This window comes from Perognathus longimembris, chromosome 3 (assembly GCF_023159225.1).
Source record: "Perognathus longimembris pacificus isolate PPM17 chromosome 3, ASM2315922v1, whole genome shotgun sequence".
NCBI classification, from domain to species: domain Eukaryota; kingdom Metazoa; phylum Chordata; class Mammalia; order Rodentia; family Heteromyidae; genus Perognathus; species Perognathus longimembris.
In genome coordinates, this window is record NC_063163.1 from 110734680 (window position 1) to 110878858 (window position 144179).

Below are 144179 nucleotides of genomic sequence, written 5' to 3' on the forward strand. Positions count from 1 at the left end.
CTAGCCTTGAGCTGATAAGCTCAGGGACACGAGCCTAGGCCTTGAGGTTCAAACCCCACAACAGACAATTAATAAATATTTCTCCTTCACTGTACATGAAGACAAACTTATGTCTTCTGATGTTTCCGAGTCTAATCTACCTCCCCATGTTTGCTTATCCGGGCTTATTTCCTCTCCAGCGAGAAACCAGGGGGTCCCACCATTCACCACCCAGTTGTTTAAAATTTGTCCAGGTAAAGTTCCCTTTGCCTTTGCTTTGTTTTTGCCTGTTCTGGGGCTTTTTTTTTTTTTTTTTTTTTTTAGCAGAAATGTGAATACTAATGAAGTTCAACTTTTAAACCTTTTCTCATGAATTGGTCTTTGGTATTATACCTTTTAAAAAAAATTCTCTGTGGTTTATATCAGTGGCCTCATTGGACACGTGAGTTCTTTTTATAGTATTATGATGTGTTGATTACTGTAACCTTCTAGTATGAACGTCTTCTCCAGATGTAACAACCCTGTTAGAATCCTGCTTCTTTGAAGAGCACTCTGACATCCAGTTCTATTCCTAGGCCCTTCCTGAAAATCATCTATAGAGGTGGAGTCTGGGGTTGCACAAGCCTGAGTACAAGAGGGGATTTCATCACTCTGAGGAGGGATACCTAGTCGTGAGATTATCCCCCCACCAAGAGACAGACCATTATCTCTACTTCATTCAGATAGTGGGGGGAGGAGTGTAGGATAAACCATTTCCCTCATTTTGCTTCAAGCTAATTTAGGGCTATCTTGAATCACAGGTAAATAGCTAGGTAAAAATTTGCAAGAAATACTTTGTATGATTTACTTTGAAATACTTTGTATTTCTCCATCATCTAAATCCTTTTAAAGTTACAGCCAAAAAGAAGTGATGCAGGCTCTTGGCTATTGTCTGGTTTGATTCATTTTATTAGGGAGACTACACACTGAACAGCTGGTGCCTCTCCAGCCCCACCCCACCCCTCAAAAAGAAAAAAAAAAAAAGCAGTTGATTGGAAAGGCTGTTGTTGCACCCAATACCAAAGGCATCTCAGAAAGCATGCCATAAATACCTCCCACCCATTCTGACAGTTTATGCTGCTTTTGTTGTTTTGGGGTTTTGCCAGTCCTGCTGGGTCTTGAACTCGGGGCCTGAGCACTGTCCCTGGCAACTCTACATCTTGAGCCACAGTGCCACTTCCAGCTTTTTCTGTGTATGTGGTGCTGAGGAGTCAAACCCAGGGCTTCATGCATGCTAGGCCAGCACTCTACTGCTAAGCCACATTCCCAGCCATTTTGTTTTGTTTTTGTCAGTCATGGGGCTTGAACTCAGGATCTAGGCACTGTCCCTGGGTTTTTGTGCTCAAGCTAGCATTCTACATTGAAAGCCACAGCACCACTCCCAGTTCTCTAGAGGTTAATTGGAGAAAGGGACTTTCCTGCCCCTGCCTTCAATCCTCAGATCTCAGCCTCATGAATAACTAGGATTACATGCTTGACCCTCTGGCACCAGCTTACACTGAATTTTAAGTATAATATATTTTATTTTTTGCAATAGTGGGCTTTGAATTCAGAGCCTCCCACTTGCTAGGTAACTTACCACATAAACCATGTTCCTTCCGACCCTTTTCTTGAGTTTTAATTTTTATTTTTAGGGTTTCTTGCTTCTGCTTGGGCTAGCCTTGGATAAGATCCTCCTTACTCCACCTCCTGAGTAGCTAACATCATACATGTGGATTACATGCCCAGTATAATTTGTTTTTAAGGTCAGAAGTGTGGCCATGATGAACATTTTCACTGTTGTCTATTGTCTTAGTAGAATTACTTGGAGAATATTCCTCTTCCCTCTGACATTAACACTGAAACGGCTAGCTCCCAACAAATTCAACTTAACATTAAAACCAACGTCTAAGTGCTGGGAATATGGCCTAGTGGCAGGAGTGCTTGCCTCATATACATGAAGCCCTGGGTTTGATTCCCAAGCACCACATATATAGAAAATGGCCAGAAGTGGCACTGTCAGGCTCAAGTGGCAGAGTGCTAGCCTTAAGCAAAAAGAAGCCAGGGACAGTGCTCAGGCCCTGAGTCCAAGCCCCAGTACTGGCAAAAAAAAAAAAAAAGTGTAAGCTACCAGTACAGTGGGAGTGTTTCATCTTCTACAAAACTAGGTGCCAACTCTTAAGACTCAGCACCTGGTGTTCCTAGCAGAAAATACACATTGCAAGATGGCTTTCCTTCTCATCCTCACTCCACAGAGCCAATCTGCTTAGTGAGTCCTCAGTTGCAGGTTATTCCTCTTCTGGAGTTGGAAACTGTTCCTGTCTCAGCTTAGTGGGAGGAGAGTTATGGGATCTCCATTTCCTCTTTTTGGGGTCCTGGAACTCAATTTTGTTATCACTCACTATTTTGAATGGTTCTTCCAGCCTATAGGCTTGGTTATCTGTAGTAATGGGAGAAGATATTGGTCTATGTACCTACACAGCACTGCCCAGAATCATAGGGTTGGAAACATAATCATTTCCCCATATTTATTTTGCTAGTTATGCTGTGCTTGTTATTTTATTAAAACAAGGCTCATTTTCCCCCAAGCACTGTGCTTTGTAAGAGTCATTAAGGGCACATTAGGTTGCAGAAGCCAGTCTCGGATTAGAAATTTTGATTTGATTCTTGCCGTACAGAAACTGCATGCAGGGCTGGGAATATGGCCTAGTGGAAGAATGCTCGTCTCCTATATATGAAGGCCTGGGTTCGATTCCTCAGCACCACATATATAGAAAAAAGCCAGAAGTGGCACTGTGGCTCAATTGGCAGAGTGCTAGCCTTGAGCAAAAGGAAGCCAGGGACAGTGCTCAGGCCCTGAGTTCAAGCACCAGGACTGGCAAAAAAAAAACAAAAAAACAAAAACAAAACAGAAACTGCATGCCTCTGCACGCGCCTACCCGATCCCACCGTCACTGGTTGTGGGAGTGGGGTGTAAGCTGGAATGAGGAACTAAGCATGTGAACAGTGAGACTCAAAACACTTAACAGGACAACAATAGGCAGAATTTGAAAAGGGGAAAAAGACATTTATTCAATGACAAGTTGTTATAGGGTTCACATGTGTATCAACCATGGTTGTGTACTTCATGCTGAAAATTTTTATCTATAATGTTCTAAGAAGGAAGGAAAGAGAAGTCAGTATGAGAAGGGATGAGAGGAATAAAATTCAAATTTACTGAGCAACAGTCCATTGAACAACCTGTAAGATACAAACATGTATATATGTTTATGTATGGCAAATAGTGAGAAAACATCTATCTATAGGTGCCATCACACACAGACATATCCAAAACATGGGCACCTCAAGCAGATAGTTTAATTTACAATATGACAATACATGCTTAATGTTCTAGTGTAAAAAAAAATCATTTTGCAGCTAGTCCAATTAAATAACCTCTTGCATACTTAGTGCTTTAACTTTGTATGGTGTTTCATTACTCATATCTGGCATTTTATAATACTCTTCCACATGAATGACTCTCAAGGTTGAGTTTTCTGCTATTATTTGCTTGAATAAGTTGCCTATTCTCATAGTTTATATCTCTTCTGTCTACATGCATGCTTCAGAGGTTTTGCTTTTGATACTGTCCGAATGGTCTTCTAAATTCCATTCATATTTTCTTAATGTCTTTTCAATGCCTTTGATGTAATTCTTCTGCTTTATCTTCAGTCCTTCCATCTGGTTTTTTATTAATTACTGTTTAATGGAGGCTTTATCTCAAGTGACAGATGAGGAGACTCTGGTTTGGGGAGTGAATACAATTCCAAAGATGCATTCTGAGCCTAGGTCTCCTGATAACTAGACTCATGTTCTTGGCAATATTTAAAATAGAAACAAGACCAAGTCCTTTTTCATCTTTGAGTACACTACACACATACACACACATACACACACACACACACACACACACAACTAAGGGAGCCATCAAAATACATACACTACACTCCTACCCTCAGAGATTCTAGCTGAACAAACCTAAAAGCATAGACTTGAGCACGGCCAGGTAATCATGCAGGTAGTAAGGGGCCACATTTTGAGAAACACTGTTCTGAGTGATTACACACCATATGGACATTGTAGAAAAACTCCAACGGGCCATATTATCCAAGTAAAATAGTAATTTAACAACAATTACAAAGGGAAAACATGATTTGGGCCAGTGGAGATAGCAGCTCTGCGCCCATACACACTTTCTCTGTGATTGTGGCAGTTTCTTTTTTCTTTTATTAGTATACAGTAATTGCACAGAATGGTATCATTGGTTTCACATGCATATAATGAGCGTTGATCAGATCCACCCCTCCTATTACTCTGAAGGCTGCTTCTTTAGAGCCCACCTGTGGGCTTCCATGCCAGCTGGCAGGGGGCTGACCAGATGTCTGTTCGAGGGGACAGGTGTGCACTCTTGGTAGTTCTCCTCTGGGAAGCATCAAGGACATGCATCACCTTTCTCATTTCATATGAGCTTTAAAAGAACTCATTTGGCTTAGAGTTTTCAAATCCATTTACCTCACCAGAGATTCGTAGTTGACCTTTTGTTCCAGGCAATGTCCTCAGGCCACCTGGACAAAATTCTCTGCCCAGGGCCAACAAGGGCCACCTGCTTTCACAGGAAGGTTTAAGGGTTTTTAATAAAATATCATTAGCTTGAAAAACTGAAGATCATCGTTTCAGTGTCATCTATAATGGAAACTGCCATCTGTCACATGGGCGTTGTATGTGCTAGGCAAGCATTCTACCATTAAACCACACCTCCATCTCCAATCCCATATTCTTCCTCTTCTCATTGAAGCCAACAGTTTATCTACAGCTATACCACCCTGAAAGTGCCCGATCTCAGCTGAAGCCAACAGCTGTTGTTGCAATAGCAACGATAAAGGGATAAGAAATAGTTACACGATTTTTAATTTCAAAGCTAAGAACTAGAGTCATTGACAGACTTCAGTTAAGGAGAGAAATCTTTAGGCTTTATATAAAACTCACTTTGGGGCTGGGAATGTGGCTTAGCGGTAGAGTGCTTGCCTTGCATGTATGAAGCCCTGGGTTCGATTCCTCAGCACCACATAAACAGAAAAAGCCAGAAGTGGTGCTGTGGCTCAAGTGGCAGTGTTAGGCTTGAGCAAAAAGAAGCCAGAGACAGTGCTTAGGCACTGAGTCCAAGCCCCAGGACTGGCAAAAAAAAAAAAGGAAAAAAAAAACCTCACTTTGCCAGCAATCCAGAAAAAGAGAGGTAAGATGTGAGGAAGGAGAAACTCTGAGAAAGTATTCAGTAGCTGTCAGGATTATAAAAATCCACCAGTGTGGAGTTCAGGATGGTAGAAATCATTAGAACTGGACAGGCCTTGGGAAGATGTTTGAATATGTGGCAATAGGCTTCTGTGAGGCCTGCAGTAGCTGCTAAATAAACTGCAGTTTTAATGTTGTTAAAAATCTGGGGCTGGGGATATGGCCTAGTGGCAAGAGCGCTTGCCTTGTGTACATGAAGCCCTGGGTTCGATTCCCCAGCACCACATATATAGAAAATGGCCAGAAGTGGCGCTGTGGCTCAAGTGGCAGAGCGCTAGCCTTGAGCAAAAAGAAGCTAGGGACAGTACTCAGGCCCTGAGTCCAAGCCCCAGGACTGGCAAAAAAAAAAAAAAAAAAAATCTGGGGCTGGGAATGTAGCCTAGTGGTAGAGTGCTTGCCTCGTATACATGAAGCCCTGGGTTCAATTCCTCAGCACCACATATATAGAAAAAGCCAGAAGTGGCGCTGTGGCTCAAGAGGTAGAGTGCTAGCCTTGAGCAAAAAGCCAGGGACAGTGCTCAGGCCCTGAGATCAAGCTCCACTACTGGCAAACAAAAATCTAAGCACTGGCCAGGAACCACTGGCTCACACCTATAATCCTAGCTACTCGGGAGGCTGAGATCTGAGGATCACAATTCAAAGCCAGCCCAAGCAGGATGAGACTCATCTCCAATTAACCACCAAAAAGCTGGACATGGAGCTGAAGCGCAAAGTAAGAAGCTCAAATTAGCCTTCAGCAAAAAAGCTCAAGGACAGCACTCAAGACTCTGAGTTTGAGCCCCACCACTAGCACAAAAAACTAAGAGCTTTGTATTCAAGTGCAGATCAAGAATCTAAAACCTGGGACTGGAGGTAGGGCTCAGTTGGTAGAGTACCAACCAATGAGCAAAAGTATCAGGTACCAAGTTCAAGTCCTGGCCTTAGACAAAAATAAAAAGAATCCCAAACCTGACTTATTCACTGTTACTAAAAATCTAAGCAACTAAATACTTTCAACTACTCAAGTAATACTTACTTAGAGCACTCTAGCCAAAATGAGTTTTAAGTATATTCTAGTAGTTAATTTACCCACATACTAGTTAATAAGGAAGGTGCTCATTTGCTCAAAATTTAAATTTAAATTTAAGAAAATTTTTACTGTGCATCCATGACTATGTGGCTAAGCTCTATCCTACTGACGAAAACATTTTCTTTATTAATTCACTAAATCATGCCATTCAGGCCTCTGAACCACATTTTCCAGCAAGAGGTTACCTTGGGAATGCTGTATTCCCGCCTCCATTGCAAGCATCCTCGCCTTTCCTGCATAATTTCAAGCATAATGAAGCACCACTCTTAGCAGCTGTGCAGGAAGAGGCGACAATTATAAAGTCTTGGTGTCAAACTGAAGGTTTCTTCAATAATGTCTACTTCCAAATTTCTCTGAGAAACTCTCCTTCGGTACATCGCCACAAGTATTTTCTTTAATTAAAAGGACAATCAGTTCAGTCCCTTTTTAAAAAAAGAAATTCTAGGTATATTTATTTCTTCCCCATTCGACATCTTTGTTGCAGAGTCAGCCCCTTTGAAGAATGACACACCAGTTGCCCTGATCGTAGTAGCTCTTCAGAATGCTGACATTTCCCAGCGTCTGGCAGGCAGCTTCCAACTCCCCGCCACAGAACACGTGGTAGTACCGGTGACAGATGGGACCTGGTTTCTGGGCTTCTGTGGAACCAAATGGCACAGTGGCCTTGTCTTTACCAGGGTTCCCTTTGAGGTGCCAGGGAACCAGGACATCTTGAGAATGAAAAGAAGTCCTATTCGTATGAATAGGCAGCTCCGACCTGGTTCCTCCACTTGACTTACCCCCTCCCTCCTGAACATCATTCAGGGAGGGGCTTGCAGAGGTAGCACTGGTGATCTCCTCTCTCGTTCCTTGGCTAATTCCGTTTCCTCTAAGATACTTGGACTTCTGATTGTTATATTCTTGTTCCATTGCCCAGACATAAATGAGTGCGGTACCACCAGGCCTCAACAGTCGAACAAGTTCTTGGATAGCTGCCACTCTGCGCTCCTAATTAAAAAAAAAAGAAAAGAGCAAACTGCCATTTATCAACCTGCAGGATATACAGAGAGAAAATGTTAAGACATAATAAAATGCAGCACTGACAAAATGTTTTATAGAAAGCAGTAAAGAATTTTTCCAAGGGAGGAATATTTTATTCTTTAAGGGGAAAATAGTGCTGAAGAAGGGGAAATAGGAGAGTTTCATTTCTATCCATCTTCCCTGTGATTTTTCCTACCTGGCTGGCTGGGATACATGAACAACTGTTAGGTCCCTGAAGAGTTGTGAGCAGTAGGATGTCATGCGTTTAATGGAAGAGCTGCATTTTGGGGATGCCTGTTTATAAAAGCAGTGAAAACTCCATGCAGCCCTGAGGTAACATGCATGGGTTCTTCTGTTGAAAGAGCCACAAAGGCTGGTAAAACACAGTCTAAGTGTCCCTCATCCCAACTGCTGGACATTAGAGGGCTTCAGATTTTTCAATTATGGAATATTTTCATATTTATGACAAATATGGGGATGAGGACCAAATCTAAACACAAATTCCATTTATGTTTCACATACACCTTACACACTCAGGTGTGCATGATATGTTTGGTGTGCCTATGTTTTGATGGCTACTCATCACAAGAGGTCAGGTATTGAGTAGTACCATAATGGTGTTACAGAGGTTCCACATTTTGGAGCATTTCTGATTTTTCAAGTTGAGGATACCCATTGCAGAAAACATGACATAAAACTGTTATTTAAAGGCAGAGGTGACATCCAGCAGACTCGACCAAAAAGCTATAATCCCAATGAGTATCTATGAATCCGGTGTGGGGAAAACAGAATGTGAGCAGAAAACAGAAGTCTCACAGGCCTGAGGAGACAAGACTCAGAGTACAGCAAGGTCAAAGCAGCTGAGAAGTGGGAGGAGGAATCACAGACAAGGAGGAACTGCAGGGAGGAGATTCTCAGAAACTCAGTGGCATCGCTGGGACATATTTAAGTAGCCAAACAATGCAGAGAAAGAAATGGAAGCAGGACATGTTAGTGTACACCTATAATCCCAGCACTTAGGAGGTAGAACAGGAGGACCATAAGTTCAAGGCCATCCTGAGCTATGTAGACATTCTAGAAAACCCTGTAGGGAGAAAACAAATGGGAACACATGGAAGTTAAGGCAGGTTACAAGTTGGTAAAATCCATGAACTCCTTTTGACAGTTGAGTTTAACACTCACGGCAGTCGCGAAGTGATGGATGACAGCAATAGAGATGCAGGCATCACAGGAGCCACTGCGCACCGGAACCGCCAGCGCATCGCCCACGAAGGCCTGAAACTGCCTCTCTCTACAGATGGCCACAAGGTTTTCACTGCGATCACAGCCGATCTACAACACAGACAGGAAAGCATTTCATTATACTACACCTGAGTGTCCCAAGAAATCCAGTGCTCTGGGTTTATTCTATACCCTACAGTCATGAGAAAGCGTTCACATCCGGGTTTATTCTCCTTAAGTGTCACAATATATTCAAAGCAGCATTTATTACCTTCACAGATCAAACAAGAACCCAAGTTAGTGAATAGAAATAAAACACGTAGAAAACAGAAATGACTGCAGTCAAAAAGGGAAGACCAGATTTGTTCCAACTGATCACCCAATCACATGTCTGCCATATGACACATCTAAAAACCAAATTTATCCCACATACACAAACATGTAGTCGATCTGAGGAAGCTACAAGTATGGTGGGGAGAAGGGAGGTTACAAGAATATCCCACACACTATATACACCATGTTCTGAGGCCTCAGACCAGGTGGGTGAGTTCACTTCCTACTTCCTTATACTTTGAACACGTACTACATTTACAGTCATTATAATCACTATAATTTCCTTTTTTTTTTTTTTTTTTTTTTTTGGCCAGTCCTGGGCCTTGGACTCAGGGCCTGAGCACTGTCCCTGGCTTCTTTTGGCTCAAGGATAGCACTCTGCCACTCGAGCCACAGCACCACTTCTGGCCTTTTCTATTTGGTGCTGGGGAATCGAACCCAGGGTTTCATGTATACGATGCGAGCACTCTTGCCACTAGGCCATATTCCCAGCCCCTATAATTTCTTTGTTTAAAAAAAAATATTTTTCTTTCCAACAAATTCTCTTCTTGTTCCAAACAACAAAGAAAGTAAAATAGCTTATTTCTATTTTTAATGCAATTCTTTTCTTGCTCAACTGCTAACCTTATCAAAAAGAAATGTTGAATTCAAATTGTGTAAGCAATTTGGAACCTTTAACTATAACAAACCTGGGCTGGGAATGTGACCCAGTGGTAGAGTACTTGCCTACCATGCATGAAGCCCTGGGTTGGATTCCTCAGCACCACATAGACAGAAAAAGCCAGAAGTGATGCTGTAGATCAAGGGGCAGAGTGCTAGCCTTGAGCAAAAGAAGCTCAGGGACAGTGCCCAGGCTCTTGAGTTCTGTGCTAGTCAGCACAGAAGAGGAAAAAAAACCAAAAACTACAACAAACTAGCCATGGGAACAAGGTTATCAAGATTGTCAGGGAAGTAAGACAACCTCAGGAGCCTCAGTTTCATACTTGTAAGTGTGCTTATCTGTTTTGTGTTAGAAAACAAAGTCTAAACCAATGAGGGGGAGGGGCAACCTACAAATAATAGAATGCCCATAAATGTCTAGAAGAATAAGAGGCAACTAGAGTGTCCCTAATTTTCAACTTGTTCATTATACATTTTCTGTGACAGCCTAGGAAGGAACATACATCACCAAAACAAAGAACATGATAACCACTCGGAAAAAGGAAGCCAGACGCAGCACTACTTGCCATATATAACTCCTTATTGATACCAAGGTACTTTCCATTTCCACATCCGATATCAGCCACTACCGAGCCACTTGGCAAAGCCTTCAAAAACTCCACGATGCGTGGCCAAGGAGTGTGCCTGGTGCTGCTAAAGTGCCCGGCAATCTCTTCATACACGCGGTGGACATACTCCTGCTCCAGCCGGGACGCCTCTCTATCACTCTCTGGAAATGACGGAGGCCTCTCTTTGCTCTGGCCATCACAGACCAGAGAATAATCTAAAGGAAAAACAAAATAAACTGTGCATTTTTATACAAAATGATTTAAAAGGTATAAGTTTTCTTTTTAAAAATGAATGCAACTTTGATAACTGGAAATTAAATAGGCTTAAGGAAAAAACACGAAATTCTTGATGAGCACAGTGGCACATATGTGTAATCCCAACACCTGAGAGGCTGAGACAGGAGAATCTCAATTTCAAGGCCAGCCTGGGCAACACAGAAAGTTCCAGACAGCATAGGCTATAGTGAGAGAGGCTACCCTGCCTCAACTACAAACAAACCAGAAAAGCTCTTTCCTAAGAAGTTCTAACATTCTTCTATGAATCTAACATAAAAAGAAGGGGGAAAAAACCTCATGTGTAACCAAACAAAACTACAATTCTGCATCAGTCTTAGAACAAAGATAACCTATTTCATCTTGGAATAAGAGTTCTATTTTCCAGGAAAGTATCTTATGGTTCTAACATAACTAGAGAAATCTAGCTAAATTAACAAGATTTAGGGATTTTCCCCCTTAGCATGTAAAAGAGTTACAGGTACAGTAGACAAAACAACAACAAAAAACACCAAAATTTGGAAATAGCATCTTATTCCTTAATAATCACAAGTGTTTACTGAATGCTAAAATGAACCAGTTTAAAAGTATTGTCTCAATTCTTACATTAATATTATAAAGTGGATACTAATACATTTATTTCCCAGACAAGGAAACTGCAGCACAAAGAAGTTGAATACCATTTCTAAAGTAACAGAGATTGTTGATCATACAGCCACAACTTGAATTTGACCATACTGACTCTGGAGCTCCATTTTCAATAACAGCACAGGGTTGTTCCCTTCCACAAGAGGCCAACAAGGAACACCAAGCAGAAGAAACAACTCAGCAAATGGCTAAGAGAATGCATTTTAAGTGCTCTCACCACAAAAATTATATTTAAGTATGTGACATAATGCATATGCTAGCTAATCTAACTCACTTATTCCATAACACATTCATATTCCTAAGTATAAACAAACACAACAAATATGTGTATATATATATATATAACTTTGTCAAAAGTTAGTGAAAATTTGCAAACTGAAGACCAAGTTAGAGCTTTCTTAGAGCTTCCCTTACTTTTAATAAATGCCTATAACAAAGAAATATTTGTATAGGAAAATTAGCTCATCTTTTTTTTACTATACCTCAAGTATCCTGAGGATGGAAGTTATTTTTATTTTTCCATACCTTATAAAGCTACTGGTGGCAATGTTAGATATCATCAAATACTAAGTCAACTTTTTCAATTTAAAAAAAATGACATTTTTAAAAAGGATCAAGTAGAAGAGAGCATCATGTCTGCCTAGCAAGGAAATGAGTTCAAACTCCACTAACACACACACACACGCATACAGACATAGTAAGTATCCTTAAAGATACTTTTAACAAAATAAGCAAAACATTGTTTTAAGCTTCACTATCAAGGTACCAAATACAGAGATTTCATTATTTTTTATTTGTTTTTGTCAGTTGTGGGGCTTAAACTCAGGGCCTAGGGGTTATCCCTGAGTCATTTGTGCTCAAGGCTAGCACTCTACCACTTCAAACCACAGCTCCATTTCTGGTTTTTGAGTGGTTAACTGAAGATAAGATCTCCTGAGGGGCTGGGGATATGGCCTAGTGGCAAGAGTGCCTGCCTCATATACATGAGGCCCCGGGTTCAATTCCCCAGCACCACATATACAGAAAATGGCCAGAAGTGGCGCTGTGGCTCAAGTGGCAGAGTGCTAGCCTTGAGCAAAAAGAAGCCAGGGACAGTGCTCAGGCCCTGAGTCCAAGCCCCAGGACTGGCCAAAAAAAAAAATAATGGCTAAAGATCTCCTGAGATCCTCAGATCTCAACCTCTTAAGTAGCTAGGATTACAGGCATCAGCCTCCAGCACCCAGCTGATTTCATGTTTTCCTAAAAGGATGAGATCTTACACATAACATAGAATTTTAATTCAAAATGTTATTAAGATTATTACTAAGTCCAAAAGCTGCTGATAGATGGTACTGATGATTGAAACTCTCAAGACCTGGCATGTATGAAGCCCTGGGTTCAATTTCTCAGTACCACATAAACAGAAAAGGTCAAAAATGGCACTATAGGGCTGGGAATATGGCCTAGTGGTAGAGTGCTTGCCTTGCATACATGAAGCCCTGGATTTAGTCCTCAGCACCACATATATAGAAAAATCCAGAAGTGGCGCTGTGGCTCAAGTGATAAGAGTGCTAGCCTTTAGTAAAAAAAAGCCAGGGACAGTGCTCAGGCCCTGAGTTCAAGCCCCAGGACTGGCAAAAAAAAAGAAAAAAGTGGCGCTGTGGCTCAAGTGGTAGAGAGGCTAGAACCCAGAAAGGGCAGAGCCCAGGCCCTGACTTCAAGCCCTAGGACCGGCAAAAAGAAAAGGGGGGAGTGGGGAAGGGGATTTTACAATTACTGCCATTGTACGATTACTGAAATATTTCCAGGCCCTAGTGGCTCACGCTATAATCCTAGCTACTCAAGAGGCTCAGATCTAAGGATTGCAGCTTAAAGCAAACCTGGGCAGGAAAGATCATAAAATTTAACTCCAATTAGCTACACACACACAAAAAAAGCCAGAAATAGTGGCTCAGGTGGTAAAATACTAGCCTTGAGCATAAAAACTCAACAGACAGTGCCCAGACCCTGAGTACATCACTAAGACTAGCACAGAGCAAGGCAGAAAGACAGAAAGGCAAAAAAGCAGAAAGGCAGGAGAAAGGAAAAGAGGGAGAGGGGAAGGGAGGAGGGACGGAGGAATGGAAGAAGGGAGGAATGGAAGGGAGGGAGGGAGATAAAAAAATGAAACATTTTCTCCACTCCAAGAAATGCAGGCATACTTACATAAACAGCTCAGAATAACATTTTCTTGACACATAGTTTTGTGGTTCCTTTTAGTCCCTTACAAACTGACAAGCCCACAAACCACTGTTCATCCCTTATGGTCACATGCTGCATTACTACAAGGTGATTTAGAAACCTGCAAGGCCTGTTTTTACAAGTCATATTTTATTGACACATAATTCTAGCACTCTCAACTCCTATTCCAGTAAAGAAAATATTTTCCTAGCACTCAACTATGCAGAACTGAGCTTGGGAAAGAAGCCCCTGCTTTCAAAAACTCTAAACTATAATGGCAGTGGTTCAAAAAGTATAGACTACAGGATATGCTAGGAGACAAGTTAGGAAAGTTTTTCTTAGGTATTGACAGTACCTTAAAAGATTGTTCATACTAGATTTATTCCATTTTACCCTAGAAGTGGAATTACATACTTACTACAGTTACAAGGTGTGCGCCTCACTTTCCTAAATGTAAATGAAGTCCGTACTCCTCTCTTGCTTAGAGTTAAGTCTCCAATATCACTGGTGATAATTCCACTTCTGTAATGCTCGGATGCTTGAACAGTGTCAAATTTCCTGGGTGTGATTCTAAAAACAAGAGGCAAAATAACTCACTTAACATCGTAACATCATAAGACTAAAGATCTTTAAAGGTCTTAAGACTAAAGGTCTTTAAAAATATTGAGGGAACAGGGCAAATTTACAAGGACTTGTTGCAAGTATCTACTGGATTTCCTGAATTATCAGATGTTTTTCTTTGGTGTTTTAGAATTTAAATTTTACATAATCTACCTCAAATTAATTTTTGTGACTGGGATCAATCAAGGTTTATTTCCAATGGATATCCTTACCATCAAAAAATTTTCATCCCACATCTAATTACATTGGTGTCTTTGTCAAAACTCAACTGAGGGGCTGGGGATATAGCCTAGTGGCAAGAGTGCCTGCCTCGGATACACGAGGCCCTAGGTTCGATTCCCCAGCACCACATATACAGAAAACGGCCAGAAGCGGCGCTGTGGCTCAAGTGGCAGAGTGCTAGCCTTGAGCGGGAAGAAGCCAGGGACAGTGCTCAGGCCCTGAGTCCAAGGCCCAGGACTGGCCAAAAGAAAAAAAAAAACTCAACTGACTTACATGTGTGGATGGATGTGCATCTGGACTCTATTCCTCCCCACTGCTAATACTTGTTCATCTAAATTACATATCTATATAGTAATTCTTAAAAACAGGTAGAGAAAAGTCCCTCAACAATGTCCTTCTGTTTCAATACTGTTTTGACTATTCCTTATAAAATTTTAGAGTCAATTTGTTAATTATTACTAAGAAAGGAACCAAAACAATCAAAATCCCCTTGTGATTTCTGTTGGATTTACACTGAGTCCATACACTGGTTGAGGATCATGCGTTTCCTATCAGTGATCACGGCATCTGTATCTGTTACTTTGATCTTCTCTTACTTTCCACCACTGTGACAAAATGCCTGATAGCAACAACATGAGGGAGGAGGGATTTATTTTGATTTACTGTTTCACAGGGTTCCGTCCATGTGGTGGGGAGAGTATGTTAGAGGGCTTTTCTCCTTTTCCCCCTTTCATTCTATCAGGATGTCACTGCCCATTCTGGGGTTGGTCTTCCCCCACTTAAGTGAATCCTCTGAGGAAACATACTCACAGTCTCATCCAGGAGTGTACTTTACCAATCTTTTAGGTGTGTTTCAATCCAATCAAGGTGACCAGATTAACCATCACAATATTCTTTGTCAAACTGAATAAGTCCCCTTCTTTCAGGGTTTGCTGAGTTCTTGTCAAATACAGATTATCTTTTGTTATTCTTTTCATATGATGAACTATACTGACTGATTTTAAATTGTCAAACTAACCTTGCTATACTGAGATAACTCAACTCAGACATAATGCATTTACTTTTTTCTATGTTGCAGGACTGGATTTTTTGTTTTTCTTTTTCTGACTCAGGGGGTTGTGGAAACTCAGGGCCTTGTGTTCACTTGGCTGACTGGCTTGCTTACTTGCATGGCACTCCACTACCTGAGCCATGCCTCCAGCCCATTTTTTCTGATTTTTTTTTATATGAAAGCTCATGAAGCAGACAGTGAAAAAGAAGTGTCACAAAACAGAAAGAATTCCATCACTGAGAGCATGTCAGTACCTACCCATGGGTCCAAAGATATCTACATTCTCCTGTCATCACCAGCAAACTCCGACGAGGTAACATAACTTGCACACTGACACCATCTGGATGCTTAAAATCCATAACAATCTTGAAGCAAAGACAAAGGCATAAAGATAAATACAAAGTTGCACTAACTCCAAGAATTAAGGATGATGGATTTATTCAGGCCATCTTTCTGGCCAACACATGGCAAAGCATAATCATGTTTATAGACTAGCACAGCATACTAGTTCTTAAAAACTTGCATGTATATGAAAGCCAACTGAAGAATAAAAAAGGATAAAAAGTTCATCCACTGAGACTTAGACTGAGAAAAATCTGAAGTGAGGTTCAGGAATCTGCATTTCTAACAAGGAATGACCCCACAAATTACAAAGCAGGTGCGTTGTCTGCTTTGTAAGGCAATGGGAACACACAGGACTATGGAGATGACAGTCACTATGAGGCTATTTGTGCAGCCATGTGACTCCAACAAACCATTTCCTTCTCTCTGCTCAATTTTCTCAACCATTACAGGATTGTTACAATAGTTATATAAATTATATATATACATATACATAACATAGTGTCTAGCACATAGCAAATACACAAAAAATAGCTTTTACTTAACATTAGTGTTTTCATGAACAACTTAATATTTCTATCAGAGTAACTTCACAGGCACAGGTGTGAATATTAAAGTCTTTAACACAAACGATCTTCTAAAGACTGGACTACACACACACAACCAATACTTTTGCCAAGACAGGAATATGATTTTCTTTTAAAATCTTGAATTATAAAAAAGTGAATAAGTAAATCTTAATTTGTAAATCACTGCAAATTTAAATTGTAAAATATTCCATTGTTGTTAATCTTTTGCTTTTGGAAAGAGTCCACATTTTCATTTTGAACTGGGCTCCATAAATTATATACCTGCCCTGGAAGTTCTGCAATTTTTTATGTCACCAATCTGTTGTTTTGTGCTTATAAAACACAAAAATAATACCTACTTCTTTGCTTACGGAGCCTTTATCCTGATTAAATATCCATTGTTATTTTTCTTTATTTTCTACCATTTTACATTTAAGCCTTTAGACCTCTGAAATTTATTTTAGCACTAATTTGACAGTCTCATTCTTAATTTAATCCATATAATTAAATTAATATTTCCTATGAAAATTTAAATCACAATAATGCTTGTTAGGCAACAACAAAGAATTTTTAAAACCTCAGGATTTACAATCAATAGTTTCCTTGCGTCTATTGAATCATTCTGCCACATGACAACTTTGCTCCACAGGAGATTCTTTCCAATTATTCTTTTTAAGTTTACCTATTTCTTCTATTCTCTGAGATGTCAGAGTCAATAAAGATCAAGTCCCCAGTAGGCTTATGGTTCATAACTGAGGTTAATGTTCAGCTCTCAGTAAACAAAAACCTTTAGAACATTCTGATCTTGAACAACCTTTACACATGCAAAATGAGAAAAGCACATGGATAAATGGATCTCCAGGTTTGCTAAACAGAAATACTGAGAACACCTCTGAAAAGACAAACAATCTTAGTCTTTAGTGGTTAGATTGGGATCACTAAGCTCTTGGGAGAAACCCTAAGAGTATCTGGACAATATTCAATACCATAAGAAGAATGACGTGTGATTCACAATGAATGGTGACAGCTAAGACCAGAAGTTACTTTTACCTAGAGAAAATAGTTCATAGTTCAAAGTTCACCCTTTTCCCACAACTTATCAAATATTCTTCTATAGTTTTACTAACTTCTTTTGACTCAAATGAAAGAGTTCACTTTTTCTTTCTTTCTTTTTACTTTAAATAGCAACCTGAGTATGCCACATACTTCAGGAAGGACATACATATCTACTATGTCTGGGCAAGTAGGAAAGAGAAAAGGGAAAGACTCTAAGTTGCAAGGCTCTAAAACAACTACAAATGACCTACAAAGAAATATAGTTCATGTTTTTCAGCTGGATTTACAAATTTAGATTTCCATGAGCTCATGAGATAAATTGTAGCCGTAGTAATAAGAGAAAGTAGTAGATAAGACGGGTTAAAAAAAAGGTGGGGGGGAGGGGGCTGGGGCTGGGGATATAGCCTAGTGGCAAGAGTGCCTGCCTCGGATACACGAGGCCCTAGGTTCAATTCCCCAGCACCACATATACAGAAAACAGCCAGAAGCGGCACTGTGGCTCAAGTGGCAGAGTGCTAGCCTTGAGCGGGAAGAAGCCAGGGACAGTGCTCAGGCCCTGAGTCCAAGGCCCAGGACTGGCAAAAAAAAAAAAAGGGGGGGTGGGCTGGGAATATGGCCTAGTGGCAAGAGTGCTTGCCTACTATACATGAAGCCCTGTGTTCGATTCCCCAGCACCACATATAAAGAAAAATGGCCAGAAGTGGCACTGTGGCTCAAGTGGCAGAGTGCTAGCCTTGAGCAAAAAAAAGCCAGGGACAGTGCTCAGGCCCTGAGTCCAAGGCCCAGGACTGGCCAAAAAAAAAAAAGGTGTGTTTATCCCCCAAAAGCCAGAAGTGGAGCTATGGCTCGAGGGGTAGAATGCTAAGCCTTGAGTACAAAAGCTCAAAAACAGTGCCCAGGCTGAGTTCAAGTCCCAAGCCCACCACACACACAAAAAAGTTACTGATAAGGATGAGCTAAAACGCAAGTCTTTTGACTTGTCAATGTTGAATATAGTACCAGTTGAATATAGTACCAGTACAAAACCTAAGAATCTGAAAATGTATATAGCTTGTAACTTTGTGTTTCTAGCCCTGCATTGGAATATATATTTAGGTGATTATTAGAACTGCCATTGGGTGTCTGTACAATTCTTTGAGTAAAAGACTACATAGGAAATCCTATTGTCTTTTTGGAGTTGGTAGTATACAACAATAATATTTCAGCATTTTCTGTCTTAATGGTCCAAAATACCAGTTAAATCACAAAATCACCTATCAGTCAGTTTTCTACACTACAGAAAGACAGCCTCGGTCTCAGATATTCTGAATTAGAATATGTCAGAACACTAGCTCTGAAAAAAGACAGGAAGGCAACAGCCAGGAATCACAAGGACCTCAAATATTTATATACCAAACCCAAGCTACAAAACAAAGATACCTACCATGTTGAAAGATGTAACAACTAGGCATGAACACTTCAGCAGAGGATGGACATGAATAGAGATACCAAACAGATACTCTAAAACAGAAAAATATCATGACTAAAATTAGGTCAACCAAGAATGGCGTTCATTACAAATTAGACATAACAAAAGAAACTATTTGAAGTGAAGCATGGAAATATAGAAGACAGAAAATAAAAGACAGGAATAAACAATACGGAGAAATGGGAGATGAAAGCAGAGAATGGGACAGAGGTAAAAATTTGGAGATAATGTATTAAAAATTGATGGGCAACACAAACTCAATTAGCCCTCTAGGAGAACAAACAAACCCACCAAGATTAGCGGAAGGAGCTAACCCATCAAAATAAAACTACAGGAAACAAAAGATTTTTTTTTTAATCCTTAAAATCAAGCCAGAGCTGGACTGGGAATATGGCCTAGTGGTAGAGTGCTTGCCACATATACATAAAGCCCTGGGTTCAATTCCTCAGCACAACATATATATAAAAAAGGCCAGAAGTAGAGGTATGGCTCAAGTGGTAGAGTGCTAGCCTTGGGCAAAAAGAAGCCAAGGACAGTGCTCAGGCCCTGGGTTCAAGCCCCAGGACTGGCAAAAAAGAAAAAAGAAAAAGAAAAAAACAGCCAGAGTTGCCTTCACAAGTGAAAAATATAATAACATGAGCCAGAAGTACATGAAGTCTTTACTGTTTAAGGAAAACAAGCTAGAATGCCTTTATAATGTTGATTATTTCGGTCTGACATATGAGGAGGGCAAAAATAAGGCTGAGAAAGAAATTTCTGAGTCCCTCACATTACTGAGGAAATCAGTACACAAAGAAACTTTGGGAAAACCAGATGCCAGTGTCTCACACCTGTCATCCTAGCTACTCACGAGGCTGAGATCTGAGGATTACACTTTGAAGCCAGCCCAGGAGGAAAAGTCCATAAGACTCTTATCTCCAATTAATCACAGAAAACATTGGAAGTTGAGTTGAGGCTTCAGTGGCAGAGTGCTAGACTTGAGCAAAAAGAGCTCATAGACACTGTCCAGGCTGAGTTCCAGCCCCAGAACCAGCAAAAAAAAAAAAAAAAGAAGAAAGAAAGAAAGAAGGAAACTTTGGGGAAAGGTAAATGTGTTCATTTTATTGAGAATGGTGAAGATTTCATGGGCTTATATTAAATATTTGTATTTTACTGTATATTAAGTTCACCTATTTAAACTGTTCTTAAAGCCAGGCGCTGGTGGCTCACACCTATAATTCTAGCTAATCAGGAGGCTGAGATCTGAGGATTGTGGTTCAAAGCCAGTCTAGAGAGGAAGTCTGTGAGACACTTATCTCCAATTAACCACCTAAAAACCGGGAGCAGAGCTGTGGCTCAAGTGGTAGAATGCTAACCTGAGCAAAAAAGCTCTGAGTTCAAGACCCACAATAGACCAAAAAGAAAAAAACAAAACAACAAAAAGAACTGTTCTTATACAAAGCATGGTCTGTACTAAAGCAGTAACTTAGGAGGAAATTTTATAGAGCAGGAGATGCAGCTCAGTGGTACAGCTTAGCATGCATGAGATTGCTTCATACACCAATGATATACAAATGCACCTGTGCACTGACATACCCATGAGTGCTCTGTGTGCACACCCATGCAGGCGGGTGCTCTCACACACACACATACACACACTTATAATCCTAAAGATACATATTGAGACTATTTCCCAGGTTCTAGATTGATTACTTCCCAGAATAGGAAATCCAGAAAGAGTAAAGATTTGTTTCATTTTTGTTTGAGAGAATGGTGGTAGGTGATAAATGCCTGAAGACTGAAAATAAACTTGACTTAGACAAGTTAAAAGTTAAGAGTCAGAATTAAAATGAGAAGTTGGTTTGGCTTCTGGGGCTATAAAAATTGCTCCTAACTGCAAATGCTCAGGGGTGAATTTGAGGCTGGAGAAGTCAGTGGGCCTAGAGCCCAGATTATGTTTGTTGCTGCAAGTTGTACAAAGAAAATGCCCAGGTTGGGGGCTGGGAAAGTGGCTTAGTGGTAGAGTGCTTGCCTAGCATGCATGAAGTCCTGAGTTTGATGCCTCAGCACCACATAAAATGAAAACGTTGGAAGTGGAGCTGTGGCTCAAGAGGTAGAGTGCTAGCCTTGAGCAAAAGGAAGCCACGGACAGTGCTCAAGCCCTGAGTTCAAGCTCCAGGACTGGCAATCAATCAATCAGTAAATAAACAAATAAGAAAATGCCCAGGTGTCTTTCCAGTTTGTCCTGAAGATCAGATAATAATGAAACATTTGCCCACTAAAATCCTAAGCGTCTAAAAGAAAAAGAACCCGTGAGCAATAATGGGATGTCATTACCCCATGTATCCAATTATCCTGATTATTGTGACAAAAGTAAGAAATATTCACTGATTAACCAACCTTATTAAATTAATAACAGCCCAAATAGCTCCCCATTCAACGTCAGCTGCTCTCTCTGCCCACTGTGGGAAACCCTTTGTCAGTCTCAGTGAATGTTGTCATCAGTATTACTCAACGCAATACAAGCATGAACACACTAAACTCCCAAGTGTTGTAAAGACAGAAGACTTTGTGAGGCTGACTGCCAGGAGGTCAGTGAACAACCTCCCACTGCTGCAAGAAAATAACAAACGATGTGCAAGCAAAGCTTCTAAGGCTTAGGACAGACTCTTCAAAACAACGATGACATCACTACTTTTTATGGGTGAAGCTCTGTTTATAAAAATCAAGCTCGAAAAGCCAAATAAAGGAATTTTTATCACACTCATATTTTGTCAGAAAAACACCAAAATAAAGTTCCTGTGACTCATTCTTTGTTCCAAAAACAGTACAAAGTTGTAATTGCTGAAGAAAAATATACTATCTTCATCGTTTTGGGTTTCATTTTTTCCCAGGTAAGTCTTGGTCAAAGTTTTCCTTGTCCAACCTCAGGACTTAGAACTTCTCCTCCATCCTGCTGTGGATGTCAGAAGTTCAAGCTTCCATGCAGAGGCGAAGGCTCCAAGTGAAGAGCCTAGAGGAAGCTCAATTAATGCCTTCACAGGAACCGTTATTCTGAGTCTGAAGAACGTTTTCTCAAGCATTCATCATTTTATTATTCCCACTAAATCCTTCATCCAGGAAAGGAATATGATTACTTCCATTTCATAGATGAAATTAAAGAACAGATTCAACACTCTATTTTAAATATCCTTAACAGCCCAAACAATATGCAGCTATAGATGGGGCTGGGAAGGTAGAGTGCTTGCCTAGCATGCATGAAACCCTGGGTTTAATTCCCCAATACCACATACACAGAAAAAGCCAGAAGTGGTGCTGTGGCTCAATTGGTAGCATGCTGACCTTGAACAAAAGAAGCTCAGGGACAGGGCCCAGGCCCTGATAAGTTCAAGCCCTAGGACTGGCAAAAAGATTAAAAAAAAAGCAACTACAAAATAAACCGGATGAATAAACATAAGCCTCTTATTCTTCACTTGCAAAATGCAGGTATGATTCTACTGCTCAGAATTTTTTTTCCCAAGGAACAAAGGATTTATTTTGATTCTTTACTTCAAAGGATTCTGCTCTCCATTCCTGAGACCCATGCACTGGACACAACATGACCAAAGTGGGAAAATGGAGCAGAGAATTACCACCTCCTGGCAGCCAGGAAGGAGGCTGAGGGAGACACTGAAAATGACAGAGAGAAGGGAGGGAGGAGAGCGGAGGAAGAGGGAGGAGGAGGGGAGGGAAGAGGAGGGGAGGGAGGAGGAGGGGAGGGAGGAGGGGGAGTAGAAGACATTTCTGGTAGAGCCTTCAAGGACATACCCAAAATGACCTGTTTCCTCCACCCAGATCTACAAGTGTTCCACAACAGCCCAGTCCACTGGGGACAAAGTTTTATAAGCAGGAGTCTACTAGAATATTACATTATCAAAACACAAAAACATCAATATATTCTATTAAGCAAATTAAAAACACACTAGATACGCAGGCACATGTGAAACGTTTTTGAAAATGCTCGGTATCTTGACAATTGGTCATTTATTTCTAATTTAACAAATATACATGCATCTTACAGCAAACTATAATGCTATTTAATATACTTTCTAAGCACCTTCTGTTACTTGTAAAGATATGCTCATCAGTAACCTGAATATAGGTAATTTGAGAAGGTATATTGAAAAGCACACTTTTTCCACATTATTGAAAATATGACACCAGTGACTATTTACATAAAATCAGTAAACTGTTTCATTAAGGAGCTTCTCATTTTGTTCCTTTTCTTCTGTGGATTCCTTGGGCTTGAGCTCAGGGTCTGTGTGTTGGGCCTGAGCTTCTTTGCTCAAGGCTAACACTCTACCCCTTGAGCCATCGTTTCCACAGCTGACTTTGGGGCAGTCAGTAAGAGTCTCATAGACTTCCTGCCTGGGCTGGCTTCAAAAAATAATCTTCTGTTCTCAGCCTCCTGACAAGCTGGGATTACCTATCTGAGACACTTGGGCCAGGCACTTTTGATGTGAAAGATATATGTTTCCATATATTTTATGTAAGTTATCTCAGGGCTATCATGATGATTTGACTTACAGGAGCTCCCACCATTACTCTGCCCAAAGGAGATGTTTAAGGACAAACATCAGGAGTATTCTGAGGGCCTGACCAACAGACATGGTAACACCCATGTATTGTGGACGACCTAGGAGCCCCAAATGCCTTAGGCTGCATACCCAGGCACTCACTTTGATATAGTCATGGCATTCCTAGACACTTGGGAAGGAGAGAAAACCCTGTGCTGTGTTTCTCAGCACATTTGGGGATTTCTGCTAACGTGAAGAAGTTGGAAATTATCTCAATGGAAAGGATATTGAAGGAAGGGATGGCCCAAAGTATGGGCTGAATATCTTCCCACCTATCTAGGAGTTCAGATCCAATGTTCTGGTTCAAACTTCATGATAAAAAGTAGAACAAAATGCATGTCAGATCTTCTCAAACTAGTCTCTCAATTATTTGAAATCTGTATTCCTAATTCTATCTGCAAATTAAGTTCTGTCTGGTTGACCTTTAGTTTGGATTGCATGTCATCCAAATCTACATGCGATGATTCCTCTTATTAATTTTATGCAATCTCACTATTGCATATATATATTCATAAATACCTATATATTGTGTAAAGATACTTTGATATCCAATAAATCACAAATGACTCCACTCTTTTTAAGATCAAGCTTCCTCAGTGAATCTTACTTTTGAAAACTACATCGTTATTCACTCAGAGATTTTCATCACTCGTGACACTAAACATCAAATACAATATGGAACATTACATATACCACAAACTTGGATGTTAAATAAAAAAGCTATCAATTATACAAGTTCATCATTCATTTAGATGGAATACTTAGTGTTTTTAGAACTTGTTACTTCAGGGTTTTTTGCATGCCATACCTGGTGCTTAGATGAATATTTGTTCACAAAATTAAAGACAAATGAGGTATGTCAAGTGACCTGCTCTCCTATTACTTACAAATACATTGTATCCCAGTGCTGGTTGCTCATGCCTGTAATCCTAGCAACTCAGGAGGCTGATTATCTAAGGATCAAAACTGAAAGCCAGCTGGGCCAGGTAAGTTCTCCAGTTAACCTAGAAAGCTGGAATTGGCTGTGGCTCAAAGTGGTAAAGTGCTAGCCTAGAGAAAAAAGTGCTAAAGGATAGTTGACAGCCCTCACACCAAGTTCAAGCCCGAAGACCAACAAAGAACCAAAACACACACACAAAAACATCATAGATGGAAGGATTTCTCCATTAAGTATGGATTAGGAGTTTCCTTCCCGCTAAGGCCCTTAGGGTATTTGAAACTAACATTGAAACTACAGACTCCTACATTCACTAGAATCCAAACAGATTACACACATACATCTTTAAGTGTGTTTGTGCATAGGGACTGACTAGCCAAACTGAGTTTGGGTCTCTAGGTGGCTTTTCTGGTTCTAGTTCATCATAGTTAAGTTTACACTAAAGGTTGAGTCATAGTCATAGTTCTTATGTGCATAATATACAAGCAGGATATAATACCCCACACAGCTATATTCTTTCCTTTTTGTGTTCCCACATGACATTGAAGGGCTGACTATAGGATTTCTCACATGAAAAATGTTCTTGTGGATTCTCATCAGTGTGCATCGTTTGATTCTGTATAAGAGGAGTAGATCAGTTCACAGCTTTCCCAGGAGCGACACTCACGGTTTCTCTCCGCTGTTTGTTCTTTGAGGGAGCCAACCCTCCATGATGACTGAAGGCTTTCCCAGAGCTGCAATGTTCATAGGCCTTCTCGCCCGTGGATAATCAGGCCTAAAGCCTCTCACAAATATGGTTTCTATCGGTGGTTTCTGTCTAGTGTATGTCCTCTTGTGTTGTCTTAGATGAGTTGATTGACTGAAGACTTTCCACACAGATGGGACTACTGAGTTCTCCCTCCAGGAGGATTGCTCTTCCTTTCTAAGGTTACAGAGTGTACCAAAACCTTCCACACACAGGTTGCATTTGTGATTGCTCTCATTTCTCATCCTGGCAAGGTTTAAATGAGATACTGAATGATTTCACTCACTGATGACACGCATCATTTTTTTCTCTAGTGTGTACTTTCATATGGTGAAAAAGGCTGGAGGCAAAACAGAAAACTTTCTGACAGAAGTGACACTCATAAGGCTTCTCTCCAGTGTGTATTCTCTCATGTGTGGCACGGTTAGATGGCTGAGTGAAGGCTTTCCCACAGGTGCGACATTCATAGGGTTTCTCTCCAGTGTGTATACTCTCATGTGCATCACGGTTAGATGGCTGAGTGAAGGCTTTCCCACAGAAGTGACATTCATAGGGCTTCTCTCCAGTGTGTGTTCTCTCATGTGTGGCACGGTGAGATGGCTGAGTGAAGGCTTTCCCACAGGTGCGACATTCATAGGGTTTCTCTCCAGTGTGTGTTCTCTCGTGTATGGAACGGTGAGATGGCTTAGTGAAGGCTTTCCCACAGAAGTGACATTCATAGGGCTTCACTCCAGTGTGTGTTCTCTCATGTGTGGCACGGTGAGATGGCTGAGTGAAGGCTTTCCCACAGGTGCGACATTCATAGGGTTTCTCTCCAGTGTGTGTTCTCTCGTGTGTGGTACGGTGATATGGCTGAGTGAAGGCTTTCCCACAGGTGCGACATTCATAGGGTTTCGCTCCAGTGTGTGTTCTCTCGTGTGTGGTACGGTGATATGGCTTAGTGAAGGTTTTCCCACAGGTGCGACATTCATAGGGTTTCTCTCCAGTGTGTGTTCTCTCGTGTATGGAACAGTGAGATGGCTTAGTGAAGGTTTTCCCACAGAAGTGACATTCATAGAGCTTCTCTCCAGTGTGTGTTCTCTCATGTGTGACAAGAGAAGATGGCAGAGTGAAGGCTTTCCCACAGGTGCGACATTCATAAGGTTTCTCTCCAGTGTGCAGTATGCTATGTCTCTTAAGGTGACTTGGCCATTTGAAGGCTTTCCCACAAATGAGACATTCATGCCGTTTCTCTTCAGTGTGTGTTCTGTTATGTGTCTTAAGGTCTCTTGACCTTTGGGAGGCTTCCCCACCGGAAGGACACGCCTGTGCTTTCTCTCCAGCATTTGCTCCTTCCTGATTTCCAGGATGAGATGGCTGAGTGACCGCTTCCCACACACAGAGGGGACCTTCATCTGCCCTTCCTCCAGTGAGCATGTCCTCCTGCTGCCGGAAGTGACTTGGCTGAATGGAGGGGGCAGTACACAGATGGCTGTCATCAACTTCCTGTCTAGTATCTCCTCCATCCTGCCAACTGAGCTCCCTGGGTTGACCAAGTACATGCCCCAGGTCACTATCCTCACACGCTTCGTCTCCATCGTGTGCAGTCGTATGGTGACTGAACTTTGAAGGAATAAAGGCTGTCCTACACAAACCACAACCATGTGATTTCCCTCCAGTGAGAGTTACATTGTGTTTACAGCATTCATTGCTCTCACCAAAGACTTTACCACATAGACCACAGTCACACTGTCTGTTTTCCTTGAGAGACTTACTGCATTGTCTAATGTCTAAAGAATTCTTCACAATGCCATTGCCATTTAGATGATCAATTTCTTTGTGTTCCAGGTGATCAGGAGTACGTGAATATTCATGGTGGTTCTCTCCCTGGTGTAGGCTAACACAGGAGATGTCTTCTGCATCCTCCAGCAAACTCTGTGTCAATGAAGAGCTGTGAGTCTTTGTTTCTGTCGAGTCATTCCTGTCAAGTGAGTTGTGCAGATAAAGAGATTTCTGCACTGACGGGGTCACATGGACTTTACCGCTGACATGTTGTATGTAAAGATGGCCATCTTTGCCATGTGGAATAAAAATGCCAATGGACTCCACCATACAGGCAACCTCTGACATCACATCTCTCCACAGCTTCCTCTGTGCTGCGTTCATCAGGTCCCACTCTTTGGGGGTGAAGTTCACAGTTACATCTTCAATATTCAGAGGTTCCTGCATCTGGTGCAAGGAGACAGAGATCTGAGGATCGTTGGTCCAAACCAGGCCAGGGAAGGAGAGTCTCAGAGACTCACATCTCCAGTAAGCTGCACAGAAGATGCCAGAGTGGCACTATGGCTCAAGCAGTAGAGCCTTAGCCTTGACCCCTAAAACCTCAGGGACAGTGGATTGGCCCAAAGTTCAAGCCCCAGCACGGGGACACCATCATCCCAAGACAGTGCTCCTCTAGGCTTTCACTCCCAGGCAGTCCCAGCGCTATGCTGAAAGAAGCATGGAGGGAGAAAGAAGCCATCGGTCGCCTCCAGCCCAGGATTTCCAGCTCCAACTGCTCAGAATTTTTTAAAGGACTGCATATGGTAAAGTGTGAAAAGGTTCATCCAAATTCCAGACACTATTTTTCTTTTTCTACAGATGCAACTACTATCTTTTGCCACTAGATGGCAATGCTCCATCAGTAGGTCAAAAGTTGGCCAAGCTGCATCAAAGGAAACTAGATTTCATGGAAATGCCAAAATAAAATGTGTAAAAAATTAAATCTGAAGCCAGGTGCCAGTGATTTAGCAATCTTAGTTACTCAGGAGGCTGAGATATGAGGATCAAGGTTCAAAGCCATCCAGGCAAGAAAGCCTGTGAAACTCTTTATCTCCAATTAACCACCAAAAAATCAGAAGTGGAGTTATAGCACCCATGGTAGGGAGCTAGCCTTGAATAAGAAAGCACAGGGACAGCGCCCAGAACCTGTATGAGGTGAAATATATGTTGAAAGCTATTTTAAAAGTCTGAATATTTACCTCTGACCCCAAACTGAGAGAAACAATCTCATCTTCAAAAGCAGAGTGTGTGTCGATATGAGCAGGAATTCCTGAGGTGGAAAAAGAGGATAACAGCTTATTTCATTTTTCCTTTTAGTAGATCTAGATTTAAAATTGAGTACATGTGTGTAGCTTGGCACAATTGTGTTGAGAATGTTTGGCTATCAAGTAAGTACTAGTTTTATCTAAAATGAAATATGTGAATGTGACTAAACAAAATGAAATCTAAGCCAAAAATACCTTCATTTCTAATTAGCCACCGAGAATTCTAAAATCAAGGCTCGAGAGTCACTGGTTAATTAGAACACTACCCAGTCCCAGCCTAAGAGGAAAATGTGGAAGATAAATAAGTTATTATATACTGGATTCCAAGTACTTGGAGAATAAATGTTACATTATATGTGAAGGTTAAATATGTCAATAATGAATATATGGCCTCTTCTATTAATGTATTTATCTGTACTTGAGCATCTTTCGTAAAGAAAGCTTGCTAGAGCAATGGAGACAGAAAAATAAAATGAAAAATAAATAAAAGAAAGCTTGCTACATGTAAAGGATTCAAAGCAAGTAAGACATATTAAGATAAAGTCCTTCCTCAAAGACCAGTGGAAAGACACATGGGGAAATAAAACAAGCAACTGAAATACATTATGATGACTGGCATTGTAACACTCACCGGTAATTCTAGCACTCAGCAGGCTGCGCCTGGAAGATTTATGAATTCAAGACTTGCCTATACTACATAGTACAATTTTGTGTGAAAATAAAGGCAAAAACAAAAAAGAAAAACCTCTACAACTACTGCCATTAATAAATCCTTTAAAAACATCATGGGGGTGGGGGGGCCTGGGAATATAGCCTCGTGGCAAGAGTGCTTGCCTCGTATACATGAAGACCTGGGTTGGATTCCTCAGCACCACATACATAGAAAAAGCCAGAAGTGGCGCTGTGGCTCAAGTGGTAGAGCACTAGCCTTGAGCAAAAAGAAGCCAGGAGGGGCTGGGGATATGGCCTAGGGCAAGAGTGCTTGCCTTGTATACATGAGGCCTTGGGTTCAATTCCCCAGCACCACATATACAGAAAACGGCCAGAAGTGGCGCTGTGGCTCAAGTGGCAGATTGCTAGCCTTGAGCAAAAAGAAGCCAGGGATAGTGCTCAGGCCCTGAGTCCAAGCCCCAGGACTGGCCAAAAAAAACATCATTTTTTTTTTTTCACTCAAGATATCAGAAGAAACGGGCTGGGGATATGGCCTAGTGGCAAGAGCGCTTGCCTCGTATACTTGAAGCCCTGGGTTCGATTCCCCAGCACCACATATATAGAAAATGGCCAGAAGTGGCGCTGTGGCTCAAGTGGCAGAGTGCTAGCCTTGAGCAAAAAAGAAGCCAGGGACAGTGCTCAGGCCCTGAGTCCAAGCCCCAGGACTGGCAAAAAAAAAAAAAAAAAAAAAAAGGTATCAGAAGGAACTGCTGCTCCATTTTGAGAAAACTTATAACCTAAATTTAAGAAACTTATAATCTGAAGATTTTCCACAGGGGGCTGGGAATATGGCCTAGTAGTAGAATGCTTGCCTTGTATACATGAAGCCCTGGGTTCGATTCCTCAGCACCACATATATAGAAAAAAGCTGGAAGTGGCGCTGTGGCTCAAGAGGTAGAGTGCTAGCCTTGAGCAAAAAGAAGCCAGGGACAGTGCTCAGGCCCTGAGTCCACGCCCCAGGACTGGCAACAAAAACAAAACAAATAAACAAAAGATATTCTACACACATGTCATCCTAGAATTGTTTTTCACATTCTGAAGTAGAAAGGTCACCCAAATGATCAGCCTTCTTCCCTTCAATTATACGTATTTTGTTTTTTAAGCATTCCTCTCCCTAAATAAAACACTGAAAGAGGGACAAAATAACAACAACAAAACCACAAACAGCAATTTGTCTTGGTTTCTTTCTGCTCTGTGATCAAAGTTCCTACAGGGGGAAAGATTTTCCAGGAATTCAGACCAATACAGGTAACAAACATGAGTAAAGAAACCCAAGAATTCATTTCAGCTGAAAAAAAAATTATATAACCTTCTTAATTCTGAAATATACGACTGGAATTTTCAAAGAAGAAATACTTACCATGCCCAGGTTCATACTGATTTATAGTCAACTGATCAGGTTTATGTTTAATGTAACCTTCCTTCAACCATTTCTCCAACATGTGCTCACAAATGTCAGGAAGGCCTAAAGTCAGTGATCATAAAGGCAAACACTTAAAAAATATTTACATGATACACCCAAGAATTGCAAAAAATCGTTGTGAGAAAAATAACACTGCTCTTCCTATCATATATATAGATGTACAAATATATATTTAGACAAAAACACATTTTGCATAGTGTTATACAAATCTATGCTAAATTGTTAATAAACATGTTTCTAACCAAGAGTCGCTATGGGGGAATGATAGTAGACATAAGATGAGCTTTAGCATTATTGAAGCTTTTGTAACAAAATTATACCATTTGGCTAGTTTAAATGGCTTTTTAAAAAAACTGAAAACACTGTCTCAAAAGTATGCCGACAAGAGATAATGGAAACATCTACCCTCAAATTATCACATATCACATCTTTAAAAAAAAAACGGCATTTACTGTGCATTAACAATGACTCACCCCCAGGTAACGGCTTGTCTATATCTACATGGTTGTTCTCATAGTGGAACTCATAACCAAAATGCTTTACTCGTCTATGCTTCAAAGATTTCTGACCTGGGTGAAGGGAATATAGTAAGTTGTTAGGAGAAAAAGACTGCAACCCTTTGTATGATTCAGTCAACACTATCAATAAGGATTAGCTTAGTACCAGTTAACTTTTGTTAACTGCCAGTTTATTCTTTAGTGCGTGCATGTGCATGCCAGTACTGCAGCTTGAACTCAATACCCGGGTGCTGTCATTTAGATTCTTCACTAAAGGCTGACACTCTACCACTTGAAACACACCTCCCCTTCAGGCTTTTTATTGGGAAATGGGAAATGAGTCTCATAGACTTTGCTTCTTGGGCTGGCTTTGAACAATCCTCAGATCTCAGACTCCTGATTAACTAGGCTAACCATTCTGCTTACGTCTGCTGTTCTTTCCTGTCTACAAGTGTAACAACGCACTCAGAACACGTCACCTGAACAACGTGAATGCTAAGTATGGACAAGGCCACTCACAGGACCAACAGAACGTTAACCTGCAGATGACTCTGGAAAGTTCTGGATGCATCAGTGCAGTACTGCACTCCTCTTGTGCAGAAGAGATCTGCCCCGTGGGAAGGGGAGCAAATGCAATAATAAATGTGGAAAGGCTTCCACCAGTGAGTGCCAATGTGACCAACTCATATCCATGAATTTCAAGTTTAAAGCTCATAGCTGTATTAGTGCTATCAGTTACTGACATTCCTAAGTGAGGATTTGGTGACAGTGGATCTGAAATGCTTTCAGTAATCTAGAAGAAACTGGTTTTTCATTTGGTCGGGGTTTTTTTCTGGTCCTGGGATTGAACTCTTGGCCTGGGCACTGTCCCTGAGCTTTTGTGCTCTGGGCTAACACTCTACCACTTGAGCCACAGCTCCACTTCTGATTTTTTTTTTTGGTAGGTTAGTGGAAAGTCTCATGGACTTCCCTGCCTGGGCTGGCTTTGAACTGCAAACCCCAGATATCAGCCTCCTGAGTAGCAAAGATTACAGGCAGGAGTCACTGGCACCCAGCTAAAACCAGCTTTCATAAACCTAAGGTGTTGGAGTAACAGGGCACTTTGCAGAGACTTCTAAATATACATTTTACTTACAATTTTTATTGTCTGTGTTTTCTTCCCAATTAATACTTTCCAGTAGCATCTTCTCTTCCTCAGAAGAAATGATTTCTTCTACAACCAAGAGGCCTGGGGGCAAGCCAGGAAGCCCCAATGCCTTCCATTGTGCTAGGGGAAACCAGAGCAAATAGTCACCTATAACACCATAGATAAATAAATCTGCACAGGATTCATTTATCAGCTTTTAACCTCCCAATCCTTATTTTCAGAAACACAAAGGCTGAAAGGCACACCACATATGGAAAGTGCAAATTCCAAGAGCAAGGTCAGAATTGCATGCACCTTGCCCCTTAAGTTCCTCTCACAAGAACAGTCTGTCAGGATTCCATGCACGCATGAGTGAGTCACCTTTAAACATCAGGGACAGATAAGGGTTCTGATAATAGTCACAGCATGCACTTCTACTCAGAAGGCAAGATTGTCTCTGGATAAGGAATCTCAGAATAGAAGTGCCCAGTTTTGATCTTTTTTTTTTTTTTTTTTTTTTTTTTTTGCCAGTCGTGCGCCTTGGACTCAGGGCCTGAGCACTGTCCCTGGCTTCTTCCCACTCAAGGCTAGCACTCTGCCACTTGAGCCACAGCGCCGCTTCTGGCCGTTTTCTGTATATGTGGTGCTGGGGAATCGAACCTAGGGCCTCGTGTATCCGAGGCAGGCACTCTTGCCGCTAGGCTATATCCCCAGCCCCAGTTTTGATCTTTTAATAGTATCATAAATAATAGATACTGAAAATACAATTTTTAATATTAAAAAAAGAAGCCAGGCACTAGTGGCTCACACCTGTAATCCTACCGACTCAGGAGACTGAGATCTGAGGATAACAGTTAAAAGCCATCAGGGACAGGAAAGTCCATGAGACCCTTTATCTCCAATAAACCACCAAAAAGCTGAAAGAAGAGCTATGGCTCAAGTGGTTCAGCATTAGCCTTGGGCACAAAAGCTCAGGGACAGCACCCAGACCCTGAGTTCAAGCCCCAGGACCAGTACAGAATAGAGTATTTGTCAAAGGGGATCTGCTTAATTGAAATCCTTTCATTTAATAATAACTGATACGCACTTATGTTCATAGTATGAAAATGCACATAAAACCAAGAACCAGGGACTGGGAATATGGCCTAGTGGCAAGAGCGCTTGCCTCGTATACATGAAGCCCTGGGTTCGATTCCCCAACACCACATATATAGAAAATGGCCAGAAGTGGCGCTGTGGCTCAAGTGGCAGAGCACTAGCCTTGAGCAAAAAAGAAGCCAGGGACAGTGCTCAGGCCCTGAGTCCAAGCCCAGAGACTGGCACACACACACACAAAAAAAAAAAAAAAAAAAAAAAAAACCCAAGAACCATTTCATAGAGATAACTATATAATACCTTTTTCCACAAAATTCAAGTATAGAATGATCTTCTGTCCTAAATCACCCACTATTTCTTTTCCATGGAGGGCCACATAAGCGTTCCTGGCTTCTTCTGTAGTCTCATATGTTACAAAGGAGTAGGGTTTGTTGGGTGGCATTAAGAGAGCATCCACAGTTCCACACCCCTGGAAAAGCGGGAGCAGCTGCTTCCTACTCACTCCATTACCTAGACCGCCGTTGGCAATCACCAGGCTCTTAAAAGCAAAAAGAACAGGCAACTGATAGCAATGTCCCTCTCTTAAAAGGTTATTTTAAAATGCTATTTCTACACAGGTAATTGAAAAGAAAAAAATCGCTTCTTGTGAAGCTTATTTGGTTTGCTAATTTCAAAGAATGAAAATCAATTTACTAAATATTTGGGAGGAAAAAGCATTCCTGTGCTATAAACATTTACTTTTAAACAGCTGGTAAGATAGTCATTTTGCAATAACTACAAATACAAATGCATAACTCAAGACATCTCACAGTTTTTTGTGTATTATCTCACTTAATTTCTGCCATTGGATGTAAGTAAGTTTTAATATATAAAAAGGCTTTCCAGCTTATAGTCAAAATACTTCATATCACAGGTAAGGAACAGAAGAAACTTACAGGGGCACAAACGATCCAATTTCATAATTGTTCTCAAATCTTTAGTTTTTCCCCCCTCCTCATAAACATTTTTAGATAATTAAATACAACAATGAATATACATATGCTTTATTAACCTGTATTCAACTAATACAACCAATAGAAATTTAAAGGCTAGACTATGTCCCAAAACAGAAAATTAGCAGGTCCTATTACATATACATTTAATATGGATTTAATATATAAATAAACAACTGCAGCTGTGAACAATTATTAACGGATATTCATATAATTCAGTAGCATGTTGAGACGTCTACAAGCAAGTGGTAATTGTAGTTTTAAGTTACCTGAGTGGCATAGGACACAGTCTCAATGCCTTCATGTCTCAGCAGGGTATTCCTGGCTTTATTCTGTTTCCTTAAGAACTTCTTTTCAGTTTTGCTGAGTTTCAAGTTACTTTGATGACGGATGTCCATAGCAATACTATATAAAAAAAAATAAATAAGGTCAACCTTAGTGTTATTCATATATTCTATAGTTAATGACATTTTAAATTCTTGGTGTACCTTTCATCATCAACCCAGAGAAGTAAAAAAGGCAGACAAGGGAAATAATGGACTATCTAAGACTAAAAGCCATGTAACAATACCACTGAGGGCTCTAAGAAACGCTGCACTGATGGGTGATATGTATCATTGTTTACAAAGACCTTCATCAAACATGCCATGGACATATGTCACAATCAAAATGTCTGGCAAAGCAAGGAGAAGAGAAAGATGAAAAGTAACACAAAAAATCAGGGAAGAACTGATGTGATTCTACTTGTAATGAAGTTCAAAATCTAAACACAGTCATATATTATTTAGAAATAAATACACAGTAAAGTGAAAAGAGATGGAAGGAAATATAAGCACAAAATGCAGGAGAGATTATTTTTGTAGCAGATAAGATCAAAGGCATTTCTTAACCAAGACAGTAGGTATAGCTATTATTTTTTATTTCCTTTTTTTTTTTTTTTTTTTTTTGGCCAGTCCTGGGCCTTGGACTCAGGGCCTGAGCACTGTCCCTGGCTTCCTTTTTGCTCAAGGCCACTCTGCCACTTGAGCCACAGCGCCACTTCTGGCCATTTTCTATATATGTGGTGCTGGAGAATCAAACCCAGGGCTTCATGTATATGAGGCAAGCTCTCTCGCCGCTAGGCCATATCCCCAGCCCCAGCTATTATTTTTTAAATGGAACGGAAAGGATGTAAGAAAAGTTCAAATAAATCAATAAGCCTTGGTAGCTACTCAGATGTGCAACAAGGAATCAAAGATCACTGACTATCAGGATAAAGCCTGAGTGACTTGATTTTTATTAATTTTTTTTTTATTTTTTATTTTTTTGCCAGCCCTGGGCTTTGACTCAGGTCCTGAGCACTGTCCCTGGCTTGTTTGCTCAAGGATAGCACTCTGCCACTTGAGTGGCAGCGCCACTTCTGATCATCTTCTATATATGTGGTGCTGGGGAATCGAACCCAGGGCTTCATGTATGTGAGGCAAGAACTCTTGCCACTATTCCCAGCCCCCCTGAGTGACTTGAAATAACAGTGATACAGCCAAGCCCCAGTGACTCAGGCCTGCAATCCTAGTTACTCTGGAGGCTGAGATCTGAGGATGACAGTTCAAAACTAGCCCAGGCAGGAAAGTCTGTGAGACTCTTCTTGCCAATAAATTACTCAGAAAAAGCCAGAAGTGGAGCTCTGGCTTAAGTGGTAGAGCACTGGCCTTGAGCAAAAGAAGCTCAGGGACAGCCCAAGCCCAGAGTTCAATCCCCAGGACAGGCAAAACAAACGACAACAGCAGCAGCAACAACAACAACAACTGCTGTAATTTCAAAACTGGAAAGTCAGAAGATTGGGGGGGGAGGGAAAGGGGGAGGAGGAAGGGGGGGTATAAGGGACAAGGTAACAAACAGTATAAGAAATGTATCCATTGCTTAATGTATGAAACTGTAACCTCTCTGTACATCAGTTTGATAATAAAAATTTGAAAAAAAAAAAAGTCAAAAGAAAGGTTAGGAAGAACTGCTGAGTAAGGGAATAATGAGTCAGATTTAAGATATGACAGGTTTAATGTCAGACTCCATGAAGTGGCTCCTAGAAAAAGGATGGGGGGAGGAGGGGGCTGGGAATATGGCTTAGTGGTAGAGTGCTCACCTTGCATGCATGAAGCCCTGGGTTCGATTCCTTAGCCCCACATAAACAGAAAAAGCCGGAAATGGTGCTGTGGCTCAAGTGGTAGAGTGCTAGCCTTGAGCAAAAGGAAGCCAGGGACAGTGCTCAGGCCCTGAGTCCAGGCCCCAGGACTGGCAAAAAAATAAAACAAAAAGAAAAAGGACTGAGGCTAGAAAGCTTTAGGAATCATCATTAGAGAAGGAATACCTGCCTGGATATTTCTAGCACTATCCCAAATAATGATTTCTTCTAATATCTGTCTCCTTCCGGTGGGCTGTGCATTTTGGGGAGTTATGGCTTTTCTTAGTTCCCCCCAGAGCCTTATTCAGTGCTATGAAGCAATGTAACACAGTATATGAGTCCGGTTTCTCAGCCCCATCACTCACTAGCTGTATGACCTCCCCTAGGGGAGCTAGTTATACTTGTCTGTGCTTCCCTTCAAGTAAAAAGGAATAGTAATAAAAATAAACTTTTTAATTTATCTTTTTGCCAGTGCTGGGGCTTGAACTCAGGGCCAGGGCACTGTCCCTGAGCTTCTTTACCTCAAGGCTAGCATTCTAGCACTTGAGTCACAGCGCCACTTTTGGCTTTTTATGTTTATGTGGTACTGAGGAATTGAACCCAAGGCTTCATGCATGCTAGGCAAATACTCTACCACTGAGCCACATTCCCAGCCCCTAAAAATTTTCAAAAGCAAAAATAATTTTAAAAAAATTAAGTCCCTCACGGCTTTGTTAAGCAGATTACAGTTTGTTATATCATTATTAACATCGAATGGGCCTAATACAAAATTCTTTTTCTGAGTATTTCTCATAAGAAAAGATTGCAAGGTAGCAGAACAGAAGAAGAATAAATGTTGGGCCAGGCATTGGTGGCTCACACCTGTAATCCTAGCTACTCAGGAGGCTGAGACCTGAGGATAATGGTTGGAAGCCAGCCTAGACAGGAAAGGCTCTCATGAGACTCTTATCTCCAAGTAACCACCTAAAAACTGCATGCAGAGTTAGTTGTGGCTCAAAGTGGTAGAACACTAACCTTGAGCCAAAAAAGCTCAAGGACAGCACCCAGGTCCTGAATTCAAGCCCTATGACCAACGTGCCCACCCACCCCACCCCACCAAAAGAATAAATGTTGGATATATTGTAACACTCTACCACTAAAAGTTTAGCACCAGCAGATGGAGCTGTGTAACCACGTTTTTGCCATCCCATTCCTTGCCCCCTCAGTCAGTGAAGCAAGTAAATCCAGCTATTCCTTGAGGCTTGTCTTTCCCCATTCCAGTGGCCTGACAACTCAATGATCGGGCAAATCTGAATGGCCTCAACAAGGAATTAGCAGACATAGTTGCTAAGGTCTTGTGAGCCCTCTTTTTATCAAGGCTACTTCAGGAAGTTTCCACTAGTGCACTAATGCTTGGATATAGCTTGCCACATAATGGGCATGAGGTTACTTTTTACTAGGATTACTTCCAAGCTGAACTTATTCTCTGTAAGGAAAAGTCTGGAGACTATACATTTTCTATGACTTGTTTACTGGCAAGTTATACCTATTGGAGACTGTACCTAGTAGCAATGATAGTATGTGTGGCCATGCCTCCTTGAACAATGAAGCTTACTAAGCAGTGTAGACAAATGGGTGTGTGTGTGTGCCTATGCTCGTAAGTTATATTTAATTAATGGTAAAGATTCGGGAAAAAACCAAGTTTCTACCAAAGTCTGATTTTTAAAGTCCAATATAGGTATACAAAGCGTACATAAAATCCTTTAAAACCAAGAAGAAATCAGTGATGTGATTATGCTTCCAGGGAGGGGAAAAAGTTATATGAGTACAGGAATAAGAGAGTGCTCCTCTTTCCTGACTTTTGCATTAGTAGCTATTCAGATTTCAGTAGCTGTTAGGGAAAAAAAGTTCACTTCACCGCTTAGCATCCCTTTTTCATTCTTTGAAGTACACTTTGTACATTTTCTTACACTCGTTAATGTATGTTCTCCTATAACAACACAAAGTTCCCTCTCTGAAACAGGTAAATTTTTTTGTCTTTATTATTCACTCAGCCCCTAAACAGGATACCCAGTTAACATTAACATTTGCTTAAAAAGCCTCAACAGAATTTGCCACCTTAGCTCCTAAACCTGGCCTGCTCCCGAGTTCTGCAGCCTTCTGGAACGTGCCCATTTACACACGGCGTGTACCCCGTGGCTGGCTGGCTCCCACAGATTGCAACCGCTACCTGTACACCTCTTCTAAGTGTGGCTCCACTCATCACTGTCATCTACTCGAGAGCACAGCTAGCAATAAACGTCCAGTGAAATGGACCAAAACCACCCCCCAAGAGACACGGGGATTATTCAAACAGGAGACAAAAGACGCCACAGCACGGGCGATCCGGCCTCCAGCAACGGCCCAGCTCCCCGGGGTCTCACCCGGCCAGAAAGACCCGCAAGTCCCGGATGAACGAGCCCCCAAGCTGCAACGGAGGGTCTCCCAAACCCGCAGAAAACAGGCCGGAGCGGTGGGGGGGGGGGGGGGGGGCCGGCGGCCCAGGCCGGCCAGAGCCTCGAATCCGCAATCCATCACCAAAGGCCGGAAGAGGGGCTGTGGCTCAAGTGGAGGAGCGCTGGCCTCGAGGGCGCCCAGACCCCGAGTTCAAGCCTCAGCACCGCCACCAAAGGAAGCAAAAAACCGTCGCAGAGACCAAGCGGCCACCGCACCAAACACAAACCGTGCAGCCTACAACTCCAAGAGAGCCTCACAGTGAACACGCGGGCCCCAGGCCGCGGGCGCGGCCCGCCCCGCCCTCCCGGCGGTTCGGAGGCCCCGCGATGCCAGGAGAAGAGATGGGTAAACTGGCGGGAGAAAGCAAAAAGGACTGGAACTTTCGCCTCTGCTCACCGCCCGGCAGCACTCTCCTCCGCCATCCTCGCCCCTCGGGTCCCAGAAAACCGAGGCGAGCGCTCTCACGGAGCCTTACCTGGGCGCCGCCATCTTCGAGAAGATTGAACTACATTTCCCGTGAGGCCGCGCGGCAACGAAAGGCACTCCCACAATCCCATTCGCCTCCCAAAGTCCGAGGTTAACCCTTTTTCTGCCAAGTGTCATTTTAACAGTGAAATTGCGTTGTCTTATAGTTGGGAAAGCAGGGGGGGTTTTGTTTTGTTTGTTTGCTTGCTTGTCACTCTTCAAATGGATAAGTTCAAGCTTTTGTGTTTCGTTCCCATCAGTAACAGTGTCCTTCTTGGTGTCTCATTCTGAATGAGTCTTGTTGGATATATGGGAGAAGATCCTGGAGTCTAAAAGATGACATGGGAGGAAGATGGTGACTATACATGAACTTGCCAGGGGACCAGTGACTTGCATTGAGTAAGCTGTGTGGAGAAAGCAAGACAGGAAAGGTAGGGTACCAACAAATTAGAAGACCTAATGCAATTGTATTGGGTAGGCCTCCTCTTTCTCATGTGACCAGCACTTTCAGTGGAAGGTGGGAAGAAAAATTAGAAGTGAGACTTGAGGTGATAAAATGAAAAAAATGAGGAAATAGAGCCAGAAAGAGCAGTGAGTAGGGTCAATGAAAAAAAAAATGCAGTAATGATTGAGACACAGAAGATGCAAGAGAGGGTGATGATTAGAAGTTGTTCCTACTCAACGGTTATTTGTGATATACATGTTTTACGATCACTCCCCTTGAATTGGATGATGGACTATGTTAATTCAGAGAAGGAAACTTGGAGCCAGGGCAGGGAATTTTCATCCTATAGTGTTAGTACAGGCACCCACCAGCACCACGCTACAATAGACTACCAGGGTAAGTTAAGACTGATGAGGGGAAGTAGCTGGGATGATGTATATGGACAAAAGCAGGAAGAAGGAAAGAACAGAAGTTGGAAGTCAGTTGGGCAGCCATTGCAATCGTCCGGGAAAGAAAGAGAAATGAAACCAAAACTAAGCAGCAAAAAATGAAGAGGCAAGTACAAGCTGGAGAAGTGACATCAACCAGACATTACAACTACTACATGAAGGGAGGGGTGGGGGGCAGGAAATGTAGAGAATCCCCCTCCCCCATCCTATTGCAAAAAATCTTGCTTCTGTATTAGAAGAGGTTTAATATTTCTGCAACAAGCACCTACTTTTTACCACCTGAGCTCTCTGATAGGGTAGACCATAAAAGCATGTGGCTTTCAAACATTTCAAATGTGACTGGTTCAACCAAGGCATGATTTTTTTATTCATTTTTTATTTCTAAATTTATTTATTTTTGTAAATTTTTATTTTTCACCCATTAAATTTCAATAGCCACATGTGATTCATAACTACCAAGTTGGACAGTATAAAATGTCCCCTTATTTGGGCCAAATCTAATTACTGCAAAACAGCATTACCTTTTTGCAATCGATGCCATAATTAAATAAAATATGATTATGGCTGTGTGTGTTTGATCATTCCATTTCTCCTCTTCTGCTCTCTCAGTCACAAACCCAGATTTCCAACCACCCACAGTCTATCCCTGCCCTGAAAAACATAGACACATCTAAACAATTTTAAAGGCTGGAGATAGGTCCCAATGACAGAACAGTTGTCTGTCATGCAAAAGACCCTGAGTTAGATCTCTAGCACTCCACCACTCCAAGAAGAAAAATATACATGTAATCCTTTTTTTCTAGCCCTTTATCTTCTCTTGGAGTATGGCAAAGACCTTTTCTTCCAGTCCCAATGACTCCCTGCACCATTTTCAGTACACTGGGACCCTGTTTTGTTCATTATCTAGCCCCAGCATCTTTGTAGAATTTTAAAAAACAACAAAAATGGAAAATAATTGATGTAAAGATGGAATTTATCTTCAACTGTACCAAAAGCTTTACATAGTAATGGATAATAACTTTACAAAGGTACTAAATGCTGACCTCGTGACTCATTAGTAAAAATACCGATCTCAACTTCATAAGCTGAGTCCTCTATGAGGCTGAATGTGCAAGAGTTGGCAAGACTTTTCTGGACAGAGTAAGATAATAAACAATTCCAAACATAACCAAATGTTCTTTTTTTTTAACCAACCCTTTAAAGGGGGATAACAGTGCTGTACAGCAATAGCATGCTAGAACAAAGCCCAGGGTTCAATCCCCAGGACAACAAAAATAAATAAATAAGTAAGCTGGATGCCAGTAGCTCGTGCCTATAATCCTAACTACTCAGATCTAAGGATCACAGTTCAAAGCCAGCCCAGACAGGAAAGCCAGTGAGACTCTTAATCTCCACTTAACCATCAACAAACTGGAAGTGGTGCTGTAGCTCAAAATAGTAGAGCACTAGCCTTGAAGCGAAAGAGCTCAGAGACAGCACCCTAGGTCTTGAGTTCAAGCCCCACACAACCAACAAAAAAATAAAAATAAAGAAATGTATTCATTACCTGATGTATGTGACTATAACCCCTTTGTGCATCATCTTTATAATAATAATTTTTAATCATTTAAAGAAACTAACATAAAGGGTTATTAGAAGACCAAGTACTGGCAATAGCTCACATGGTGTCCACAGTTACAATTCCAACAAGTAGTTCTACTTTCACACTTTAAGCTGGAATGACCCCTATAGTCCTTCAAAATTAGTTCCAGGGAGTGTTATTGTTGTACTGGTGAGTTGAAGTCTTGTATTTTTTTCAAAGTTACTGAATGCTGGCCTACTTTCTGTATTTATGACGTTTCTAACCTCATTTGCTTTCTACCGTTTGCATCTGCCTACCTTCTACTTGTCCCCACTGGCTAGTTAGTATACTTGTTTTGTCTAGACTTTGTAGTTAAAAAAATTTGTGTTCCTCAGTCTTTCCTCTCCACTTATTCCTCTGCTTCTTATTTTGTCTCTCCTTGGTAAATGACAAAGTCATATCAGGTGTCCTTCTACACTGTGTCTTCTTTGTAGGATACTTCAGCAAGAACATATCACACCACACATTAGATGTTGACAGTGCCATTTCAGGATTGAATGCATTATTCATGCTCTGGTAATAAAAAATTCAATGAAAAGTTTGCACTCTTAGAAGTCATATGGTGAAAGAATTCCCTGCACAGTAATTAGAGGAAAAAGAAACCTCCCTACTTCCCAAAGAAAGAGCGAGCAGGAAAAGAAAAAGGAGCAAGACTTTAATTTGTAATGCAAAACAAAGCTCAGCATGGAGAACTGTATTTTGGTTATCTGAAAAACAAAATTTCAGCCATCAAACATTCACCTCCCCAAATGGTTTGTTCTTAAGGCTTAAATTTCTTTTTTTTTTTTTTTGGCCAGTCCTGGGCCTTGGACTCAGGGCCTGAGCACTGTCCCTGGCTTCTTCCCGCTCAAGGCTAGCACTCTGCCACCTGAGCCACAACGCCCCTTCTGGCCGTTTTCCATATATGTGGTGCTGGGGAATCAAGTGGAGAGCTTCATGTGTACGAGGCAAGCACTCTGGCCACTAGGCCATATTCCCAGCCCCAAGGCTTAAATTTCTTTACCTTGTGCAATATTTTTTTTTGTTTGGCCTGCAACACATTTTTGAAATGGAAGAGAGTACAGAAACAGTAGAAAATTTGGAGTGCAGGAAAAAACATTGTGGCATCCAGAAAAACAGAATTCATAGAATTTAAAAGGTTATGATAGGGGCTGGGAATGTAGCTTAGTGATAGAATGCTTGCCTAGCATGCATGAAGCCCTGGATTCAATTCCTCAGTACCACATACACAGGAAAAGTGGGAAGTGGCACTGTGGCTCAAGTGATAGAGCACTAGCCTTGAGCTAAGGGCTAAGGGCTTGAGCTAAGAGCTAAGGGACAGTGCCCAGGCCCAGAGTTCAAGCCCCACAACTGACAAAAAAAAAAAAAGATGATAAATTGAAACAATATTTGTAAATGTTTGCCTTAGCTCTCTAAGAGTTGTAACTCTTGAAAATATAAGCATTTTAATTAAAATAACTTTGCTACTGTGATGACTTTATAAACCTATAATCTCTAAACAAAAATACTCCCCCAAACAGGACAAGCTCTATCTTTAATTATATTGAATATAAATTCATACTTTACATGCCTTCATAATTGTTTCTAATTTGATAATCGGGCCTCTTAGCTTTTATTTACACAGTGCCTAAGGTCTCATCCTAGGAATGTCAGCTTTGCCATTTTGTGTTGGCTAATGGGCTTGAATTATTATCTTTATTCATCTTTGCTACAGTGAATTTAGAGTTTCTGACCTCTTATCCTTTCTGCAAAAGTAGTGTTTTAGGATTATATAATCCAAAATTCTATTTGCCAGACACAGAAATCATGCCTTACTTTTGTTTTTGTAAAAGCAAAAGAGAGAGGGGCCAGAGGCCATTTGCTGCCCATCCCAGAGCCCTTTCCCCCCCTTCTCCCACCACAGCTCAGAGTTCAAGACAAACAGATGTGCTGACATAATGCAGCTCCCAACTATCCCAGCAGGAATGGCAATTTATTTTAGATTAAACACAAGGTACGGGGCTGGGGATATGGCCTAGTGGCAAGAGTGCTTGCCTCGTATACATGAGGCCCTGGGTTCGATTCCCCAGCACCACATATACAGAAAATGGCCAGAAGTGGCGCTGTGGCTCAAGTGGCAGAGTGCTAGCCTTGAGCAAAAAGAAGACAGGGACAGTGCTCAGGCCCTGAGTCCAAGCCCCAGGACTGGCAAAAAAAAAAAAAAAAAAAAGAAAGAAAACACAAGGTACAGTGTCAGAACAGCTGAAATGTACTAATGCACATGTCAAATCAAACAAGATTGCTTTCAAGAACTATTTGATTTGTTTATTTGTTTTGTTTTTGTTGCCAATCCTGGGGTGTGGACTCAGGGCCTGAGCACTGTCCCTGGCTTTGTTTTGCTCAAAGCTAGCACTCTACCACTTGAGCCACAGCGCCACTTCTGGATTTTTCTATATATGTGGTGCTGAGGAATTGAACCCAGGGCTTCATGTATATGAGGCGAGCACTCTACCACTAGGCCATATTCCCAGGCCTCAAGAACTATTTGAAAGTTTAGTGGATTACCGACCTTATAATACATGCATATTGGGATCTTATGTTAATATGTCCCTACCCCTGTGGTTGTCATTATTACTTGGTGAGTCTCTGATTTCTGATGTCATTTCTCATTACAAATCCTCCATGGTTTTCAATGCTCTTTCAAGTCTAATGAACATAAATGTCATGGCAGCCATAACTACACATTAATTGGTTCTAATCTAACCCAAGGATGGTGGGGTGAGGTGAGATGGTTTAGACAAGCATTGGCTGGGAATTCAAATTGGTAGAAGGAGGGAAAACACAGATTTAAGACTTAAAAAGTAAAAATCAGCCAGGCTCAGGTGGCTCATGCCTATAACCCTAGCTACTGAAGAGGTTGCTCTCGAAGGATAGGGGTTGAAAGCCAGCTGGAGCAGGAAAGTCTGTAAGATTCTTATCTCTAATAAACTAAAAAAAGCTGGAAGTGGTTCTGTGGCTCAAGTGGTAGAGAATTAGCCTTGAGCACAGAGAGTTCAAGCCCCAGGACTGGCAAAAATAAAATAAAATGCAGTGGGCTCCTAGCCAGCTTTCTTTCAATGTAGCTGGCAACTGTAACCAGCAGGTGGCAGCCATGAAAGAAGAACCTCTAAGGGGAAAAAAAGAAAGAAAGAAATGGGAGGTGGGATAAATCTCTCAAGAATTCTGGGATAACATAGGCTTCCAGCTGCTAAGGAAACCCTCGGAAAGCACTTCCTGAAGTGATCTGATCTATACTTCAGAATCCACTAGTCTGCAGTCCAAAACAAGGGTTTAGGAATTGTAAGCAGATGTTACTAAGCCACAGTAACAAAGGGTCTCCCCAATTTCAGTTCTGTTTATAACAGGGAAAATCCACCAGTAGCAGCAGCAGCTGCCATAGGGAACTACTGTAAAACAAGCAAGAAGATGAACCAGGACTTAAGCCTCAGGTCGCAGAACACAGCAAGAGACAACTATGACTGGGAACCACTGTGCCATGTAACACAGCACCCAGAGCCAATGGTCGCTGGGCCACTGCTTCATGCCAGTGACTAAAGGAGTAGTAAGAAGCTGAGGACAGGTCTCCTGCAAGGATGAGATCCAAATTAGGAGACACTCTGGCAATAGAGAATCACAAAGATCATGCTGTCTTCCTCGTCTATTATCTGTCACATGATGGGGAAGGAAAGGAGAGACCAACCCGGCAGAGAGAAGGCAATGGGTGATTTCCCCCATATATTGAAGAGAGGGGGGTTGACTAAGTTCCAATTGTGTGGGCTCAGAAACAGCAAGAATGAAGCAGGACTTTCTGAAAACTTTTCAAAGCACTCAGCCTAGGCCCACAGAGGTAATGAAAAAGAGTTTTAAAAGCCTCCTAACTTGGATCAGAGCTGGGGATAGCAAGTAAGGCAGGAGGCTCCCCCTGAAGGAGCCAGTCAAGCCCTCAGGACAGAGGATTCAAGAAGGGTCTCTTTTTGTTTGTTTGTTTGTTGTTATGGATCTTGAGCTCAGGACCTGGGCACTGTCCCTGAGCTTTTGTGCTCAAGGCTAGAGCTCTACCACTTTGAGCCATAGCACCACTTCCAGTTTTCTGGTGCCTAACTGGAGATAAGAGTCTCATAGACTTTACTGCCCAGGCTGGCTTTGAACCATTATCCTCAGAGTTCAGCCTCCTGACTAGCTAGGATTCTAGGTGTGAGCCGCCAGCGCCTGGCCTCAGTTACTTAACTTTTAACTTACTGTTTGTTTTTTCTAAGGAAGCTATAATCGCTTTGAACATGTACACTTTCATAGCCAATCCTACAGGAATGAGGGTTGCATGTACTTGTTGACTTACTCGGCCTGCCAATGTAAAGGAAAGAATGAAATCGCAGGCAGTGTGCTATAGGAGGGTACAAGTGAGGTGAGTCTTATTTGGGGGGTTGAATTAAGCAGGTGCTTTCCAGCCCTCTGCTAAGTCCTGTTACCATTTTGCACTTCAGTCATTTCTCTGTAGAACAGAGAAGCTAGACCACGTCACTTATTCTCAAAGGGCATTCCGTGTGTGTGTGTGTGTGTGTGTGTGTGTGTGTGTGTGTGTGTGTGTGTTCGAGCTGGTCCTGGGGCTTGATCTCAGGGCCTAGGCACTGTCCCTGACTTTCATTGGCTCAAGGCTAGTACTTTACCACCTGAGCCACAGTGCTCTTTCTGGCCTATTCTGAGTAGTTTGTTGGAGATAAGTCTCTCATGAACTTTTCTGCCCAGGCTGGCTTTGAACCATGATCCTCATATCTCAGCCTCCTGAGTAGCTGGGATTACAGAGCCACCAGTACCCGGCTCCTTTGATTCTTATTTAGGTCTCCCAAGCACTACTCAATCAGGCAGCACTGCAGGGGGAAGAAGAAAAGGTTCTCTGACTACTGAGAGCAGATCTGCTTTTCATGGATGGGAGTTCACAGTAGGTCATTTTTTTTTTAAGGACCTGATTTGATGATTTCAAAAGCCCTTTTGTGCTCACATGATGAGACTTTGTAGCTTCATTAGTAATGAAGTGGTCCAATGCCTTCCCTCCAGCTTCCAGGGGCCTCGCGTAGCCTCCAGTCGATGTTGTTTGGGTCTAACTGCATTCTTTTCATGTTCTGGAGCTGTCATATCAAGTGGGAGACCTCCTCCCTTGCTATCCGCCTAATTGCATTTTAATTGTTGGGAGAGTCACCTGTCATATCTCCTTCCTCTCTACTCACACTCCTTCCTGATCCTTTCTACATCTCCTCTCCAGAGTATTCTTACCTTGATTTTTACCACTCCTTGTTTGCCTAGTGTAGTATTTCTCTCACTCTACTCCACAACAGCAGTTTACACTCAAAGAGCCCCTACAACACTAAGACAGTTTCTAGTTTCTATTATTAAGCAAATATGTTGAAGAATACTCTGTTACTACCCATTTTCCAGGACACAATACTTAAGAGTAGAGCTGGACTAAAACCAAATAAATAGGCCATGACTTCCACTCCACCCACAAGATGATGTAGGCAATAAATTCCTACTTGGCCATTGCTCAATTTAATCTTGCTAAAGAAACTTCTGGGTGGGGAAATATTTTAGTCAAATACATTCCTAAGGATGATGTTCAATAAGAGATCTCTTGAACAAGGAAGTACATCCACAAGTCTGGAAAACACCCAAGCTTGTGTCACTTATAATAAGCCAATGAGACGTTTAAATAGATGGCAGAGCCCAGCAACTCCTAGCTCTTCTGCTTCCTCTCTAGCTCTCAGGCTCCTGTGACTTTGGGAATAGCCTCCTTCTCTGGGGATTTTCTTTCCTTTTTATTTTTCTTTTGCCAATTGTGGGGCTTGAACTCTGGGCCTGGATGCTGTCCCTGAGCTCTTCAGCACAAGGCTAGTGCTCTACCACTTTGAGCCACAGCATCACTTCCTGTTTTCTGGTGGTTAATTGGAGATCAGAGTCTCACTCCAGGGAGGAGGGGAGGTGGGAAAAAAACGGAAGAGGTAAAAAAATTGATAAGAAATCTATTCACTGCCTTATGTATGTAACTGTACATTACTTTGACAATAAGAAATAATTTAAAAAGTCTCATGGACTTTCCTGCCCCAGCTGGCTTTGAACTGCCATCCTCAGATCTCAGCCTCCTGAGTAGTTAGGATTACAGGCGAGAGCTACTGGGGCCTGGCTTCTGTTTTAATCATCACTTACAAATTCTGGATCAGATGATCTCAGTTTCAAATACTTCTCTGTGAATTGCAAGCTAATCTGCTAAATCAAATTTTTTTTGTCCAAAAAATAAGTCATGGTGCAGAAGTAGAGAAACATGCAGATTTGTGACTGGAAGGAAATTCATAATTAAAGAAGGGCAAAATGAAGTTAAATCCTAGTGAATCAAGTCTAGGACTTGCAGGGAAAAGAACTATAGTCTGAGATAGTCAAAGACAGATGAGAACCCTCATGCATTTGTTTATTTAGTTCACAAACATTTTATTGAGGATCTATTACATATTGCTCATCAGCTGAGTCCTCTAATGGAAGAATGAATGATATGTTGCCCTGGAGTTGCTCATATTGGCCAGGGACAAGGTCAGCATTGGTCATGGTGGGATATATATGCACAGATATGCTCTGAGAAAGTTGGTTCTCAGTGCGTTTTACACTAGACAATAAGAGTACTAGAGAGAAACACAGAAGTCCTTCAGATAGGTAGATCCACAGAACTGGACAAAGAATAACTATGGAAGGTAAGAGTGTGGAAACAACACAAGATCCTGAACAAGATATGTGGGACACAGGAGACTTTGGAAATCTGGACTCTGGCCATAGGAGAAATGCGGTTCTTCCAAGACAGAGAGAAAGGATACAATTTAACATGGAGACTGAATTCTCGGTCCCTCCCTCCACCCCTTCAGTTCATCACAGCATATACCTATTTCACAGCAAGTACCTATTTCAAAAGATTTGGCATCAGGACCATTTTAGCTGAAGGAATCAAATGAAAAAAGTCACAATGATTGATCCAACAGCAAGCTGGAAGGGCTCCATCCCATCACCACACAGCTTGGTCAGTCCATGGCCAGCAGTGGTGGTATTTTGGTAAGTCAAGAACATAGATGAAGGGCTGGGGATATGGCCTAGTGGCAAGAGCGCTTGCCTCGTATACTTGAAGCCCTGGGTTCAATTCCCCAGCACCACATATACAGAAAATGGCCAGAAGTGGCGCTGTGGCTCAAGTGGCAGAGTGCTAGCCTTGAGCAAAAAGAAGCCAGGGACAGTGCTCAGGCCCTGAGTCCAAGGCCCAGGACTGGCAAAAAAAAAAGAACATAGATGAAGTTGTTTAGTACCACAAAGACAAGGGAATCGTTGGCCTGTTGATCATTTCTAGTTTGTGTTCTCTTTTTCAATTAGAGAATAGGTGTCCCAAGTGCAGGAATCTTTTCTGTCTTGTTATTTTCTCAGCACATAGCACAGTGCCTGCACAACCTAGTTATGCACTAAATAGCCTTACAATGCTTAGACACCTGTGATATACCATGGGGCATACTGTAATAGCAGTCCACGATGGCATTATGGCAGCAGAGAATTAACTCTGTCTTGGTGTTTGGGGCAAGTTTTGTTTTGTTTTGGGAACCAGGGATTAAACTCAGCGCTGTTTCAGTAACTTGGCTATTGTGAATAGTGCAGCAATGAACATGGATGTGCAACATGGATGGGGGCTTTTAGGTCTTAATGTGAAGAGAGCACATAATCAGTGAGCAACAGAACAGCGGGAGAGGAAACAAGGAGACTTCACCTGTCACCTGTCCCCTTTCTGCAGCTGGCTAGCAGGGCAACCCTCCTTATGGCCCAGAGAGGTAGATACCTACTTCATTGCACAAATGGGAAAACAGAAGTGCAGAGTCTAAGTGACCTGCTCAAGGAGGGAGCTACAATTGAAGTCAACATCTGCCTCGAAGCCCATCCTGTTTTCTCAGGTCCCTTGTGCCCCTAAGAATAAGAGACTGTTTTGATTAGCTATGGAGATGACTTGGTAAAGACAATTCCAATGAAAGGCCCAGAGGTCCCCGCCCCCCCCCCCCGTGTGTGTGTGTGTGTGTGTGTGTGTGTGTGTGTGTGTGTGTGTGTTGGGTTAGAGGTCAGTCCTATGATGGTCCCCAGGTAGCCCGGAGCTGGACGTCTAGAATTCACCCCACTATAATTAACCTCGGGGTGAAGGCATTGTTTATGAGGCCCGGGTTGAAACACAGATATGGGCCCTGGAGGACTGACGCCGGGTCTCAGTTACACCTAATTAAAGAGCTGGCTCTTAGTCAACTTGACCCCGAGTCAGGGATGGCGGGGGCTCCCTGGGAGGCCCCGAAGGCAAGCGAAGGTTGGGCATGTGGACCCCCAGTATTACTCGGGGTAATACCCAACTTTGCTGAACCGTTGACTGGGGCGGGGTGGGGGAGGGGGACGTGGCGAGCTTTCCCTGAATTCTTCAGAAATCCCAAGGACAAGTCTCCCCGTTCCACCATCTTCCAGTCTCGGGTGTCCCCCCTCACCCTCTCTAAGTGTCAGTTGCCCCCCTCTCAATTAAGCCCAGCCATCGCAGCCCAACTGCTTGCCCCCGGTGCCGGACAGCCAGGTCTGCAGATTTAACCCTTTCCTCATCCTACCCCGACACCCGTGCGGGGGACCCGTGGAGAGGAAGGGGGTGGGGGGCGCTCACTCCCTCACCCGCTACCCGGGCACCGGGACTGGGCATGCTCAGTCGCCGCCCGCGTCGGGTTCCCAGGGAAACCTCGGCCCGCCCTCGCCGGCTGCTCTCGGTCGCCTCCTGGCCGCGGGCCGCGCAGGGTGCATCCCGGCTCGCTGCGCTCCCCGCGCCCCAGATTCCCGCCCCGCCCCTGCCCGCGCCGCTCCCGCGTCCACCCGCCCGCAGCCAGTGCGGCAGCCGCGGCCGCCTCCGTCCTGCCTGGGCGCGGGGAAGCCACCGTCCGCGCCGATCCCCCGATCGCGCAGCCGAGCGCCGCGCGCGCAGCCCCGAGCGCCTGGCGAGGGACGCGGCATGGAGACGGCTCTGCTGCGCGCTGGCAGCCGCTGAGCCGGCCGCGGCCGGCCGGGTCCAGGTGAGTGGTGACCCCGGCGGCCTCCGAGGGGCGTGGGGCGAACGAGTGCCCTTGGAGGGAGAGGAGAGAGGCGGCGGCGAAGGGGACGCGGGGCACCGAGGCACCGCGTTCGCCGCGCTGTCTGGGCGCCGCGGAAATGCCCAGGATGGGGAGTCAGACAGGAAGGTGAATCCGATCGCACGCGGCGCGGCCCGGGTGCGGACTCCCCGGGGTCACCGACACCGCACTCCTCTGCCCCAAGCCTGCCCGCTCCCTCCAGCCCCCAAAGGAACGCCCACGGCGCCGCAGGTCGGAGCCTGTGTGTCTCCGGGCCTTGGGTGCCGTCGCCTAGCGACTGAACGCCGAGGGCTCGGGGAGGTAAAGGGGTGGGGGTGGGGGGAGGATCCCCGAGCAGAGGCCAAAAAAATGGGGAGCGGGGACAAAAGGGGGGCCTGGCTGGAGCGAGAGGATGGATGGACCGCGTCCCGGAGGGACCGTGTGCCCTCCGGCGCCGTGAGCCCCCCTAGGATCGTGCAGAGGGGGGAAAGCGGAGTGGGGTTGCGCCGGGGCTGGAGGAGGAGGAGGAGGAGGAGGAGGAGGAGGAGGAGGAGGAGGAGGAGCAGGAGCCGTCGGGGGGACCCGCGCGCTGCGCCCGGCAACTGCTTGGGACTGGTGCACGGGAAGCATCCCGGGTCCTTGGACAGGTGGAATTGCGCCGGAACGCGGAGCGATCGCGTGTGGAGCGCGGGGGTGACGGGGGGTTACTGTCTCTCTTTCCAAGTGTGGGCACCGGCTTTTCCTATCACTCACGGGGTCTCTGCCCAGCCTCTCGAAGTGGCGAGTCCGGTAACACACCTTATGAATATTTCACAAACGACCTCACAGGCTCGCTTGCTTGGGGATCAAGTTCAATGAATGAATCGTGTGTCAGCCTTTTGGCTCTCCTCCCCTCCCTCCCCTCCCTCCCCTCCCGGGGAGAATTGGGACTCCCCACCAGAGCCTTGAGAATTCCATCTCGCTTTAGCCCACCCCACCCCCCGCCCCCGGCCCCAGCTTGCTTGCTTTATGTATTTATTATTTATTTTAGATCGGTGCCGTAAATCGAGGCCGTCATTCATTCCACTTTTGGGCAGGCATCCAGGCATTGTTCTGCATCTCTGCAGTGAATGCCTGTGGTGTCAGTCCTAAACTGGTGCTGGCAATATGGTGGAAAGCAGGTAGCGTGTAACGTCTTCATTCGGGATCATCTTAAGACAACACGTTCTTAGTCATCCCCCCCCCCACCCACCCACCCAGGGCTCAGAGGCCACTGTCATGGACACTTCAGCAAAGGCACATTCTTGTCTTCTTCTCGATTGGAAGATCTATTTTTTTTCCCCTCTTCCTTCATCTCTTCTTTCACAGGGAATTAAAATAAAGACGAATGCGTTCTCTGCACCATATCCCTGTCAAGAATACAGGCAAGAGAACCCATGGTTGCAGGTTGGAACCTTTAGGATTAGGATTATCTGCCCCCGTGGAGCACATTTCCCTCCACTTTGGGTTATCACTTCCTTTGCACCAGCAAAGGTAATCAGGCACACACAGCAGTCAGCAAGCTCTGAAATGCTCATTCTTTCAGATAAAGGCATTCCTTTAGTGAGACAGGTAGGCGGGTTTTCTAAAGGCCCTATAAGCAATTCTTTTGTTGACCAAAATTTCAAGCCTCCCAGTACAGGATGGTAAAAGAAGCAACTCTTCAGTTTACATGTTTCCCATCTGGGGAAGGCTTTCCCCACAAAGACCACCTCTGCCTGCCAGCCTGTGTCTCCTACTCTGTTAGGAAAGGGGATGTGTTGTTGTTCCCGATTTTAGTGAAAGAAACGAAATCTCCAAAGGGAGGTTTCATTTATTTTTCCTTGTTGTAGCTTGCTTACCTAAATGGAGATAGAAAAATTTCAAAACATGGCTTATTATTATTTTTTAAAATGTAATTTATTTATTAATTGAACACAAATTTTTGACAAGGTGTTGTGCAAAAAGGGTACAGTTACATAGTAGGGCAGTGTGTACATTTCTTGTGATATCTTACGCCCTGTTTTTCTATCCCTTCTCTAGGTCAGGTGGACATATATACAATATACAATGTATCAAGAACATATACAAGGGGCTGAGGATATGGCCTAGTGGCAAGAGTGCTTGCCTCATATACATGAGGCCCTAGGTTCGATTCCCCAGCACCACATATACAGAAAATGGCCAGAAGTGGCGCTGTGGCTCAAGTGGCAGAGTGCTAGCCTTGAGCAAGAAGAAGCCAGGGACAGTGCTCAGGCCCTGAGTCCAAGCCCCAGGACTGGCCAAAAAAAAAAAAAAAAAAAAAAAAGAACATATACAGTAGCCACGTGGCCACGCCCAAGAAAGTTTGCCTAGGGCTTTAAATGTAATGTCGATATTAGACAATATGTCGACAGTAGTCTTATATGAACGTACATACCTAGCTTTTGAGCTATTGTATTCCCCTGAGAGGTCAATTTTTGACCTTTATATGTTGAGTAATTGTTTGGTTTTAGTTACATACTGTTGGGTCGCTGCCCCAATCCTGTGGGGTATACTATTTGACAAGCAGTTTTTGGTTTCACAGACTTGGTCTCTACTGTCTCTCCGTCTCCCTTTGTTAACAGTCATATATCAGAAAACATGGCCTATTATTAACACATAGGTTATTCTTGGCACATAGAGCCAAGACAACTTCACATATAGGAAGAACTCTATAAATATGACTTTGGCAAGATATTTTTTTTTTAGGAGGGACCAATATTACAGTATTATTTGTGTTCAGATTGTGGCTAGATCGTATGAAAAAGGAACTAACACAAAATCAGCAAAATAAATGAAAATGTTATAGAAGAAGCAGCATTGCTTAAAGCCCATTGCTGAACTTCTCAGAAATAACCCCAGCTGCATTAGCAAAGGTAAAAAAAAAAAATCTGGTTGATTGGGAAGTTTTCAGAGCCCAGATAGATGACTCAGGGAAGCATTTTCCAAATCCTCTGAGAATTTTCAAAAAGCCACTTGTAGGGTCATTCAGATAAAGATTCAGACTGCCCAATTAAACACATGTCAGGTAAATCATGAATATTTGGGACATACTTATTTGAAAAAAAAATAGTAGTTTAGCTGAAATTCAGTGCACAACCCTAGTTGATGGAAATGTCTCTTTGTTCCTTTTTGGGTCACTTGTGGGTTGAAAAAAAAATAAAGTAGAGCAGAAATCATATGGTGAACTGCAGTCAATCTGGGGCAGGTTTCGTTCTATTTTCAATGATTGAAAGTGACCCATGCTTACAATGAGTAGTTTCAATCTAACATGTATTTGCTGAAGAATTCTGTTTGCAAGACTGGGATTCTGTTTGCTCGGTGGGATTGGGAAAGGATTTGCATCATAAGATGGGAGAACTTGTGATGCTGGAAGTGTGAGGCATGAGCATGGCAGAATGACATCTCTTGTAGGACAGAAGTAAGCATAGGATTCTGCTGGACAGCTCCAACCCCACCTGCTCCAGCCCCAGCTCCAGCAGTTTTGTGATTGGACTGGCCTTGGACAAAAGGGTGAGAACTTATCCCAGGAAAGAAGAACTAGAGAAAGCACTGGCTTGTAGATAAATGGAAATGGAAGGATGGTGTTTATTAGAAGGAATTGTGACTTGCTGAGAATAAGTGATAAAGGGATTCTAAAGAAAAGCTTTTAAATAGTTGCTGGGGGAAATAGAAGATGGAGCTGAATGGGTAATCCCAGGGACTGGAAAGTAGTAGTTGGGGGAATACATCACATTTCGTGTGTGTGTGTGTGTGTGTGTGTGTGTGTGTGTGCCAGTTCTGGGGGTAAGAATTCGGGGCCTGTGCACTGTCCCTTAGCTTTTTCACCCAAAGCTGGCACTCTACCATTTGAGCCACAGCTCTATGTCTGGCTTTTTGGTAGTTAATTGGAGATAAGAGTCTCATGGACTTTCCTGCCTGGGCTGGCTTCGAATCTCAATCCTCAGATCTCAGCCCTCTGAATAACTAGAATTATAAGTGTGAGCCACTGGCCCCCAGCCACACATTTCATTTGATAAAGCAGTTGATCTGCCTTTGATTAAACCTGTGTGTTCTCTTACGATTTCACTATTAATCATCCTCACAAAATATTGGAATGTATTATTTTAAAGCTGCACTGCTTTTATACAAAAAGTAGATGTTTAAATGTAGTAGGTGAGATGAAGATCAATATTCAGTTGCTTCTGGCACCAAATTCCTGAAATAAGATAAGCATATGTTTTGGTTTTAGCAAATCTGCTGCTTCAAGTAAGGGAAGACAGGAAATTGCTCTCATTTTCTGATTCAGTTAGGCTATCTTTAAGAAAGCAGATTCTGGTGATAGAAAGAATATACATTTTATAGAAATAGCATTAGTGAAATTCTCCATGTGTTTACATTGTACCAGAGGATATCTACTTACAGTTCCAAATGCAAATTAATTCTCAAACAATAGCACACCAAATACATCTGTATCTTTGAAGACCTGGAAGGTAATTTCTTTCCCTGATGATCATAATGAGAAGTTACTAGGGAAGTTGAAGATCCAACCAATGTAGAAAACAGTTACTCATGTCTTTGAGGCTGCTAATTGGCAGAACTCCAAATGATGGCAGAACTCCAAATGATAACAGGTTAAACTTCGGTCAACAAATCTAATGATTGTAGGATCCATCCTTCAGCAAAACCTCATATGTTTGGCAAAAACTTCACTGTCTATTTTTTCATAAAGTTTTTTTTAAAAAATCATAAAAATTACCTTACACTAAAATGTATAATGGAGTTCATTGGAGTCTTTCTTAGCAAATGTTTATCCTTTAGAATATAAAGTAGTCTTATTTCAAATGTTTATTCTGTCCTTCCTTGCAATATCAAATATGCCCTACCTTATAATTCTGATAATATATTAGGGAAAAAAGTGACTAAGGACACATTGAAGTTGCTAAAATTTCAAGCCAGTTAAGCCACAGGCTTCATTTCATCAAGGCCTTATAGATTAGACTTACTAAAGAAAAGCTTACTTCAATGATTTCTAATAAGAGCTATGTGGACTCCCACCAGAGGGAGAAGGCCTCAACTGAAATACCCTAAGTCCTTAGTAAATACTCTGAGTAGAGACATTCCAAGGATAGTATGTTTTTGCATTCTAGAAGTATTTAACTTTCCAGCTTACTTTTACATCTGTTTCTGTGCTATAAAATGGAAGGCCCACATGTTAAAAAAAAAACTACTACTAATAACAGGCCAACTTCAACCTTTATATCTATAAAAACAAACCTGAAGCATTGCTGCTTTGGGTCTAAGGGATGAAAAATTGTTTTATTCTCAATGAAATTAGACTATAGACATAAATTTTATATATTCTATGTGATGCGTCAGATGCTGCTGAAATAATCCACAGGTTAAGTATTTTTGTTTTTATTTTGCAGTTTTGGTACCAGCTACATGAGTCAATGAATACCTAAGGAGAGCTTATAAAGCTCCTTTAAAATATTACTCTCAAGCAAGCTAATGACTGTAGACTCAAAGCCCTTAACATAGCTTTTAAATGTAGTCTCCATTTTAATTATTGGGATTAAGACTTGGTTAATTAAAATGCCGTGGTATAAGAGCTTATTTCAGCTATTATAACTTTAGGCTCCTTTGTATTTTCCCTCATGTAAGTAGTTGGTGAAAAGCTGCCATGTGTTTGGAAGGTTTTGTTCAAGATGAAACTAATAATTTATTTATCCCACAGCTGGCTCTTTTGGGTTATTATTTAACGGATATGATCAGTGACATAAGCCTTGTTCCCTAAATCTTTTTACTTCACCAGTTGGCATTATAAATATGTAAAGTATAAACCAGACTCTGAAATGAGTCCACTATATAAGGATAGCTCCTCCTTTTTCCTTTAAAAGAACCATAGGAATGTTCTACCTGTCAAGGTTTAGAGGTCAAAAAAAATTTTATAGAGTCTCTATTCCAGTTGGGCAGTTACATTTTAATTTCAGATTGTGTTTGGTCTGCGAATCCATTTAAGTTAGCAAAAAGAAAAAAGTTAACAATTGTTTTTAGTTGAGAGGTTTAATTACATAGTCTCTTCAAATGGTAAACATTTATTAAAGCCGTTTTAATTGAAATGCATGTCATACATATCATTAGTCATCATTTTTAAAGTCTTTATTAGGAGTCAAGAGTTCAAATCCCAAATTGCCAAGCTAAGTGACAGAGTGCTTGCCCTGCATGCATGGAGCCCTGGGTTTCATTCCTCAGTACCACATACACAGAAAGCCAAATGTGGCACTGTGGCTCAAGTGATAGAGCACTAGCCTTGCTCAGGGACAGTGCCCAGGCCCTGAGTGCAAGCCCCAGGACTGGAAAAAAAAAAAAAGTAAAACTGAGCTGAGCACCAGTGGCTCATGCCTGTAATCCTAGCTACTCAAGAGACTGAGATCTGACGATCATGGTTTGAAGCCAGACTGGGCAGGAAAGTCTGTGAGACTCTTATCTCCAATAAACTACTCAGAAAAAGCCAGAAGTGGCTTATGTGGTAAAGTAAGTACAAAGAGGCTCGGGGACAATCTCAGGCCTCAAGTTCAAGCTCTAGAACTAGCAAAAAAAATGTCTTTATTAAGATACCTAACACAGAATCTTGCTCTCATATTTTTCCCTGTATATAATGTTTATTACCCAATGTATAACCCAATACGTGAAAGTCAAGGCTTTTAATGCAGATTGACTGGGCTTTAATTTTTTGTGCTTCATCTAAGAATTCTGTTCTGTGCCAGATATGTCCCCCACTGTTCCTTTAAATTGAAGGTCATCTTGAGTATTTAAAATGAATGGAAACATATAACATCTTAACAGGAACAATCTCTCTGGGACACAACTATCAACAAATAGCTTCAATAATCTCCACGGGTGAGAAGCAGACCTGAGGCAAGGGATGTGATCTCGTAGCTGGGTCAATCCATTATATCAGACAATGCTCAAAACTAGGGAAGCCAACATTGCTCTTGACCTTGGTTCAAGTTGCTTACCTGACATTTCTGCACTTTTGTCAATGATTCCACTATACACAGATACAGAGAGGTGAATAACAAGCAGGATCAAACTTTATATCCAGATGCAAACGTGATGTCCAGAGCAAGAATTAAAACTGAGCTTACAGCTTGAAGAGGATGGGTGCAAGGTTCATTTAGGTACTAAAAAAATCAGTTCCCCAAAACAGGATATGAACGTCCCAGTTTGCCAACTGTTGGGTTAAAAAAAATAATTTTGCTTCCCCTGAATATTGGCTAACAATCCAGAAGAAATTACTGTTATATGTAAGTTGCATTCACATGCCAAAGAAAGTTGGAAACAAAAATAATAGTACACCATACATTGAATGATGAATGTTGATCACCTGTCAGGGATGTAATAAAAGAAAATGCCTTTACAAGGTAGGACTTTGGTTCAGATATCCTTAAAAACACCTCCTCAGACAGGCACCGGTGGCTCACACCTGTAATCCTAGCTACTTAGGAGGCTGAGATCTGAGGATCATGGTTCAAAGTCACTCCAACGTGAAATGTCTGTAAGACTATTATCTCCAAAAAACTACTCAGAAAAAGCCAGAAGTAGGCTGGTAATGTGGCTTAGTGGTAGAGTGCTTGCATAGCATGCATGAAGCCCTGGGTTCAATTCCACAGTACCACATAAGCAGAAAAAGCCTGAAGTGGAGCTGTGGCTCAAGTCATAGAGCATCAGCCTTGAGCAAAAGAAGCTCAGGGACAGTATACGGGCCCTGTGTTCAAGCCCCAGGACTGGCAAAAAAAAAAAAGAAAGAAAGAAAGAAAGAAAGATAATCAGTTTTATGGGAGTTTTCAGGCACATATACACTAATCAGCAGTTATCTGTTATGTAACAGATAACTATCATACCTCATTTCCTTAATTCATAAAAAAGTATAAAACCTTCTTAATTTTCCACTTAGTTCTTCCCTAGGCAGTTTGTCAATCATAACGAGAAATAAGTGCTTTGACTCTGTGACTGCCACTAGGTTAAAGAGGCTGTTGCCACATTTTTTTCTGATTATATAAGATCATATGCTTAGTTCCAAATTATGATACATTACTCTGAGTTGCCATAAGTTAAATAGGTGTCTGAGTTCTAGCATAGAATTGCACAATGCAGGTAATAAGATGACGAGGGATGACGTGTTTGTTGTGGGTCTGCCCTGTCATTATGCTGCATTGTGTGTAGCCTTTCCAAGGTATGTGTTTATGTACTGTGGAGAGGGCACTTGTTGTTCTTTATAAACACTGCCATCTGCCTCATGATGGGGGCTGGGTAAGTCAGAGTTCTCCAGAGAAATGAACCAATAGGACAGACAGACAGACAGACAGACAGACAGAATTTATGGTGAAGAATTAGCTCATTCAATTATGGAAGCCACAAATGCACACTGTTAAGCCAAGTAGTCAGTTCCTGTAAGACTTTCTTAAGTGTATTCCCAGAGGAGCTCTATTAAGGTGTTTTTTTTTGTTTGTTTGTTTTTTTGCCAGTCCTGGGGCTTGGACTCAGGGCCTGAGCACTGTCCCTGGCTTCTTTTGCTCAAGGCTAGCACTCTGCCACTTGAGCCACAGCGCCACTTCTGTTTATTTTCTGTATATGTGGTGCTGGGGAATTGAACCCAGGGCTTCATGTATAGGAGGCAAGCACTCTTGCCACTAGGCCATATCCCCAGCCCTCTATTAAGTTTTGAGGTGCTTGTATACACCGAGAATTTGGCTTTGCACTTTAGTTTAAATTGAATAAATTCTGCATTCTCATCTCTCTTAAGTTAAACCAGAATTTTGCCTGAAAGGTCTCTGGAGGCAGCCAGGACAGTGAGTGAGAAACCAGTGAGGGGTTTGAGTCTTAACCACATTAGCTTTTTTTTTTTCTTTTTTTTTTTTTTTTTGCCGGTCCTGGGGCTTGAACTCGGGTCCTGGGCACTGTCCCTGAGCCTCTTTGTGCTCAAGGCTAGTGCTTTACCACTTGAGCCACAGTGCCACTTCCAGCTTTGTTTGAGTAGCTTATTGGAGATAAGAGTCTCTTGGGAACTTTTCTGCCAGGGTTGGCTTCAAATTCTGATCCTCAGATCTCACTCAGCCTTCTACGTAGCTAAGGTCACAGGTGTGAGCCACAGGTGCCTGGCCACATTAGCTTTTTTTTTTTACTCAAGGCTGTTACTCTACTACTTGGACCACAGTTGTACTTCTGGCTTTTTGGTGGTTAACTGGGGAGATGAGTCTCACATACTTTTTGCTGCCCAGGTTGGCTTTGAACTTTGATCTTCAGATCTCAACATTCTAAGTAGTTAGGATTATAGGCATGAGCCACCGGCAACCAGTTCTACATTTTATTACTAAAAGTTCTTGGTGCAGCATATTTCTAAAACTAGGATAATCCAAAATTAGGCATATTTTAGAATGAAACAGCTTTCCCCTTGCAGATTGTCTTTTATGTGTGTATAAATAGGGTGAGTCCACTTTGGTTCTTACGGGAGGTTATATCCCATTGGAATTTGAAAGGTTTACATAGGAAGTAGCTTTTTTCATCTCATGTAGGGGTTAAGATATGAAAGAAAGGAGTTCTGTTCCCACTAGTTAAGTTCTCTAATTCATTCCCTGGAGTGTTCAATAGGTGGATGGACTTCTAAGAGTCAGGGCTGCCCCCGTGGTACTTTGCAGAGAACCTCAGGGAGCTTCTTGCTCAAAGGAGGAAGGGCAAGTTCCCTGATGTCGAGGAAGAGGATGAGTTTTCAGAAGTAGCAGACCACTCGTTGCTGTCCCTTGCCTCCCCACTGGAGAAAAGGGAAAGAAGAAAGAAGAGGAGGAAGAGGAAGAGGGAGGAAGAGGAAGAGGAGGATTAACTACACAGCCCAGCACCAAAGTGCCAAGTGACCAAGTGGCGTTTGATCCAACAAACGGAATAGTTTGATCTGTCCCTTTGGATGAGCACAGGGTGATGTCTCTGAACACGTGAGGAGAAATTACTACAATACACTTTTAGCGGTAGGAAACCCAGGACTGTAATCATATTCTTTAGTTGGGTAAGAGTAAGACTCACGTTGTTTTTTTCTTCATCTTCAGTTGGGAGATTTATAGTTTCTCTTATTAGTGTTGTTACTGATGAACGCTTTTACAGTACTTTTTTCTAAATGGTGCTATGTTCCTTTTGACAAATACAATACACATTGAGAACTTAGTGTGCTATGCATTGGAACAGTCCATGGAGATCCAAAGAAGAAACAGAAAATAAGGCTGGGAACGTGGCCTAGTGGGAGAGTGCTTGCCTTGCATGAATGAAACCCTGGGTTTGATTCCTCAGTACCACATAAACAGAAAAAGCCGAAAGTGGCACTGTGGCTCAAGTGGTAGAGTGCTAGCCTTGAGCAAAAAGAAGCTCAACAACAGTGCCCAAGTCCTGAGTTCAAGCCCTAGGACTGGAAAAAAAAAAAGCAACAGAAAATAGATTGTTCTGGTGTTGTGCCAAGTCGCAAAACCACCACCAAGAAGACCACCGAGACTCAGACATTCCAAAATGCAAAAGCAAGGCAAGGCTTTATTCAAGCGAGCTGCAACTCGGGCCACGTCCTACCCACCGACACAGCGGAGGTTAGGAGGAAGCCTGAGCTGCGATTGCACAGGGCTTATAAAGGCAAAAAACAAAGTTACAGCAATCAGGTGTTTAAGCAAGCAAGATTACAGGTACAAATCTGATTGGCTCAGGGCTCGAGGCATTCTGGGGGCAGTTAGAGTTAAGCATTCCCAGCGGTTAGAGTTCTCCACTGGCTGGGCCCTAATAAGCTTGTCCTGGGTTTGCTCACAGGGCCTGCTTATCTCAGGTTCTCGTGGTAAAGTGGGGCCTGACTTCAAAGTCTGGCACTTCACTGGAACATAGTAAGTATGTAAAATACAGCATATAAGCCAAATGCCAATGGTTCAGGCCTGTGATCCTAGCTACTTCAGAAGCTGAGAATGAAAGGATACATGGTTCTAGGCCAACCTGGGCAGCAAAGTCATGAGCCTCCATCCTAATGGAGGAAAGCTAGACACTGTGGAGCATGTGCCTGACATCCCAGCTATAGCAGGAAGTCTAAAATAGGTGAATAGTGGCCCAAGCACATACTTGAACAAGAAGTGAGGTCCTGTCACAAAAGTGACCATGGAAAACAAGGCTGATGGTATGGCTCAGTGGAAGAGAACATGTTGAGCAAGTGTGAGATGTTGAGTTCAACCTCCAAAGTTGCCAGATGTATCTGTGTGTGTCTGTGTGTATAACTCTTTATGAAATGTCCACACTTGTCCAGCTACTTGAAAAATGCTGATTTGACCACTAGTGAGTGGACTAGCTATCCACTGTCCTACTAAAATAAGCAATGAGCCCAGCTGGATGTGGTTCATGCTTGTTGTAATCGTAGCTACTCAGGAGGCTGAGATCTGAGAACTGCACTTCAAAGCCAGCCCAGTCAGGAAAGTCCATGAGACTCTTACCTTCAGTTAGTCACCCAAAAGAAAAAGCCAGAAGTGGAACTGTGGCTCCTGTGGTAGAGTGCTAGCCTTGAGCAAAAAAAAAAAAAATAGCTTAGGGACAGCATCCAAGCCCTTAGTTTAAGCACCCACCCACCCCACAAAGAAACAAGGCAATGATTTTTCCCTATATAAAAGTCTTTAGCAAAGTTATGTAATGAGTTCCCAGTAAACAATAAACTAAAAAGCACACGAGCTTTCTTTGACCACTCAAAGTCATTTTTGGTGTTTTCTCATTGGAGGACTGACAATTAGATCTAATTGGTGTGTCTGCTTCCAGTGTGGGTGACAGATCATTAGAGCTAATGGTTATTTTCCTTCCCATCCTTTCCCCATCCCATCAGGCAGTGCAGTTGATTCCACCTCCCACATATCCTTCACCTCTACTCAGAGTCCCCCTCCCTCAACACCACCATTGTCACAATTCACATCCCATCAGAATTTATTTCAGCAGTTTCCTGAGTAGTTTTTGACACAAAAATAACTTTCAGTTGAGAGGAACAGATAACAAGCATGACAAAAATGCTAATGCCAAATGAGCACCCACTCACTGGGTGCCTGCTACAGACCTTGCACCATGCCACGCACTTTATATGCTCTGGTTCATTGAATCTTTGCTTGTAGCTTCTCACACTTAACCCTAAAGACCTGAAGCAGTAAGGTCACCCATTGATTATTGGGAGATCCAAGCTATGAACTGTCTCTCTCCCTAGCTCTGTGTACAACCCCTGTCTCTACATTACCGTTCAGTTTTCGCTGCTAACATCTTCCATTCACCCGCATCTTTGCTATAAGCAATGGGCCAATATTCACATGTTCCAATGAACCAAAGCCCATGTTTGCTTCAGTGGTCCTTAGTTTTTGCTTTCTGTCCTTTATACGACCCAGGGCACCATCCAGGAGGCCACACACATTTAATAAGTGCCATTTCCTTAGTATATACCTTTTGGCTTTGGTATCTTAGACTTCCGTTGTTGTTGTTGTTTTTGTTGTTTTAATAGGATTTGTCTGATGTTTTTTCATGTTTAAACTGAGGTTCTGGGTTTGAGGGAGGAAGGCCGCAGGGTGAAGTAGAGTTGGTTCATCCCTTATCTAGGTTCCATGTCATCCCATGACTTCTCCTGGGGAGGGGGGCTGTGGACATGCTCATTAGGTTCCTCTCATTTCTCTCATTTCTCTCTTGCTTCTTTCTCCTTTTTCTTACCATGCTCAGGAAGTCATTAAATCCAGCCTCTCACTAAGGAGTAAGGAGTGATCATCTACCTTCTCAAGGGCAGAGTACCTGCATACAATTTGAAATTCCTTTGTATGAGAGATTTATATATCATCTGCTTTGGTTCATTTATTCAGTCATTCACTTGGATCTGTGTGGAACCTTGGCCCTTTGGGTTATATTTAAGGTTAGCTTCCAGTGCGACGTTAGCTTGTAACTCAGATTGTCCCAGCATTACCTATTAGAAACTCTTCCCATGGGGTGCTAAGCCTGGATGAAATACTCCTGACTTCTCTGTGATGAGTACATCCTGACTTCTTCACACTACAAGATGTTTCAGGTTCATCTTGCCCAGCCCAGCCCTAAACTATTCATTTCTTCTCTAAGAATCCCTGATTCTGTGTGTGTGTGTGTGTGTGTGTGTGTGTGTGTGTGTATTCCATACATATATTCTATACATATATGTATATACACAGCTTGAGCCTGGGGTGGGGGTGCGGGGGGGAGGTTGGGAGCTGTCCCTGAGTTTTTCTGTTCAAGGCTAGTGCTCTACCACTTCAGGCACAGCTACACTTCCAGCGTTTAAGTGTTAATTGGCCGATAAGAATGTCACAGACTTTCCTGCTTGGGCTGACTTCAAACTACAATCCTCAGGGGCTGGGAGTATGGCCTAGTGGCAAGGGTACTTGCTTTGTATACATGAGGCCCTGGGTTCGATTCCTCAGCACCACATATACAGAAAATGGCCAGAGGTGGCGCTGTGGCAGAGTGCTAGCCTTGAGCAAAAAGAAGCCAGGGACAGTGCTCAGGCCCTGAGTTCACGGGCTAGGACTGGAAAAAAAAAAAAAAAACCTGCACAAACTACAATCCTCAAATCTCAGCCTCATGAGTAGCTAGGATCACAGCATGAACTACTAGTGCCTGGTTTTAATAAATGCTTAGAAAGTTGAAAGTCATTCTCTACACTCTCTCTTTCTTCACCGCCCCCACCATCCCTCCACACCTTGCCAAACCTACTCCCCCTTTCTTCTTAGAAACAGCCAACCATAATCTTAAATTGGTGCAGAGATTTTTTTCCAAACATACATGGGATATTTGCAAAAATATCTATTAAAGAAAAGATTAATGGACAGCGCCCAGGCCCTGAGTTCAAGCCCCACACGGAAAGAAAGAAGAAAGGAGGGAGGGAGCGAGGGAGGGAGGGATGGAGGGAGGGAGGGAGGGAGGGAAGGAAGGAAGAAAGAAAGAAAAGAATCTCCCTCACTTCTAGGCCATTCTAGTTGGGGTTGTATCTCTGCCCTGCATTTAGTTCCCCAATTTTATAACTGGCATTCCCTTGTCTCTTCTCTTAGAGGGCAATACCTCTTTTTTGTTGTTGTTACTACTCTCTCATCATCCCATCTCATCCCAGATTTCTGCTCTAAAGGCTGCCTCCAGCATCCTCCTATTCAGAAGGAAGACCCATAACCTAATATTATAGGCTTGGTAAAATCAAATTATGAAGCATAATAGTGCTATGGAAGCATAACATCTTAATTTTCTGTTCATGGGGCCCCAAAACGGGACCTAGAGTATCACTGATTGTTTGGAATACCTGGCTCTTTAACTACTTAAAAAAAAAATATATATATATATATATATATATACAGGTGTTTGTTGTCCTTATTTATGGGGTACATGGTGATATTCTCATATATGCATATCTTGAACTGTACTTCAGGAAGGTTGAAGCTGCTGGGTTAAAGATCACTGGATGTCTATAAATCAAGATAATTGGAGCTGGGAACATGGCCTAGTGGCAAGAGTGCTTACCTCCTATACATGAAGCCCTGGGTTCGATTCCCCAGCACCACATATATAGAAAATGTCCAGAAGTGGCACTGTGGCTCAAGTGGTAGAGTGCTAGCCTTGAGCAAAAGGAAGCCAGGGACAGTGCTGAGGCCCTGAGTTCATGGCCCAGGACTGGCCAAAAAAAAGATAATTGCCTTTATAAAGCGCTTGTTGTTGTTTTTAAATTTTTCTTGCAAATACTGTCAATCATCAAGGAATAGAAATAACACTTAGCTAGGTGCTAGTGGCACACGCTTGTAATCCAGGCTACTCAGGAGGCTGAGATCTGAAGATTGTGATTCAAAGCCAGCTCTGGCAAGAAAGTCCATAAGACTCTTACTTCTACTTAATCCCATCCCCCCCAAGTCCATGAGACTCTTGCCTCTATCTAATCGCACCCCTCCCCCTGAAAAAGCCAGAAGTGGAGCTCTGGTTCTAGTAGTAGAGTGCTAGCCTTGAGCAAAAGAATATCATGGATAGTACTCAAACCCTGAGTTCAAGCCCCAGGACCAGCAGCAGCAGCAGCAACCACAGGTGGAGGGGGAGGGGGAGGGGAGAGGGAGGGGGATTGGGGGGAGAGGGGGGGAGGAGGAGGAGGAGGAGGAGGAGGAGGAGGAGGAGGAGGAGGAGGAGGAGGAGGAGGAGGAGGAGGAGGAGGAAATAACACTCAAAAGAGAGAAAAGACTTGCTCTTGAAGCTCATGAAACTAGTCATTTCTCTCTGGCAAGTGACTGACAATGAAAAGTTAGTTGTATAGTCTTAAGGTGAAAGGTCAGAACTGTATTGCCATCCTCGGAGTTGTGCTGCTGCCAGGACAGTTCAGTCAATGTTCTGAGTGTATAGGTTTGAGGTGTCCACTTCCCTTTGTGGTAAATAAATCTGATTTCTTCCCACAGCCTCTCTTTACTTTGACAAAGGACAATCTTGGAAGCAATTATTTGGGGACAGTTCGTGTAGTACCTGCACAATCCACAGAGGCAAAATGAAGCACTTCCTGAGGTAAGTGAGAGTGGTTTCTTAAACCAGCTCTCTAAAATGGAGAAAGTGGGCTGGGAATGTGGCTTAGTGGTAGAGTGCTTACCTAGCATGCATGAAGCCCTGGGTTTGATTCCTCAGTATACCATAAACTGAAAAAACTGGAAGTGGCGCTGTGGCTCAAGTGGTAGAGTGCTGGCCTTGAACAAAAAGCAGCTAGGGATAGTGCCCAGGCCCTGAGTTCAGGCTCCAGGACTGGCAAAAAAAAAAAAAAAAAATGGAGAAACTTTCTTGCCAATTGGCAAGAAATGTTTGCCACTGCTTTTGTTCATCATGGGTGATCCTGTGACCAGGTATGTTAGCATCACATTCTGACCAAGAATAATTTGGTCATGAAGTCCCCTCTTTGATGCTGAGAGAAAGCACTTATGGGTAATGAGAACATGGACACAAAAGTACAAGTCTTCTAGAAAACTTTGATGTCATGTGTCTCAAAAGAATGGTGTGCTACTGCCCCAGAGTACAGGTTTAAGGAATCAGCTGGCAATGAATCAGTTAATACAAGTTGTCTGAAGAAAAGAATGAAAACTCTCCCTTTATTTAGATTTTGGTTGGTTGGTCAGCCAACACAAGCCTTTTTAAATGTCCCTTTTTCGTCAGTCTTATGTTCTCAGTTTCTTCTCTTAACTCCCTCCTCTCTCTGAAATCTGTATTTATTGTCAATTCCTTGAAAACTAACTTGTAAAGATGGAGCACTATATTGGGGTGTGTATGGTGACCTTGTTTTGCTTTGAAAGCCATTTTGTTGGATCTATTGTTATAATTATTTTCAAGGGCATTGGCTGACACTTTTATTCATGAACCTGTCAGAGGAAAATTTGTATTTTATTAAAAATAGAACAAAATAAAATCAGTCAGAATGTTAGAAAAGTCAACACACTTTCCAGAAGATTGTACTTCTTTTCCTCAGGTAATGACTGTTGAACATTCTCGTTTGGTGTTGGTTCCATTGTTGGGTCTGGAGGCAGTAATAGGTGTAGGGAGAGAGCCATTATGCCTTAAGTATGATCAGTGGCGATCACTGTGTCCCAGATTTAGGAGAAGCTATGAAGAGACCACTATTAAATCATTTCCAGGCAGCAGGATTTATTTTTGTTATACAGTATCATTCCTAGCCTGTTTATTTCAGCCATGTTAAAAAGATGTTAAAAATATCACTAGGACATTTGCCAGCCAAGTATTTGACCTGGTAAATTCTTGGTTGTCATGGTAATTAACCAATCTGTTAATACATTTATGAAAAATTGGTATTTATAAATGCCTTCTGGGTAGACATGGGTTACAGAATTGTGTTTGTAATACAAAGCTTCGATGTGAGTTGAAGCTTAGAATCTGGAGCTCTTTCTATAAAAAGAGGTTTTTAAAAATCTGTGATGGTGGTGATAAAAATCTATGCCAAGACTTTTACTATGGAATTTTTTCTTTAGTGTCTTATTCTAGAAAAAGTTGAGCCTCAAAACCAGCCATTTTAGGAAGACATTGTAGCTTCATCTTCCATCAGTTTTCTTGTTTAAATTGAATACCTGAAACAGCGTGTTTAGTGGAGGTAATAATAATTCCACTTTAGAATCAATTTGCATGAGATTATTTAGCACAGGGATGTGAGGATTTACTGATATAAATTTGCACAGATCCAAACCAAGGACAATGGAACAAGCCTATCTTTATCATTCATACATATTGACACAAACTTTCCTGTTCTTGTTTGGCACATATATTTCATAAATATCATTTGGCATGGATTAAAGTTAGTATGACAGATTACATATTAAGAAATTTGAGTGTTTTTTTATTAACCCCTGGTTTTAAAACTATGAAAGCAAGTTTGATCATCATCCAGCCTTAATTGCATATTGTTTTGGATCTTAGTTTATATTCCTAATGCTTGTCTATTAAGTTAGGCTGTGTATTCCTTATACAGTCATGTGTATGGAATGTGGAAGGAAAAGCAGGAATAATCAGTTCTGCAAACTCAGAAATAGAGTATTGTTTATTCCCTGGGCTCTATCCCTCCTAGCAATCTTGTATTTGAATGAGAGAAGTTTATATCAACATAGCCTGAATAAATCAGGTATTAATTCCCGAGCTCAACAAATATATTATGAGAAACCAGGAGCTGACTTTCACTGAGAAGAATTCAATATTACCTAGAAGCCCACAGAGAGATGTATCTGTGAACTCAGATTTTATTGTTGTGTTTTCATATATGCAAATAAATGACAATGACCATGTTCATCCTCCATGGGGGTAGCCAAGCGGACCATGATTTGAGACCAATCAGGCCTCAAGTAGTGAGAGACCCTGTCACAAAGTACAAACTGGGTGTGGTAGTATACACCGTGTACTCCTAGCTATGGGGAGGCAGAGATAGGAGAGTCAAGTGGGAGATTCTATCTGAAAAATACCTAAAGCCAAAATGAATGCAGGTATGGCCCCAGTAGTAGAATGCAAGTGTGAGGCCCTGAGTTCAAGCAATTTCTTTTTTTTCTTTTTTTTTTTTTTTTTTTGGGCAGTCCTGGGGCTTGGACTCAGGGCCTGAACACTGTCCCTGGCTTCTTCTTGCTCAAGGCTAGCACTCTGCCACTTGAGCCACAGCGCCACTTCTGGCCATTTTCTGTATATGTGGTGCTGGGGAATCGAACCTAGGGCCTCATGTATACGAGGCAAGCACTCTTGCCACTAGGCCATATCCCCAGCCCCTCAAGCAATATCTTTTAGGGGACCTCCCAGACTCTGCAGCTTGTCCTGGAGCTGTTGCTGGATTTGCTCCACCCTCTGTGTCCCGGCTCTCCTGCCCTTTGCTTTCCCTTGGATGTTCAAGGCCAGTGCATTGGCCACATCATAGCTTATCACACCCCTCCTACAGAGCGTGAGCAAGATCAATGAAAGCTGTGGACACTCAAAATATGTCGGGTTTCATCTACTTATTCATTCGAGTCTTCACTTTAGTACTGAAGTAAGATATGCTGATCGTCCAAGTGTTTCTTCACTTTCCTGTAAGATCAGGTTGGCCTTCCTATCCAGTCTTGGAGGAGGTGTGCTTTATCTTCTCTGTCTCTCTAATGACCTAGAATCATCATGTTGGTTTTCCAACTTTCCCTGCCATTTTTCCTCACTAGACTGTGGGTACCTTATACAGAGACATCACATGCATTGAAACAATTAAGTTCTTGGCTTACATACATTGACTATGTCCACTGTCATGATCCACAACATTGTGAGTTCGTGTGTGTGTGTGTGTGTGTGTGTGTGTGTGTGTGTGTGTCCATGGATGAATAAACTTCCTTCATTTTCACCATTCCTTTCGATTCATCTAAAATATTTTCCTTCAACTCCTCTAGGACTTTAATTCAATAGAAATTAAGTTACTTATAATACTGCTACGATCCTCTAACCCAGTGATTTAAAATGGTCTTAAACATATTAGAGCAAATGTATAATAACAAAAGGTCCATTCCTTATTCCTGGTAGAAGATTTTCTTTAGGCCCATAATGAGTGATAGAGGATTAGTGTTTCCCTCTAATGACTAACCCTTATTTATATTCTGTTTAATTTTAATTGTTTTAAAAATATGCTATTCACCAATAAGAGCTTACATTGGAGATTACACTTAAATAAATTTAAAATGTCACTGAATAATGTGTTTGAAGTTTTCCTTCACAGATATCCAAAGCAATATAATTCTGTGACTTAAAAATAAATCTTATAAAATTCATCCTTTGGAGTACTGGATTTAAAAAAACTTGTTTAGTGATGTTATTAAGATAAAACTATATCTTTTTTCCCTTGGATGGAAAAGGGTAAACTAGTCATTTATTTATAGTTTAATTATCCTATGACCAACTTGTTCTCTAAGCCTACAGATAAAATTTCCCTGAAATATTAAAACAGTGGCCTTTGCTCCAGCCATAGAAGTTGAATAGCTGTGGTTTATGATAGGTATCTCCACAACAATCCTCTTAATTTTTACTTTTCAGAAGGCAGCTGTCTTTTCTTTATGGCCATTTAGTTGGAAAGTGTTTCATTTGGGAAACTGTAGTTTGAGCCAACAACTGTGATTTTTTAAAATATACATCTCTTTTCTCACCCATAGTGTACTTCTTATTTATTACAGGATTCCTTCAAGCAAGAACTGACTCTCACTAGCACATTCATTGAAATTGTTCAAAATAAGCCACTTTTCTCTCCTTATTCCAAAAGAAGACGCCAGACTCACAAATTTAAGATGATGGAATAGGTTTGCACTTCAGGTACCACACCCCTTACCCTCAAGCAAGGGCGCTACGTGGTTCTAGGGGAACCCCCCTGTTTCTGAAGTTCCTCTCCTTGCTGAATGCATTCCTATAACAAAGCACCACAAGACAGGAGCTTGCTTTTATGTGTCAGCAGAGATAGGATCCATTTTGAATAATTTTTATTGGTTCACTACTGTAGTTCAAGCTAAAGAATGAATGTTCAATAAGAGACACGGTCATAATTGCTTTATGGAAGAATGCTGTTGTGAAGTCAGCCATAAACTTCACTCCACAGCATATTAATAAACAGCAGTAACAGAAAATATTGGGAAAAGGACGTGAATAGGAGGCTATTATTATTCTCCCCAGACTTAAGCAAGTCATCTTAGGAAGCTACAGCAACTTTTTCCTTTTGAGCACTGGTTTTTAAAAAGCCATGATTTCAAAAAGCAAACAAACAAATACAAACAACTCTACTTTTCATGCAGTGATGAAAAATAGAAGTGGTCACCATTATTTTCTCCATCTAGTGTTGTAGGTTTCCTTGTTGTTTCCTAACTCTAACAGACCTTAGCAGTAGTGAGTAAAGAATCACTATTGGAGACTGTGGAAAGGCAGTGAATAGCAAAACCAAAAAAACCCACTTGTGTTATGGGCAGGGAGCCAGAGAATGGAGAGAGGGATGGCATCTCACAACCCTTTTCAGAGGCATGTCCCCAGTGACCTAAAGACGTCTCATTAGGCTTTACCTCTTAAAGTCCATCACTTCCCGATAAGGCCACTTGGGGTACCAAGCCTAAAACACATGAGCCTCTGGGGAACCTTGAAAATCCAAACTACAGCAGTTGGTAAACAGTTAATAGAACCTTTGTGTCTGGGAAGATTCAGTGCTCGAGTCTCTAGGCACAGACTTAAGCAGTAGCCTCATTTGGCACCGGCCCACATGGAAGGCCATTTGCAAAAATTGCACAGACATCATGGAAAGCTTTTAGCCTTTACTTAATAACAGGAATAATGTCTACCAGTAATTAATATCATTGCCATTTGGCAGGGGACCAGTTAACAACACTACTGCTCAATCGTTTTTTTTTTTTGTTTTCTGGCTTAGCTATCCAATAGTTGGGAAAATGAAGACCATTTTCCAAAAGAACAAGTTGAGATTTTATAAAATCTTCTCACTTGTTTAATTAAGTTTTTCCGCTAAATTTATTCTTAGAGTTACTTTTTTTTTAGAAGCTGTTAACCTAAATCCTAACAGATCTTAAAACATATTTGACTTGAATAGTAGGCTTTGCAATATAGTAAAAAAAAAAAATTTTGTCTTTCAGGCAGAATGTAGTTGATTTATAGTAACTGTGTACACAAAGACATTTTTCTTTTTTTTTTTTTTTTTGGCCAGTCCTGGGGCTTGGACTCAGGGCCTGAGCACTGTCCCTGGCCTCTTCTTGCTCAAGGCTAGCACTCTGCCACTTGAGCCACAGCGCCACCAGGCCATTTTCTGTATATGTGGTGCTGGGGAATTGAACCCAGGGCCTCATGTATACAAGGCAAGCACTCTTGCCACTAGGCCATATTCCCAGCCCCCACAAAGACATTTTTATAGGTACTTTGTAATGATTTCTGATTTTTTTGTCACAAACTTCATTCTCCCTAAACAATGCAGATATATATATATATACATATATATGATAGAAAAAGGAGCACATATTTTATTTAGAAAAAGAAAATAGAAATTACTAATAATGCTATTGTGAATGATATCACAGGTGATATTTTTGTTGTATAACCTGACAGACATTTTTTCTCATTTGTTTATACATCACTATTAAAAGTTGAATTTAATTTAATTAATTAGTTAATTAAGTGCCTGTCCTGGGGCTTGAACTCAGAGCCTGGGCACCATCCCTGAGTGTTTTTTCTTTTCTTTTTTTTTGGTCAGTTGTGGGGCTTGAACTCTGGGCCTGGTCACTGTCCCTGAGCTCTTCAGCTCAAGGCTAGTGCTCTACTATTTTGAGCTACAGCACCACTTCCAATTTTCTGGTGGTTAATTGGAGATAAGAGTCTCATGGACTTTCCTGACTGGGCTGGCTTTGAATCATGATCCTCAGATCTCATCTTCCTGAGTAGCTAGGATTACAGGCGTGAGCTACTGGCATCCTCCCAAAGTATTTTTTTCTTAAGGCTAGCAGCTCTACTACTTTGAGCCACAGCTCCACTTTTGGTTCTCTGGTGATTAATTGGACTTTCTTGCCTTCAAACTGTAATCCTCAAATCTCAGTTTGCAGAGTAGCTAGGATTATAGGCAGATGCCACCAGCACCTGGCTTTATTTTATTTTATTGTTTTAAAAAAAAAGTAGATCATTTCATATGTATTCCTTGGTACTTGAAACTACTTGTAACATTTTTCTATAATACCATCCATAACCAGTGATGAGAGCCCTATTCTCTGAGGAGATTTAGAGCTGGTGTCCTAATGAACAGACTGGCAATGGGGGCAGGGAGGGTGGCCCATCCTTGCTACATCATGGACCTTCTCATGCTATAAGATATTGTACATGGAGACTGGGAATATGGCCTAGTGACAAGAGTGCTTGCCTGGTATACATGAAATCCTGGGTTTGATTCTTCAGCACCACATATATAGAAAAGGCCAGAAGAGGCACTGTGGCTCAAGTGGCAGAGTGCTAGCCTTGAGCAAAAAGTAGCCAGGGATAGTGCTCAGGCCCTGAGTCCAAGCGCCAGGACTGGCAAAATAAATTAATTAATAAAAAAAAAAGATGTTGTAGATTGTGAAGTTATTGTCTGCAAATATTTCATGCTGTTATCTTCACGTATCAGCCTGGCTGCTTACACTGTTTCAATTCCCTTTGCATTGTCAGACGCCATGCCCTTATATAAATAAGACTATTAAAAATTTTAGTTTGAATTCAAAGCTGTTTAAAATACTGCAACCAAAGAAGCTTGAAGAAATGTATACAGCTGAGGGGTTGTTCACTTAGGGAATAAATCACATTATTGAAGCTATTGATTACCTATTATTATTGATATCAGTGACTCTGAATCACCTTTATTTAGAGCTAGAAGGAATTATTGAGCATTTTAGGAAAAACACATGTTTTGGAAATGAAACCAATAAGAAGTAATGAAAATAATTCTTCCTAGGACCACACAGTATAAAGAAAAGCTGGGTTGGATGACAGTTCCTCCTGATGGACCATCTTTATTGCTAAAGCTTGAGGTATTTTGAAACCCTGAGCAGTACGGTAAACTAGTAGGTGCTTACATTTATTTCCAAGTAAAAGTTAGGCTGGGTGCTGGTGACTCAACCTATAATCCTAACTACGCAAGAGACTGAGACAGGAGGATCACACTTTGAAGCTACCCTGGGCAGGAAAGTCCAGGAGACTCTTATCTCTAACCACAAAAGGCTAGAAGTGGAGTTGTGGTTCAAGAAGAGAGCACTAGCCTTGGGCACAAAAGCTCAAGGATAGCGCCCAGGCCCTGAGTTCAAGCCCCAGTACTAGCACACACACACACAAAAATTAGAAATCAAAATGAAAGACAAATTCACAAGTGGAAGATATATGTACATATCTGATCAGTGACACTCTAACTCCAAGGTGTCGAGGCTTTATTGGAGTAAGGTAGATAAAGTGTGCATGAAGAAAATGTTCTTGAGCAAGAGCCAAGCAAAGACTTCTCCAGAGACAGTTTCTGAAAGGCTCAAATCAGAGAATGTTGTCTGGCCAATGTTTGATTCTCCTCCAAGAGAATTAAAAGTCAAAGTGTTTATCCAGCAAATTGATGAGGCAATGTTCCAGCAAGTGCAAGAGGTTTGGGGACTGGTCAGCAGACAAGGCAGGGTAGCCACATTGCCAAGTCCTTGAGGAAGACAGCCATGCCTGAGGGAAAATGCAGGGAGGAGTTAAAGCACAGGAGCAAGGCAAAGGGGGTGAGTGAGTTCCCTGACCTCAGGAAGGGCTTGAACAAAAATAAGACCATCTGAGATGTCCAAGAGAAGAGAGAACAGAATTCCTTCTTCCCTGTCTAAGGATGGGGCAATCTTAACATGAAAAATATTGAAGGAACTGATTTATTCCTGTAATCCTAACTACTCGGTGGCTGAGAGCTGAGGATTGTGGTTCAAAGCCAACCCAGGCAGAAGGAAAGTCCATGAGATTCATATCTCCAGCTAACCACTAAAGAGCTAGAAATAGAACTGTAACTCAAGTAGTAGAATATCTGCTTTGAGCAAAAAAGCTTAGGGACCGAAGCTAAACCCTGAGGTCAAGCCCCAACACTGGCACAATCAATTGCTTAAAGACATGGAATTAGAAACAGTACTTGCAGCACTCAGAAATCTAATGGCTGTTTCTTTCTGGACTTCTTTTCTCGCTGGTGGTGGCTGCTCTTCCGTTCTCTTCCAGAGTTCTGTTGGAAGGGTGGTATCTTTTGTTTTTCACAGAATGTTCATCCAGGTGTGCCTGTATTTTTACTGTAAATTTTTGTGGCGCTGCTTGAAATTCGTAATGAGAAAACTGACAGGAAGATGTGAACTACAACGCATCTGCTACAACACCAAGCCAGGAGCATCCAGAACCATGAAAATCGGTAAGCAGGGAACTCTAAGGTGTAAGCAAACTGCCCCGTGGGTTGAGTGGAGGCCACAATGTGATGTTCAAGTAAATAATTGAAAGCCATGGGCTGGGAATGTGGCTTAGCGGTAGAGTGCTTGCCTAGCATGCATGAAGCCCTGGGTTTGATTTCTCAGTACCACATATACAGAAAAAGCCAGAAATGTCTCAAGTGGTAGAGTGTTAGCCTTGAGCAAAAGAAGCTCAACGACAGTGCCCAGACCCTGAGTTTAAGCCCCAAGACCGGAAAAAAAAATAATAGTTATTATTATTATTATTGAAAGCCACTCATAAAAGACCGTTTATCAATGACTTTCTTGGTTACTGTTTTAACAGAAACATCATTGAGGGATTCAAAGAGTAAGGTAAGCAAAATTCTTTTCTTGTTTTTTTTTCAATAACTTTTTTACTAACAGGCTTGTACTGTATCCTACAAACAATTTCAAGAAGCAAAAGAATAGATCGACTATGAACACTAGTGTCCACTGAGAAGACTCATTTGCCAGTCACAAAGCAGCATACTACATGTCAGAAGTGAAGCATCTATTTGTGTATGTGTGCACATGCGTGTGCCAGTACTAGGTCTTGCACTCAGTGCCTGGATGCTATCCCTTAGGATTTCTTGTTGTTGTTGTTTTAGTTTGAGGCTGGTACTATACTATGTGAGCCACAGCTCTACTTCTGGCTTTTCGGTTAGGTTAATTGGAGATAAGCATCTCACATGTTTTTGCTGACTAGGCTGATTTCAAATTGTTGTGATCTTCAGATCTCAGCTTCCTGAGTAGCTTGGATTACAGATGTGAGCCACCAGATCCCAGCAGCATCTGTTATTTATTGTTGAATTATCCCTATTTGTACTACTTCCCAAATGACAACTAAATAGTCCTAAAAGAGAGCGACAGCATTATCTCTAATATTTCTTTATTATTCAAAACCTTTTTAATGTTATACTTGACACTTTCCAGTCAAATCAAAGAAGCCAACTGAGTTATCAGCTACCAATCAACATCCACCTAAGAAAGATAAATCTGTTCTCTTGATAATTTTATCTTATTTCATTTTTTTTCAGCCCTAAGACTGTGGCCCCATGGCCTTGCTTTTCAGTTATAGATATAATGTCCAGTAACTCTATGAAATATGTTATATGAGGAAAAGGAACTATAATGTTGCAATATAAGTCACTTGAAACCCAACTCATCAGTAAAAACAGAAGCTCTGTGTGTGTGTATGTTTGTGTGTGTGCATGCATTTGGGTGTGTTATATGAAATACCTTTTAATTGGGAAAATAGCAATACCTCAATTGTAAAGATACCAAAGTATACAAAAATCAGTCAAAATGAAAAGTTATTGCATGATTTCATTGACGCTGGCTAAAAATGCAGGGAAGGTGCCTTCCTATAAAAGCTTAAACAAGCCAGGCTCGGGTGATGCATGCCTGTAATCCTAGCTACTCAGCAAGCTGAGATCTGAGGATCATGGTTCAAAGCCAACCTGGGTAGGAAAGTCCAAGAGACTCTGATGTCCAGTTAACTACCAGAAAACCAGAAGTGGAGCTGTGGTTCAAAGTGGTAGAACATTAGCCTTGAGCAAAAGAGCTCAGGGACATCACCCAGACCCCCTTGCCCCCCAGTTCAAGCCCCATGACCACCACCACCAATAACAGCTTAAACTTAAATACTAGAAGCTTTGTCTTAGGAAACACTCTTTAAGCCACTGGTAACACTGAAGGGAACTGATGGAAGCTTTTTTTTTCCAGCTGCTGCAGACTTCAGTGAGCGTTCACCCTGATGCCATTGAGAAAACAATCGAAGACATCATGGAACTGAAAAATATTAACCCTGACGTAAATCCACAGTAAGAATATGTGGGAAATACAGAATACCTAGCCACACATTTCCTGTCTTATCTCTCCCCTTCCTTGTGTCCTAAGTACTTCACTCTCTTCCTAAAATAACCATCACAAGCATTTCTGACTTTCACTTGAAGGATAAAGACAGAAGGTGCCTTTTGTGTTTGTAAGTGACAGCAACTTTATACTTCCACTGTGTTGTTTGCCACTCCCCAAATACAATGAACATAAGGGAGAGATGCCCCTAAGAGCGGAAGGTAGGATAAAGAAAACCCATTTGTCAACAACCACTATGTTCAGTGCCTGTTTTGCATGCACTGCAAATGTTCAAGTCATAAATGTACCTAAGCTGATTCTGCTGCATCTAGAATATTCCTTCAGTGCCCTCATGAATATTCTTTCATAACAGGCTGAGCATCTTGGAGACAGTTTTCCTACCTGCTTATCAAAAAGACAGACATGTGTGGGAGGAAGAAATGGTTTTTCATTTAAAGACTTTAGAACTTTATAATTTATTCCTCTCATCTTGGAAGTCTTCAAATGCATTTGGCAACGTTCGTGACATTTAAAATTAGCATTTCATTTTACCATTGGGCACAGCAATTTTTTATAGTGAAATGTGGGTCTAAGGATATTTGGTAGAATAAATTCCAAATATATGTATACTTAGAAACAGTTTTAGGTTTGTAACAATCAAGCTGTCCTTTCAATATACATACATGAGAACTTCATATTTTGTTATGAAGGAAAGCTTTTAATTGCAAAGGAGGAAAGCTTTTGTTGCTGTTGTTGTTTTTGCCAGTCCTGAGCCTTGAACTCAGGGCCTGGGCACTGTCCCTGAGTTGCTTTTGCTCAAGTCTAGCACTCTACCCACTTGAGCCCACAGCTCAAGGGTTTTTCTGTTTATGTGGTGCTGAGGAATCAAACCCAAGGCTTCATGCATGGTAGGCAAGCACTCTACCACTAAGCCACATTCCCAGCCCAGAAGAAAAGCTTTTTTTTTTTTTTTTGGTCAGTCCTGGGCCTTGGACTCAGGGCCTGAGCACTGTCCCTGGCTTCTTCTCGCTCAAGGCTAGCACTCTGCCACTTGAGCCACAGCGCCGCTTCTGGCCGTTTTCTGTATATGTGGTGCTGGGGAATCGAACCTAGGGCCTCGTGTATCCGAGGCAGGCACTCTTGCCACTAGGCTATATTCCCCAGCCCAGAAGAAAAGCTTTTAATAGCCAAAGACAGGTAGCCAACTTGAAGGGACTGCTGAGTACAGTCCCTTAAGACTTACGACTTGACATAGGTCTGTCTCCTGGAAGGGTGATAGATACAAGCACCCTGAAGGCTCATCACAAAAACTGAATTTCCAGCCTTCTGAAGCCAGTTCATCTAAGTAGCGGCCTTTTCTTCATTCAGATGTTAAGTTTACTTTAATTATATACTATATGTATACATATATATAATTTGCTGACATTTTATTCCTCTGTGGAAGTGATAAGAAAGTAATTCATTCTAAATTAGGCTGATCCCAAAGATAGGTCTGGGCCAGAAACTGGTGGCTCACACCTATAATCCTAGCTACTCAGGAGGCTGAGATCTGAGGATCAAGGTTCAAAGCCAGTTGAGTCAGGAAAGTCTGCGAGACTCTTATCTCCAATTAATTACTAAAAAGCCAGAAATGGAGCTGTGGCACACGTAGTAGAGTGCTAGCTTTGAGCAAATAAAGCTCAGGAACAGTGCCCAGGCCCTGAGTTCAAGCCTCTGGGCCAGTATAGCACACACACACACACACACACACACACACACACACACTATATATATATATATATATGTCTACAATGGAGCAGAAGAGACATAATAGTCGTGTAATGACATTTAGAGATTAGATTAGATGTAACAGCAAATCATTTTTGTATCTTTTCTATTATAAGATGTAGAATTCGCATTCTAAAGCATTTCTCTCATCTATTTTTTTATTTCATTTAGAAAAAGGTATTGGTAGTATGTGACATACTTGATTAGGTGTTTTTTTTAACATATCTGTGTGACTCCAGCACCTCCCCCCCCAAACTATTATTGACAAAACCTGTATTTAAAAAATTAAATATTTTTCCAAGAAAAATGAGAGGTTAGGCATGGAGAAAACATTTTAAATAATAAAGCTCTTACTAATAATGGCCTCATTTTGTTTCGTTTCCATTCCTTTCAAGGCCTATTTATAGTGCTACAGTATAGCCACAGATAAGATTTTCTGTAGCTATATAGAAAATTGCCATAGACCAGATTTTAATTGGCTTCTCTTGTTCCCTCTTAGTTTTCCACTTTCTTCTTTTCCTCAAAACTAACCTTTTCCTCAGTCTTACACTGATTTTCTGGGGGTGATCTGTGCTACTCTCAACAATCACTTGATTGAACTACTAGATAACAAAGACCATTTAATGGAGCACATCATTTTATTTAGGTTTAGTGTCCCTGGCTGGCCAGCTGGCCCTTCCCTTTATGTTTGAAGTACTATAATCCTCAGATCTGTTGCTTCCATTTTTAAATCTACCATCTCATGTAATAACTACCACCACATCAAAAATGTTCCAATTGAGTGAGTACAGTAGGAGAAAAAATAGATTGAACAGTATTACATAAAATTACTACTACCTGATCATTTTGAACCAGAAAAAATATAAATGATTGAAGAATGTAGCTAGAATACCTAAGCATGAAATAGTATGGGCACTTTTTTTTTTATGCCATCATGTGAATTCAGTTAACTTTTTCTCACACATCCTTCTGAAGAAATTCTAATCTACCCAACTATCTCTACCTGTAATTTTCTTTTTGTTGTTGTTGTTGATTGTGGGACTTGAACTCAGGGCCTGGGTGCTGTCCCTGAGCTCTTTTGTTCAAGGCTAGAGAGCTCTACCACTTTGAGCCACAGCACCGCTTCCAGTTTTCTGGTTGTTCACTGGAGATAGGAGTCTCACGGACTTTCCTGTCCTAGCTGGCTTTGAACCTCTGTTCTCAAATCTCAGCCTCCTGAGTAGGTAGGATTACAGGCTCAAACCACGAGGGGCCCGAGTTCTACCTGTAATTTTCTATTTCTCACTCTCAAGTCACCTTCATGAAGAACAATTAGCTGAACAAATGATCACTTTAGCCTATGAAAAGCCAAACTGAGAAAAGAAACTTGGTGCATTTCTTCACCTAGCCATGTGAAGAATGTAATTCCATTACCAAGACCATATTTGAACCAATTCCTGAATATTATGCATATATGAAAAGTTGAATCAGGAATACATGAATAAAGTGAGGACATACCTCAAGAATGTTTTGTTATTCCTGTGTATGCATGTTTCTTCTATTTTTGAACACTTTAGGTTGGGAATCTCTCTTCAGGCTTGCCTCCTGCAAATCGTAGGCTACAGAAACCTTATTGCAGACGTGGAAAAGCTGCGCAGAGAGCCCTACGATTCTGAGAACCCCCAACATGAGGAAATGCTCTTGAAGGTTAGTTCTTAACACATTTCAGTCCTTCCCTTCAGTCACTATTTTGCCAAGCATGTGTGGTGTTCCGGGCTTCTATCCAGATGCTGGGGTTACAAAGCTAGATAAGACATGGACACTGAGAGTGGTTGTTAAGACTGGGTTTTCTTTTGTCTTTTTTTGTTGGACATGGGGCTTGAACTCAAGGCCCAGGCACTGAGCTTTTCTGTACAAAGCTAGTGCTCTACCACTTTGAGCCACAGCTCCACTTCCAGTTTTCTAGTGGTTAGAGATTAGGTCTCACAATCTTTCCTGCCCCTGCTGGCCGTTTTCCATATATGTGGTGCTGGGGAATCGAACTGAGAGCTTCATGTGTAGGAGGCAAGCACTCTTGCCACTAGGCCATATTCCCAGCCCCCGGGTTTTCTTGATGGTTTACAGCTTGGAGGTAAATTTTTTTCATCAAATTAATTCATATAAGAAATTAACTTCAAGCTGGGTGCCAGTGGCTCACACGAATAATCCTAGCTACCCAGGAGACTGAGATCTGAGAATCAAAGTTCAAAGCCAGCATGGGCAGGAAAGTCTACGAGGCTCTTTTATCTCCAATTAACTACTACAAAACTGGAAAGGTGGTAGAGTGCTAGCCTTGAGCATAAAAAACTTAGGAACAGCACCCAAGCCCTGAGTTCAAGCTCTATGACTGACCAAAAAAAAAAAACAAAAAACTTTAAAGCTAGCTTACTTTTGCAATGTGAGAAAACCACAGGGATGATGGGCGGGGGTGGGGGAGTGGGGGGTTGCTCTCTTGTTTGGATCAAGTTTAGATGGTTTGAAAGCCAGTAGGAGAAATAGCATTAATCAAAGAAAATCTTGGTATTTTTCACTTATTTTTCACTTATAACCTACATGAGAGAAGTTGAGGTTGGTTTTTATTTAAACAATAACTCTGTGGGGAAATTGCCCAAGATCTTAATGATGTTTATTTTGGAGATTATTCAAAGAAGAGGAATAAGTTTATATTCAGTATGTTAAAACTGTCAGAAAAATAATAGAGAATTATTAGTACTCCTGGCTGCCAAAGAAAATCTTTACAAATCTTTCAGGAGCTTATGGAACATAATAAAACATCAATAACACTTTTCCTCAAAACACTGAATTTTGAGGTCTAGAAACTAAGAAAGAAGATCAAGGCCAATATTTAAAACTACTCATCCATGGGCTGAGAATGTGACTTAGTGGTAGAGTCCTTGCCTAGCATGCTTGAAGCCCTGGGTTTGATTCCTCGGTGCCACATAAATAGAAGTGGCACTGTGGTTCAAGTGGTAGAGTGCTACTCTTTTTTTTTTTTTTTCAAATTTTTGTTATCAAACTGATGTACAGAGAGGTTACAGTTTGATACGTTAGGCATTGGATACATTTCTTGTACTGTTTGTTACCTTGTCCCTCATTAGAGTGCTACTCTTGAGCAAAAGAAGCTCAGGGACAGTACCCAGGCTCTGAGTTCAAGTACCAGGACTGGGGAAAAAAAGAACTACTCATCCAAACTATTTTTTACATTTATTTCTGAAAAATAGATACATTTTAGAATTAGAGTGTTTCTTTGTTTTACCCCAGAATTCAATGAATCAGCAACAGAGCTAAAAGGAAACGTTTGTTTTGGTGCCTTAACTTTGTTTTATGGAGATATGTCAAGAAAAGGTGTAATTTTTTTTAAAAAAATTGTCTCCAGTTACATGGCTGTGTGAAGGAGTGTATGTTTTTGTGTATGTGAGCACTTAAACAGATGATTCGTTTGTCTCTGCTAATTAGTGCTGGCTCTGATGTGAATCATTAAAAATTAAAGGAGCCTCATTCTTGGCAATAGTTTTCTTCTTAGGTTTCTTCCTTGCTTAATTTTAGCTAACCCGCTGGCTGAATTCCATCTTTCTTTTTTTTTCCCCATTTTCTGATGGGGATAGCACCCCACATAAGGACCTCAGATGGAAATTGAGGTGAATAAAAGTGGGGAAAGGTTGTCTACTGATCGAAGTAATCACAAACAACAAGTAATCCTCTCTCATAAGGAATGAATGACATAATGAATGAATGCCCGCCATGCGTCATCTTTAGCTGGTCTGGTATGTGTGCTGGTGCACAAGGGCAAACGTATGAGTTATTGTCGTTTGTTTAACTATCAAGTGTCTTTAGGATATAACTTTTGTCAATGGTTATGATTTAAGTATGCATGAATTATAATTTTGATTGTCACCACTAGGCAGACAAGTCATAAATGTTTTATTTGTTTATTTATTCTTGCCAATCCTTGGGCTTGAAAGTCAGGGCTTGGGTGCTGTCCCTGAGCCTCTTTGTGCTCAAGGCTAGCGCTCTACCACTTGAGCCACAGTACCACTTACAGCTTTTTCTGAGTAGTTTATTGGAGATGAGAATCTCACAAACCTTCCTGCCCAGGCTGGTTTTGAACCTCAATCTTCAGATCTCAGCTTCCTGAGTAGCTAAGATTCCAGGAGTGAGCCACCAGTGTCCGGCATAAATGTTTATTTTAGAGATAAGAGAACTATAACTACTTTATTCCAGGGTCTGATTCACCCACCTAGGGAGCAACAAAGCAAAGACTCTACTACTGAATTAGTTGGAGGATAGTCATTTTTTTCTGAAATCTAATTGGGACATGTCATTTCAAACTTGGGCAATGATAAACTTTTTAAATATAATTTTATTATTATTACTAAGTTGCTGTACAGAGGGGTGACCATTTCATAAGTCAGGGAATGATGGTCTTTTAATTCCTCCATAACCATTAGGATCCTTCCTTCTTTTAAAATTCTGCTGGAGGGAGATTTCTGAACAACACATAAGAGTCCTGAAGTTTTCTAGACTAAAAACTTCAAGCCAGGATGCTTAATGTTTTGACAAAAAGTTAAGGAAAGGATTTTCTCTGGTATTGGATAATACATGTCCTCCTTTTTTACTGTTCTTTATCTTTATGCCCTTACATATTTTAGAGAGCTCCAAAGAGCTTTTTTTAAATACAAAAGATGATTTGTCTCTTTGTCTACCTCATTTCTTATTAGAAAGGTTAAAACACTAAAATATCCCAATATATCTCTTATTGCTATTAGAGCAATGACATCATGACATGTCATGCACTTTCTGGAAAAATTTCACAGTTCACTCCTGAGATCAGAGTACAAAGCAAATAACTTTTTGTTCCTATTATGAAGTTGTATTTTGGTTTTGTCTTTGTTTTTGTTTTCGCCCAGGCCCAAACGCCCCCAACGAGTCTTCAGCCCATACTTTGAGAATTATTATTATAGAAATTAGAAGAGGAGGGGCTGGGAATATGGCCTAGCAGCAAGAGTGCTTGCCTCGTATACATGAAGCCCTGGGTTCGATTCCCAGCACCACATAATATAGAAAATGGCCAGAAGTGGCGCTGTGGCTCAAGTGGTAGAGTGCTAGCCTTGAGCAAAAAGAAGCCAGGGACAGTGCTCAGGCCCTGAGTCCAAGGACCAGGACTGGCAAAAAAAAAAAAAAAGAAAGAAAGAAAAGAAATTAGAAGAGGACACATCTTTAATTGTAATATATTTTCATCTATCTAGCTTTGCGGCTCCTTTGTGAATAATGTGACTCCCACTACCTCCACTGATGGGAAAGGATATTTAGAAGTGTATATAATCAACAGCACGCCTCTCTGTTCTTTTGCCTCCAGTTATGGAAATTCTTAAAGCCCAATACCCCCCTGGAAGCTCGGATTTCTAAGCAATGGTGTGAAATTGGTTTCCAAGGAGATGATCCTAAAACAGATTTTCGAGGAATGGGACTTCTGGGACTCTATAATTTGCAGTAAGTAAAATGAAGAGCAACTGAGTAGTGGAGTGATGTTTTGGTGTTTGCACATTGAAATGGCCAAGTACAGTTACTAGCTCCAAAAGTCCCTTCCCAAAAATCTCCCTAAAACTATTCAAGTCCTCTCAAAGGAAAGTCAGGTTTACAACATTACAAAAAAAAAAAATGCCTGCATTTTTCTTTCTACTTCAGCAGACGTCATGAATATTAAAGCAAATCTCAAATATATTAATTTTTCCCATTTCCTGGAGGTCAATTCAATAAATATTATTTTACATGATCAGAGGCACATAGGCCTCTGTGCCTTTGTGTTCCTCCCCTAAGAGTATTCTCCTTTTGTTTCACTGTGTGTGAATGTCTAGAGTCCTGTATAATTTATCATGTCCCCATGTATTTTAGATTTAGCTTCCACATATGGAAGAAAAGAGGGACCGTTTCTCTCTCTGAGCTTGGATTACCTCACTTAACATGATTTGCTTTAGGCCCATCCATTTTCAAATATGGTATTATGAAAAATTTCAAACATATACAAAAATGTAGAGAAGATGGTTTAAAAAAAAAAAAAGTAGAGGGCTGGGAATACGGCCTAGTGGCAAGAGTGTTTGCTTGCATATGAAGCCCTGGGTTTGATTCCCCAGCACCACATATATAGAAAATGGCCAGAGGTGGCGCTATGGCTCAAGTGGCAGAGTGCTAGCCTTGAGCAAAAAGAAGCCAGGGACCATGCTCAGGCCCTGAGTCCAAGGCCCAGGACTGGCAAAAAGGAAAAAAAAAAAAAAAAAGGCAGAAGTGGTCAAGGATTGAAATTCTTGCAACATTATTTTTTGACATATAAATATGTTCATGGAAACCCTATGCCATTTATTCTTTCATCCCTTTCATTCTCATATTTCCTTGCAATACTTACAGCATTGTATTAGCAGCAACTGTCGGTATAATGCAATGTTGATATCCTAACACTCCACCATAGTCCAAGAGTGTCTTTTAAAACCTGTTCACGTGCAGTCCCATGTCAGCCTTATCCACTGCACTTAGGTCAATCGTAGACTTTCCTACTCTAGCCATCATTTTGCCCCCCTCCCCTTTGTCACTGTGTCATGAGCAGGATTCTGGATGGGTTGTCTGATAGAGATGTCCCATGGTGGGAATTTGTGTGCTTGCACCATGGTCTGTATTTTCTGGGAAATGGAGGTATTCCGAAAGGCTTGAAGTAACTGAGTTGTCATCCTTCGGGAGATGCATGGTGACCCCGCCCCCCCCCATCCTTATGCTCACATGGGTCCATTGAAGCCTTCACAGCCTGGTGGCTCATTTGCCTTCCCTGCTTCCATAATCTCCTCCGAACCTCCTGATTTGGCAAATAGTGCTCTTCTGATTCTGTCCTTCTTTCCACAGCTGTTGTCCAGAATTCTATAAACACCATCACTTTGATCATGTATGGTTATTTGGTTTCTCTGACATACAAATGGGCAGGAGCTCAAATTTTCTATTAGGTTGCTAGTTATCTAGTAAGGAGTTGGTGCCCTAGTTAACTGATTATTGATCAAAACTTTTTCTTTTACTTTTTTTTGGGGGGGAGGTATTGAACTCAGAGCCTCATGCCGGTATTCTACCACTTGAGCCATACCTCCAGCCCTGATTTTTTGCTGGTTGTTTTAGAGATGGAATCTAGCTAGAGAACTTTGCCTCGGGTGGCCTTGAACCTTGATTCTCCATATCCTAGCTCCCTGATTAGCTAGGACAACAGACCTGGCTTTTTTTGTTTTTGAAATATAATTTAACTCTTAGGTTTTTATATGTTTGCTGTGATTCAACTAATTGCACTTTTTTTTATTCATACTTAAATTCAACCATCAGTAGTCATCATTTTTCAAACCACAGGAGTCTTTTTACATTGCCTCTTGTCCGTTGTCGTTACCCTGTGAGGGGAACGATGTATTTAGTGGGTTTTGAACTCAGAGACTGCGATGGTGGCCTTGAGTAAAGTGATTGAATGAATAGCAAGTTAACAAACAAGTAGTTGTTACAAACAATGGATAAGCCAGGCTCTGGTGGCTCATGCCTATAACCCTAGCTACTTAGGAGACTGAGATCTGAGGATCACGATTCAACTCCACTTGGGCGACACTCTTTTCTCTAGTTAAACAGCAAAATTCTGCAAGTGGAGATGTGGTTCAAGTGGTAGAATGTTAGCCTTGGATGAAAAAGTTAAGCAAGAGTGTGAGGTCCTGAGTTCAAGCCCCAGTACTAGCACAAAAATCTAAAAAGAAGAAAGAAAAGAAAGCCCAAAGGACCAGCAAAAACATGAAATGAAACTCAATCTCATTAATCATCACAGACATATATTAAAATTGCTGATCTAAATTTTTCTGAAAGGAAATTCAACAACCTGTGCTACTCTTTCTGTTTATAGAAAACTTATATGAACATCAAATTAAGTAATGTATCCTCTGGTTTTATATGCCCATTGCCTTTAGAAAGTACACTTTATGAAACCCTGTTGTGAGGTATCTGCTTTTTGCTGGTAATTTTAGAGATGAAATATTTCAGCTCTCTGTGAAAAAAGGTATAGTCTTATACCTCTGGTAATCTTATTAAATTATAATCTTTGTTCATTTGTTTTGTTTTTGTTGCCAGTCCTGGGGCGTGGACTCTGGGCCTGAGCACTGTCCCTGGCTTCTTTTTGCTCAAGGCTAGCACTCTACCTCTTGAGCCACAGCACCACTTCCAGCTTTTTTCTATATATGTGGTACTGAGGAATTGAACCTAGGGCTTCATGTATACGAGGCAAGCACTTTACAACTAGGCCATATTCCCAGCCCTTAAATGATAATCTTATGTGGGTATCTGCCTCTGAATTTCATCTGGTCTCACACTGGAGCAAAGTAAATGTATTCAGGGGGCACAGAGTTACCATTTGTTTTCTCTCCAAATGCAGGTATTTTGCAGAAAGAGATACCACGGCAGCTCAGCAGGTCCTCTCTGACTCTCTTCATCCAAAATGCAGGTAACTGTTGAAAGATGGATTGGACTTTATAGGTTAGGCCAAGACCATCTTCTAGATGGCTGTACAAGTGAGATTATTAAGAGGCTCAGCCCACTGGCAGTGAGGCCTACAGCTCTCTCAAACAAGCCCTTTTCCAAGTGCATTGTTGAAGAGGGATGTGTATTTAAAGGGCCTGATTATGTCACTCATGTCCTGAAAGACTCAGGAGGACTGGGTCTGAAAGGAAGAGTGTGTATAAGAAATAGGAGGGAACATGGAAGTCAAGAAATCAGGGATGAGCTAGATACTAGTAACTCACACCTATAGTCCTAGCTACTCAGGAGATGAGATCTGAGGATCGTGGCTCAAAGCCAGCGTAAGTAGGAAAAGTCCATGAGACTCTTATCTCCAATTAACTATCAAAAAGCTAGAAGTGAAGTTGTGGCAGAGTGCTAGCCTTGAACAAAAAACTTCCAAGACAGCACCTGGGCCCTGAATTCAAGCCCCAAGAACTACCTGAGATAGCCTGGAATTATTGAGCCTTTTTTTTTTTTTGGCCCCCATTCTATATGCAAGATTCTATTTGCATTTTCATTTACCTTTCTTAACATTTTTTTTCTTTTACTGAATTCATGAAGGGATATCACTAAAGAGGAAATAAGGTATTTTGTCTTTGCTTTTGTGTTTTATTGCCTTTGTGTTATTTTAGAATGCATTGGGATAAGAATGTATAAAAAGAGATACAGATTTATGAAAATGCTAAAAAAAAAAAAAAAGCTGCATTTACCAAGCTGTCACGTAGTTCATTGCTTAAGAATTGTGTCCTTGTTAGCTGCAAACCAGGTTAAACTGAGCAGACGGAAAAGAGCAAAGGAGCCTTTATGAGGCAAGCACTCCGCCACTAGGCCTTATGCCCGGCCCCCAGCAAAGGAGCCTTTATTCAGCCACAGGTGTGCCTTGCTGGAAGAACATTCCAGACCCTTCCCCTAGAAACTGAACACCTCTCTACACAATGGAATCCCCACCAGGGATGTTCAACTTGGGGATTTTGTTGCACAGAGAATACTTATTCTTTTACTAACCTACTTCTAATTTGATGCTCATAAACGTGTGTGTGTGTATCATTATCTGCTTTCTTCTAAGCTGAGTTCCAGTATTTTGCCCTCATGCTTTTGTGTCATTTTCCCCTTGGCATTGTAGCTTAGTTGTGAGTGCTTATGTTGGCAGAACAAACCTGAGTTTTATCATAACATTCTTAGAATTCAGGAGGAGGTTGACTTTGTACTCACTCTAGCCCACAGGGTTCGTTAAATTATATTGCACTCTAGCCCTTTGCATTTATAAGCTTTTCTACAATATAACATTTTTCTTCTTTTTATTTCAGGAAAACATTAAAATCACTTCTTTTTTTCTCGATACATTGCATAGTTAATATGAAGCTATTTTGAGTTTTTACCTACATCCTTTCAATTGCACATTTCTGTAACGTGGAGCCTCTGAACTGTCCCCTAATTAAAATTGGCAGAGTGTCTCCATGTGTCCACACTGATATTTCCTAGAGGAATATCACTCAGAGAACATGCTTGGCTTCCAATATTTGTTTTTGATTAACCATTGGAGGGAGATTAACTTGGTCTGTGAACCATTAAAAAAAAAAAACAACACATGATTTTTATTTGTAGCTCCTATGCCAGCCATCAGAGAGGAGTTATTTAAGAGTTTGCATAGCTACTGTTATATAAGAAGAGACTAGCCTTTATGTACATGAGTATGTATAGATAAGTAAATAAAATTATCATACTGTATCCATCAAATCACACTACAATGTGGATACATGAAGCTCATGTCTTAATTGCTTCAAATTGACTTAGGTAAAGATCTCCAGATAGGAATCAGAATGCTTTGAAAATGCTACTGACCTTCACTAGTATCTCATAGAAGTGTCTTGACCAATTATGGCATCAACATAGGTTTGGTCAAACCCTAAATGCCACACGTTCAATAGTGAGAAGTCCATGGAGACCTACTCGTGTGTATGGATACAATGTGTGTACACGTATGCATGCATGTATAACACACAGGATAGCCCTTCTCTGTCAGCCCGTCAGCATGCCTGACCCATTACTGCTCTTGTGAGTACCCATCTATGGCATCTTGAAGTAATTTGAGATATAGTGGTAGATTCAATTTTAAGCAGAGAATATTGGCTATTTTTCATGTTATACTGGTTGGTAGCATGGTTTTCCTGAAGGGAAGCATCCAATCTGTTTGGACCACATATCCTATAAAGGAGAAGTCATAATTTAACAAATACAGAGACACGGTGTACTTTCAAAAGCTTTGGTGAAGAGAAAATGAATACTTCCAAACTGTGTGTTTTAATTTTACACGTAATTCATGTTAGTTTGAGTGCAAAATCTTGCAATGGCAAAACTCTCCTATTCTCTTTTTGGCCTGTTTCTTGGTTTGTTGATTAGAAATTACAATGGAAGCTTGTTTTTGTTAGTGGTGGTGGCAGGATTATTTTTGCTTTTGTTGTTGTTGTTGTTGGTCCAGTCATGGGGCTTGAACTCAGGACTTGGGCGTTGTCCCTGAGCTCAGTCTTTTGCTCAAGGCTCACACTCTACCACTTTGAGCCACAGCTCTACTTCTGGTTTTCTGGTGGTTAATTGGAGATAAATGTCTTCTGGGCTGGCTTTGAACTGTGATCCTCAGATTTCAGCCTTCTGAGTAGCTAGGATTATAGGAATGATGTACCAGCTTGGGTTCTTTCTTTTTTAAGGGGGGCTAGGAAGGGCACAGAAAGGGAGGGAGGAAGAATGAACAAATGGAGTCATTTTATTCCAGATACACTATGTGGAAAATGAACTATGTAACTTGTGGGCAGGGATGGGAGTGGGAAACTAGGAGAGAGTGAAGGAAGAAATGTCATTGTTCCAAATAAGAAATGTACTCATTATCTGACTTATGAAATAATAACCCCTTGGTACACACCTTAATAATAACAGTAAACTTATGTATAAAAAGAAAAACAGAGGGGCTGGGGATATAGCCTAGTGGCAAGAGTGCCTGCCTCGGATACACGAGGCCCTAGGTTCGATTCCCCAGCACCACATATACAGAAAACGGCCAGAAGCAGCGCTGTGGCTCAAGTGGCAGAGTGCTAGCCTTGAGCGGGAAGAAGCCAGGGACAGTGCTCAGGCCCTGAGTCCAAGGCCCACGACTGGCCAAAAAAAAAGAAAAACAGGGGCCAAAATGTGGGTTAGCAGTAGAGGGCTTGCCTAGCATGCATGAAGCCCTGGGTTCAATTCCTCAGAACCACATAAACAGAAAAAGCCAGAAGGGGGGCTGTGGCCCAAGTGGTAGAGTGCTAGCCTTGAGCAAAAAGAAGCCAGGGACAGTGCTCAGGCCCTGAGTTCAATCCCCAAGACTGGCAAAAAAGAAAAACAGCTGCCACCTTAGCACAACTTGAAGCAGTTACTTTGAGTCAAAGCCAATCATTTGCAGGGTAGAAAGCATATTTCCTTAGGTAACTACTTTGCATGAAACTTTGCCTGTGTGCTGTGTGTTTTATTTATGTGGTATTTTATGGGGGTGTGCTGTGTGTGTTGTATGATGTTTTATAGTTGTGGTCTGTGTGTATTATGTGGACACACTTGGTAAGGTCACATTTGCCATGCATTCCAGAGACCCCACGAGAGACCCCGACTTTCTCCTACTTAGATGGAAACTGGGCATTCCGAACTATAGTTTCAAAATGTTTCATTCCAATGCTAGAGTTTTTGTTTTGTTTCATTTGTGTTTTCCTGTGATGCATGGACTAAAGTTTACATCTTTAAGAAAAAAAGGATTAGAATAATCTTCCCGCCTACAAGACCTTGGCTGTGGAGGGGGCACAGAGTAGAATAGACATATAAGTACAGTTTTATCCAGCAGTTCACATTGTGAAATGGATCAAATGGAGTCGCTGTGGCTTAGCTGACATAGTTTATCCATGGAATTGTCATAGCACTTGTTGGAACAGGGGTTTTAAACTTTGTATACTGTTTCTTCATCCTGTCTTCCCTCCCTCCCTCTTTCCCTTTGTCCACCCTTTCCTCCTTCCTCCCTTCTTTCCTTCTTCCTTCCTTTCCCCTCTTCCTTTGTTCTATTCATCTTTCCTTTTCTGTTCCTTCTTCCCTTCTCTTCTTTCCCTCTCTCACTCCATGTGTCCCTCCTTCCTTTCTTTTCTTCCTTCCTATCTTCTGCCCTTTCTTTCCTTCCTTTCTTCCTCTTCCCTCTGCTTCTCCCTCCTTCTCTCTTTCCTCCTCTTTCTTTTATTTGATCATTTATTTATCAATAAAACATTTATTTGGAATATGTGAACCCCGGGCCATAGATAGGCCATATAGGCTCAATACCTCAAGATAAAAACCAAACAAAAGCCAGTGGAGAATCATGAGCCTGAGGTACCGTCTACTCAGGGGAGAAGGAGATGATGGAGAGCAGGCTTGCACTGAAAAGGTGCATTTTGATGATGCTAATGTTAAGGAATATCTTAATGTTAAAGAATATCTTAATACTAAAGTGAATTGTGGGTTAATTCACAGTCTTAAATAAGTCTGTTCATGAACTTTGTATGAATTGCATTGTTGCTTTTTGTATCATTCTGTTTTATTGAGACAATCTCGCATGCTGTAGCCTAGGCTGGCCTCGAGCTCATGAGCCTCCTGCCTCAGCCTTCCCACTATTGCCATTTGCTGCTCATACTGTTGTTTTTAAAGCTGATTGTATTCATTAGATCAGCATTTGGTAGCCGAGATACAGACACATAGTTAATAGCTTTTCACAAGAAAGTGAGTATCTATTAAGATGAAATGGGCTGGGCGCCTTTGGCTCACGCCTGTCATCCTAGCTACTCAGGATGCTGAGATCTGAGTATCATGGTTCAAAGCCTGCCCAGGGAGGAGACTCTTAACTCCAATTAACCACCAGAAAACCAGAAGTGGTGCTGTGGCTCAAGTGTAGTGCACTAGCCTTGAGCTGAAATGCTCAGGGCCAGCATTCCATGACCACCACCACCAACAACAACAACAAAAACATTAAATGGTATTTATTTCTTTGTTCTTTTAGCAAGTTCAGCAAAGCAGAATGGGAGAAGAAAAGGATGGATAAAGCAATTGGGTGAGTATAGATCTCACTCAAATAAAGACTGCAAGTCTGAACCAAGTACAGCACAAAATATTCTCCCAGTGCTGTGAAAGACGACCAAGATGGACTTCCACTTGTCCTGATGGGAATGGGCAACCAGATATTTTTCAGAAGGATCCATTTATGTGTCTGGACTTACTTGTGTGATGATATAGTATCACTTTATCTCTAATCCACTGCCAAGATAAAGAAAGCTATCACTGTAAGGAAATCCTTTCCAAAACACATCATTTAGAATTGCATTTGTCAGTCTTCTTTTAAGGATCTCTACCAAGTATTAGAGAAAAATGCACTTTCAGTGCTTTTTAAATGCTTTTTTAAAATAGTGCCTTTCATCCAGGCATATTTCTGTGCTAGATTTATAGCAACAGAGAGGGTTTGAGAATTCAGTACCTCACCCCCTCTTTTTGTGCTGGTCCTTGGGGCTTGAACTCAGGATCGGGGCACTGTCTCAGCTTCTTTTGCTCGAGGCTAAGGCCCTGTCACTTGTGCCACAGCTCCACTTCTGGCTTTTTGGTAGTTTATTGGAGATAAACAGACTTTACTGCCCAGGCTGGCTTTAAACCATGAGATCCTCAGATCTGAACCTTGAGTACCTAGGATTAACGGGCATGAAGCACCAGTGCCCTGCAGAAGGGCAAGTTTCTGCTCAGATAAATTGTATAAGAATTTCAGCTTCAGGTTAATCAGTTTGTAGAATGCCTTGCTTGCTGTATGGGCAACACTGTTGGCTTTCTGGCTTTCACTTGCAGGTACTCATTTGCAATTGTGGGCATCAATATCACTGACCTGGCATATAATCTACTGGTGAGCGGAGCTCTAAAAACACACTTCTACAACATTGCCCCAGAAGCTCCAACCTTGTCTCACTTCCAGCAAACATTCTGTAAGTGTTCTGGTGTTTGATTACTCATAGAGATTTCTATAGAACATTCTAGACAAATGTCAAAGGTGAGAGGCCTTGTGACTTGGTTGCTTTGTGTAAACCCTTTGAAATTCATCCTTTGGGTTATTTTGCATCCAGGCATTGGGCATTATGAATTTTTCTCTTTTCTAGAAAGCTCTTCCAAAAAATCCAGCCTATCAACTTCTGGTCTGAATGTAAGATGCCTTTCTCCTTATCCAGCATAGGATAGCTCTGCAGGCAGCTTGAGTTAACTATCAGATCTCTCTGCCTGCTGTAGCAAAAATGAAACCTTGAAGATTAGACGCTAAGAACGTGCTCACGACTGGGAGAGAGCAAGGGAAGGGATGACATAGTCCAAAAAGAATTGTACTCATTACCTGACTTATGTAACTGAAAAATCCTCTATACATCATATTTATAATAAGAATTCACAATAAAACTAAATTTTTAAAAGTAATTAGAAGAATAAAAAATGCTCAGGAGGGCTGGGGATATAGCCTAGTGGCAAGAGTGCCTACCTCAGATACACGAGGCCCTAGGTTCGATTCCCCAGCACCACATATACAGAAAACGGCCAGAAGCTGCGCTGTGGCTCAAGTGGCAGAGTGCTAGCCTTGAGCGGGAAGAAGCCAGGGACAGTGCTCAGGCCCTGAGTCCAAGGCCCAGGACTGGCCAAAAAAAAAACAAAAACAAACAAAAAAAAAAAACAAAAAAAAATGCTCAGGAATTAGAATAGAAAGACGCTGATGACAAAAGATTAGAAAATAAAAGTTGAAAATGAAAAGACCTAGATACCATGATGCCTGAAAAATGAAAGTATCAAGAAAAAGTGAAAACCAAGGGAAGGGAACCAAAGAAAGCAATTGTGAAACACTTTCAGAAATGAAAGAAGCATCAACATAATAGACTAAAATAGACCCCCACAAAGATCCATATGATTGTGAGAATGTTATGATACAGGAAAGAGACAATTCTGGAAATTTCCAAACTATCTCATGAAGAATTTGGAATTAGGATGACATTTGACTTCTCAACAGCAGTATTGTGTTCAAGAACACAGTAGAATAATGTATACAAAAGTTTAATAAAGGTGTATGCTGCTGGCTCATGCCTGTAATCCTAGCTACTTAAAAGGCTGAGATCTGAGAATCATAGTTCAAAGCCAGCCAGACAGAAAAGTTCCCATGAGACTCTTATCTTCAATTAACCACCAGAACACCAAAGTGGCGCTGTGGCTCAAGTGATAGAACACTAGCCTTGAACTGAAGAGCTCAAGGACAGTGCCCAGGTCCAGAGTTCAAGCCCCACATCTGACCCAAAAAAAGAAAAAGAACTCATGGACAGCACCAAGGCCCTGAGTTCAAGCCCCATGACTGACAAAAAAAAATTAGTAAAATATAAAAGGAAAATTATTTCTCCAGTTTTGAATTCTAGTCCTACCTAACTTACCAATTAAGTATTGAAGTAGAATAAAGACCTTTTTACATGCAAGGTTGTAAAGATTTTACTCTTTGTACCTTTACCAGGAAGCTCTTAAAAGATATTGTTTTGGGGGCCAGGAATGTGGCTTAGTGGTGGAGTGTTTGCCTTGCATGCATGAAGCCCTGGGTTCAATTCCTCAGCACCACATATCTAGAAAAAACCAGAAGTGGCACTGTGGCTCGAGAGGTAGAGTGCTCGCCTTGAGCAAAAAGCATCCAGGGACAGTGCTCAGGCCCTGGGTCCCAGCCCGAGGACTGGCCAAAAAAAAAGATTATTTTTCTCACAAAATAATAACCCAAAAAGGAATGTATTTTTAATGCACTTTAGGGAAATCAGAGGAATAGTTTTGAAAGAAAACAGAATGAGTTTAATTTTAGGCAAAGTGAAAACGAACTCCTGTATGGAGCACAGAATAGTTACACTAATTAAAGGTTTGAAAACTCTAAAGAATAAGAAGGGCTCAAGCTACTGACTTGGAATTCATCAGAACTGAGGTGGGGCGGGGGGCGGGGTGGGAATCAGAGCCACGCAGTAAGAGTGGTCTCCAGGGATGTGGTCAAAGTTAAAATCCTAGGGAATTTGTTATGGACAGAGGCTCATACCAAGCTGGTGCTTAGTAATGGATGTGTGAATAGATGCATGGATGGGTGAATAGATGGATGGATGGACCGATGGATGGAATATTGGATGTTGCTCTTTGTAGAGAAAAGGAAAGCCTAGTTGAGTCTGGAAATGTTAGCCTTGACCAAATTGATAGAAACCCTAGCCTGGTGAGTAAACATGAAATAGAATGACTTGTTTCCCAGGGCACTCTTCATTGTTTGGAAACAACAGCAATCCCCCATAGATTAGGTGAGAGACAGAGGGGCTCAGGAGACAGAAGCAAAAGGTGCCCTGGATTCATTTTCCTTCTGTGGAACACGACGAGTTCTGCCTATCTCCTCTGTAATAGTCTTGCAATTATCTGTGTCCTTGCATAGGACCCTGCTCTCTCCTAACTGGACGCAGTGAAGCAAAGCCAAGACACATTCGGGTAGCAATAAATACACTGCAGGCTGGCAATGGAAAGCCAAATTAGTATTCAAAGCAAGTATTTTATCCAGGTGGAAGAATATCAGAAGATAATGGCTCTATCATTCTGCCTTTACGGTCCTAGTCAGTGAATACTGCCCTGCAAAGGCAGTGTGCTACAAAAACTGCATTCAATCTAAAGCTCCACTGAACACAGCCCCATTGAAATGGGTTGAGGTTAGGTGTGGTGAGGAGCGAAAACTACAATGGCCAGGGAGAAAAATGAATGATTTTTTTATTTGACCTCTAAAAGAAGGAACTATTGAGAAGGACAAAGAAGCATATGAATAGAATGTACTAAGAAAGGCAGCCCAGTGTCGTGGTAGAAAGGTAGCTGCTTTCAGATCTTGGTTTCTAGCTGTAATTGTGTAATTGGGCACCATTCAAGGATCCTGTCTGAGTCCAATGTCCTCATCTGGAAAGTAGAGATGTACCGTTGACATTGCCTGTGCCACACAGCTCTTGCATGCATTGAGAGCCTGGAAGTGGAGCTCTGCTTCCTCCTCTCTCTTCCACAGTCCTTGGTTAACTTCCTTGGCTAACAGATCATCAGCTAAAATTGTACTGGTGTCCCTTTCTTCAAGAGAACAAGAATGAAAGAATACAGGATTTCTATCTTATCTAGTGCCCTGTGTCTGTTACATATATGTTCATTGACAGATGGACTAAGCAATCAGCCAAATGGATTTTTTTTTTTTTTTTTTTTTTTTGCCAGTCCTGGGCCTTGGACTCAGGGCCTGAGCACTGTCCCTGGCTTCTTCCCGCTCAAGGCTAGCACTCTGCCACTTGAGCCACAGCGCCGCTTCTGGCCGTTTTCTGTATATGTGGTGCTGGGGAATCGAACCTAGGGCCTCGTGTATCCGAGGCAGGCACTCTTGCCACTAGGCTATATCCCCAGCCCCGAGCCAAATGGATTTTTGAACACTGTACTATTACATGAATAAGTATGGTTTTATGATTGTAATGCATGCCTTGGAATCCTGTCTACCATGTCTGCATTTTTTTTTTTTTGTTGAGCTCACTATCTATGGTCTCTATTTTCCTGATGAGTAAGAGAGGGTCACAGGGACTGAGTCTACAAGCTTTACCATTTAAACAAGTAAGTGCCCTAGGAGGAAGTATTGTGAAGATGATGTCTGATGACAGCCCTTGTTTCCTAGCCATTTTTAAGACTTTCAAGACAGTTTCTTATAAATGTGTATAAGATAGAACAATGGAAACACTAAGTGGATTTGTGTACTTCTAGAACTCTTTCCTACACTATACCACCTTTACAGTGTGCTGCCCGTGTGTCTGCACATTGTAGGAAGCAAATATGTTTATATAAATTGCAGGAAAGTGAAGTCTTCATTAAGAGGAGCTAGAAATGCTCCCTACTCTATTTGATGATTCTGCATTATGCACATGTGTTTGGTCATTACATTGTCTCCTTCCTATCCAGTTTTACATTTGTTTTTGCCAGTCCTGGGACTTGAACCAGGACCTGGGCACTGCCTCTGGCTTCTTTCTGATCAAGGCTAGTACGCTATCACTTGAGCCACAGCACTTCTGGCTTTTTCTGTTTATGTAATGTTGAGGAATCACACCCAGGGCTTCATGTATTCTAGGCAAGCACTCTACTGGCTCAGCCACATTCCCAGCACCAACAATTCTTTTTATTTATTTATTTATTTTTTGCCAATCCTGTGGCTTGAACTCGGGGCCTGAGCACTGTCCCTGTCTTCTATTTGCTCAAGGTTAGCACTCTACCACTTGAGCCACAGCGCCACTTCTGACTTTTTCAGTATATGTGGTGCTGAGGAATTGAACCTGGGCTTCATGCATGCTAGGCAAGCATTCTACCACTAGGCCGTATTCCCAGCGCCAACAATTTAAATTTTTTTAAGTTGATTTTCAGCTAGGCACTGGTAGCTCACACCTGTAATCCTAGTTACTCAGGAGGTTGAAATGTGAAGATCCCAGTTCAAAGCCAGCCCAAGCACGAAAGTGAGATTCTTTTTTTTTTTTTTAAACCAATCCTGGGGCTTGAACTCAGAGCCTGAGAACTGTCTCTAGCTTCTTTTTCCTCAAAGCTAGCACTCTACCACTTGAGCCACAATGCCACTTCTGGCTTTTTCTATATATGTGGAGGATCGAATCCAGGGCTTCATGTGTGCGAGGCAAGCATTCTACCATATTCCCAGTCCCAAAAGTGAGACTCCTGTCTCCAGTTAACTACCTGAATACTGGAATTGGCACTGTGGCTCAAAATGGTAGCTCACTAGCCTTGAGTGTAAAGCTTTAGGGGCAATGTCCAGGCCTTGAGTTCAAGCTCAATGACTGACAACACAAAGGGATGATTTTCCACAGAGCTTGTTCATCATTGTCAATAGAAGTCAAGATGCTGTTTACTCATGAGATACTAGTGGGATACATCACAGAGGATTTTAATTTATGGAATTAGAGACATGACTAGGGAAGGACATGAAGGAAGACATGAAGGAAGGGGTGACATTGTCCAAAAAGAAATGTACTCATGAAATGAGAACCCCTCCATACATCACCTTTATAATAGCAATAAAAGAATTTAATAATAAAAAAGAAACCTGATACCAAATTAGTCAAGTGGGCTTGAGTTCAAAGACAAATTAAATTATGTAGAAGGAAAGAAGAAAGGAAGGTAAGGAGGAAAGGGAGAGAAGGAAGGAAAGAAGAACAGAAAGAAGGGAAAGAATTCATCTCTTCTTCCATAGAGTCCTCAGATCTAGAAAGTCATATTAACAATTTCATGTTGCTTAATGACAAATCTGTGCTGTTCAGAATTCATTTATAACTTGTATTTGTCTCATAATAGATGGTCAGAATGCATTTGTTTGATTTGTCACAGTTATTTAAAGCTTTAGTTGAACCGAAGATCTTTTTTAAAAATAATTACTTATTTATTGTCAAAGTGATGTACAGAGGGGTTACAGTTTCATTCGTAAGGCAGTGGGTACATTTCTTGTACAATTTGTTACCTCCTCCCTCATTTCCCCCCTCTCCTTCCCCCTTTCCCTCTCCCCCCGTGAGTTGTGAACTGAAGATCTTCTAGAGAAATTAGTGAAGTAAGTTTGAAAGAGAAGACCATCCTGTTAATTTAATTAGGAGGGGAGGAATAAAGTAGTCTCTGTTGACCTTTTAGAATATGTTCCTGATACGATTCATATGCAAGAGATGGCAGAATTGAGTTTTGTGCTTGCTTCCTGGAATTGAGAATAATTCTAAGCCTCAATGGAAAAAAAAAAGTTAGCTGTTGAGAGCTCTACTGGTATTAAAGAATAATCTTTTTCATGGCTTAGAGTTTTTTATTGTAGTAAAATACAAGGAACACGGGGCTGGGGATATAGCCTAGTGGCAAGAGTGCCTGCCTCGGATACACGAGGCCCTAGGTTCGATTCCCCAGCACCACATATACAGAAAACGGCCAGAAGCGGCGCTGTGACTCAAGTGGCAGAGTGCTAGCCTTGAGCGGGAAGAAGCCAGGGACAGTGCTCAGGCCCTGAGTCCAAGGCCCAGGACTGGCCAAAAAAAAAAACAAGGAACACAAACTTTCCAATTAAATCATTTGTAAGTATTTAATTCCATGATATCAATTATGTTTACTATGTGCATCCTGACCACGCTTCATTACAAAATGTTTCCATCACTCAAGTCAGAACCTTTCCATTCATTCAGCAATAACTTTTCACGTCCACGCTCCCTGAACCCTCTTCTCCCTCCTGCCCCATCCATACAGTCATGGGCTAAAAGTGGGATCGCAGTGTTTGTTTGGTGGTAGTTGCTGTTGTTGTTTGTCTGACGTTTTCAAGGTTATCACTGCCGTAGCCTTTCTTGTTTCTAGCTGAGCAGGGCATTTGTTCATGGACAATGTGTTTTTACATTTCGGTAACCGTGAGTAGTGCTGCTGGGAACTTAAGCATACAATTATCTAAATCTGTTTTCTAGTCCTGCTGGAGACCCAGGGCCTTGAGCATGTGAAGCAAACCATCTCCACTAGATCCTCAGCCCCGAGTCATTAGTGTAAATTAATTGTAGAAAGATGTTCCCTTGTAATAGTTACATATCATATACTTAGGTGACATTCACTCCCTCTATGTTACTCATAGCCACCCTCCTACTTCCCCCTCCTTTTAAAAAGTTTTTAGTGTCTATTATGCTATATATATCATGATACATATAGCATATACAATATATGATATCTATCATATATATTACTATATATCACATAAATATTTCTATTGATATTATGCTATTTCCATATTACTATTATGGTATTATGCTATTGCTATATATACTATATAGCATATATATTACTGTTATGATGTTATGCTGTTTCCATATATATATGTATATATATACATATTTCTTCTTGTCTCCTTTCCCCCTCTCTCCACCCATTAATACCTCTCTCCCTAACTCCCCTTTTACAATCATGTCATATCATTATTTTTTTAAGCCTCAGGTCCTGGAGAACCATCTCAGACAATCATAGTTGCTCAACTTCGACGTCTTTTGGGCTGCATGGTTCCTGTTGTTTGAGTCTCATTCTTTCAGAATGAATTTGAATGTGGTTTAAGAGCTTTGTCCTCTCCTGTGTTCTCAACTGTCTGCTCTGTGACAGGCTACTTGATGCACGAATTTCACAAGTTTTGGATTGAAGAGGACCCCATGGACATAATGGAATTTAACCGAGTGCGGGAGAAGTTCCGTAAGAGGATCCTAAAACAGCTACAAAACCCAGACATGGCGCTGTGTCCACACTTTGCTGCCTCTGAAGGTTTAATCAACATGTAGTCACACACACACACACACACACACACACACACACACACGCTGGTTTTAATGACTACCCTGGAATCCAGTTCATTGTCATGTTAGCTCTTACTTAAACCCCAGTTCACACACTGAATGCACGCAGTGGTTATATGCATGCCTTTTGGTACAGTGTTTTCACCTCTTGATCATACTTCTGAGATTCCCCAGATACACTATTTCTGGAGTAGGCGTCCTCCAGCGGCTGCTCACATTGTGGCATTCTACAGTGTTATGTCTCGCCCTGACACCCAGGAATGGAGAGAGTTTTCTATTTTTTTTTAGATTGTTTTTCTTCCTCCCTCTTAATTCAATATTATAGACTTCCTTCCCCTAGCTGTATTTTGTATGTAAGAGGTACTGTAGCCCCAAATTTGTTCTGTGAAAGCTTTTTAATTTCTTGATGTGTGTCATGACTACTGCTGCTAGCTTTTCAAGCCAGGTTCATGCTTTGGACCACATTCTGATAAAATAGAAGACTTTACAATAATACAGACAGACACATGAAAAGCCAAACTCTTCCTTCAAACATAGCTGTGCATCACGACCCTGTATCAAGATTTACAAGGAGTCATTTTAGGTAGGAGCTGCTTCTCTGTGATCATGACCACGTAACAAGACTTACAGGAAGTCACTCTAGGTAGGAGCTGTTTTTGTGTGAAGTACCACAGAATTATAACGTAACTTCATCCCAGTGGCACTTGTGTCTCCGTCATCTGGATATTGAATTCTTTTGTTCCCATAATTCTACTGGCTTGGATGTCTTCATTATGTTTATGATGCCTAGAGCCCCAGAAAATAAATCAGCATATTTCAAAATCTGCAAATGATTTTTCATTGCCTGCTTCCTGCTGAACTCAGAGTCACCTCCAGCATGATTCTGACCCAAGCATCTTTGCTTGGTGAATGAAATGATGACTGGTTTGCTTTCTATGTCACAGGGCAATATTTTAAAAACAATTTGCAAGAAGATGCAGTATAAGAGAGAACTGTGCAATATTTCTCAAAAATAAGGATCTTGATATATATCCGTGGAAGAAGTAAATTGCTTGGCAAAAGTAAAATTATTCTAAAACAGCTAAAGCAAACCATTTCCAGAAAATGTGATTTAGTTTGGAATTATGACTGTAGTCTGTTGAATAGTATTTACCATGGCATTTCATACCCGTGGTATTTTATACTTTTGGACTCTCAACTTTTAGTAATATTAGATGTTTGTGTAATCACTTGCTTAAATGATTTTTGAGTACTGCCTGTCAGTTATATGAATAAATTACACATCATTCTACTGTAACACGGTGTGGGTTTTGTTTTAATATCCCTGCATTTATACAGCTTCAGAACATGCAAATGTGTGCGTGGGTAGAATGTCAAAGAGAGACAACCTGGAACTGATGAAAAATTGCTCTGTCATTCACAATAGCCAGGTGTAAATTGAACATGTTAAGTCTGACAGACTTTTTAAACCTTGAGCTCTGATGATATGTTCATGAAAGATCCAACTTTCTTTATTACTTCTAGCTTGGCTACTGCTAGACAGTGGATAAAGAGGAGACATTAAGTACCCGTTGTCTCCTTGTCCAGTCTAGCTACTCAGGCCTGTATTATAGGTTCCCATTGTTTCCTTGACCCTCCAGAAACTCCTTTCCTTTTCAGCTGTAACAGCATCTTACATTGCCCTTTCTTAGAAGATGGAAGTGATAGAAATGGTTAATACAGGATGAGTATTACACCATGAGTTAATAAACCCTGAGTAGTGACAGGAATATCTATTCCACTCCAGAGGGAGTGAGAACTTGGGAGCCCAATAAATGGCTTTCCCTGGAAGCCTTGAATTACCACTGGCAGCTAGCTGCTGGAGATAAGGGCATTCTTCCGTGTACGGTGCATCCCTTGTCAGCCACATGTGGGCATTGTCTCTTCCTATCCATGGTTACCCGATGTCAGTGACATAACTTGATGGCCTGTGACACTTACGCCAGCTCCCATCTCATCTGTTCAGCTGATGTTAAGCCAGTTAAGTGTTTCCCCTCCCAGCTCCTTGGATGCCTTCTCTCAGTCGTATCCCAACATGGCTTCTCAGTTTTAGGATGAACAAGCTCTGCTAGCGCTTTCTAGTTTGGAGTATTATTAGATTTCTCATTCACACCTCTTTGTGGAAGATGCACTCTACCTGGTAACACAAAATGAGGTGAGAGAAAGAAGAGAAGGTTTTGAATACATCTGAAATGTGTGATGTGCTTTTCCTGTGTGTGTGTGTGTGTGTGTGTGTGTGTGTGTGTGTGTGTTTCCCTAGGATATTTTCAGTTTACTTATATTTATTCCATTGAATAACAGTTGACCACGTGAAATTTAGACTGTGTAGCAAGCTTCTTTCAAGTTTTCTAAAATACTACTTGTTATGATGTTTTTTAAAGAACATACTTCCATGACACTTCAGCAAAAGAAAAAAATACCTTTTGAAGTGTCATTTCTGAAACTTGAGACTTCAATTTGTCCTATCTTCTCACCATTCTTACTATTGTACTTGAGTTTTTAAAAAGCCTGATAAGGGGCTGAGAATATGGCCTAGTGGTAAAGTGCTCGTCTCGTAAAAAGCCTGATAACTCATCCTCTTTTCTGTATTCTAAAAGAGGCTTAAATATATTTTACTATATATCTTCCAAACCAGGACTGGAAAGAAAGACGATGGGGAAGATGATTGCATTAATTTCTGTAGCACAAGAGTAAACTTAGGCAGTTGAAGGAAATTGAGATGTTGCGGGACCAGAAGTAGGCAGAGACAAAGATTTAAGCAGAAATTGTCCACCCACAGTCACTTATGCAAATATGACCTAGTTTCCTCACTGTCTTACTCTGGCAGAAGTATGTCAACAGCTCCTACCCCAGATCTTAGAGACCCATGAAAGATATGGGCTGAATCTGAGCCACAAATTTCAACTGCAAAAATTCACCGTGGAAAAATGAAACATGGCGATCCTTCTCCAAGAACACAAATGATGTGAATGCATGAACCTATGGGACCAGAGCAGCCTTAAAGGGAGGAAGGATGAGACCAGAGTTGATGGAGTATAGGGATAGGGCATGGAAGAAGATAATGAGAAGAGGAAGGGAATAGAGAAGATAGAAAGCTGAAATCCAGGGGCTGGGAATATGGCCTACTGGCAAGAGTGCTTGCCTCATATACATGAAGCCCTGGGTTCGATTCCTCAGCACCACATATATAGAAAAGGCCAGAAGTGGCAATGTGGCTCAAGTGGCAGAGTGCTAGCCTTGAGCAAAAAGAAGCCAGGGACAGTGCTCAGGCCCTGAGTTCAAGCTCCAGGACTGCAAAGAAAGAAAGAAAGAAAGAAAGAAAGAAAGAAAGAAAGAAAGAAAGAAAGAAAGAAAGAAAGAAAGAAAGAAAGAAAGAAAGAAAGAAAGAAAGAAAGAAAGAAAGAAAGAAGAGAAGAAGAGAAGAGAGAGAGAGAGAGAGAGAGAGAGAAAGAAAGAAAGAAAGAAAGAAAGAAAGAAAGAAAGAAAGAAAGAGAAAGAGAGAGAGAAAGAGAGAAAGAGAGAAAGAGAGAAAGAAAGAAAGAAAGAAAGAAAGAAAGAAAGAAAGAAAGAAAGAAAGAAAGAAAGAAAGAAAAAGAAAAAAGAAAAGAAAAAGAAAGACAGGCCCTGCTGGCTCATGCCTGTAATCCTAGCTACTTAGAAGGCTGAGATCTGAGGATTGTGATTTGAAGTCAGCCTGGACAGAAAAATCCCTTTGAGACTCTTAATCTCCAAATAACCCCTCAAAAACCAGAAGTAGAGCTATATTCAAAGTGGCAGAGCACTAGCCTGGAGCAAAAGAGCTCAGAGACAGAGCCCAGACCCTGAGTTCAAGCCCTACAACCAAAAAGAAATAAGAAGCTGAAATTCATAGCTTCATGATCCCATAGACATGTGTAAGCGACACGGCAACAGTAGCAAGTCCTCCATTGAAGCATGAACTCTGCAGGGAATTTACTAATCTAGGGTCAAATGATTGAAAAGCAGCATCGAGTATAGCATCCAGTCCTGGGAGATGAAAGAGATTCTGGCACAGATTGTACAGATTTCTAGAGTTAACCATGAGTTCTTATGCCAAGAGTCTGAACTGTCCGATTCCCTCATTTCTATGTTGTCATAGAAGTCAGCTTTGTTTGTTTTAATTTTTATGCTTCCTTTTCCTGGACGATCAGGCTTGGAGAATTTAAATCCATTACAAAGGTCTCAAGAGACAGAAGTAATTGGGAAAGACCTTGAGAAACCAGACTTAAAACCAGACTTCTAATCATTATACTGTGAACTTGGAATTCTCCTCTAATGTCCCAGGGAGGCGCTCGCGCGCGCACACACACACACACACACACACACACACACACACACACACACACACAGCAGATGTCTGCAGAATGAGTTCAGAGGTACAAATGCTGTCACCTTGTCCCTCAGGACTCCTCATAATGAGGTACACAAAGACCAGCTCTTAGAGCGTATTAAGCTCTTGCCCCCGACCCTGCCTCCCTAGGAAAGGAAGCCTGCACATCTCTTTCCTGCTTCCTGTTGGAAAACGGTAGCAAGGTGAGTTTGTAGGATCTGGCTTAGGCCAGAGGCTGCAGGATGTTTTTGTGGTAAGAGAAACGCAGAGCTTCTGTGATGTGGACAAAGTCACATGGATTGTCTATAAATAAAACATTCACAAGTGTCCTACTGACCAGAGGCAGCCCCCAGAAAGCTGCTACCCACAGATACAACAGCAAGAATCGTGTCCCTCATTACTAAATATCCTGGGAGATATATATATATATGTATATATTTTATTTATTTATTTATTTATTTTTGCCAGTCCTGGGCCTTGGACTCAGGGCCTGAGCACTGTCCCTGGCTTCTTCCCGCTCAAGGCTAGCACTCTGCCACCTGAGCCACAGCGCCCCTTCTGGCCGTTTTCCATATATGTGGTGCTGGGGAATCAAGTCGAGAGCTTCATGTGTAGGTGGCAAGCATTCTTGCCACTAGGCCATAGCCCCCTTGGGATATTTATTAACGGCCACTTTGTAAAAAAATAAAATTGTTATGCATCTAGCACTGTGCTATGCTTTGGGGATAACCACAGCAGAAGTTTTTGGCAAGGTGGAAAGTATAGCAAAGAGAATAGAGATTAAATTTGAAAAGAGCCTGGGGCTAGTGGCTCACACCTGTAATCCTAACTACTCAGGAGGCTGAGATCTAAGGACTGTAGTTTAAGGCCAGCCGAGAGCAGGAAAGCATAAGAAACTCCTATCTCCAATTAAAAACCAGAAAACCGGAAGTGGCTCTGTGGCTCAAAGCAGTAAAGTGCTAGCCTTGAACAAAAAGAGCTCAGGGACAGCATACAGGCCCCAAGTTCAAGCCCCACAACCAATACCAACACAATTGTTTTAAAATAAATAAATTTGAAAAGCCACCAGTAAGCCCTGTCTGACATGCACATTAAAAGGTCACCTTTGTGACTGTCACCCCTATACACAGACTCAGATAAACTCCTCAGCATCGAGAACCATGGGCTTCTTTGGAATCTGCTGTATTAGGAAAATTGGAGAATGTCTAAAGAAGCAGAGAAAGACAACACAGGAAGGCTTGCACACTTCACATCGGTACAAGGCACCAGGGCCTAGGTCCTGTCCGGGACACACCATAGGTCTGACTTCAGGCGTACCAAGTGACATCCCTGATTGTTTTCCTTTCTTTTAGGACCAAGCATCAAAAGCAGCACTGTCAAGCCTGGGGTTGGTGGCTCATACCTGTAATTGTAGCTACTTAAGAAGCTGAGATATGGGTTGGGGATATGGCCTAGTGGCAAGAGTGCCTGCCTCATATACATGAGGCCCTGGGTTCAATTCCCCAGCACCACATATACAGAAAACGGCCAGAAGTGGCGCTGTGGCTCAAGTGGCAGAGTGCTAGCCTTGAGCAAAAAGAAGCCAGGGACAGTGCTCAGGCCCTGAGTCCAAGCCCCAGGACTGGCCAAAAAAAAAAAAAAAAAAAAAAAAAAAAAAGAAGCTGAGATATGAGAACACAGATTCAAAGACAACCCAGACCAGAAAGTCCATAAGACTCTTATCTTCAAATAACTTGTGGCTCAAAGTGGTACAGCACTAGCTTTGAGCACAAAAGCTGAGGGACAGTGCCCAGGCCCTGAGTTCAAGCCCCAAGACTGGCACATCCAGACACATGCACACACCTGCACACACACACACACACACACACACACACACAAATCAACAGTGTCTGAGAAGTAACCCACACAGGATAAATCTGGCTACCAACTGATTGGAAGCTGAAAGAAGCACCAGATGACCTGCTCCTAAAACCCTTGGGGTGAGATTTTATCCTGGGGAGGAAATCTCTGACCACAGGGAAGGTGAACTTGGTTGCATTCCTCTGCTGGGAGAGAGTAGAGCTTCAGTGATAGCTGGTCGAACTAGGCAGCCCAGAGGGAGCTCATGAGCTATTATTTTTTTTTTGACACATCTTCTCCTCATATCATGCCATATTTATATGTTTAACAGGTTAGTACTTGTGTGCCAAGTGCACGGCACATATAGAGAAATAAAGACATCATCAGTCTTAAGCTATCTGATACTATGAGTTAAATAAGCACACTTTCAGTCAAGTGTTTACTTTTTTTTTTTTTTTTTATCAGTTGTGAGGCTTGAACTCTGGGCCTGGGCACTGTCCCTGAGCGTTGGTGCCCATGGCTAATGCTCTACTACTTTGAACCACAGCTCCACTTCTGGTTTTCTGGAAATAATTAATTGGAGATAAGAGTCTCATGGACTTTCCTGCCCAGGCTGGCTTTGAACCGCCATCCTCAGATCTCAGCCTCCTTACTAGCTAGGATTATAGACGTGAGCCACCAGCTCTTGGCCAAGTATTTACTTTTGAGGTAGACTACTATAAGAAACACTGGCCATGATAAGACCCTGTGTGTTTCTAATCCTCTTTAGATCAATAACTGAACCTCTCTGACTTTGCTTTTGTCAACCATAAGAAAATAATGATGACTGTTCCTCTTCAAGAGATTGAGAGTAAGAATAAAAATAAAATATTATTAATTAACGTGAAACTTGCTGGGTAATAAACACAGGTTTAATTATGGTTTGGTGTTCATCCTTTTTTGGCTAAGGAGCTTGTTCTAACAGAAAATTAATCTATAAATTCTGTCCTTATAGCCAGTGTCCTCATTAATTCACTTCAGCAAATATTTATTGAGAACTTATTTTAGGGCAGGGCATCATGCCAAGTCTGGGGATAAAACAGGAAGCAAAACAGTGACTTCGGTCCATTTTTTTTCCACATAAGAATATGGTGCCAAGCAAAAAATATTGAGAATCGGACCAAAACAGAGACTGATAGGATAAAATTGTATGTTCCGTCTCCCCAAGAAAGGAGATATGTTAAGCTGGGTGCTGGCAGCTCACACCTATAATCCTAGCCACTCCAGAGGCTGAACTCTGAGGAGCACAATTCAAAGTCTAGCTGGGCAAAACATTCTTTGAGACTCTTATCTCCAATTAACCAAGGGAAAAAAAACAGAAATGATGTTGTGGCTCAAGATGGTAGAGCTCCAGCCTTGAGTGAAAGTGCCCAGGTCCTGAATTCAAGCCCCAGTACTAGCACAAAAAAAAAAAAGAAGAAGATGAAGAGGGAGAATGTTTGAGTAGTACAAAGTATTAATAGGATTTGTTTGTATGTAGTGGTCAGGTACAGGGAGGAGAGAAGAATGATGTCTAGGATCAGATGAATTATGTTATTAATTACTGACTACCCTACTCCATGCCGTCCCTTGAGTCAAGTGCTTTGAATTTGTTGTTTTCTCTAAAATGAAAGCAAACTCAGGCACATTGGTTTTATCTATATTTTACAAAGAGGGAAACTGAGGCAGGCAAAAGCTGAGTACTCAAACTTTCCAGCTAAAAACTGGCAATGATAAGCTGCAAACTCAAATTTTCTAGCTTCCTCTACATCTTCATTACACACCCATATGTTAGACCCACCAACTAAACACTTAAATTCTGTATTTTTTAGGGAAAAAAAAAATTAAACCTGAAAGAAAATATGCCAGAATGATTATCTTTGGGTTAGTGAATTAGAAATCACTATATTTTCCCCCCACATTTCCTTCCGGGAGCACAGATGGCACTTATACTTTAAAAAAAAAAAAGGAATACATGTTTTCATTTAAATAATAAATTAATATTCAATGAGAAAGAAAAAATAGCCTCAAGTGTAAATTTGCGTAGTGTTTTGGGGAGAGGCTGATGACAGTCTCTGTCTTACACAATGGTGCCCAAGTTGTCACTAGAAATGGGGGCCATCCTGACAATATTCCTGGGGGGGGGGGAATGGCTGCTAGTGACTCACATATGTAATTGTACCTACTCAGGAGGCTGAGATCTGAGCATAGTGGTTCGAAACCAGTCCAGGCAGGAATATTTATGAGACACTTATCTCCACTAAACTAAAAAAAGTCAGTAGTGGAGCTGTGACTCAAGTGGTAGGGCACTATCCTTGAGAACAAAAGCTCAGGGACAGCGTCCAGGCCTTGAGTTCAAGTCCCAGGGCTAACACACACACAAAAAAAGAAGTCATGACAGACAGGAGTCCCTGAGCTTCTCACCAGAAACAGCCTCTACACAACTACTTAAGAATTTATTTATTTTTATTTATTTATTTTTTTTGCCAGTCCTGGGCCTTGGACTCAGGGCCTGAGCACTGTCCCTGGCTTCTTCCCGCTCAAGGCTAGCACTCTGCCGCTTGAGCCACAGCACCGCTTCTGGCCGTTTTCTGTATATGTGGTGCTGGGGAATCGAACCTAGGGCCTCGTGTATCCGAGGCAGGCACTCTTGCCACTAGGCCATATCCCCAGCCCAAGAATTTATTTTTTTAAAAAAAGAATTTATATTCATCTCACTGGTCTTCCTAAACCAGAGTTTGAATTTGGTCTTCTTTTATTTACTGTATTTTAATCAGTAATAATTTCAGGAACTGAGGCAAAACTTCCAGAAAGGACATCCTCTGCTAACATCTCCCAACTCTCTGAATAATGACACCATGAATATTTATATCTCGTTCCTGCGAGGGAGGAAGGACCATTTCAGTGCAAGTGACCATATTCATTCTTCTCCATGTCACTGCTCACCCTCAATATTCTTCTTGTCTGTTTCCTCCCACTCTTGAGCTCTCCACACCCCGGAGCAGACTTGCTTAGGATGCTGTTCTGTGGGTGCATATCTATCCCTCGAAGAAATTCATTTTCCTCATTCTGAAGCCATCTGATGGCTGGAAGCAGCATTTATCCACTCACCAGTAAAGCTTCATGCTCTACGCCAGGCATGGTGCTAGGGGTCAGGATAGAAAAGCAGAACTCAATTTTGGTCAAGCAATCAGCTCTTCATCAGAGAAGTCCAAGAAAGAGAGAGAAAGCCAGCAACCTGTCGTTTCAGAGCTGAGGATGCAGAACTGTGCTCACAGGCACAGGATGATGAAAAGAATCATCTTCTGGCTCTTCTCATTTTTCCAGATGCATTTCAGATATTCCAAGATTTAATGAGGTCCATATTGACTGTTCTTTGTGACAGTGAGGACAATGATCATGTCTTTTTCGCCTGGGAACACAGAACCTTTAAGTTCAAACAAATAATTGAATGACACAGAGGTCAGCTCCATAGCAATTGTCTTATTTGTTTGTTTAGTGCTAGTCCTAGAGCTTGAGCTCAGGGCCTGGGCATTGTCCCTGAGCTTTTGGGCTCAAAGCTAGTGCTCTATCATTTTGAGCTACAGGTCCTTTTCCAGCTTTTTAGTAGTGAGGTGGAGATAAGAGTCTCATAGACTTTCCTGCCCCAGATAGCTTTGAACATGGATGCTCAAATCTCAGCCTCCTGAGTAGCTAGGATTACAGGCATGAGCCCCCCAACACCTGGCTTCCATTTTCTTTTAATATATGTCACAGACTAGGTAATTACTGGGCTTTCAACATACACCCCATCAGAAGAGCATCTCAGTTTTCTAGTGGAGAAATACCCCTCCATCATGTGTTCCTGGAGTCCTTTCCCCAATAGAGATGATGGCCTCATAGCCTCTTGCCCATAGGAACTTTCACAGGGCTATTAGGAAGACTCAGTGAATTATATCGCCTGGAAAAGTCAATACTATGTTGAATGAACAATAGATATTACAAAAACCAAGCCCCAAGCGTGGGGCCTGAGATACACTAAGTGGAAAATCAATGCTAACGGTTGCTCTTTTCATTAGTGAGCACACTGATTCATTCCCTAGGCTTGACTACATTATGGGTGTCTGGAGAACAGGAACTGAGCCAAATTCATCTTTGTATCTGAAGAGTTGGAGAATCTGTGGGGCTGGCACATGATAGACACTTGCCAGATGTTGATGGATCCAGCAAACCACCAGCAGTGCAGAAATTGAGCAAACGCCCAGTAATCTCAGTTGTGTATCCTCAGTGGCCCTGCAGCGTCTGTGTTGTGCTGGGGCGCCCTCTGCTGTGTATGTGTGTATGTACTGTACGTGTGTATGTACTATGTGTGTGTGTGTGTGTGTGTGTGTTCACACTTTTCTTCCAGCCAAAGGAGCAGGTGAGGACCCCGCAGGATACCAAAGATGGAGAGACCAATATCATTGTTAATCATGTGATTGGCAAATCTAGTCAATGCAACATGGGTTTTTAAAGGCACAAGGTATACACATTTGATTGGAAGAAATAAAAGGAAATTTCAGTGCAGCCACTGCTGGAAAGTAAGAGAGGATTTGCAATGTGGCTGAATATACAATACAGATATTTTAAGCATATTTGTACATGTAAGGTTAATATCAAACTATTATAAGCCAGGTACTGGTGGTAATCCTTGCTATTCAGGAGGCTGAAATGTGAGGAGCACGGTTCAAAGCCAGCCCAGGTGAAGTCCCTGAGACTCTTACCTTCAAGGGTAACTCCAGTGGTAGAGCCCTGGTCTTGAGTAACAGAGCTTAAGAGTGGTTGACAAAGGGTCATATATGCATATGATCATGTAAAATAATATTCTATGAATGAACTCCAAGAAAAGGAAACAAGAGACATTTTTAGTTGCCATTGTTGCTGTTTTTGGTTTCTTTTCCTTTTATTTTGCTTGTTAGTTTGTATTTGGGAAGGGTAAGGGAGAGGCACAGAAAAGGTTGAACAAGGGTGAACAAATACAGAGTGATACTCACTAGACACTACGTGGAAAATGAACTGTACATCTTGTGGGTGGGGATGGGAGGGAAAAACTGGGAGAGAGCGCGGGAAGGAGAGAAACAGTGCAGAAGAAAAGATAGTGCAGGAGAGAAAAGAATTGTACTCATTAACTGGTTCATGTAACTGTAACATTTCTGTGTATCAACTCTACAATAATAAATAAAATGAAATGGTAAAAGAGCTCAAGGACAGCACCCAGGCCCTAAGTTCACGCTCCATTTCTGGCACTAGAAAATAACACCTATTTTTAATTTTTTATTATTTCCAAATAGAAAAATATCCCTCTCATAATAGCAAGAATTTTGATGTAGGGCTGAAGCTAAAAGAAATATAGGAAGCCTTTTAAATAAAACCAATTTTTTATCAAAAATCCTTTTTCATTTTGTTCTCTCTCATTCAACCCAATCCTACACACGCACACACACACACACACACACACACACACACACACACAGAAGACTATACTTGGCAGAACAATAAACTCTCAAAAGCTTCTTTCTTCTCTTTTTCATTAGCATATATAGATTTACAAAGAGGTTTCATTGCAATGTTTCCATACAAAATTATAATCAAATGTATCTCTTCTGCTTCTCTTTCCTATCTCTCTCTCCATCTTCTGAAACAATTCTTAATGGGTTTTATTATTCTCCTCTCATGGATGTATGGGAACTAATTCAAGCATATTGACAGCTCTGCATTTTCTTCTTTCATCTTTTACCTCTCCTGTTTTCTTCCACCCCCAAATACTACCCCCACCCCCAGTTTACATTTATGTCATTCTTTGATTTTGTGTGGCAACTGGGATTTGAACTCAGAGCCTTGCACCTGCCTGCTAGGCAGGCTCCAAAGCTCATTTTACAGGGAATCAGTGCTCTATTCTAGTAGCTACCCCTAATCAAAAATCATAGTTACCTATAATTGGTGATGATTACATGTAATCTACCATGTCTGATTACTTCACATGTGCCCACAACTACTTTTACCACTATCTTCTGAGGTTGCTAACAGGATCTCCATGTTTAGATGAGAAAACTGATGGGGAGGGGTGTTAATTTGTCTTTGGGTCAATTGCCAAATGACAGAGTCAGTATTAAGACTCAACTATCTAACTATTGCCAAAGGGTGTTCTGCTGTTTCCACTAGAACCAAATGCCTTTCTCCTGAGGAAGGAGTACGGAAAGAATTTCTCTGGCACTTCAAGGGACTGGGATATAGTGTCACTAGAAAGGTTTTCTAGCCAAAATCTCGGTGCCTATGATGATTCATATTTAGATCATGTTCCTTGAGAGTAAGGAAAGATCTGAAAGGTATCTGTGAACAGTTGGTTTAACATCTGAGAGTTGTAAATAATGTTCTCAAGGAAACATCCAACAACATTGTAAGGAATCTCAGAGGTCACAGTAGCTAGTTATGCCTCCTCACAGAGGAAAGGTTGATCCTTTCCACCTGCAACCTTAATGCTGGGGGAAATGTTTATTGTCAAAACAGCCATAGCTAGGTGCTGGTGGCTCATGCCCATAATCCTAGTTACTCAGGAGGCTGAGATCTGAGGATCGTGGTTCAAAACCACCCCAGATAGGAAAGTTCGTGAGACTCTTATCTCCAGCTAACCACCAGGAAACTGAAAGTGTAACCCCTCTGTATACCACCTTTATAATTATAATTTTTTTAATTTATTAGAAACTCAAAGTTATCAAACAGGAGCAAGATGTTTTTGTGTATGAAAGAACTAAGAATGATTTCATAAAATAACTCAGAGCAAAATTTCACTTAGCCAACAAAGCCTTAAAAGGTTCTAAGAAATACCAGCCAAATAAAAATTTAATAAGTTTACTTCTTCCCAGAAAATATATGACATTATAATAATTTGGAACAAGTTATATTCAGGAAAAATTCTTTTCTGATTGGCACCCAGATGGGGAAAAGAAAATGTTCTAGTATCTTTTTTTTTCAAATCATCATGGTTAATATTAAAAAAGAAAACCATTTGCCAGTTTTGAGTTACAAATTAAAATGAGATTTTTCAAAATATATATCCTGCAGCCAGATTCTAATGTGTCATTCTATCAAGATGGACTTGCTTTACCTTTTTACAGTCAGTAGAAATGATATCCTTTCATTTATAAGAACTAGTTGGCCAATTAAATAGTCTCTACTGATCATCTGTATCCACCATTATGATATCAGAACTAGCATATTCGAGACACTGAAAGTATCAGGAAAATGTTAAAAAATGAGGCTATAATTCTACTCTTCAGAGCAGAGGACATTACAATTCACCTCTTTCTCCCACTTCAAAAAAAAATCTCAACATTCACAATATGTTTATTATCCTTCTTGAAATAGCACTGAAATATCAACCAGAAAGATCAACCACTAGTTCCTTCCTTCCTTCCTTCCTTCCTTCCTTCCTTCCTTCCTTCCTTCCTTCCTTCCTTCCTTCCTTCCTTCCTTCCTTCCTTCCCTCCCTCCCTCCCTCTCTCTCTCTCTCTCTCTCTCTCTCTCTCTCTCTTTCTTTCTTTCTTTTTTCTTTTTGCTAGTCCTGGGGCTTGAACTCAGGGCCTGAGCACTGTCCCTGAGCTTCTCTTACTCAAGGCTAGCACTCCATCACTTGAGTCACGGCGCCACTTTCAGCTTTTTCTGTTTATGTGGTACTGAGGAATTGAACCCAGGGCTTTATGCATGATAGGCAAGTATTGTACCACTGAGCCACATTCCTAGCCCTCAGCTTTACTTTAAAAGAAAGCATATTACTGAAAGGAAACTATATGTTCCACCAAAGTTCAGAAATTGGCCTAAGAACACAATAACAAATAATAACACAAAATAATAAAATTCTTACTGTGAATCCAATGACTGGCCTCTTATTTTTCCCAGAGCCTTGTTTTTAAGTGATCTAATGTGTGGGAAATGAAAATTACCATGTGACAAATTCCTACAAGTGTGCATACCTAGCTAATGCACAAGATGGAGGTGTCATTTCCACTCAAGGCCAACAGATAACACTGACACATTGACGATAGTTAACCAGCCATCAGGACTCTCTGTATTATCTCCTGCTTAGTTGAGTGACAGAACAGATGGTCTGGGGCTTGTTTTAAACACTTGGAATAGAGAACAATGTATAAGTTGCACATCCCATATAATTGAGCCATAAAACAAATAAGGTATGAATCCAGAGGTATTTATTTAGAGGCTTGATATAATACCATACATTTGGCACTTTCAACTGATGTAAAAGAAACCTGTCTTGCATCTTTGGGTTGCCTGACAGTACATTAGTCTAGAAGAGGAATGTCTGCCTGGTCTCAGCGTTAAAGAGAACTGGAGGGCTGGGAATATGGCTTAGCAGTACAATGCTTGCATTGCATGCATGAAGCCCTGAGTTCAATTCCTCAGCACCACATTAACAGAAAAAGCTGGATGTGGTGCTGTGGCTCAAGTGGTATAGTGTTAGCCTTGAGCAAAAAGAAGTCAGGGACAGTGCTCAGGCCCTGAGTCCAAACCCAGGACTGGCAAAAAATAAAATTTAAATTTGAAAAAAAGAACTGGATTAGCCTCTCTCCTCTGTGTGTTAGAGCTGATCACTTATCTTTCCAAGCCTCTGCTTCCTCATATTGATGGCCTGAATAAAGATAACCATTTCAACTCTGTCAGGTCTAGTACCACACACCTGGGCTCTCAGATACAAGTCTCAGGCAAGAGAATCACTGGAATCCAGGAGTTCAAGACCCACCTAGGCAACATAATGAAACTCTCATCACAAAAGAGTAATAAATTAGTGAATACATTCTTCACAAGATTTTATAAGTTAAGTAAAATAAAATATGGGAATATACCTAAGACAATTAATATGCAATAATACTACATACTACATTTGACCCTAACTTTAGAAAATTGTAGAGTATCACTCTGTTGGTAGATGAACTTGAAACTATGCTCAACACTGAGCATATTTAGGCTTTGATGAGTAATTCATAAACATTGTCAAATTGTTCAGGGTGGTGGTATAGATCAAAAGCAGCTGGCACCATGAATATTTCATAAAAAAAGATAACTGCCTTTGAAAAAGTTATTTCAACTGTCTATAAAGTTTTCTTTTGCAAAGTTTGGATAGCTCATTAATGTCATCAAAATTTTCGAAGTAGAACTTTTATCATGCCTCTGTTTAAAGCACATGTCGGCAAACACATCTAGTCACAGGAATGGTACCTGCCTATTTCAAAGACTTTTATGTCCAGCCAGGCAGCCAATGATGTATTCAACCAGATATTTACCCGATGAGGATGGTGGACTAACTAGGAGCTAAAATTAAGCATGGAAGAAAGTCCCCAAGACAAACACACAAGGGAGGGACACAAACAAACTAACACAATGTGATAAGTGACATGAGAACTTAGGCCTGAAGCCCAGAGAGAAGGAACGGTTGGGGGAGAACTTCCAAGAAGTAATCACACTTAATGGCAATCCTAGCAAATGACCAGGAGTTAGCCAGGAAAAGAAAGACAACGAAGTTCAGGCAAAGGGGACACCTATGCAAGGTCACCACAATGGAAGAAAGCAGGCCATGCTTAAAAACTACAAATAATTTTTTAAATGAGAGTGTGGTGGGGGTGATATTATCCAAAAAGAAATATACTCTTTACCTGGCTTATGTTACTATAACCCTCTTTGTACATCATCTTTAATAACAATTTAGAGTGATACTGTGGCTCAAGTGGTAGAGTGCTAGCTAGCATTGAACAAAAGAGCTCAGGGCCAGCACCTAGGCCCTGAATTCAAGCCCCCTCACCAATAATAACAGAAATAAATAATTTTTTTTAATTGCTAGCCGAGCACTGGTGGCTCATGCCTGTAATGCTAGCTACTCAGGAAGCTGAGATCTGAAGATAGCAGTTCAAAGACAGCCTGGGAAGAAAAGTCCATAAGACTCTTATCTCCCATTAACCACCAGAAAACCAGAAGTAGCCCAGTGATTCGAAATGGTAGAGTGTTAGCCTTGAGCGAAAAGAGCTCAGCTCAGCTCAGCAACAGTGCCCAGCCCCAAATTCAAGCCCCAGGACCAATAAAAAACATTTTTTAATGATTAGGAATGGGAGTTGCAGAGAGCAACAAACTAAAGAAAAGCTACAGGTGGATACAGTTAACTTTCTTTCTTTCTTTTTTTTTTTTTTTTGGCCAGTCCTGGGCCTTGGACTCAGGGCCTGAGCACTGTCCCTGGCTTCTTCCCGCTCAAGGCTAGCACTCTGCCACTTGAGCCACAGCGCCGCTTCTGGCCGTTTTCTGTATATGTGGTGCTGGGGAATCGAACCTAGGGCCTCGTGTATCCGAGGCAGGCACTCTTGCCACTAGGCTATATCCTCAGCCCACAGTTAACTTTCTGATGGTCATGCTTTCTGATCTTTTCTGTTCCCTCTTCCCTGAATCTCTTCCAACATCACCCTTTCTCTTGCCAAAGAACTTACCACATTATAACTGCCTATTTATATATCTGTCTCCCGCACTAAGTTTGTCTTCTTAGCCATTTTATTCTCAGTTGTCTAGTACAAGGCCAACAGGTGGCAATTTCATAATAAATACTTGTTGAATGAATGAATGAACAAGAAAAAGAAACTAGGTAGGCCTAAGGTCATGAACCAGAACTTTGATAACTAAGATTCAATACTTGTTCTAGAGGAAAACTATCAGCACCTTGTTTGGGGACAACCAGGCCCCTTTTATGTGGATAGGATCAATATTGAAGGCAGCAAAAATACAATGGTTCAGAAGACAGCAAATCCCAGGATACATGGAAAAAGAGACTTGTGAGCCAGGCTGGGATCTACTCATGGCAGTGAGGAATCCTAAACATGGAAGATATTCCATATGTATAATAGCCCCACAAATGAAGCTGTTAATGGATCGCCTAGAAAGGAGGGCCCCAATGGGGCCTGAATATTAGTCCTAGCAATAAATTCCCATCACAGGAAGTTAGGGAAAGAAGAGGGTGAGGACTAATAAACAAGGAGAAATTACTCAGAATTATCATTGTTCCTTTGTCTAATTAAGAGGAGAATATTGGCTGAGTTTGTGACTTAGTGGTAGAGTGTTTGCCTAGCATGCATGACGTCCTAGGTTTGATTCCTCCGTACCACATACACACAAAAAGCCAGAAGTGGCGCTGTGGCTCAAGTGGTGGAGAGCTGGCCTTGAACAAAAGAAGTTCAGGGACAGTGCCCAGGCCCTGAGTTTAAGCCCCAGAATTGGCAAAAAAAAAAGAAGAAAAGATGGGAATGTGAGGGTGGAACTCAAAACACAATCAAGAATGGACGGACCTAGAACAAACCATGTTGAGGTAAGCCAAGCTCAGAGAGACCAACAGCTTATGTTTTCTCTCATATGCAGAAGCTAAATCTAAAATACACTGGGACATGGTGTATTATACAGGACTCTGGGTGTTTGTACACAGTGAGACCAAAGGAGGATACTCTTAAGAGAGGCACACAAAGGAGTAATCCCTGTAGCACTGAATCATACAAGCCCTGAGTTGAAACCCCAGGATTGGTGGGGAAAAAAACATAATCAAATAGTTTTGGGGGACCTATGATAAAAAGAAAAAACCAAACAGTCCCCAGGGAAGATTAAAATGATCATGCTGCCCGGGTAGCTTTACCCCTTATAGCTTATTGGTGAGATCTCTGCCCCTTAGATCCCACACCTGCTAACTGGCACGAGATATGGCAAGGGCCTCATGTAGGGGTCCCATACGGCAAAGTCCCTAAATAGTCCCTACTGTAAACGCACACACAAGGACTCAGGCTCCACAAAAAGACCAGCAGCACACCCAATGTCTGAAGGAACATCAAGTGTGCCCCTCCTTCCTAGCACATAGCATTTCCCAAACATACACAGTCATCGGCAGCTGCCTTGAGATTTTCCTCAAGGAAGTGAAAAACTACTCGCCAACCACCACAGGTCCTGGAGCTGTGGGTCTCTGAGGAGGGGTGTTGCGTGCTAATTTATGGGTGCTGGATATGCAATCAAACTCCAAGATTACAGAATACTGACATCATACAGTGGTACTTCCCAATTTGGGGAGGGGTGGGAGGGTCTCTTAGAATACAACACTTCTAGTGGTGCAATGGGGGTAGAGTGTTAGTCTTAAGGAAAGAAGCTCAGGGACAGTGCCCAGGCCCTGAGTTCAAGCCCTACAACCAACATAGATAGATAGATAGATAGATAGATAGATAGATAGATAGATAGATAGATAGATAAAGCATGGAGATGCTATGTAGTGGAATACATCATTTTTGTGAATTCTATGGATAAACTACAAGATCTCAAAGGAGGTTTGACTTTCAGTGGGCCCTCCAGGCGCTGGCCCAGACCTCCTAGTGGTGTGGAGTTATTCGCCCTCTGCCCTTGGAACTGGTTAAGGGGAAAGGCTTGAGGAACACTGAACCAATGGAATGGTTGACATGTGATACCCTTACTTGACTTGGTTTCAAATCCTTAAGCAGTTGGTGTACTTTGGCTTGACTCAAATGCTAGAAATACCAGCGCATTTGTCACTTCCATCCTAGTCAAGGGGCAAATGCTACAGCACTCATAACAGCTAAAATAAATTGTAAAAAGTCATCATCGTCATGGTTAACTTTATTGACAGGAGAGTTAGAAAAGTTGATAGAGACTTCCTCTGACATTGCTTCTGGAGGGTTGAATTAGAGTTTGGTTACAGCGAGGGTTGGGGGCCGGGAGTGGTTCCCCCCCAGACCCCCACCCCCACCCCGACCCCCACCCCTGCAAGGCACATCAGGGGCTGTTCTAATTCAGCAGCAACATGAATCCAGTTTGATTCTGACCTTGTGGCCTGTCTAACACATTAGCAGTAGGAGCTGGGGCTAGATCTAGTGTTCACTGGTCACCACGCGACAGGCCGTGCAAGCAGCATCTTTAGAGAACACACAATCACCCCTGGTGCTGGGAGATGTCTGGCATGGTGAGTGCGGGGGAGAGGAGCGAGGGGTGCCAAGAGCGACCCCCCATGACGAGGGCAGCTGTGGGCTCTCAGGGCAGGCACGCATGGAGGCAGGCCTGGGAGCAAGTCCTGGCCTCTCTCAGTACTGATAGGACCTCACGAGGAGCCACATGAGAAGAACGGTGATGAGGACCACGGTGAAGTTGAGGAACAGCTCCTGGGTGGACCGCTCCATCCTCTCAAGGGCTGGGGGGGAACTTCCGGCCGACTCAACTTCCGGCTTGTCCTCACCTCCTAAGAGGAAGCAACCAAAACAAGACAGGGGGACATACATGAGTGTTAATACAAGATGGTGTTTGTTCTTCCAAGAAAATAGAAGTTTTGGGAAGAGGAGATGGCTTGAGGTGGACAGTGTCCCCCTCAAGATGTTTGTGGTAATGCCCTATTCCCTAAGGATGTGGCTGCATATTGAGAGAGAGAGAGAGTCTTGGGGTCACTAAGGCTAGGAGAAGTGGTTTTCGTGTGTAATCCCAGCTACTCAGGAGGCCATAGGTAATAGGATTGCAGGCCAAGGCAAACGCTGGGCAAAAAGCATGAGATACTACCAGGAAAAAAAGAAAACCCAACAGCAAACAGAGCTGGAGGAATGGCTCAAGTGGTAGAGAGCTTACTTAGCTAAAGCGAGACTTTGAGTTCAAACCTCACAAATACAAACACAAGCAAGCAAAAATGATGTCACTCGAGTAGGCCTGGATGCAATGTGACTGGTGTCCTGTTAATTAAAGGGGATTATGCTGGGCGCCGGTTGCTCATGCTTATAATCCTAGCTACACAGGAGGCTGAGATCTGGGGATCCAAGTCAGCCCAGGCAGACAAGTCCAGGAGACTCTTTATCTCCAGCTAACCAGCAGAGAACTGGGAGTGGCGCTGTGGCTCAAAGTGGTAGTATGCGAGCCTTGAGGGAAAGAGCTCAAGGACAGCACCCATGCCCTGAATTCAAGCCCCACAACCCACCAAAAAAAAAGAAGAAGAAGAACAGGGGATTAAAAGACCAGACACAGTGACTCAGACTGTAATCCCAGCTATTTGATAGACAGAGATTGGAGGAGCACAGTTGGAGATGAGCCTAGGCATAAAAAGTTGAGAGATTCCATCTCACTCATTGGCTGGGCATGGTGGTAAACACCTGTTATCCTAGCTACAGGATAAGCACAATGGCTAAGAGCAGTGGTTTGTGCCTATCATCTCCAATAACACGGAAAAGCACATGGTGGATGGAAGCCCTACATCAGCCTGGGCAGAGAGCCTGACCCTACCTTGGAAAGGCACAAAAGGCAAAAAGGGACTGCAGGCTTGACTCCCGTGATAGAACATCTGCCTGGGAAAGTGTAAGACCCTGAGTTTAATCCCCAGTGCCACGGCAGGGGAAAAAAAAAAAGAACTAAGGGAAGAACACAAAGAAGGGACTAAGGAACCCAATATGAGAGTTCAGGAAGAAGATTGCCATTCTAAAGTCAAGGAGACAAAAACCAACCTTGCCCATACCCAGATGCCCAACATCTGGCCTCAGGCTATCTCTGGATAAGAAGTGCCACTCTTCACTCCAGCTTATTCTGGAGATTTCAGATTTTCCAGCATCACAGTGACATGAGTTAATACTTTAACCCCCCCCACACACACACACTCATACAACTTGTGTTAATATAGAGAGTCTGGCTTCCCTTCCTGATGTCACAAAAACAAATGTTTTTTTTTGCCCTGATTCTTCTCTTCCTGTGATGTGTGTACTGATACTTTTAACCAAATTTAAAGCATTTCATTTCTCTCTAACTTCTCTGTGTGTGTGTGTGTGTGTGTGTGTGTGTGAGTGCATGTGTTTATTTCACTAACTTAAATGCACCAGCAAGTAGAGATGCTAAAAGAAAAGAATGTGACCGTTCAGCGTCGCTCCTGTGACACTGAATGATCTATCCTTCAGAGGAGGATCGCATAATCCTCCTGATTTCAGGCTGCTCTAAGTCTTCATCCAGCCCGGGCTGAAGGTGTAAAATAGTGCCAACAGCTGCATGGCTTTGCATTGGGCACAGAGCCTACTGGGGGGTCAACCAAAAGTCCCTCGCTTGTCAGCCCAAAGAGCAAGTGTGAACCTCATGAGTATTTCTGCTTCAGGGCTTGTGCCGGCTATTTTTAGTCCAGCCCAGGATGTGCCTGGATTGTAAACATTTCAAAGAGCACGAATGGAATCTTCGGGGTGTGTGCGTGTTGTGCATGTAGGAAACCATACCTGGAGAACATAGATGAGGCCGTCAATCCAAGTATTACCTTCAGTGGTGTAGACTGATGGGTGCTTTGTGTAAGCATCCTAAATGACATTCCAGTGTTCTGTATTTTAGGTAGACACCTACATTTTAGATATTAAGGGTAAATTTTTACTCTTGAATGGAAAACCTGAAGTGAAAATAGTATTTTATCTGCTAAGGGTGAGAGTTTGAAGGGTGGAAAGCTTTCATACCCAGGTTTTTAATCTGAGTTTTTTGAGCCATCTAAGCAAATAGAATTATTAGCTGTAATTACTCTATCTGTGTAGCGTCAACGGACCAAATTATTCATTCTAGCTGAATAGTTCATTTTAATCATGTGATTGTTGGTGCCAACCACATGGTACTAGCCAGTCAGTTGCTGAATCTTGGTTTAGCATGGGGCCAATAATGGTTGGTTTATATTGCTCTTCCCTTTTAGTTCTCCACTGTCTTTGGGCCTCAGCAGGAAGAAATTAGTCAGTTGCCAATGGGAGTCTTTCCAAAGATTTGCTTGGAGGGGGAATTAAACAAAAGAAAAGTAATGGGTGAAGGAAGAAAAGAGAATACAACCAAATGTCCAGCTCAGAAAACAGTAGGAAAATGTATCTAGACATGGTGCCTGGAGACAAAGGAGTCAAAGGAATCAAGTGAAATCATACCATGACCTAAATGCCCATTTTTAGTGAGCTCTCAAGAAATGTAGAGATAGGCAGAAAAAAGCAAAAGCCAGTTTATAATGATCAAAACAACCCAGTTCAGGAAGAACAAATTAACTGACCCACCAAATCTCCTGATTAAATTAAGCTCTTATATTAAAAGAAATCTTGAGCTGGGAAGATGGCATGATTGCCTAGCACACACAAAGCCCTGGGTTCAATTCTTCAATACCACATAAACAGAAAAAGCTGAAAGTAGCACTATGGCTCAAGGGGTAGAGTGCTAGCCTTGAGCAAAAGAAGCTCAGGAACAGCTCCCAGGCCCTGAGTTCAAGCCCCCAGGAGTGGTAAATAAATAAATAAAGGGAATCATGGTTTGTGATCCAATAAGAAAATAGTTGGCAGAGGTGTGGGGGTAATAAAAAGAGGAAAATGCTGTTGGAAGGTTTTCCAATTACCATCACAATTTAGGCAAGTATTACTGTGGGTTTTATCTGTCCCAAAAATTTAGTTGAGAAACTGACTTTTAAAAGAGAGGCTGTGGAGCTGGAAATATGGCCTAGTGGCCTAGTGCTTGCCTCTTATACATGAAGCCCTAGGTTCGATTCCCCAGCACCACATATATAGAAAATGGCCACAAGTGGCACTGTGGCTCAAGTGGCAGAGCCTTGAGCAAAAAGAAGCCAGGGACAGTGTTCAGGCCCTGAGTCCAAGGCTCAGGACTGCCAAAAAAAAAAAAAAAGAGAGAGAGAGAGAGAAAGAGAAAGGCTGCTTTGGTAACAAAGAAAGTTAGAGGCAGACCTACAGGTGACTGACAAGAACCAGCTCCCCAAATTGTGGTCACCTCATAAAAATATTACAACTAAATAAACTTACCATTTTACTTCTGTCTCAGACTCTCAAGTACGCAGGCACCAAATTCACATACAAGGATGTACAAGATAACATAGGAACCCCAAAACGTAAAAAACAAACAAACAAACAAAACCACACAAATGTTCATCAACACTTGAATGGCCAAATAGTATATGGAGACATTTGAATGCTATTGAACAGAGACATGTATATGCTACTGTAGCTGCTCACAAGATGGACAGAGTTCACAAATGCAACTGTTGAGCGTAAGAACATATACAAAAGAAACAACAGAATGACTCCTTCTATAGAGTCAAGGACAAAGAATTTAGTCATATTGTTTAGGAATGTACAAATATATGAGAAAGCATTAAGAAATGAAGGTCAAAACCATTTCAATATTTGGGACAGACAGTAGAAAGGGAGGTGATCAGGACTAGATTTCTGGGTGCTAGTAAATAATCTGGGTTTTTGATAAGTGATGGCTATATGTGTGGCTTCTAATTGTTGCCTAAACTGCTCATGTTTCATGCACACTGATTTGACAGCTACTGAGCACACTTCTTTCCCAAGAATTACCTCTTAACTATTTTTTGAACATTGACAGTGACTGCAAGTATTTGTTCTTTCATGTATTTTAACTGAATAAAACAGAGAAAATAAGGTAAGCACTTCCAATTAGCCCAATTCAATCAACACATATAACTGTAAGGCGAAGATGAATTTTCACACATATTTTCATATTTTAGGAAGGATGATTCAAAGTTAGGCAGAAATCAGAACAGAAATCCTTCCCATGGTTAGTCCACAAAACATTCCCTCCTTCATTTTAAATCTTCCCCAGGGTCAAGTTCATTGCTCTATGACCCAAATGTGGGTGAACTAAAACCCAAAAGGCTATGAACAAAATTGCACAAGAAGTTTGATTGTGGTTAGAAACTTTGAGGAGATGGAAAACAGACTCTCTTTTTAGACATGAAAAAATATTCTAACAATAAGAAGGGAGAAAATACATACCAGAGAAAAACAGGAGTCAATAATACTCACTTTACAACTTAAGAAACATCATGTTCATGTATGGTGAGCATCCATTAGGAAATGAAGTGTCCCTGTCTGTCTTTCTCATTTGCAGCTTGTACACACACACACACACACACACACACACACAACTCAGTTGTTACCTGATGAGGTTCAAGGACACACCTGGGCTGTGGCAGGCTTCTTCCTTACTCTCCCCAATTCAGACTCCAACTCCTGCTGTCTCCCTGGCTGCCTGGACTCCTGGACTCTGAGCCGGGCCTAAAGTAGTCTGAGGGCAGTGGCAATCTGTGTGACGTCACCGATGAAGCATCTCACAAGAACCACTCTGAAGATTCGAGCCTATTTCTGTTCAGAAGGACATGGAAATGTGGTGAGTGACTAAGACTTTGCCTGCCAATTTGGACTAACACCACCCAGGAAGTTTCAATCCTTGGGTTTCTAGCTGACTTTCAGGCCAAGGGATGTGAGTTTTACATATATCTTTTATATCTTTATGTCTAACATGCCTTTAAGCATAATATATGAAGAGTGATAGATTTGATTTAACACATGGGTGTTTCAGTTAACTGCTCTCCCTGCTTAGTGTGCAAGGGTGTAAAACTGTGACTTCACTTTACAACCCATATGTTTAGGCATTAGAAATGTGAAGAGTCTTCTACCTTTTATACACATACACTCACACACACACACTCACACACTCACAATGAAGAATTCCACAGGCTTTCTTCAAATTTGGCATTAGTGTAAGCTATGAAAGTTATCCTCTTCATCACTTGCTCCATGGAACTTTCCAGCTAAACCATGAGCTGCAAGCTTATATGTTCTTCTAGTTCCTTCTGCAACAGTCAAAAAAGCATGGACTGTATAGACCTGTTGGTAAAGTACCATTACAGTAAACTCAAAGCTGGAAATACAATCATTTGGGTCAGAGTTTGGAGAACTGCTCCAAATCAATGAAAAGACAATATATAAACCATAGAGAGATATCTAGACTGTAACTGAAAGAAAAAAAGTTATGCGATTTTTTTCCAACACAACCCCTGACTAAAATCAGACTGCAATGAGTTTACAATCCACAAGAAGGATGCTTGGAGGTCAATGAAGCCTCAAAGTATTTAATTAGACTTGAAAGCAGATCAAATAAATACTTTAAACATGACAGGACCAATTGTGTTGCTTGGCAGATCCTTGTTTTATACATAATAGGATAAATTTTCCCCTATAAGTTCCTGTTTAGTGTCATTCAAAACAATGTGTTCCCAGGGATCATCAGCAAATGAAATTCTCTGTGTCCATAGTCGACCCTTTCTCCCTGTTCTTCATACACTAACGGCTCCACTAAAGGACTTTCCATCCATTTCAACAAAAGCCCATGGAGGGAAATCTCAATACAGCATCCTGTCACCACCTGTCTTGTAAGAAGATAGCTTGCTGAAGTGACAGCTAGCCTGGATTAATTATAGCACCATCGAATATTGGCAGTTATTTGCTACCATCTGGCAAACTCTGACTGTAGTCAGATTTCTGTCTTTTGCCTCCCAACCCTTGCCAGATTGCTTCAAATGCTAGAAATGTTTTCCTAGCTACCAAGCCTCACCTGTCTCTCCTTTTAACCACTCAAAATTAGTGTTTGTCCAATTAAAATGTAACATATTTATTGTCATATATTTGAAAGCACACCAAGTTATAACAATTGGAATTATCACAAATCTCACCATCCCAAGAGGAAACAATATTATAGACAGAAGCCTAAAATTCCTAAGTGTTTTTGGTAAAGGATTCTGACACTAAAAAAAAAGTTTTCTCTTTTTTAAAATTCTATTAGAATTAATTATACCATGTGTTAGTGTTGGGTTTCTAGGAAAAGTATCTAGTTTTAAAATGTTGGGATGTAGCTGGGTGCTGGTGGCTCATGACTATAATCCTATCTAGTCAGGAGGCTGAGATCTCAGGAACATGATTTGAAGCCAGCCCCAGCTGGAAAGTCTGTGAGACTCTTATTTCAATTAAGCACCAAAAAGCCAGAAATAGAGCTGTGGCTCAAGTGGCAGAGTGCTAGTCTTAAGCACCAAAGCTCAGGGACATGCCCAGGCCCTGAGTTCAAGCCCCCAAACCAGCACACACACTCACACAAACCATGTTGGAATCTGAATTTGCTCTACCATATTTAAAATGTTAAAGATAGTACCAGACATTAGCAGATTACCAAAATAGCTAGCCAGTGCTGTTAACTTAAATTAGTCAAATTCAATGTAATGTAATGTCATTTATTTATTTACTTACTTAGAAGTTGGGCCAAATCTTGCTATATCATCTCTCTCTTTTTTTTTTTTTTTTGGCCAGTCCTGGGCCTTGGACTCAGGGCCTGAGCACTGTCCCTGGCTTCTTCCCGCTCAAGGCTAGCACTCTGCCACTTGAGCCACAGCGCCGCTTCTGGCCGTTTTCTGTATATGTGGTGCTGGGGAATCGAACCTAGGGCCTCGTGTATCCGAGGCAGGCACTCTTGCCACTAGGCTATATCCCCAGCGCTATATCATCTCTTAACTCCGAACCTACCTTTTTATCCTTTATTGTGATACTGGAACTCTATTCTGAATTCTCCATTCCTCCAATTTCAATGTAATTTGAGAACAAACATCTTATTTTTTTGTTTGTTTGTTTGTTTTTGCCAGTCCTGGGGCTTGGACTCAGGGCCTGAGCACTGTCCCTGGCTTCTTTTTGCTCAAGGCTAGCACTCTACCACTTGAGCCACAGCGCCACTCCTGGCCGTTTTCTGTATATGTGGTGCTGGGGAATCGAACCCAGGGCCTCATGTATACGAGGCAAGCACTCTTGCCACTAGGCCATATTCCCAGCCCCTCCTGGCTTCTTTTTGTTCAAGGTTAGCACTCTGCCACTTGAGCCACAACGCCACTTCTATATATGTGGTGCTAAGGAATCAAACCCAGGGCTTCACGCATAGAAGGCAAGCACTCCACCACTAGGCCATATTCTCAGCCCCAGATTTTTTTTTTTTTTAAAGATCATCTTTTTTTTTTTTTCCTTTTTTTTTTTTTTTGCCAGTCCTGGGCCTTGAACTCAGGGCCTGAGCACAGTCCCTGGCTTCTTTTTGCTCAAGGCTAGCACTCTGCCACTTGAGCCACAGCACCACTTCTGGCCGTTTTCTGTATATGTGGTGCTGGGGAACCAAACCCTGGGCTTCATGTATACGAGTCAAGCACTCTTGCCATTAGGCCATATCCCCAGCCCTAAGATCAACATTTTAACATTTGAAAAGCTAAGAATGGGAAGATTTCAAAACCTCAGCACCAAAGCAAATTCATTCCTTACCATCCACCTAATTCATTCTGTAGAAACTCGGCCTTCCATGAGCAGTGCCCATGACTTAGCAGCATTCCTTCCAGATCAACTTTCCTTCAGGATCTGGTTGGACAGCAGGTCCGGAAACAAAAAGAATCTTCAGCATTATTTCCATGTCTACTAATCTACAACATAGCCAAGGTCCAGAAAGTCGAGAACACAGCACTCACACGGGCAGGGGTGCAAAAGCTACCAAGGGCACTGGCCACCTCCCTGCCATCACCATATGCATTGTGGATGTATTAAACCCACTGAGACTCAAGCCGGGTCTCTTGTGCCTGATTATTTGCTACACTAGCTTCTTTACTTATTTCTTCACTTCCATCTACCTTTGAGACCTGAAAAATGGAGCCCTGTGTCAATCTGTAAGTTCCACAAGATTAAGACACCATGGCAGAGTTCACCAAGTCTAGGATGGGAGGAGATGAGCTCTCTGTCAACGCTGCACTGAAGTGCAGACTCATGGACTTCTCACCCTCAAATTTCGGCATGCAGCTGGTCCTGGAGCTGCTGGGGTTGGGGAGTGGCGGAAAAGCACTGTCCATAGATATAAAAATGCAAGGTAGCTTTAAACTGTGATCCTCAAATCTCAGCATCCTGAGTTTCTAGGGTAACAGACATGAACCTCCAGTTCCTGGCATAATCCCACAAAAGATTTGTGTGACATCAGAGTCTAACTGGTAAATGTATGTGAAATCACTTTTCCCTTTCACTGCCAAGATATGCTGCTACCCCAATGTGTATTAAGCCAAGCACAAAGCATACCTGGCCTTTAAATTAAGCCACAATGAGATTTTTCAATCATAACAATTAAAATTGACAAATGACAAGGAGCTCCTTGTCATTTGCAAAACTTCTCACCAACAGAAAACATGTATTTTTATATCTATGGATATGTACTACTATGTTAATTTATTGTGTGTATTTTCTAGCCCACAAAAATAGTCTTAAATTTTAAGCATGAGGAAGAGAAATAAAATCTTTGTTATTTCTTTTTACATACTAAGAAACCATTCTTTTTCCCATTTTTCTTACATAGCTTATAACATTGCAAAATGAATTGATAATTTTATAAGCTCATCAGTGATAATCTTTTATTTGCACAATTATTTATCAGCCTGACTCCTGGTTTATGCTGGACAGATGGTGCTTATTTATTTGTACAAACAAGATGTAGAGACATTGTGCCTCAGCATTTGCACTCCAAATGGAGCAAACTGTTATTTTATTTTATTTTCACACGGAGTCTCAAAGAGCCAGGTACCAGTGGCTCACATCTGTAATCTTGGCTACTCAGAAGGCTGAGCTCTGAGAAGAACAGCCACCCCAGGAAGGGAAGTCTATGAAACTTTTATCTGCAATTAACTACCCCAAAATAAACCAGACATAGAGCTGTGGTTCAAGTGATAGAATGCTAGTCTTGAGCAAAAAAAAAAAAAGCTCAGGAACAGTACTCACGTCCTGAGTTCAAGCCCTAGGACCAACACACAACACACACACACAACACACACACACACACACACACACACACAACGGAGTCTCACAGGACAAAGCACAGCTTGAAAGTACTGTTCGATATAACAGGAGTAATTTACAACAGAACATGGTGTGAACTACACAGGGAGAAAATACAGAGGTTCGCATAGCCGGCAGGCACAGAGTCATCAAATAGAAATGAGGATTTGGCCCTCAATGACAGAGGAGAAAAGGGAAGAAGGGTTGACTGGACACATGTGTGACTTCATTGCCCTTCTAAGGAAAGCTTGACAAGGCTGACCGGAACCCTCAGGTCAGTTACGTGTCAGGAGGGTCCAGGTCTCCCAGAGGTGAGTCAGCTTTCCTATTCCTCTGGTGCTGGATCATCAGCTGAGAACAGCCTGTCAGAAGCATGACCCCTGTGCAAACATAGTTATGATCTCAGAGCAGCGCGGCTGGGCCTGCCCCAATCCCAGTGCCGATGCATCTGAGAGCTTCGATCCTAGAGCCTCCATGGTGTCATGCTATGCTTTCGACTTCCTGACTGCTTGGTACTCGGAGCAGAGAGGACCATGGGTAAAAAAAAATCCTAGATTCTTTACTCGTCAACAATTAACCTCAACAGTATGACTCACTGAACCAGAGGTAGACATTCTCCCCGCGTGTGTCATCGTGCACACCTCTGCAGCCAGCAGTGTCACACAGCCCTTTATTTGAAATGCCACAGAGGCAGGTAGAAAGCTCTCCTGATGCTGAGCTGCAGTTCATATCAAACTCTACACGCTCCACAACAGACAGCGACTGAGAAAAGCCAGAGGAACAAAAAGAGCAAGAAAATGGCTGGGTACAGGTGCCTAGTGACCCTGGAGACTGAGATCTGAGGATCATGGTTGAAACCTTAGCCCAGGCAAGAATATCCATGTGACTCTTATCTTCAACTAACCACCAAAAAGTTAGAAGTGGAGCTGTGCCATACATGGTAGAACACTAGCATTGAGCAAAAACACTAAGGGACAGTACCCAGACCCTGAGTTCAAAGCCTAGTATAGCAAGAAAATGTTCAAAACCTAGTACTGGCACCAAAATAAAGTAAAATAAAGGAAAGAAAATGGCCAGCTTTCCATAGTAACTGACAGGTCTTGTTCAGGAGCACATAGGAGCCACCTCTGCAGTAGCTAGAAGTCATTAGAAGGAACATTATAGGGTGTACAGTCTTGCAGAATAAGTAGCTTGGCATTACTCCTATTTATAATAACCCATTGTAAGTCCTGGGTGATTTTTTGTTTGTTTTTGTCGGTCATGGGGCTTGAACTCAGGTGCTGGATGCTATCTCTGAACTTTTTTGCTCAAGGCTAGCATACTACCACTTTGAGCCCCCGCTCCATTTCTGGTGGTTTATTGGAGAGTCTAGTGGTTTGTTGGAGATGAGTCTCATGCACTTTACTGCCTAGGCTGGCTTGAACCATAATCCTCAGATCTCAGGCTCCCGAGTAGCCAGGATGAGCCACCTGCACCCAGCCTGGGTTACTGGGGTGACATCTTTTAACATCAATTGACTTAACAGCAACTCAATTCAATTTCTCCAAAACCAGTATATTTCAACTCAATAATAAGATTATGTAAAACAAATAGCTTTTGCTCAACACATTAAATGCAGCTGCTGAGGAGAAACACACACACACACACACACACACACACACACACACACACACACAGAGCTAGCAATGCATTTACTACTAGGCGAATGCCATCTGCCCTCAAAAACACTCCTGAATTTCACAACAACTTTAGTATTTTCCTGAGGGGAAATAAGATTCCAGCAGTCTTTTGGTGCGCTATTACTGAATTGTTAGAGTCTAAGCAAGACCCACCCACAGGTGGAAACAATCTGTCCCTTTGTGAATTCAATCAACTGTATTTGCACTGCATCTCCTCTGCGCATCTGTCAATTCGAATAACGCAACTGCCATGTCATCAAGAGTAAGATAGATGGGATGAAGTTGCTTTCTGTGCACAGGGAAAAGCATCCATTTGGCTTTGCCCTTTGCCTGTGAAAGCCGGAGCAGTCATGAGGAATCATGGGAATCTCTCTTGTCTCTGCAAAGGTAATGAGGAAACCTAAGCGCCTGGTTACAGCACTGTGGATGAAAGGAGCCAGATGCAAGCGACAGGCTGGGTTTCCTTTTGGATTAGGGATGTGCCATCTCTGAGGGCAATTGGGCACCTCATCCTGGGCTGGGGAGTAGCCTAACCTTTTACACATGTACAGTAAGAGGGATGAGGAGTTGCTCTGGGCTAGTATTCTGGGAATTTGGATAACTTATCTGGGTGGTTGGAGAGAAAGAGGGTTCAGAACTACTCTAGCTTGAATTTTACTAGTTCTTGCCATTTTGTTGGTGCTATACACACACACACTCACACACACACACAGCCACTTTCAGAGGTCCAGGTGTTGAATTCTTGGTCCCTAGATGATGGTGTTCTCTTGGAAAGTTCTGGAACTGTAGGAGGTGTGACCTAGCTGGAGGAAGTGGGTCACTGGGAGTCTTGCATTGTATCCTGTCCCTGACCCCATCTCTTCTTCCTTTCCACCAGGAAGTTAAGAATATCTCTACCACACACCACCATGGTGTTCGGTTCAATCGTGTATGGCCCCTCAATCATGGAAGTGAAACCCTGTGCCCAAATCAATCTCTGCTCCTTCCAGGTGTTCACTCGAGTATTTGGTCTTAACAACTAGTAATGTAATTAATACACCACTGATTATGAAAGTACTTTCGTGAGAGGACAACTTCTGCGTTAAAAAAAAAAGTCAGGGCTGGGAATGTGGCTTAGCTGTAGAGTGCTTGACTACCATGCATGAAGGCCTGGGTTCCATTCCTCAGTGCCACAGAAACAGAAAAAGCCCGAAGTGGCTCTATGGCTCAAGGGGTAGGGTGCTAGCCTTGAGCAAAGAAGACGCTCAGGGATAGTGCCCAAACCCTGAGTTCAAGCCCCAGGAATGGCACAAGAAAAAAATCCTGTTAACTTGCATCTTCTTCCTTTCCTCTTCTGTTCCTACTTTGCTAGCGGCTACCTCTCTTCCCATACACGGGGCATCAACCTCCTGGCCCTCCATGCGCACTAAAGACCAGCACTTGCACCAGACCTCCATGAGCAGACACATCTGCCAAGCACCACCACTGCTTGCCTTGGGTATTGTCTGTGCCTACAGTGAGCCTTCCTCTGGCACAACGCGGGAGGGCACCATCGCTTTCAATCATTGATTGGTGTTCCCAAGTTACTCTTACTTCTGGAGCAAACTAGAGGTGGAAGAGGGAAAATCGTGTCTCTTTTAGGACCAAGGTGGAGAGACCACTTGTTTTATCCTTTTGCTTTTCTTTTCTTTTCTTTTTTTTGGGGGCCAAGTCTTAGAGTTTAAACTCAGGACCTGGGCACTAACTCTGGGCTTTTTTGTTCAAGGATAGCACTCTACCACTGAGGCACTTCCAGTTCCACTTCAAGTTTTCTGGTGGTTCATTGGAGATAAGAGTCTCAGGAACTTTCCTGCCTGGGCTGGCTTTGAACTGCAATCTTTAGATCTCAGCCTCCCGAGTAGCTAGGATTAGAGGTATGAGCCATCAGTGCCTGGCCAATCAAAGAGGCTGAGAGACCTGGTTGATCTGTATAGCTCTTCTCCATAGACTACTGATTTCATCATGTGGTCAGCATGGTCCTTCTTGCTATCTCTTTCCTTATGCATAGGTATCCATCCAGTCATGTAATATACAGGCTGTAGAAAGCACTCTGTAAAAGTTAGTTGTGTAACTATATGCATGAAGGTAAAGTGATTTATTCACCAATAACTGTCCAATTCTGGGGAGCCATGGGAAATGGTTTTTAAATATGATATTCTAGTATCTCATCACTTTAAGTTCAGCAAATACAGTGATGTTTACAAGAGCCCATGGTAATTTGAACCACTCAGGATTTCTTGATCTAAGAATAGTATATTCCAGGCTTCCTACCACTGAGCCTGCCTGACAGCTGTTAGGTAGGTTGGCACATGCTGCCTAATAAAGGATGAATTTTTCTATTGCTCCTGAAGTTGAATAGCAAATAATGTAATTTGTTGTGGATTCTTTGGAAAAATTAAAGAGTTAGAAAAGTTTAAAAAAAAAATCATTGTAATGCTTTGCCACACAAAATTAACAATTCTTTTTTTTTTTTTTTTTTTTTTTTTTGGCCAGGACTGGGCCTTGGACTCAGGGCCTGAGCACTGTCCCTGGCTTCTTCCCGCTCAAGGTTAGCACTCTGCCACTTGAGCCACAGCGCCGCTTCTGGCCGTTTTCTGTATATGTGGTGCTGGGGAATCGAACCTAGGGCCTCTGTATTCGAGGCAGGCACTCTTGCCACTAGGCTATATCCCCAGCCCCAACAATTCTTAATGTTTTACCAAATTGCTTTTTTTTTTTTTTTTGCTTTTGTCAGTTATGGGGCTTGAACTCCAGCCTAGGCATTGTCCTTGAACTCTTCTGCTCAAGTCTAGCACTCTACCACTTTCAACCACAGCTCCACTTCCAGTTTTTGAGTGATTAATTGGAGATAAGAGTCTCACAGGGACTCTTCTGCCTGGGCTGGCTTCAAACCACAATCCTCAGATCTCAGCCCTCATGTGCTTTTTTTTTTCTTTTTTTCGCCAGTCCTGTGGCTTGAGCTTCTTTTGCTCAAGATGAGTACTCCACCACTTAAACCACAGCACCACGTCCAGCTTTTGTGAGTACTTTATTGGTGATAATAGTTTCACAGACTTTACTGCCAAGGGCTGGCTTTGAACCATGATCCTCAGATCTCAGCCTCCTGAGTAGCTAGGATTATAGGCATGAGCCACCTGTGCCCAGCTTCATGTCTTTTTCTAAATAAAAGAAGTACAGTATTATACTTAAAGCTAGGATTTGCCATATGCTCCTTCCTATCCCCTTCCCCCACAATACAGCTGTTACAAATTTGGTACATAATACAAATTCCTGTAATTAAATCTAGCACCCAGACAATGTTAGGCTGATATGTGAGGTTCCATCTTTCTTCTCTGAGATATATGGGGTTTTTAATAAAGTTTTTTTGTTTAGTTTTTGTATAATTAGACCATTAAACTATTTTGGTCTGTTAACCTTTTTTGTTGTATCAGAAGGAAGTTTGGTTTCTGGGTTTGTTTTTGGTTTGGTTTTTTTCGGGGGGAGAGGGGGTTGGTCCATGATAGAGAGCCTTGGTGCTGTCCCTGAGCTCTTGCTCATAGCTAGTGTTCTACCACTTTGAGCCACAGTGCCACTTCTGATTTTTCTGGTGGTTAATTGGAGATTAGAGTCTCATGGCCTTTCTGCCTCAGCTGGATTTGAACTGCCATCCTCAAATCTCAGTCTCCTGAGTAGCTAGGATTACAGGTGTGAGCCACCAGTGCCCAGCTAGAAGACAGTTTTGACTACCTACTTCATGATTGTTCCCATAGTTATAGGTTTAACTTAATAGGTTTTCTAATTGTTGAATTAATTCTGCAGATTTTTAAATTTTTATTTTTATATTTTTGCTTGTCTTGGGGCTTGAACTCTGGGCTTGAGTACTGTCCCTGGGTTCCTTTTGATCAATGCAACAGAGCTAGTCCAGATTAATTAGAGGTGTCTCACAAACTTTCCTACCCATGCTGGTTTGAAACCATGATCCTCAGATCTCAGTCTCCTGACTAGCTAGGATTGCAGGCATAAGCCACTGATGCCTGGCTTTGCAGACTTATTTTAAAGCCATAAAATGATTAATCTAATCCTTAGGGAATTCTTTTCTTTTTTTAGCATAATGTCATCATATTTAACTAGACTGTTTTCATTTCTCTTATCTATTCTTTTTTGTTGGTGGTGGTTATGGGGCTTGAACTCAGGGCCTGAGCACTGTCCCTGGGCTCTTTGGCTCAATGCTAATGCTCTACCACTTTTTTTTTTTTTTTGGCCAGTCCTGGGGCTTGGACTCAGGGCCTGAACACTGTCCCTGGCTTCTTTTTGCTCAAGGCTAGCACTCGGCCACTTGAGCCACAGCACCACTTCTGGCCGTTTTCTGTATATGTGGTGCTGGGGAATTGAACCCAAGGCCTCATGTATGGGAGGCAAGCACTCTTGCCACTAGGCCATATCCCCAGCCCAATGCTCTACCACTTTGAGCCACAGCTCCACTTCCAGTTTTTGAATGGTTGGAGAAAAGAGCCTCTTGGATTTTTCCTGTGCATACTGGCTTTGAACTGTGATCCTAAGATCTCAGCCTCCTGAGTAGCTAGGATTCTAGGTATTAGCCACCAGTGCCCAGCTATAATAGATATTTTAAACATAAAAATATAGGGGGCTGGGAATATGGCCTAGTGGCAAGAGTGCTTGCCTCCTACACATGAAGCTCTCAGTTCGATTCCCCAGCACCACATATGTGGAAAACGGCCAGAAGGGGCGCTGTGGCTCAGGTGGCAGAGTGCTAGCCTTGAGCGGGAAGAGGCCAGCGATGGTGCTCAGGCCCTGAGTCCAAGGCCCAGGACTGGCAAAAAAAAAAAAAAAAAAACATAAAAATATAGGAAACATAATGAATTTTTAGCTTCAACAATTATGAAAATTCTTTCCATCTTGTTGTTTTTCTTCTCAATTCACTCTTTTCTTCCTTTTGTTCTTCCTTCCTTTCTAAGCCTGGCACTAGTGGCTCATTCCTATAATCCTAGCTATGCAGGAGGCTGAGATCTGAGGATCAAAGTTCAAAGCCAGCTGGTGCAGGAAAAAATCTTTGAGATTCTTGTCTCCAATTAATCACCAAAAAGCCAGAAGTGGGGCTGGGAATATGGCTAGTGGCAAGAGTGCTCGCCTCGTATACATGAAGCCCTGGGTTCAATTCCCCAGCACCACATATACAGAAAATGGCCAGAAGTGGCGCTGTGACTCAAGTGGCAGAGTGCTAGCCTTGAGCAAAAAGAAGCCAGGGACAGTGCTCAGGCCCTGAGTCCAAGGCCCAGAACTGGCCAAAAAACAAAACAAAACAAAAAGCCAGAAGTGGAGCTGTGGCTCAAGTAGTTAAGAGTCCTAGCCATGAACAAAAGGAAGGAAGGAAGGAAGGAGAGAGAGAGAGAGAGAGAGAGAGAGAGAGAGAGAGAAGAGGCCATTTCCTTTCTAGCACCCCCTGAAAATCAGTCAAAACTTTTGCTGCAGGTAGAAATTCTATTTTTGTTGTAAAAGGACCCTTTATTGATTTATCCTTCCCCTTCATGTAACCCTGTGTTTCTTCCTACTGATCTTCTCCATAAAAGCACTCAGTATTGGTGTGTGTTGACTTATAACACTTCCCTCTAGCTTTTATTCCATTATTATTGCTTTCCTTATTTATTCCCCTTGGCAGATAGCTGTGTAAATATGTGACCCATGCAAGAGGTGTTCAAAGCCAGGCCTCATTCCCATGGTGGCCTCTGACAGATGGTGGCACACAGTCTGTGCCTGGGGACGTTGGATCTCATTTCCAAAGTGTTCCCCTGTAACAGCTGTGTTCCTTTGATCAAAACATTGAAACACACAAGCCCTCACGCCGTCCTGGGCACCACAGGCCAGGGCTCTGGACGGAGGGGCGGCTTGTCAGCCGTGTCTCCGATGTCCTGTGCAATCAGTACTCACGTTCTCAGAAGAGCTGCAGAGGCACCAGATGACGTGGATCCGTCTAGGAGGAGGGGTCTGGGGGGCTGTTTCCATGTGTGCATGTGATTCTTAGTACCTGCAACAATACTGGGCACATAGTAAGGCTCAAGAAGGATCAGTTGGGTGGATGATTGAAGAGCTATGCTGTTTCTCTGTCATGCACTTTATTCTCCTTAGCTTGACACACCACAGTTCATCCTTCAAGATTGGGTTCCATCTTTCTCCTGTAGAGCTTCCTTTGCCCCATGCAAACTCCCCTCTCCATACATCTGTGCTATGAACAGATTTCTGTTGCTATGTTACTAATCTCGTGTGTGTGTGTGTGTGTGTGTGTGAGACTGTCCCTTAGCTGTTTTGATCAACTTCAGCCACATCTCTACTTCCAGGTTTGTTTGGGTTTTTTTGTTTGTTTGTTTGTTTCCAGTCCTGGGCCTTGAACTCAGGGCCTGAGCACTATCCCTGGCTTCCTTTTACTCAAGGCTAGCACTCTGCCACTTGAGCCACAGCGACACTTTTCTATATATGTGGTGCTGAGGAATTGAACCCAGGGCTTCATGTATACGAGGCGAGCACTTTACCATGAGGCCATATCCCCAGCCCCTCTACTTCCAGTTTTTAACTGGTTAAGTTGCTGGTTAACTGGAGGTAGCAGCCTCACAGTGAGCACTTGTGGCTCACGCCTGTAATCCTAGCTACTCAGAAGGCTGAGATCTCGGTTTGTGGTTTGAAGCCAGCTCAGGCAGGAAAGTTCATGAGACTCTTACCTCCAATTAACCATCAAAAACCCAGCAGTAGAGCTGTGGCTCAAGTAGTACACCGCTAGCCTTGAGCACAAAAACTTTCAAGGACAGTGCTCAGGCCCTGAGTTCAAACCCCAGGACCAGGAGAAGAAAAAAAAAATTGTGAGTTGTCTATTCATATCCTTTGCCCTCATTTTCTATTGGGTTATAAATCTTCTTATTAACTTGCAAGAATTATTAGTTTAATGATTTCGATATAAATTTATTATATTCCCTTGGCCCATGGTTTATTTGGTTAGCTGTTTTCAGAGGAATTTTGTATTTGAATAGTCAAGATTAACCATGTTTTTAATTCATGACAATGCTGACCTACAACCCAACCCCAAATGAAGGCAAGTCTTAGCAAACCCCTGTCAGTCCAGGGTCCCCCAGGCAGCTGGCAAATGAGTCATTCTGCACAAGAGTTCTAATTGGGACAGGCTGTGAATAATTAGCAGCAGCCTGTATCAGATGTCAGAGCACTTGTTGCCCGCTGAATGGAACTTTGGATCCGAAGACATCTCCTGCTGACTCTGCTGGAACCAGTGTAACTTAGCTAGGGAGCTGGAGTATGGAAGAATGACCACTGGGCCACATCAGAAGTCCTGGCTTCTTGCCCCGTGGCCAGATGGAACCATGATCCTCCCAATCTGTGCCTCCTAAATAGCTAGGTGGCTTAGTGGTAGAGTAGTTACCTAGCATGCATGAAGCCCCTGGTTCTATTGCTCAGCACCACATAAACAGAAAAAATCAGAAGTGGCTCTGTGGTTCAAGTGGTAGAGTGCTGGCCTTGAGCAAAAAGAATCTCAGGGACAGTGCTCAGGCCCTGAGTTCAAGCCCCAGGACTGGCAAAAAAATAAAAAATAAAAACCCAACCCACTAAATAGCTAGGATTACAGGTATGATTCACCCAGCTAAAATTTAAAACATTTTAAAAATAATCTTGAAATGTCATATGGGAAATCAGCTATTTCCTTTTTCTTTCTTTCTTTCTTTCTTTTTTTTTTTTCAGTCATGGGGCTTGAACTCAGTGCCTGGGTGCTGTCCCTGAGCTCCTTTTTGCTCAAGATAGCGCTCTACCACTGTGAGCCACAGCTCCATTTCTGGTTTTGTGGTTCACTGGAGATGGAGTCCCACAGACTTTCCTGCTGCAGGCTGGCTTTGAACAGTGATCCTCAGATCTCAGCCTCATAAAAAGCTAGGATGACAGGCCTGAGCCACCATCGCCTGGCTATTTCCCTTTCCTTTACATTTCATTTTGCCAGTTTCCTCATCTGCTGAGAGAAACAGATTCACTCCCAGCCCTGACGGATACTGGTTTCCCACGACATCTCAAAGGTGTGGACGGCTTAAACATGAGTGACCTTTTATGTTCCAGTAAATCCTGGAAAGGAGCTAGGAATATGATCAACAGTTACAGGCAAAGAAGGCCAAGGACTTTTTTTTTTTTAAAAAACACTGAAAGCTTCTTTTCTGACAGCCTCATCCCAGAGACATTCCCCAAGCGAGTGTCCTGTCTATTTCTATTCTGGGAATCCTATTTAAATTCAGCCTCCACATGAAGTTACATGACAGGGTCTGGATGTCCTCGTACTGTTTCTCCTCCCAAGCCAAAGCCTTCACTTGAAATTTCATCATCATTAATTCTTATAAACACCAGATAAACTTAGAGGTGTGGTGCTTGACCCCAAAATAGGACTAATTTTCTAACACAGGTTTAATCTATGGCAGGGTATTTTGAAGTGGAGGTGGTCTTTGTGAATCCCCCGTCTTGTGGCAATCGAAAGGACGAGACGAGTGGGGTACCGGCGAGGGTTTGACCCTCCGTGGATCTGTGCTCTGATGACATGCCAGCCTGGCTGGGGAAAGGCATTGGAAAGATGTTTCACTTCACTGGGAGAAGGCGGAGGAAACTGACACAAGAACTGATCAGGAATTTAGAATGTATTCATCTGCAGAACCAAGAATGCAACCAAAGTTGGGAGTAGATAAAAAGAATATGTTTTTTTAAAAAGTGCAACTAAGATTAAATGGGAAGAGAAGAGGCAACAGAGAAAATAGAAAATGGTTCAGAAGGGGCTGGGAATATGGCCTAGTGGCAAGAGTGCTTGCCTCATATACATGAAGCCCTGGGTTCGATTCCTCAGCACCATATATATAGAAAATGGCCAGAAGTGTCACTGTGGCTCAAGTGGCAGAGTGCTAGCCTTGAGCAAAAAGAAGCCAGGGGCAGTGCTCAGGCCCTGAGTTCAAGGCTCAGTACTGGCAAAAAAAAAAAAAAGAAAAAGAAAATGGTTCAGAAAAAAAGGAGTGCATATGAAATGAAAAATATACAGTTAGTGTTTACAGAGAGTATGTGGATACTGGAAAAAAAACAACTGTCAGAACTGATCATAAAAGCTTCCCTAAATACCAAAATAGATGTTTTGAAAATAGTATACAAGTATTTATCATCATTATCACAACATTTAATAATGTGTTATGATAGCAAAGGAGTGCTATGTCCAGTGCACATGCCCATAATCCCAGCATTCAAGATTTTAAGCTCCAGGCCAGCTTGAGCTGCATAGTGAGACCCTGTCTCAAAACAACAACAACAACAACTAAAAACAACAACAAAGAAAAATAACATAACACAAGAGAAAACAAAGCAAAGTTGAGTGTGATATGCAAGATATTAAGCAGAGATAAGTAAAGTGCTGAGAACCTATATAACATCATATGCTGTCTTATAGATGAGAAAAAATAGGAAGACAAAAATATAGCTGGAAGGCTGGGAATGTGGCTTAGTGGTAGAGTGCTTGCCTAGCATGCATGAAGCCCTGGGTTCAATTCCTCAGCAGCACATACACAGAAAAAGCCAGAAGTGGTGCTGTGGCTCAAGTGGTACAGTGCTAGCTTTGAGCAAAAGAAGCTCAGAGACAGTGTCCAGGCCCCGAGTTCAAGCCCTAGGACTGACACCCCCCCCCCCCCGCAAAAAAAAGGGTGCAGCTATTTTTACTTTTTTTTTCCAAAAAGAAATACAGAGCCATGAAAATAAAAAGAAATACAGAAAGGGTACCCAGCAAACAATGAAAACTGCTCACACTAACAGAAATGGATACATGAGGAAGATGCATACGCAGAGCAGCAATGCCCCTCTGGGTATAATTTTTTTTTTTTTTTTTTGGCCAGTCCTGGGCCTTGGACTCAGGGCCTGAGCACTGTCCCTGGCTTCTTCCCGCTCGAGGCTAGCACTCTGCCACTTGAGCCACAGCGCCCCTTCTGGCCGTTTTCCATATATGTGGTGCTGGGGAATCTAACCTAGGGCCTCGTGTATCCGAGGCAGGCACTCTTGCCACTAGGCCATATCCCCAGCCCCCCTCTGGGTATAATTTTGCACGTTAATATTCTACATGTGCAAATAGTAAAGTTAAACCAACAAGAATCTAAGGGGTATCTAGAACTGAGCTCCGCAGGTAAGAATATTTACCCATAATCAAATAACGAATTAATGCAATCATGCTAGGCAGTGGCATGCATCAGATAAGACAACTGGACTGGGTGAGCATTCAATATGCTCTTTCTAAAAATAATCATCTGTGAGTCAATCAGTGACAGTTCCCTTGGAAACCTTTGTTTGGACCACAGTGTGCAGAGTTTATTATTTGAGTCAAATGGATTAAGCCAATTGAAACTCAATCCTCTTTAGAATGGTACACACAGTAAATACCATCAGTGGGCAGGCTCTACACATTCCATCAGCCGGAGATGGTGTTGGTGCTGAATGTTCCAGCAGGCATAGTCAGGAGCCGATGGCTCATGCCTGCAATCCTAGCTACTCAGGAGTCTGAGACCTGAGGATCACAGTTCAGAGCCAGCCCTGGACAGAAAATTTTGTGAGACCCTTATCTCCAATTAACCACCAAAAAACCTGAAAGGGGGTGGGGGGAACTGGGAATGTGGCTTAGTGGTAGAATGCTTACCTAGCATGCATGGAGTACTGGGTTTGATTCCTCAGTACCATATAAAGAGAAACAGCCAGAAGTGACACCGTGGCTCAAGTGGTAGAGTGCTAGCCTTGAGCAAAAGAAGTGCAGAGACAGTGCCCAGGCCCAAGCCCCAGGACTGGCAAACAGAAATAAAAGCTGAAAGTGGAGGTGTGTGGTTCAAGTTGTAGAGTACTAGATTTGAGCACAAAAGCTCAGAGCAGAGCAGCGCCTAGACCCTGATTTCAAGCCTTAGAACACACACACACACACACACACACACACACACACACACACACACACACACACTTCCAGCAGGGAGAAATATTCTAGCCGTGGAGAAATTGAGACTCAAGCTCACTGATAGGTTATTTTTTGTCAGTCATGGGGCTTAAACATGGGACCTGCGTGCTATCCCTGAGCTCTTTTGCTCAAGGCTAGCACTCTACCACTTTGAGCCACAGTGCCAACTCTGGTTTTTGAGTGGTTAATTGGAGATAAAGAGTCTCACAGACTTTCCTTCCTGGGCTGGCTTTGAACTGTGATGCTCAGAGGTCAGCCTCCTGAGTAGCCAGGATTACAGGCATGAGCCACCCGTGCCCAGCTCACACTGATAGTTCTTTCCACTTCAAACTGTGTGGAGTATCACCACATAATAGTGGAAAGTTCTATTTTGTTAGCCCGGTGAGTCTCAGGAGGAAGAGACACTTCATGAGAGCCAAGGCTGCACAGGGAGCTTGGTTTAACAAATTATTGGATTTATTTCAATTGAGTGCTTGCATGCTTGGAAAAGCTGTCATCCAGCTTCTCGGCTAATGGATTTGTAAGTAGATGCATTAATGAGACTTTGTTTTGTTCTGTTCTAACTTAGATAAGGGGTGACATTATGCATACTCTGAAATCTTAACACATTATCATTATCCATCCAAGCAAAGCATCTGTTTATCGACTTAGTTTTCTCTTTGTTCTTTATCACAGTCATTAATGCCAATGTGTTTTATAACATAAATATCATGTACACTCAGGAAACTGGTAGAATTATGCTTGCACTTTTCACATAATTTCAATCTGTTTCTTAATTTCACCACTTCTTGTTTATTTGTTTTTTACCAGTCCTGGGGCTTGAACTCAGGGCCTGAGCACTGTCCCTGGCTGCTTTTTGCTCAAGGCTAGCACTCTGCCACTTGAGCCACAGCGCCACTTCTGGCCGTTTTCTATATATGTGGTACCGAGGAATCAAACCCAGGGCTTCATGTATTCGAGGCGAGCACTGTAGCCACTAGATTATATTCCCAGCCCTCCATTTCATTCTTTCTCTACCATTCTTTACTTGTCCTCTGATTCAATTGTTATAGTTATTTTCAATACAATCTTATTTATCTGTTTTACTCTCAAGTTTGCTATTAACAGGCCTAAAGAGCAATAGTATTGAAATTTTCTATATTGACCTTGAATTCAGAAATGTTGCAAAATATATATATATTTTTTTTTTTAACCAGTCCTGGAGCTTAAACTCGGGGCCTGGGCACTGTCCCTGAGCTTCTTTTTGCTCAAGGCTAGCACTCACTCTACCACTTGACCCACTGTGCCACTTCTGGCTTTTTCTGTTTATGTGGTAATAAGGAATTGAAGCCAGGGCTTCATGCATACAAGGCAAATACTCAACCACTAAGCCACATTCCCAGTCCTAAACTATCATATTTTTAATTGGCCAACCAGTGGAAGGCAAGAGCTTCTGCGGAAAAGTGCAATGCGAGAGAATGAATTTGTCCATTTTACTTGCCTTTTCCCCACAGAGCCTAGAGAGCCGCCCAAACATGACACTGAATAACTACACCTGGATCGAGTCCTTTGTCTCTGTGGCTGAGGAATGAGTCCATAGACACAGGGGGAGAAATAAAATGGCAAAGATTTATTAAAGAAAAAACTAAGCAGGGCTCTTACTGGATGGAAGGAGTCTCAAAGGAGAGAGCATAGCCGCTGTCTCAGCTCAAGATGTCAAGATCACTGGGGAGCCTGTGGGCCATACCAGTCCTCAGACCCCATCTGAGGCTCCATGCCACCCGTATGAG

The 144179-nt window shown here is 41.9% G+C and overlaps 3 protein-coding genes across 7 annotated transcripts; 1 reads left to right on the forward strand and 2 right to left on the reverse strand.

Moving 5' to 3' along the window:
• Positions 1–6091: 6091 nt before the first annotated feature.
• Alkbh8 (alkB homolog 8, tRNA methyltransferase) lies at positions 6092–38992 on the reverse strand. Its single transcript, XM_048343773.1, has 12 exons — positions 38980–38992; positions 34141–34276; positions 33180–33417; positions 31794–31925; positions 30635–30730; positions 30099–30203; positions 27962–28032; positions 15509–15615; positions 13775–13926; positions 10195–10451; positions 8597–8746; positions 6092–7381 (listed from the first exon to the last, which is right to left on the reverse strand). Exons 2-12 carry the CDS (start codon positions 34267–34269, stop codon positions 6881–6883), a joined length of 1938 nt encoding a protein of 645 aa, XP_048199730.1. The 5' UTR covers positions 34270–34276; positions 38980–38992; the 3' UTR covers positions 6092–6880.
• Positions 38993–44932: 5940 nt separating this feature from the next.
• Positions 44933–101227, forward strand: Elmod1 (ELMO domain containing 1). 4 transcript variants are annotated; one of them, XM_048343776.1, is made up of 12 exons: positions 44933–45349; positions 66116–66218; positions 70370–70505; positions 74919–75102; positions 75462–75490; positions 76883–76980; positions 80335–80464; positions 84153–84286; positions 87228–87296; positions 92388–92438; positions 93218–93351; positions 100565–101227. In XM_048343776.1, the coding sequence occupies exons 4-12, from the start codon at positions 74958–74960 to the stop codon at positions 100735–100737; spliced, it is 963 nt and encodes a 320-aa protein (XP_048199733.1). In that variant the 5' UTR covers positions 44933–45349; positions 66116–66218; positions 70370–70505; positions 74919–74957; the 3' UTR covers positions 100738–101227. The 4 variants fall into 4 exon arrangements, with proteins under 4 accessions (XP_048199733.1, XP_048199732.1, XP_048199731.1 ...); XM_048343775.1 differs by having other exon boundaries at positions 74957–75102; XM_048343774.1 differs by lacking the exons at positions 44933–45349; positions 70370–70505 and having other exon boundaries at positions 66007–66218; positions 74957–75102.
• An 18593-nt stretch (positions 101228–119820) lies between these two features.
• Sln (sarcolipin) lies at positions 119821–128204 on the reverse strand. Of its 2 annotated transcripts, none has more exons than XM_048343779.1 (3): positions 128173–128204; positions 125005–125187; positions 119821–120284 (listed from the first exon to the last, which is right to left on the reverse strand). In XM_048343779.1, exon 3 carries the CDS (start codon positions 120223–120225, stop codon positions 120130–120132), a length of 96 nt encoding a protein of 31 aa, XP_048199736.1. In that variant the 5' UTR covers positions 120226–120284; positions 125005–125187; positions 128173–128204; the 3' UTR covers positions 119821–120129. The 2 variants fall into 2 exon arrangements, with proteins under 2 accessions (XP_048199736.1, XP_048199737.1); XM_048343780.1 differs by having other exon boundaries at positions 124983–125187.
• Positions 128205–144179: the final 15975 nt, after the last annotated feature.

Bases quoted from the DNA above. Each gene is read 5' to 3' on its own strand.
- Alkbh8 (XM_048343773.1), bottom strand. From the start codon at position 34,269: ATGGACATCCGTCATCAAAGTAACTTGAAACTCAGCAAAACTGAAAAG. The intron at 31,926-33,179 runs GTATTATATAGT...GGTTTCCCCTAG, and splicing joins CTTGAATTTTGTGGAAAAAG to CACAATGGAAGGCATTGGGG. The intron at 8,747-10,194 runs GCAAGTAGTGCT...TCTGTGTTGTAG, and splicing joins TCAATAAGGAGTTATATATG to ATCGGCTGTGATCGCAGTGA.
- Elmod1 (XM_048343774.1), top strand. The intron at 76,981-80,334 runs GTAAGAATATGT...TGAACACTTTAG, and splicing joins AACCCTGACGTAAATCCACA to GTTGGGAATCTCTCTTCAGG. The intron at 87,297-92,387 runs GTAACTGTTGAA...TTGTTCTTTTAG, and splicing joins TCTCTTCATCCAAAATGCAG to CAAGTTCAGCAAAGCAGAAT.
- Sln (XM_048343779.1), bottom strand. From the start codon at position 120,225: ATGGAGCGGTCCACCCAGGAGCTGTTCCTCAACTTCACCGTGGTCCTC.